General features: G+C 42.8%; 1 protein-coding gene across 1 annotated transcript; it reads right to left on the bottom strand.

Annotated features, from left to right (window-relative positions):
• Positions 1–31,726: 31,726 nt before the first annotated feature.
• Positions 31,727–98,967, bottom strand: LOC143974390 (ELAV-like protein 1). Its single transcript, XM_077475714.1, has 5 exons — positions 98,860–98,967; positions 84,066–84,219; positions 69,351–69,401; positions 56,126–56,351; positions 31,727–33,408 (listed from the first exon to the last, which is right to left on the bottom strand). The coding sequence occupies exons 2-5, from the start codon at positions 84,121–84,123 to the stop codon at positions 33,084–33,086; spliced, it is 660 nt and encodes a 219-aa protein (XP_077331840.1). The 5' UTR covers positions 84,124–84,219; positions 98,860–98,967; the 3' UTR covers positions 31,727–33,083.
• Between the last annotated feature and the right edge of the window lie 16,821 nt (positions 98,968–115,788).

Consider the following 115,788-nt stretch of genomic DNA (forward strand, 5'->3'; position numbering starts at 1 on the left):
TCAAAGAGACCCGACATCTGATAACCTGGTGGTATGGTTGGAGGCCCAGCAGGAATATTGTCTTATAATGATGGGGAAATCAGAAAATATATCTTTCAGAAACAAATAGCATTTGGGGAAGGTGAAAGGGTAGGATGGATATTGGCACACCTAGTGAGAACAAACATCTATGGTACCAAGGATTAGTTCGGTAGAGGGGAGGATATTGACAGACAAGACAACTATTTTGGAAAGGTTTAGGTCCTATTATGAGGATCTATATCATTCCCAGCAGGATGAGGAAGGGGAGGGAATCGACAAATTTTTTGAGTCATTGAGAATGCCTTACCTCTCTAAGGAAGATAGTGCCACTCTGGACAGCCCTATAACGCTGGAAGAAATCCAGCGTACTGTACAGGGAATGGCGGGACAAAAGGCCCCAGGCCCCGACGGCCTGCCGGTGGAGGTCTATCGACATTTTGGTGAAATACTCATTCCGGAACTGCTAAAAGTCTTAAAACGGGGCGATATTAAAAGGGGAGCTTCCTCTATGATGGAATCAACTATAATAGTAATCCCAAAGGAAAGTAAAGTAAAGACCCTCTCGATCCTTCTTCATATAGGCCCATTTCTCTACTGAATATAGATGTAAAGATCTTGGCGAAGGTCTTGGCGGATAGATTAAATGGAGTGATAGAGAAACTTATACATCCTGATCAATCAGGGTTTATCCCTGGTATAAATATAAGGCGGGTGTATTTAAATCTTCAGATACCAGTGGATGGAGACGGTCGGAGAGCGGTTCTATCGTTGGATGCCGCCAAGGCCTTCGACACTTTAGAATGGAGATATTTGTGGAGAGTCTTGAAAGAATTCCAGATCGGACCGACATTTTTAAAATGGGGAAAAATGTTGTATAGATCCCCGGTAGCAAGGGTAAAAATAAATAACGACTGCTCAGCTGGGTTTAGACTGAGGAGGGGTACGAGACAGGGGTGTCCTATGTCGCCTCTTTTATTTGCCATGGCAATTGAACCCCTGGCCGTGTCCATCAGACTAAATGTGGAGATAAAAGAGTATAGGAGAGGGGAGGAGGAAAAGAAAATTATACTATTTGCAGACGATCTTCTTCTGCTTCTCGGAGATATACAGAAATCAATAGGGGAAGTAATGTATAGAATCAACAACTTTGGAGACCTTTCGGGATTAAGGATAAATTGCGAGAAATCCTGTTTACTACCAGTTGATCCCCTGGATAGCCCCCTTCCCAGTGAGGCTGCTCGTCTGCAAATAGTAAGCCAAATGAAATATTTGGGTATTTATATTACTAAAGACCCCAAATAGTATATAGTGAATAATTTAGCTCCATTGCTTTTTAAATTGAAGGGAAAAAAAATCAACATTTGGAGGAAACTTCCTCTATCTGCAGCAGGCCGAGGTAATTTAATTAAAATGATACTTTTGCCACAACTTATGTACATTTTACACAATTCCCCAATATGGATCTATAAGAAATGGTTTTACAAGATAGACTACATGTTCAGAGAATTGATTTGGAAGGGGGGTCAAGCGCGGATTAGTTTAAAAACTTTGCAATCTCCAAGTAATGAAGGGGGTGTGGCAATCCCCCACCCATTCAATTACTTCTTAGCAGCCCAGCTACAACACCTGCTAGGAGGGGACTTAGAGAGTAATGGACGAGGAAAGAGAACAATCCTTGAACATTTCCTTGGTAAGTCGGTGGTAGAAGCATTAGAGGCAGGGATCTTTATGCGAGACATTCCTACACTCGGTCTAATGATAAAGGTGTGGGAAACATCCAGAGGAATATTGGGGTATGTGGGATTTACTAAATATTCTCCCCTATGGGCCAATAATAAGTTGGGCGAATTACAAAAAAATAGGACAAATTAAGGAATGGGAAAGAAGAGGTATAAAGTTTGTCCACCAGATTTACCAAAATAGTAATTTGAAATCCTTTCAGGAATTAAGGGATCAGTTTTCAATACCAAAAAATTTTTTTTTTTTAGATATCTGAAAGGTCAGACACACGATGGAAAAAGTTTGAGAGGGACGCAATAAAATGGTGCAAGATACCAGTAATACAGGAAATACTGTGAGTGAAATCGGGGAAATGACTAATATCCAAAACGTATGCAAGTATACACAAGATGTCTCAAGCTATATCACAGGAGCAAGTGTATAGGAAGAAATGGGAAATAGATGTGGGAAATCTCGGAAGCCCAATGGGAGAGGGTTCTTGAGTTGGCGCTGTGGGTATCCCTCTCATTTCAAAAAATGTCCCACTTATTTCTATTGTATAGAGCATACTATACCCCCAAGAGACTCTGTTTGGTCGAAGGCAGAACTCTTTATGCCCTAGATGTGGAAGGATGGAAGGAGATATGATACACATGTTTTGGAGGTGCCCCAAGCTGCATCGCTACTGGAGGGAGGTTGTGGAAATAATAACCCAGGCATTTGAGACGGTGATAGATATGGAACCCTTGGGGTGTGTTCTGGGATGGATAGACGGAGGATGTGATCCTAAAGGTACTAACTTAGCAAAAATTAGATGCCTTTTCCAGGCTAGGAAACTTATAGCTCAGAAATGGCAATCCTCGTTACCCCCCAGTAGTGAAGAGTGGGTGCAGAATATGAATGGGGTGGTCCTTAAGGAAAGGGTAGTATATATAAGACAGGGAGGTATAAAAAAAAGTTTGATAAGATCTGGAAGAGGTGGTGTGAGAAAATGAACAATGGTATTTATACCTAAGTGGAAGGGTTGTTGGTTAGGGAAATGGTGCAAGGAGAATGTTGGTGTGAATGGGTAGGATGGATGAAGGTAGGGACCGGGAAGGAGTAAAAGGGTTGTGTGGAATTTTTATTGTTCTTACCTAAAACTGTAAGATAACGCTGTAAGTTTTTGTATGCTTTGTTAAAAGTGAAAAGAAAAAGAGATAAAGTTTAAAAAAAAAAAAAAAACGGAACTAAAAAAATAGGATTTTGTACTCACCGTAAAATCCTTTTTTCTGAAGTTCCTTGACCACAGCTCCATTAATCTTGACGGTAGGGTTATTACGCCACCTACAGGAGAGGACTAGGCAGAACATGTAATACATGTGAAAAACAACAAAACCGTACAGTTCCCCCCAGGGGGGCGGTCCCTCTGGCAACAACCCCTCAGCCTGCTTCCTGCAGCTCAGCACGTAAACTAGCAGTATAACGTAAAATAGGAGGGGCTGGGGGTGCTGCGTCAATGAACTTCAGAGAAAAGGATTTTACGGTGCGTACAAAAATCCTATTTTCTCTTTCGTTCATTGATAGACACAGCTCCATTAATCTTGACCATAGGGACATCCCCAAGCAGTGTGATAACGAGGGGTGGGAATAGCAAACATAACTTCATCCACAACCAGAGGTGCTCCCCAACGGAGGAGTCACCACCTGAACTAACTGCATCAGAACTTGAGTTCAACATATGCATCAGAATGCATTGACAATCAAAATGTAACAGAAGAGAGTAAATTGCAACAATTACACGGTTGCCTGTAAATCTTTGCAGCCAAAGCAGGCATCAGAAGATGCACTTAAATCAACTTTGTAGAACTTTGTGAAAGTGTGAACGGATGACCAAGTCGCTGCCTTACACACCTGGGAGACGGCTTGACGTCGGAAAACCCAAGAGTTCCCAATTTCCCTGGTGGAATGGGCCGTGACAGGAAAGGGGGCACCTGCCCCTTTTAATGTGTAAGCCTGGACCACAATTGGACGAGATCGCCAGCCCTTTTTTCAGACCAGCTACCAAAAACGAACAGAGAATCTGACTTCTGGAAGGGTGCCGTAGCAGACAGATATACCCTTAGGGCCCGGACCACATCCTTAGGATGTGTCGTGTCAGTTTAGGAAACAGAGATGGTAACACAATGTCTTCATTGAGATTTCTCTGATGTTCTCAAATGGCGGTTTCTGAAACACCAATAGCACTATGGAGGTAGGGGTGGACGCACTGGAGGGACTACATGCCAAACTCCTTGTACAAAGGTGCTCACCAATGAGAGATGCCAGGGGCCATTGGAAAAAAACAGCCAAGGCAGATATCTGTCGCTTGATGGTGCTCAAGGCCAACTTCTGGTCTACTCCACGCTGTAAGAATAGCAGGATCCTGGAAACAAAATAGGTGTGTGGACACCACCGCATCTCCTCACACATGGAGATATAAGCCTACCACCTACCATGGTATATCTTCCGAGAAGATTTTTGTGCACTCAGCATTGTGGAAATTACCGAGGCCGACAGACCTTGGTTCCTTAGCACCTGGCTTTCAACAGCCCTGCCGTTCAAACCAGCGATGGTAAAGCAGGGTGGAGTATCATACCTTGCGATAGGAGGTCTTCCCGCATTGGCCACTGTCAAGGAGCATCCGCCACCAGGCATACCAAGTCGGAGTACTAAGGACGCCGAGGCCAATCTGGGGCAATCAGTATTACTGGAATCCCCTCGGCCTCCACTCTGTGGAGCAGGCGTGGCAACAGTTTGAGCAGATGGAAGGGGTAAATCAGCCGGTACTGCTTCCATGGAGCCACCAACGCATCTGACACATCCACCCAAGGATCCCTTGTCCTGGTCACGAACCTCTGCACCTTTCGATTGAGCCGAGGCCAAGAGATTCACATATGGTGTGCCCCACTGTTGGGCAAAGACGCCTGAACACCTCCTGGCGCAGTGACCATTCTCCTGGGTCCAGCATCTGGCTACTTAGATAGTCTGCCTGCCAGCCGGTCAGGTGGGCGTCCGGTATGATCACCATCCAATGAAGAGGTAGGAACGATTTCCCGGACCAAAGGGCCAGAGATATCAGCCATCAGAGAAGAGAGTCCCTGACTAACTGGCTCACCCGAATGTGCCAATCCAGGGATAACAGATTTGTGCTATTTGGACAATATCTCCTTCTGCAAGACTCTGGTGTGAAACTGAGCATACGTTACCGCCAAGAAGGAGGCAACCATGAGGCCCAGGCATGCAGAAACGCAATGACCACCTACGGTTCACCAACAACCGCCGCTCTGAGAGTCTGCAGTTTGTCTGAAGGGAGAAACACTCTTGCTTCCACGGAGTCCAGCAGTAAGCCTAGGTACCCCAAGGTGCTGAGTCGGCACTAGTACCGACTTTGAGGTTCAACAGCCACCCAAATTCCTGTAGAGTTTGCATGGTGATCCCCACATACTCCCTTAATTCTGAGGCGGAAGCTGCTCAGGAGATCGTCCAGGTAACCCACAATTGTGATCCCATGTTGTCGCAACAACGGCAAAATTGGAGCAAATACCTTGGTAAAGACTCGGGGTGCTGATGCCTGAGGCATATGGGTATGTGCAGGTACGTGTCCTGGATATCCAGAGATGCCAGGGAGTCCCCCTGATGGAGCGCATCGACTATGGAGCGAACTGATTCCATTCTGTGAAACATAAAAGTGTAGCGCTGAAAAAGTGAATCCAAAAAATCTAGATACAATTTATAAGCAAATGTAAGCAACCTGTGTTGAACCAGAGAAGTCTCACTTGTTGTGAGATCAGTGTAAGCAACACTATGTGTAATATATAATCCCCAGTGGAGTATACATACAACTTGTATGTGAAAAATGGGGTAGCAAAAAAGTGACGGGAATCCCAAAAATTGGGCAATTATCAGTATCTCAGTCTATACAGGAGTCCTCATAATATTTAGGCAAAGTCAGACAATTTCCTCTTGGAAACCTTGGATTGAGGCAGCAGAAAAGCCAACTACAGAGATCTGCTTGTCTGTAGTGATATCTGGAGACACAGCACTCAAAAATAAGGTGGATACCCTTACAAGAAATGTTGGACCCACCTGCCATACGACAGTGGGTCTAAAATGCATGTAGTTCCAAAGGGATTATGCTGGAATGGGTCCCAGCATACAATCCTCCCATAGACGTCCTCAATCTCAGGTAAAGGTAAATGATCCAAGTGGTCGCCGATATGTGTGTGTGTGTGTGTGTGTGTGTGTGTGTGTGTGTACACACATACAGTCATGGATGAAATTGTTGGCACCCCAAAAAATGCAAATTGGACATAATGTCACACAACTCCAAAAATGGGCTGGTCAAAACTCTTGGCACCCTCAACTTAATATTCGGTTGCACACCTTTTGGAAAAAACTGAAATTAGTCGCTTTCTATAACCATCAATAAGCTTCTTACACCTCTCACCTGGAATTTTGGACCACTCTTCCTTTGCAAACTGCTCAAGGTCTCTTATTGGAAGGGTGCCTTTTCCCAACAGCAATTTTAAGATCTCTCCACAGGTGTTCAATGGGATTTAGATCTGGACTCATTGCTGGCCACTTTAGAACTCTCCAGCACTTTGTTGCCATCAATTTATGGGTGCCTTTTGATGCATGTTTGAGGTCATTGTCCTGCTGGAAAACCCAAGATCTTGGACACAAACCCAGTTTTCTGACACTGGGCTCTACAGTGCGACAGGATGCCTTGCACACATTCAAGGCACCCAGTTCCAGAGGCAGCAAAACAACCCCAAAACATCATTGAATCTTCACCATATTTCACTGTAGGTAATGTATTCTTTTCTTTGCAGGCCTCATTCCATTTTTGGTAAACCGTAGAATGATGTGCTTTAACAAAAAGCTCTATGTTGGTCTCATCTGTCCACGACATTTTCCCAGAAGGATTTTGGCTTATTCAAGTACATTTTGGCAAACTGTAATCTTGCTTTTTTATGTCTGTGTCAGCAGTGGGGTCCTCCTGGGTCTTCTGCCATAGCGTTTCTTTTAAATGCAGATGGATAGTTTGTGCCGAAGCTCCCTGAGCCTGCAGGACAGCTTGAATTTCTTTGGAACTCGTTTGGGACTATCCTGTGTTGCAACCTTTCATCAGTTTTTCTCTTCTGTCCACGCCCAGAGAGATTAGCTACAGTGCCATGGGTTGCAAACTTCTTGATAATGTTGCTCACTGTGGCAGATCTAGATCTCTGAAGGTGGACTTGTAACCTTGAGATTGTTGTTATTTTCCACGATTTTGGTTCTCAAGTCCTCAGACAGTTCTCTTCTCCTCTTTCTGTTGTCCGTGCTTAGTGTGGCACACACAGACATACAATGCAAAGACTAAGTGAACTTCTCTCCTTTTATCTGCTTTCAGGTGTGATTTTTATATTGCCCACACCTGTTACTTGGGTGAGTTTAAAGGAGCATCACATGCTTGAAACAATCTTATCCACAATTGTGAAAGGGTGCCAAGAATTTTGACCAGCCCATTTTTTCCTCTTTATTTTGTTCTTACACACACACAAATGGAATAAACATGTGTATAGCAAAACATGTGTTACTGCAATTCTTTTCTGTGAGAAATACTTGACTTGCTGGGAAAAATTCTGGAGTGCCAACAATTTCAGCCATGACACATACATATTTCAGCGCCGCAGGACCGGCACAGTGTCAGCGGCGGTCATGGTGGAAGACAAAAAAAATAAAAAAATCGATTTGACCTCAAATCGATTCAAGATTCAAATTTATTTTTTATTTATTAATACACATACAAAACACACACTTTTTTTTAACCATTTTGGGCCAGTTTTCCTTTAAAAAAAAAAAAAATTTGATATCAGTTATAATTTACTACCAAAAGAAAGCCCAATTTGACCTGAAAAAAAAAAAAAAAAAAAAAAAAGCCATAATCCACCTGGATACACCAAGTATTTATGAATATGAATATATATATATATATATATATACACACACACACACATACATACACACACAGTTTTACTGTCAAACTTGCAAAACTGTGCTTTTAGATTTTTTACCCTTAGGCATGAAGGGGTTAAAAAGAAGCCCTGCTATAAGGGAAAAACCTGACCATTAATAGTTTCAGGGCAATTAACTAATCCAAGCTTTGCTGAAGAAACCCATCCTGGGATGAAGCCCTCTCTTCCCACCGAGCAAAGAATGCTTTCCATGTGCTGTGGCAGACTGATAGACAAAAACTTTATGGCCTTCAGCAAGGTGGGGGTTCACAGATTCCAAAGGTCCTCCTGTTTTTTAGGACCAGAGCTTAAAGCGGACCTTCAGTAATTTATTTTTCCAACTTTTCATCTGTAAAATCTTCTGTCTTTGTTTTAACTTTGGAAAGCAAACCTTTTTTCTGCCAGTAAAAACATTATAAAGCCTAGGCTTATGACATTATGCACAGCTCTATCACTCTCCTAAGTTTTTTTTAGGAAGGGAGGTAGTGAGTCAAAAGGGCCAATGAGAGCTGCAGAGCTGGAGGTATGCCTTTGTAAATCCAGGAAGTGAACAGGCAGTAGCTTTAGCTGCCCACAATTAAAATGGATGCAGCCAGACTTAGTAGAGGGAAATTTCTGCAGCATATTTAGCAAGTACAGAATCACAGTATATATATTATATATAGATGGACTTGTGTTCTTTTTCCACCCAACTATATACCATTTAACAAGGAGCAGTGCATGCAGACGTGTACAGGTCTACTCTCCAGGGTTTAAAATCATTCCGTAGGGATTCTCTACAAAACAAAGGTTCAATAGCCAAACATATTTTTAACACCACCATTGAAAGAAAACTCTCAAAGCGGAGAGCCATGTTCATCACCTACTGACACTAGCGAGAAACCAAAGCCCTGATGGGAGTGGAAGGGGTGATGCAGGGCCGAATCAAGCTTTACTATTTGGTAATGTTCAATCACCTGTGGTGTGGCATAATGCAATGGTCTATGAGTGCAGTTTTGCATTCTTATACATACAATAAATATACACAACTGAATTTTTCTGGATTTGACCTAATACCCCTTGCAGCACTCTAAACAAAAAAAGATCAAACAGCGCACAAGAAACCAGTAGTCTACTGTGTCACGATTGACTGCTTAGCTGGGAAGGGACAAGTTCAGCAAGTGTAACTTAACCTACCTTACCAGACAGGGCTGTTGTGTGGTGGAGCTGTGTAAATCTAAGTGGATGGAAAGAAATACAATTCATTTGGCAGGTATTTCATAAGAGTACTGGCGGTCCCGGGTTAAAAACCAGATCGGGTCTGTAGGTTTGTTCTCAAGTTGAATCTGTTTGTAAGTAGGAACAGATATGTTTTTTTAAATGTAGCTTCAGCAAAAAAAACTATTTTTAATCTTTTTGGATAGCATAGGGAAGGGTTAACACCCCTGTAACATTTGTTTTGCGGTCTGTGCCCCTATTCAGAAGATTTCACCTCACTTTCTATCCCAATGACAATTGGATTTTGAAACTTTTGGGTTGTTGTGGAAACAAGCCTTGGTGATGAAGCATCAGTAGACACCTTTTTCCCCCACGATAACTTACAGGGGTGAATTTTCCTTCCTAGGGGTAGATTTCCTCACTTGCTGTTGTCTCCCTCCATTTGTAAGTAGGAGTCGTTTGTATGTCTGATGTTTGTAACTCGGGGACTGCCTGTATTTGGAAGTTTGCCTGGAGCTGAACTTTTAAAGCCTTAAGAATAATTATTATTTTTATAAATCCAGCGCAAGGGACATTACTTACTATTCATCCAATTCAACCCTTTTGCATCTGGCTTTTGTATTCCTTGAAATTCTCACTCTTTCCACATACTGCCTCCATTTATAGAAGTCTATGAAGGTGGTAGGAAGAGAAGGCAGTCAGTAAAGCTTGATGCATGCCTGTCACAGCTTCCTCAACTATTAGCCTCTGCCATACTTATTATTATTGCAGTGTGGGTAAGGCTTGGAGAAAGATTTCAAAGAATGCGGAAGCCAGTAAAAACCAGGGACATAAATTACTATTAAACTGATGACTCCCGTGCTGATTTTCTTTTAAACTAAACCTGCATGGCTTTAAGCATTAAAAAAGGAAATGTAGGAAAAGTGTATATATATATATATATATATATATATATATATATATATATATATATTATACATACATTATATATATATATATATATATATATATATATATATATATATATATATACACACACATATACACACACACAGAATTCCCTATTGTAATGGTTGCACTTCAACACACAGACAGAATTATAGCAAAAAAGACACAGAACATTAATGGGACAATTTCAAATCATCATGTAAACACATTACACAATTTATTCCTATGCGTAAAAAAACAAAATAAAACATTTTAAAATTTTAAACTTGAAGGAACGCTTACATAGTTACAATAGTTACAACAGGTAAATCACACTGGCAACTATGCAAAATGAAGGGCAGGATGCTAGAGAGAATAGGGCCAAAACAATCAATATAAGAGCAAGGCATTCTGCCAACCGATTGCTGACTTGATGGCACGCATCTACCATCAACAGCTCCATTTTTATTTTATTCAAGTTAGTGAAAAAAACAAAACAAACACCCTTTTTCATTATTTATTTACATATCTTTTCTCCTTGGTCTCGTTAAACATCAAAAACAGGTGTTATATCCACATATCTGGTCATAAATGACTAGACAAACATGCTAATAAAAAGGTCCTGGACGAAATGGCCTACAATTTTTAGGCCTCAATGAATTCAGTTCAGTCATGCTGAAGCCATTGTTCCACATTTTGTTGAATTATTTTTATTGACCGTTACAGGATCAATGGATTTGTATATAGTAAATGTGTGAACCATACAATTAAAGTATCCAATGTCTTTGCTTAGTAACCATACACCTACAATTTGGACTTATATTGAAAGGAATGTTATAGGTCATTAAGTGAACAGAGATGTAATAAGTGAAAGTCAGCAAGAATTTATGCAAGTGTCACATTTTCTATTTATTTTTATGGGGGGGGGGGGTAGAAGCCATATGCACGTTAAGATTCATCATAATGCGACATTTCCAGGATTGTCCTATACCAGTGTCCTGTGTCATTCAAAGAGGCCCCAACTTCCAAATCTCAAGTCACTGCTGTGTTGTGCAATGATGAGGTCAAAGTTGGAGAAGAGAACCACTGCACACAAAAAGGGAAACCGGAATCTGACGCTTGCATAAATGTCAAATTCTTTGGACACTTGTGCACATAGAAAACTGAAGGCCAGCCTTATTGTGGCTATAACCCTTTCCACCTGTTCAGTCACAAGCAGTCCAAAAGACAATCCTAGCATATAAAAACGGGAAGGAGGTCTGTTCCTAAATTGACTCCAAAAATAATTTTACATGGAGCACAAAAATCTTCTCTATATAGTCCATTGAGAGACACTGTTAGGCCTCTTGCACATATTTGAGCTTCTGCTTTTTTTTGGACGTAATTCCAGGTGGTTTGCGCGTATTGGCACATTCACTCACAAAATATATGCCTAGGGAAAACGCATTAATATTTATGCCCATATTTGTGCGCGTTTGCACGTATCGGTGCAAAATATTGACCGGAAACACTGATTTTTCTTTTTTTACTCAATATGTGCTTGTTTAAAGGCAAATTGTAAACAACGGGCTGCATTTTAGATGAGAAAAAAAAAAAACAGATAGAGCTTTTTCAAGATGTAGTATGCAAAAGGCCTTTAGGACATAACATAAGTAACCTCAGGACATGCAAAAGGGGTTCAAACTGACAGAACACACACTCAAACACAGTTATACCTAGACCAATGGGGGGGGGGTATGGGGGAATCGTACAACACAAAGAGAAGCCAAGGTCACCAAATAGCTGCTTGCATAACTTTTCCATTAAAATTCTCAGAAACAGCCTAGTCTTTTTGTAAGCTCAAATAGGTCTCGTTGAAGACCAGGGCTGATAACTCAAAGACGCCCCCCCCCCCCCCCCCCCGGGTAAATGGATTGCCACAAGAAAGGTTACCTTACAGGATAGCATCATCAAAATATATGTCTTAAATAGGTAAAAAAAAAAAAAGGGTCATTAACACTGACCATGCTAGGATCCTATGGGTAGGCCTAAAAAGAAAGCACACAACCCACCAAAAATGCCCTTTGAGAAAACACCTAGAAGACCCTCACCATGTGCCATGTGCGTTAAGTCTTCTGGGTAGAAGATTTACAAGATTTTAATCTTATGATTACAGAATCCAAAATGCCCTCTCAGAACCTACGTTTCAACAGCCAAGCTGTTAAAGCCAGTGAGCAAGAGCATAGATGGAGGATCGTTCATTGAGAAACAGATCTGGCTGAACTGGTAAAGGTTATGAAGCACTGGGCAAAAGATGAACAAGGCCTGTGAACAAGGCCTGTAAACAAGGGCTGTGAACCACACTCTACGAGCTATCAGAATGACTGGAATTGATGGACCCCGATCCTTCAAAATTGACAAGGTAAATGAAACAAACAGCTACATAGGAGGTTTAAAACTGGGTGAGGAACAGCCAAACTCTCTTACTAAGGTGACGGTGTGGAAGACCTTTCATATTACAGGTCATACACCATGGAAAGACTGAGCACAGCAACAAGACAAAAGGTAGTTTATACTGCATCAGCAAGGTCTCTCCTAGGCAAAATATTTCAAAGCAGACTGGGGGTTCAAGATGTGCTGTTCAAGCTCTTTTGAAGAAGCACAAACAAGCAAAATTGAGGACTGTAGACACATCATGCTTACTTCCCTTTGCGATAGGATTTCCAGCAGTGCCTTCAGCACAGAACTAGAGGAAACCAGTGGGACCCGGGTACACCCATCAACTGTCTGGAGAAGTCTGGCCAGAAGTGGTCTTCATGGAAAAACTGCGGCCAAAAAGCCATACCTCAGACTTGGAAACCAGGCTAAGTAAACTCAACTATGCAAAAATCAGAAACTGGGGTGCAGAAAATTGGCAGCAGGTGCTCTGAAATGATGAGTTGAAATTTTAAATATTTGGCTGTAGCAGGAGGCAGTTTGTTCGCAGGAGGGTTGGAGAGTAGTAAAATGTGTCTGCAAGCAACAGTGAAGCATGGTGGAAGTTCCCTGCATGTTTTGGGCTGCATTTCTGCAAATAGCATTGGAGATTTGGTCAGGATCAATGGGTGTCCTCAATGCTGAGAAATACAGGCAGATAAAGTTGTGTTCATAAATTTACATATCCTGGCAGAATTTGTGATTTCTTGGCCATTTTTCATAGAATATGAAGAACGAAAACTTATTCCACTAATGGTTAGTGTTTGGCTGAAACTGTTAACTCTTTAAATCATAATGGCAACAGAAACTACCCAAAATGGCCCTGATCAAAAGTTTACATACGCCAGTTAATGCCATGTATTGACCCCCTTTAACAGCAATGGCAGCTTGAAGTCTTTTGTGGTATTTGTGGATGAGGCTATATCTTCTCAGATGGTAAAGCTGCCCCATTCCTCTTGGCAAAAAGCCTCCATTTCCTGTAAATTCTTGGGCTGTCTTGCATGAACTGGACGTTTGAGCTCTCCGCGGAGTGGCTCAATAATATTGAGGTCAGGAGACAGGTAGCCACTCCAGAACCTTCACTTCATTCTGCTATAGCCAATGACAGGTCGACTTGGCCTTGTGTTTTGGATCATTGTCATGTTGGAATGTCCAAGTACATCCCATGCGCAGCTTCCTGGCTAATGAATGCAAATGTTCCTCCGGGATTTTTTTTTTTTTTTTTTTTTATAACATACTGCATTCATCTTGCCCACAATTTTGACCAAATTTCCTGTGCCTTTGTAGCTCACACATCTACAAATCATCAGCGAACCACCTCCATCATCATTGGCCTCGTTGATTCCTCTTAAAAATGTAGCATTTTATGGTTGTGGCCAAAAAGCAACATTTTGGTCTCATCACTCCAAATTACTTTGTGGCAGGTGGTTTTAGGTTGGTCTCTGTGCCTTTTGGCGTATTGCAAGCGGGATACTTTGTGGCATTTGCGTAGTAAAGGCTTTCTTCTGGCGACTCGACCATGAACCTATCTTTCTTCATGTGCCCTCCTTATTGTGCATCTTGAAACAGCCACACCATATGTTTTCAGAGAGTCCTGTATTTCAGGTGAAGTTATGGTTTTTTTCTTTGACCCCCAAACATATAGCCAATGTAATTAAGAACCACCTTCAGCGTAAAGAACAAGTTCCTGGAAATTGTTTGGCTCCCACAGAGACCTGATCTCATCATCAAGCCTGTCTGGGATTGCATGTGAGAGGGATTTGAAGCAACCTACATCCACAGAGGATCTGTAGTTAGTTCTTCGAGATGTTTGAAACAACCTACCTTCTGAGTTCCTACTAAAACCGTAGGTAAGTGTACCTAGAAGAATTAATGCCGTTTTGAAGGCAGAGTGGCCACACCAAATATTGATTTGATCTGGGATTTTTCAACTGTTTATTTTTTATCAATTTACAAAATGGAATATAAATTAACTAACACTACTTCTATTTCGAAAGCATTATTAATTGACAGCATTTTTTTTTTTAAGCCTGCCTAGAATTGCACAGTAGTGTACATCGGGAGTCCAAAGTAAGATCTGCTCTCGTAGGTACAGATCAAGGTTTTCTACCAGAGCACCTCGAAGACAAAGAAAATAAAAAAAACTGCAGTGAGGATCTTTGTGAATACACTCAGCATTTATAGATGTTCATGCCATGATTCCAAGAAGTAACTGAGAAAGAGGGACCACAACTGACAGAACTGATTTCAACCTCACCTTCTGAAGGTGAAGTAAGGCATTGAGAGCCATTAACACTAATGGGATAGATTGGGCTTCAAAACAAACAGGTTTAAATAAAAACCCTGAAATCTTTCAGTTGGAGGAATAGGAATAACCACCCTTTGGTTCAACAATCCCTGGATATCTGGGGAAAGGTCTGCTGAGAAAAAGCAGTGGAAAAAAAAAAGCCAGGCAATGGTTACATGGTTAGTAAGGTTGAAGACACCAGTCCATCCAGTTCAACCTGAGTGTCTACAATTGTCCCTATCCCTGTACACTGCACACTCACATCGTTCCCTACCCTCAAGGAGCCCACAATCCAAGGTCCCCACTCATACTAGGGCCAATTTTTGACAGAAGCCAATTAACCTACCCGCATGTCTTTGGAGTGTGGGAGGAAACCAGAGTACCCAGAGGAAACCCACGCAGGCACAGGGAGAACATTCAAACTCCAGGCAGGTAGTGTCGTGGTTGGGATTCAAATCAGCAACCCTTTTTACTGCTAGGTGAGAGTGCCAACCACTACACCACTGTGCCACAGTGGACAGAGTAGAAACATTTTTTAACCCATGGATACTCTCTAGCAACCCTATTTTCACCCAAATCTTGGTGAAGAACCAGATCTTCATGCAGAGTTGGAAAGTTTTTAAACCCTTATTTGCCAAGGAATTTTAGACCACCAAGTCCAAAAGGGGCAGAAGATGCTCACAAGTAGAAAAGTATATATGATAGATCTTCCTATTTACCAATGTCCCCAAGCAAAGAATGAGTAGGGTGGGCAACAACTAGGTAAACTATGCCAACAGGTCTACTTTAGGGTACCCCAAGAAAGAAATTTGTGGCTGAAAGCTGTATCCACAAAAGATTTGATGTCCACTAGGTAAATCTTTGAAAAGGTATGAACAGAGGAACAGGTGGCAGACTCACAGAGCTGGTAAACAGTGGCCAGATGCAGCAATGCCCAGGAAACACCCAGTGACCTGGTGGAGTGACCATGTAAAAGCACTGGAGAAGCTTTGTCCTTTACAGTGTAAGTTTGGGCAATGACTTGTCCATCTAGCAATGGTGAATTTGGAAGCAGGATGTCACTTTTCAAGGTCCTAGGGGGTAGGAAAAATAGGGAACCTGACTTCCCAAGAGAAGCTGTTACTTTGAGGTAAACTGTGGCAGCTCCGACGACGTCCAAGCAGTGACTAGCAATTTCTTTCAAGTGTTTTGGAGCACAGCACAAAGTAGGCAGCACTAGGTCTTCATTAGGGTGGAATAAGGATAGCACTTTCCACCCATCTTTATGAAAAAGGACTCCTTAGAAGAGAAAGAGGCAAACCCAGAGACATAAGAATGCCAACTTACAGGAGAGATCATCTAAGGGGATTTGCCTGATTAAAGAGTTTTTTTGTGGTCCCAAGTAAACAGGGCGCCAAAAGGGTAAACACAGGCTGCTGTAGGGGAGGCCTGATCTAGATACAGATGGCATTTTAAGGAAAAGGGAAAAAAAAACCAGGGGAAGAAGGGGAAAACTTAAGTTTATCCACTAATAATGGGTCACTAATTTGACTACAATTAAATCATCCTTAATTAAGGTGTTGGTGCCGTAACCAAGTAGCATATGGAAAAAAGAAAAAGCACAGTATTAAAAAGACTCACACTGTGGAAGAGGTTACTTTTGGGCTCCAAAAAAATCTCTGGATAAAGTTAAATTATGCAAAATAATTATATTTTTTATGTATTAAGTTACAATATTCACCATAATTAAATTAAAAAACCAAGAGGCAATTCATAAGGAATACCCATATTTAAATAGACAGTACCTTCATAGAAAAAGACAAACTACCAACAGGACATACATAAACACATACAAACAGAGACTGACACTGGTCCGGACCGATTGCTGTTGGCTGCCGTAATTAATCAAGGAGAAATTCTCCGGTTTCTTTTAAGCATTTAATTAGCAGTCAACAGCAAGTTTTGGGGAGAAGGCTATTAATCCATGGTTATACCCAACAGCCTGGTTTCTACCCAATTTTATAGCAGAGTGTTCGTTGACAAGTAAATATAAGGTGCTACCTTATATTTACTTGTCAACGAACACTCTGCATTAAAATTAGGTAGAAACCAGGCTGTTTGGTATAACCATGGATTAATAGCCTTCTCCCCAAAACTTGCTGTTGACTGCTAATTAAATGCTTAAAAGGAACCGGAGAATTTCGCCTTGATTAATTACGGCAGCCAACAGCAATCGGTCCAGACCAGTGTCAGTCTCTATGTTTGTCTGCATGTGTTATTTATGTATGTCCTGTTGGTAGCTTGTCTTTTTCTATACAAGTACTGTCTATTTAAATATGGGTATTCCTTATGAATTTGCTCTTGGTTTTTTAATTTCATTATGGTGAATATTGTAACTTAATACATAAAAATATAATTATTTTGCATAATTTAACTTTATCCAAAAATCCTTTTTCCCTGATCTAGATACATCCTAAATAAAGGCTTTGACAAGAAGGGGCAAGGTCAGAGGCTTTTGAAAAAGAATGGACAAGACTGAAACCTGTCCTTTCAGAGTGTTTAAGGCCAAGTTCTGGTTGGAGAATGGCCAGAATGCGAGGCACGGTGTAATCTTTCGGAATGAAGTTCCTGGGCTCAAAAACAGTAAAAACCTGAATAAAATTACTTAGAACACCCAAAGAAATTTTTTTTTTTTTTTAGCAGACACACCAGAGAAGAAAATGACAGTAGTTGCAATATTTTATATTACACTGTATTTGCGCAATGGTCTTTCAAAAGCCAATATTGGAGGAAAAAAAAAAAAAAAAAAAAACTTTAATGAATGGGAGTGTTTTCTTGCTTTTAGCAGAGTAGGAATGAGTCAGACCTCCTCTGTCCCTTAAGGCCTGGGTTTCAACAGCCATGCCATTAAAGTTAGCGACTGAAGCAGGATTGAATAAAAAGGACACAGACAGCTGGCCTGGCCTGTTGTAAAGAGGCCAGGGATTGTCTTCTAGTTATCTGAGCATGTCTGTGTACCAGATTCTTCTGGACCAGTGTGTGTTCAATACAAATTCCATCTGGCCTGCTCCACAAACTAGGAGGCAAGACATAGATTAGACTAAAACGAGACCCAGGAATCTCAAGGCATTTGATGCCAGTGCTAGAGTTAAATTGGTCTTGAATACAGAGGTAACTTGTTAAATCTGGAGGCCAGGGTGCATATGTCTAGGATGCCCCCACCTCTGACATGAGGTTTAAGATGTCAGAGTGAAGGGCCCATTGATCCAGGCAGTGACAGCTGAGGTAATCCGCCTTCTAGTTGTCCACTGTTGGGATGTGGACAGCAGAGGTGGCAGGACAGAGTTTCTTCATTGGAGACACAATCTGGCTTGCTTCCTTCAAGGCTGCATGACTTCTGGGGCCCCCTTGGTGGTTGATATAGGCCACAGCTGTGGTGTTGTCTGACTGTACCTTAGTTGAGTATCTTCACAGGATCCATTGTTGCAGAGCCATCCTTCTTGCTCTGAGCTCCAGAAAGTCGATGGGAGCTTGGCTTACATTGATGACCCTGTTCCCTGAATCTGAAGCACTGGAACACTGCACCCCAGCCTGAAAGACTGACATCTGTTATCACGTTTCAGTGATATGGAAGGATTGACTGCCATTGTTAATGCTGGTCTGGGGGTTCACAGAGCTAGGAATTTGCTTGGCTGCCTGGACAGCAGTATGGAGCAGTTGAGTGAAGGATCCTACTTGTTCCATGCCAATAAGTTGTTGTGTTGGTGAAGTCTTGAATGAAATTGGATGAACTGCAGAGCCTCAAAAAGGCTACACGAGACCCAGAATTCTGATGAAGAATTGCACAGATTGACGTCTCTGACCTCAAGTCCTGAGTCTGAGCTCTAAGAGAAAGCGGTTTCTTCTATGGAAGACAGACTTGCATGGAATGTGTGTAGAATCAGGACCCAAGTATTACAGGCAAAGGAAGGTTTGTAGAGCAGAGTTTTGGAAGTTGATTACCCAACTGAAAGCATGGTGACAATTGTAGTTGGAAGGCGGATAAGTTCTTCACAAGATTGTCTAACTTATGACTTGGATGCCCTCAGTTCTTAGAAAAACAAAACAAGAGGAGGTGCAAGGACTTTTGGGGCAGAAGATAGACCAAATGGCAGTACAACAAACTGAAGTAATCATCTTCTATTGCAATGATTAGAAAGCACAGATGTGGTAGATAATTAGAAATATACAGATAGGCATCATGGATGTTTATGGATTCAAAACAAACCCCTTGTCTCAGAGAAGCAATAACCAACCATGCAAGTTATGGAAAATTTTGGAATGTGAAGGTATTTGTTTAGAAATTTAAAGTCCAGGATACGAGAATACCCCCAGCTGAGTTTTGGTACAGTGAGCAGGTTTGAACCTGTCCTGTAGGTGTTTTTGTAGAACAGTTTCCAGGTAAAAAAAAGACGATTCAAGGGCAGTTTACAAAACCTGACTGTCCCTCAGCAGATTTTGGTTGATTTGACCAGAGTAGAGGGATTTGAAATCTATTCTGTACCCCCTTGAAATCACAAGTCTGCGACATATGGGATCCAGAAAGAAGAAAATTGTAACAGGCATCCCCCCACTCTTAGGAACGAGGGTGCCTCTTTACTGGTAAGAGGTCATATGCCTCTGATGAAGCCGATGGGACCGGTGAAACCAGTCAGGTTTTCTTCTTACTCTCCTTGCTCCAGTACTCTGGGGAGGGGAGGCCCCCATCCAAAGTTTTTCTTAATGGGCCAGACCACAGATATTCTATATAAATGGATTAGAGCACATGTGCCTTATGGGATGGACTTCATTACATCTGACTTGGATAGCTAAGTATTCCTCTACTAATATAATGGGTATTTAGCTTCCAATTTGAAGCTGGTGTCTGCTTTTGCAAGCAAATACTGCTCATGCCACATAGTATGGTTTGGCTTTAGTAGAGGTCCCTGATAAGGGGCCTTTGGTTTCTTGTTGGGAAGAACCTAATATACAATATTGGGTCTATCTACACACATGGTGGACTCGTATGGTATACCCAGTCATATGAAATTTATAAGCCTTCAGCCTACCATTGGAGTCACCCAGCACAATTTACCCATACGCAACACAATTGTCTCCAATATGAGGTCTCAGCGAGGCTAAAGTTGGGACTTTCTTGGCTGTCCCTCAGAATTTCATGCATACCAATCAAATGGACACATGTGATAATGTGGTCTGGTTAAAATTGTTACCACAATTTTTCTGTCAACTATTGAGAAATTTATGTCCCTGTATTGGGATTATACTAACCATTGTGTGATAGTGAGCTACTGAAGATGCACAATTTCAAAATAACCAACTTCTTAGGGGTGCTTTTTTCTGCAGCTGCTGTGGATTTTTAAAATTGTTTTTTTATGGTGGTAATGTGTTTGCATTTATCATCTTTTTGATAGATAGATATATATATATATATATATATATATATATATATATATATATATATATATATATATTACTTTTATTCATCTATATATATATCTATATCTTTGCAGAGTTGTCTCCCTGGTCCCATAGGGTACACACAGTGGTTTTGGGAGGGTTTGGGAGGTAGATAGACGTAGAGGTACAGCCTTAGTCTGGATTTTTTTTATATATATAACTGGATTGTACAGAAGTGCGTTCAGACTTTCCATTAAGGTTTGGCTTTGATTGTGATGTGAGCAACTATCCTATGGGATTAGTCACGGAGTATTTGTGATTTATAACTTATCAGCACAATGGTGGCAGGAAGATTTTAATTTGCATCTTGGGTGTTTAATCATCGACTTAGAGGTTTTATGGACTATACAATGATGATATTCAAATGTTTATATTTGCTAGGGTTTAAAGTAGACTCTGCTTGACTTAATGATTTGACATTGCTTGTAAAGTTTCAGTAAAGTCTGCCTTAGTCCAAATGCCTCAGATAGAATCGGATGCACAGACCAGTGTTAAAAATCAGGCCCTGCTCCAGTGCAAGGGAAGTTTTGAGGCCAAGTGCTGTGCAAGAGTTGGACAGAGTGAAAGTTTGTTGACATTTGCGGTGGCTCCCTTTAAAATGGTTTCCACCCTAACTACAGGTGAAGGTGATTCTCTGGGGGTGGGGGGCCATCCAAGGCATAGGGTGCCGAATACAGGGAAAGCAAGTCCACAAAGTAGTATGCAACAAACCGAGAGCAGACTGTCCTGTAGCAAAGTCCTCGTGGCAAAAGGGTGGGAAGTGCTCTAGTATCTTAGTATCTGAAGTTTATTGAATAATCTGAAAATATAAAGTAGCAAAGCGTGGTTTCTCCATAAGGGAGAAGAGGCCCACCACCTTAGGACATTGGAAATAAAAAAAATAAAAAAAAAACCCTAAAATGAGTAACTCAGAGTAGGGTTTGACCATGGGGGCAATCAGCGGGTGGGTCCTCAAAAGCTTGCCAGTTTACAATCAACAGAAGGTTACAGACTGTTACTCATGGTCTATGAATGCTCAGCTCCTCTATACTATATAATTAAGAGGATTTGTGTCAGTCTTTGAAGTACATTATAGCACACAGGATAGTATTTTGATTCACCGAATTATACTGCCACATTCAGGAAGAGAGAATACCAGCAAAGATTTAAGGGCAGCCCAGTATAAAACCTCCCGTTCCCAGGAAGCTTAGTTACCGACCGCTGCAGTTACATTGTGGAAAGTTGGCTCCCCAGCGTGAATAGCCGTCGTACGTTGGGCGCGTGCCCTTTCAGGTGGAGCCAACCAGCGGGTCCAGCGGATTCGATGTCTGGTGGCCACCTGTCATCGCTCCAGAGACAGGCAGAACGGGGATCTGTCAGTGTAAACAGATACCCGTTCTGTCAGGAGAGGGGAAAGATTGTTGTTCCTACTCACTAGGAACAGACTGTCTTTTCCTCCAGTCAACTCAGCTCCCATGGAGTTAGTAACATCTTCCAGGGAACAGATTTAACCCCTTGATCCCCCCCTAGTGTTAACCCCTTCCCTGCCAGTGACATTTATACAGTAATTAGTGGCTATTTTTTGCCCTGATTGCTGTGTGTCAATGGTCCCAAAAAAACTGTAAAGTCTCTGATCAGTCCTGCTAAAAATTTCAGATCACCGCCAATACTAAAAAAAAATGCCATGACTATTTATCCTAATTTGTAGATGCTATAACTTAACTGAGCAAAGCAATCAATATACTATTGCGTTTTTTACCAAAAATATGTAGAATACATATGGGCCTAAACTGAGGATTTATTTTGTTTTATTTTTTTTAATTGTGGATATTATTGCAAAAAGTAAAAAAATGTTTCCCCCAAAATAGTCACTTTTTTGTGTTTATAGCGCAAAAAATAAAAAACGCAGGGAGGTGATCAAATATCACCAAATGAAAGCTCTATTTGTGGGGACATAAAAACAACATCAATTTTGTTTGGGTACAGCGTCGCACGACGGCGCAATTGTCAGTTACAGCGTTGCAGTGCTGTGCCACAAAAAATGGCCTGGTCATTAAGGGGGCAAATCTTCCGCTCCTTACGTTCTGTAGCAAGCGATGATAGAACTGGATCATAATATAAAAGACAGGAAGTGACTTTGGTCCCATAATGTGCTCCAAGAAAAAGATTTCACAGGTAAGACAAAAGTCCTAATTTTCTTTTTGTTATAATTGCAAGAACAACCGTCAGTCTTGCCATGAAGACCAAAAAAAATGCCACGAAGCACTAACTGATCTGGTGGTGTGTGCTTTAACTTGAAAAGGTGCGACTTTACCCCTGAGGTCATTGGCTTGAATGATGAGCTGTTGAAGTCATATAGCAATAATGAAGGCGGCTGGCCCCTACAGGGACCTTGGGGAACAAAAAAAGAGCCAGACTGATTTAAAAAAAAAAAAAAAAAAAGCCATGTCAGGAGACCTATTCAAAAAGTGATCATGACAAACAAAAGGGAAGATGTGTTTAGGAGCAGTACACAGCAGGGATAGAAATTCCTTTGTTAAAGGCGAAAGAAATAAGGCACCTCTTGGGAAGAAAAAAAGGACACTGGCCTCAATATAACTATCCTGTAGCACAAAGAAGGATTCCTTACAGCTTAAGGCTGCCAACTAAAACCTGCCTCACATCTTGCGAGTAAGAACAGAGAAATACAGAACCAGGCTGAAACATCACAGAGTTACTGGGAAACATACAGAAGTAACACCCTGGTCTTCGCAAGGAAGCTTGTAGTAAGCGGTCTGATATAGATCACTGGGTTTGGGATTTAAGCCTCAACAGCATTCGCAGATTAAGATCAGAGTGGAGAAAAGATAGGGTTCATTCCACGGAGTAATACCCAAGATGAAACTTGCTGGTCTTGCTCCACAAAAAATACACTTTCAAGGTGTAATGGTAGACTTTGCAAGAGCGTAGGGATAAATTAATCAGGCTGGCCACTATCCCCAGGATCTGGGCTCCAACAGTAAAGCCATTTTTAAAGGCAGTGGTTGAAAAAAGATGGAAAACTGGTGATTGGGACATATCGTCTTGATAAGCAGGGAAGATAGGGGTGTGCAAGTACACATTGGTTAATGTCCCAAGTGAAGGGAAGCAATGACTGGAGAGATTTCGCAGTTATTTTTAACCCAAAACTGCAGTCTCAAAATCCAGTATGAGGGCGTAAGCCCCCTTTCGCTTTTTTGGACACTGAAAATGCTGGAAAAGAAACCAGACCCTCTCTCCCACCTGCACCATAGTTATGGGAGCAGAGCTAGTCCAGAACAGGCTTGGAGGTCCGCCAAACTTTGTAGGGACTTTGACAAATTTGACAACATGAAGTGAGGTAAAGGCAGGGACCAAAATTCTAGTTTGCAGACCCAACCATCTGCCCTAGAACCAGATAGCTACGAAGGCAAAAAGATGTCCCCCAACTTTTACACGTGGGGGCACATCCTTATTGTGTGGAAAGCTTACCACCGGATTTGGTGACTTTGGGGAATCCAGGGCTCATGGTGGAACCGAGATCCAAGCTGCCTTTAGATTTAACTTTAGCCACTGGAGGGAGTTTTTGGCTTCTTTTTCTGGGACAAAGGATGCTCGGATTCCTTTGGATTGCCTTGATAAAATTGTCCAGGATTTTGCCAAAAAGGCATTCCCTAGTGAACAGCATTCTCAACAAATGCTTCATGCATGAAAGCTCTGTAGACCAACACTGAAGCCAAAGGGCTCTCCGTATACGTGATATATATATATATACTAAACAAAAGAATAAAGAACTTGAAATGTTGTGCCTCTAAGATCACCTCAAAAAATGGTGCATATAAATGTATATGCATAAATGTGCAAAATTAATTTAAAGTGAAAACACAATTAAGTGTCATTAGTGTGAATAAAAAAGATGAAAAATAACAAAAATATACACCTAAAATTTAACACACCCCAAAAATTGAAAAATGCATAAGATGAACAAATAAAAATGATAATGAAAATGATCAACTCTATATAACGTCCATATAATTATATAGCTAATTATTAATGCAAAGTGTCCATATGATTAATCAAACACCAGTGAAAAATCTTCATGTGAATAACTGGATTTGAAGCACACAGATTAAATTTCCTCTCCAGAAGTGCGATGTGCTCTTTCCCATCACCAGACAAATAAATTGGCTCCTTACCAACTCCAAGCGACCCCCCGTTACAGAGGGTCACCACAAGCAGAATATGATTAAATGGATATCCAGGTAGCTGTTCCCCTTAAGCGATCCCAGATCTTCCACACAGTGGGACTATAGCTGGTACTCCATGTATCACTCCCAGCTCAACGTAGTGTCATATAGGGAAAAACAGGCTCCAGATAGTGTAAAACCAACGACTTTAATTCACAATCAATAAATGTATGCACTTACATGAAAGTTTAAAAACAGGCTCGAACAGAAGCGTGCGCCGGCCAGACACACGCCACAAAAAACCAACCCGTCCTTCCTGGTATGTAACGAATGAACACGACTGGGGTGAGGTCGACACGTCGCACCTCCCTACGCGTTTTGTAATAACTTACGTCGTCCAGGGTATGCAAGTTATTACGAAACGCGTAGGGCGGTGCGACGTGTCGACGCCACCCCAGTCGTGTTCGTTCGTTACATACCAGGAAGGACGGGTTGGTTTTCTGTGGCGTGTGTCTGGCCGGCGCACGCTTCTGTTCGAGCCTGTTTTTAAACTTTCATGTAAGTGCATACATTTATTGATTGTGAATTAAAGTCGTTGGTTTTACACTATCTGGAGCCTATGTTTTTCCCTATATGACACTACGTTGAGCTGGGAGTGATACATGGAGTAACAGCTATAGTCCCACTGTGTGGAAGATCTGGGATCGCTTAAGGGGAACAGCTACCTGGATATCCATTTAATCATATTCTGCTTGTGGTGGCCCTCTGTAAACGGGGGGTCGCTTGGAGTTGGTAAGGAGCCAATTTATTTGTCTGGTGATGGGAAAGAGCACATCACACTTCTGGAGAGGAAATTTAATCTGTGTGCTTCAAATCCAGTTATTCACATGAAGATTTTTCACTGGTGTTTGATCATATGGACACTTTGCATTAATAATTAGTTATATAATTATATGGACGTTAGAGTTGATAATTTTCATTATTTTTATTTGTTTATCTTATGCATTTTTAAATTTTTGGGGTGTGTTAAATTTTAGGTGTATATTTTGTTATTTTTCATCTTTTTTATTCACACTAATGACACTTAATTGTGTTTCACTTTAAATTAATTTTGCACATTTATGCATATACATTTATATGCACCATTTTTTGAGGTGATCTTAGAGGCACAACATTTGAAGTTCTTTATTCTTTTGTTTAATATATATATATATATATATATATATATATATATATAAAATTTGGGATTCTGAGGCTAGCGCAGTTCTTTTTTGCTTCTGTTTATTTGTGTATTCTTTGGTATACATCAGAATGGCAGCTTCCGACTATTGTTGTTTCTATTCCGTAGCGCAGTTTTTTCCCCCTTTTTTTTCCTCTCCGTATACGTACCAAAATGACTGGGAAACTGGGAAGAGTGGATCCCAGTCAGGAGGAAATATCTTGTTTGCATAGGCCTTTTCCCATTTTGACTGTGTACAAGGCAAACCCGGGCTGCCGTACACCTACAGCAATTTGTGCAGGAGAGCCATTGTGCCACCGTCAAATGACGGTGGCCAGTATTTAAAGGGGTATTTCGGCCAATACATTTTATTTAATTTTTTTTTTTTTTTTTTTAAGTCGGCAGCTACAAAACACTGTAGCTGCTGTCTTTTAATAAGGACACTTGCCTGTCCAGCGATCTCACAATGTCAGCCGCCCGAGGCCGATCCGTCCATCGGATCGGCTGCCAGCGTCTTCATCTTAACGAAGGGAAACAGGCAGTGGAGCCTCGCAGCTTCACTGCCTGTTTCCTACTGCGTATGCACGAGTCGCTTTGTAGATGGCCCTATTGTTTTCTGGGACACACACACACATCCCAGAAAGCAACGGGCCAACTCACCGAAGAGGAGGAAGCGTTGCAGAATTTTTTTTTTTTTATTATAGATTAATGCATTTTTTTTTGGGTGGCCCTCCACTTTAAGCGGTTAAGGTCAACAGGGACAGCCCCCTTTTCTAGAAAATTCTCTTCAATAGGATACGGCATAGAAAAATTTAGCTTGGAAGGAGCGATGACCTTTTCAAGTTGAAGCAGGTCACCGTACAAACAGAGCTGCAACAGTGAACGTACAGGGGAGGTTTTAGCAGGCTAAGAAATTTTAAGAGCCTATGCTGGTGACCTTTGGCAAGGCTGAAACTGGCAGCTCTAAGACCCCATGCACACAACTTTTGTTGTCTGATTTCCTTTAAATTAACCAAAACCATGTAGTGCAAGGGCCTGCCTGATGGCATACAAATTGAAACTCTTAAATGTGTTACTAAACCTAGTAATATGAAAATAGTTCATTCGCCACACTCCCAGCTTATAAATCTCTTTACATTATTATACTGCCACTATATACCTTTTTGGATGATCTGTATACCACGTTCAGTGATAAACTGCAGTTTCTTCAGTGCTGAGAGTCCAGGAAGGAGATTTTCACTACATGCACAATGTCAATATCATGTGACCTAGCTGGCTCTGAGAACAAGAAACTGTTCTCTCCAGCATAAGACACAACTGAGTATGTGCAGGTGTTGGGTTTAGTAACACTAAGGTTTGACCGGATATTATATGGTTTTAGTAAATCTGAAGGAAAAAAAAATCTACAGAAAATTGTATAGTGTGTATCCAGCTTTAGTCAAAGCACATGCACACTGCGTCAATAAGGACTGAATGGTGCCCTTAACCACTTCAGGCCCGGAAGTTCTATTTCGCTGCTCAATGACCAGGTCATTGTTTGCGATACGGCACTGCGTCGCTTTAACTGACAATTGCCTGGTTGTGTGACACTGTACCCAAACAAAATTAATGTCCTTCCACCCGCCTCCCCCACAAATAGAGCTTTTTGGTAGTATTTGATCACCTCTCACTATAATAAATATCCCACATTTAAAAAAACAAAAACTATTTTTTTCCTTTGTTTAGGCAGATATGTATTCTTCTACAGATTTCTGGTTTAAAAAAATAATAATCGCAATAAGCGTATTGATTTGCACAAAAGTTATAGCGTCTACAAATTAGGGGGTAGATTAATAGCATTTTTTTTAACTAGTAATGGCGGTGATCGCAATATCGCAATCCTGATAAAAATTGCAGGCGGGCAAATTGGACACTTGACACATTTTTGGGACCATTGACAATTATACAGCGATCAGTGCTATAAAAAAAAAAAAGCACTGATCGCTGTATAAATGTCACCGGCAGGGAAGCGGTTAACACTAGGGGGCGATCAAGGGGTTAACCGTGTTCCCAAGTTGTGTTATTACTCTAGGTGGGGTGGGGTGGGACTGAATAGGGGAAGAGAGATCGGTGTTCATACTTTGTATGAACTCACAATCTCTCTCCTCTCCCCTGAGAAAACCAGGATCTGTGCGTTTACACAAACAGATCCCGGTTCTCGCTCTGTCACAAGCAGGTGCCCAGGCACCCCTAGTGGCCAAAAGGTGAAGCAAGCCAAACTGCCACAGTAAAACTGCAGCGACTAGTCCGATTAACCACTTAAAGACCAGGCTTTTTTCTGACACTTACAAGTAGAATTTATTTATTTTTTTACTAGAAAATTACTTAGAACCTCAAAACATTATAGAATTGTTTCTTAGAGACCATAGAGAATAAAATTGCATTATTTTACATCACACAGTATTTGCGCAGCGGTCTTTCAAACAATGTTTTTTGGGGGGCAGTAATAAAAAATAAACATTTACTGCGAATTTTCCGGTACAATTTGAAAGGTGATGTTACGCCCAGTAAATATAGATACCCAACATGTCATGCTTTAAAACTGTGCACACTCAGTGAAATGGCGACAAACTACAGTACTTATAAGTCTCCACAGGTGACGCCTTAATTATTTTATTTTTTTAAAGGTTACCCCGATTAGTTACAGAGAAGGTCCACTACTAGAATTTTTGCTCTCGCTCTAATGATCGGGCCAATATCTCGCGTCTACTGCCATAACAGTATTTAACGTCAAAATCATTCCCAGTTAGGCAGTCTGCAAGTGGTTAAGCTTTGGAGACATGTCCGTATTCCAACTCTGTACCATCATCACAGTCTCATTTTCCAGAATTTAGAGGAAGATGAGTGACAGACGCTGTTGGAAAGGTAGGAGGATCACTTGTGGGATGAGGACTAAGACTGAAAGCTTACTCAAACATCCTCTCGACAAACCAGAGGTGTGAGCCACTCCAGCAACTCAGGCGTGGGGGGAAGCAGTCCAGACTGACACCGTCAGGACCCTTGAATAGAAAAGCAGCAGATACTCTTTCCATTGTTAGCCCAATATTAGGGGTACTTGCAACAGTACAATGCATGGCAGGAAGTGTAAACGCCCCTTGTGACATCCACTAAAGGCAGCAGGAAGCCCAGAAGCCACATCCTAAAGAATCGCTGGTGTAAGTGAGGGTAATAGAGAAGTCAAGAGAAGCTGAACCAGGTCAGAGTATGTATCCCAAAATAGCACATGCGCAGTGAATCTGACCAAAAAAAAGCTGTGCAGACTTAGTAAGAGCACCTGTGGCAAAACCAAGGAAACAAAAAAGGTGTCAAGTTTAAACAGCAAGTGTTCCTTTCCCACCACCGGCCTGTGACTGAAAATTGTTGCAGCTAGTACAGCTAGGTGGTCCCAGCCCTGTAGAGCACTCTGTGGCTAGCTCAACGTGCCTAGGTGAACACCAAAACAGAAGCTAGTTCCCGGGGGAAGGGCAGTATGTGTGACATTACAATCTGATGCTGTATAATGCCCAGGACGAAGACTAGAAATAATCTATCTAGAAGCTGCAAATAGAAGCTTTAGTGGCTCCGAAGAATCTTAATAGAAGAAAAAGTGGTCTTGATAAAAAATAAAAAAGAATTGCTTCTTCCCAAGCAGATATCCATTCTCATAAGAACCCCTGTGCATTGGGAGCAGTTATACTAGGCTGTCCTTAATCCATTGTCAGTGTCCAATTCTCCTGAAAGTCAGTATAACCAATGATTTCAGATACTGTGTCAGTAATGCACCACTATGAAACTTCTTTGCTAGAAAAGACAGTCAGCCTGCGACAAGCTAAAGCTTATACAAGTCGCCAACAAATGTAGAATGACTTCTCTTCCAATTGGACTCAGACATGTTAACAAGAATATAGTATACTTTAAGAAAAAAGTAGCACAAAACCCCCAAGAAATTAATGGGCTGGGTTACCTAGGCGAAGCTATGACAAATAACCACTGGACACAGCATACATAGAAGCTGCTCTCTACGAGTAGCTTGTTGATAGCAGATAAATCTTCAAAATAACAGAAAAACAGCAGGATTATAGTGTTATCAGATAAAGGGGGCTGATCTTCAATTTTCTATGTGCTTAATGTCCATTTCTCCTGTGGGTGGCAGTAAAATCCTAGGTCACTCAATTATGAAATTGTGTCTCCCCATGGACAAGAAAATGCATTTTTACAAAGAGAAGCAGAAAAATGGGAAAAGGGTGTGCTTGGAGCATAACTCAGAATCTACTTTTTAATATAAAGGACATAGAGGGAAGTGCACAACTATCACAATAATACACTTGACTGAAAAATTAGATAAAACTAAAATGTATTCACGAGCCATATCAGGTGTGCACCTTTAACATTACCACATTGATCATGACAGGATCCTGGCCAGCGAAACAGCCAACTCAAAAATAGACACTTTTATTTTACAAGCTGTTCAGGAAGACAAAAGGGGGTAAAGGGTCACACCAACGCCTGGCTGGAGCCTGCCCCACTATGGAGCTCGCAGAGGGCTGTCGGCGTGTGTTGTGGTGTTGGACACTCCCTGATCAAGCTTCCTGGGTTGCTATGACAATGCATTTCAGGGGCAGCGCCCTATCTCAAGTCTGCCAGCACTGCATCCCCCACTGCTCAATACAGAGACAGTGAGGACACGGGAGACTTTGGTTACACATATTGGCACAGTTAGGACTATGTATAAACCAAACTCTAAGAAACGCTCCCATTGTCTATATTAAGCAGTGAGTGAGGCAGTGCTGGCAGATTTAGGAAAAGATGTGTAATTCTTTCTCCGGTCTTCCTGCACAGCTTGGAATAAGACTGAGAGGCTGTTTTTTTGAGTTGTGCGAGAGGCTGTTTTTTGAGTTGCTCTGTACCCCTGCCCAGAACCCAGTTGTGACCAATGTGGTATTGTTAACGTCCCCTACCGGATCTGGCTCATTTGAGCACAGTTCTCTAATTTCTCAGTAACGTTTTACTGTGCCATCTGTGAGTTTCCCTGTGATTCATTACATCTTTAAGTCAGTGCATTCCCCTTGTGCATGATCCCTGGGAAAACTGCAGATCAACTATCATGGAGAGGGCATAATTCAAATGTCACTGCTCTGTGAAGCCTATTATAAGGATACTTCAGCACGATAAGTGGAAAAACTTTTTTGGCAGGATCTGCTTTTGGATCCATACTAGAAAAGTTACAGATGATATCTTGGTGGTTCTTATAAGCAACAATGCAGTCAGCTCTAAAAAGTAACAAACCACACAAAGTACATTCACCATATTCTCCATGATTCAGGTTCTCTTGGTTAGCCCATGGAGAAATTTTGACATCCAGATGCCATCTGTAGAAGTAAAAATGGCAATGCTCCATGGTTTAATTGACAAAGAACCAAGGCATGATAACTTAAGTGTCTAAAAAATGTATGAAGCCATTGGAGAATTCAGCCGAACCTTGACCACATGTAACCTCCAAATATATCAGCTTGGGGGAGTGGGGGGGATTAAAAAAACACAACATTTAATGAAAAATAGGTGGCTATTCAGGACCCTTTTGCTTCAATACAGCTGACCAAGAACAACATTAACACCACTGTCAGCATACTTCTACGACTGACATTTAAATCATTACGTGTAAGCGATTGCTCAAAAGTACTGAAGCAAAAAGGTAATCATGACAGCCAAACAAGCAGCTTGAAAGGACAACTGTACCTTTGGTAAAGTATGCCTATACATATGCCTGACTGACAGCCCACCTAAAGATTTTCATTGACCTGAAGCCACACATCCTTTGCTCTATACCCTCTTCATTCTGCACATACATGTTTTTTCATCCCTATAAAGAGATGTACTCAGTAGAAGAGGTGAAAATTGACAAAAATTTGATTCCCCATGGGAATGAATAGGGCCGAGGGCACACTGTGCAAAATAAGGAGAACCCATTTGGAAGAAATGTTGAGTGGTTTTGAGCAGGGCTTCATAGTGAAAAAATAATTTCTGAATGGAGGCCAAAGTATTTATTCAGGCAAGTTGCACTCAGGGGTGGGGCCATGCTTCAAAGGACAATTTGACAGTACCAGCTGTTCTATAAGAAGGGGGCCAAAGGCATAGCTCAATACGGAATTCGATAAGTATCTGCCAGAAGAACAGTAATAATAAAACAAATAAAAAACAAAAGAAAACAAAAACAACAAAAAAACAAAAGTTGAGCAAAAGAAAATCAAATTTAATGGTCGTAAATGCAAAATAAAACAAAACAAAACACAAAAAGCAAAAACAAAAACTCCAAGGCAGTCCATAGAAATTCTGGGTAGGGAATTCATTTTACTTAACTATGAATCAAATCATTAGATTAATACTTTAAAATTAAAGATTTTTTTTTTATATGCAAAGTGGTCATGTATTTCTACAAAGAAAAAAAAATCAAACAGGGATGCAAAAAAGTTAAATGCTCAAATGTTCTTGTGTTGGAAGTTACTCTCACACTTAGTCACCCACCCAACATCCTTGGAAAAAAGGTATCTTAACTTATGCTATAGCAATACAAAGTGTACCATGTAGTGTACATGGAACAAAGGAAACGTTATAGCTACAAGAAACATTACTTGAGTTTAGATACTAACTAACTGGAGTTTTCAAATAACTCTTTGGTCCTTCCCTACCTTTAAGCTGGGTTTGTGGAAAAGATTGGAAACCTTGTACAGGTAACTGAATTTTTCATGAACTTTTAAGGACCAAATCAAATAAATCATAGCAATATTACATCTTCAAAAAGAATTGATCTGAAAGATGCAAATCACTTATTTAAATATGGGTGGTGTAGCGGTATACAGGAATTTTTATTTCTAAACACACAATTTAAAATTAAAAAGAAAAAAGAAAAATCTTGAAATGTGTGGCTGAATTCTTACAAAATGCCAACTAAAGAATTTTGAAAAACAAAGGGAAAACATTTCCAAAAAGTAACTGGAAAATAACTATAAGCTATAACATACAAGTCATTGAATGCCCCACAGTGACCCTGCATATAGGATAAATTATACATGCTGATACTAATGTCGTCATTTTCAGAAACCTGAACTGTAAAGTTACTGTTTAGGCAAGACAACAATAACAGGGGGAGAGAAGCACTGTGTGTGTATGTGTATGTGTATATGTATACACACATACACACACAGATAATTAAGCTGGCAACATGACAGCTTGGTTTAAAAAGTTTCCAGCGTCTGGAAAAGATAAACCCACAAAGCAAACCTTATGAAAGTCTTTAAAGTTAGCACATGCTTATTTTTATCATCTGTAGGTATGTTATCTAACCATATTTTATTTGTATACTTAAAGAAAATAACTTAAAAATTGGTCTAACATGTTGGGAACTCTCAAACATTTGAACATGTAAGTTGCATCCCCAGAGTATAAAAAATCTTTTTTTCTTTTTAAGACTAAGACAGACACTTGTGAAAATTGGCGCAAAATGAGTTGAGTTTTACACTAACAAAGAAAAAAAGTCTTCCCCGACTTCAATCTTATTTTCTCTATTTCATACAAAATCTAAGAGCAAGTTATTTGTGGGACTTGCTTGTTTTGAAGGAAACTTGCAAGGTTTTGTCCCCTAAACGGTAGCCATTAAGACTTGCAATGGCCATGGCAGCTTCTTCATAGTTTGTCATGGTCACAAAACCAAAACCTTTGCACTTGTTGGTGTTAAAATCACGGATAACCTTCACGTTAGTGACTGCTCCAAAAGGACCAAACATCTGCCAGAGGATTCCTTCATCTGCATCTTGCCCAAGGTTGTAAATAAAGATGCACCATCCAGAGGAAGCATTGCTAGCAACATTCACACCAGATATACTGCTCATATGATCAACTCCCATGGGTGAAAATCTATTAAAAAAAAAAAAAAAAAAAAACAAACATTCCAAAGTTTAAGGTTTAGGCAGAAATAAACAGATTAAAGTAAAGACATTTTCCTTACATTTGCAAGCTATATTTGTGGACTTTCAATAATTTAAAAGTTTAAAGCCAAAATCCATCCTTACATTTCATATTTCAAAGTTGTACAGGCGCCAATCCTGTACTAAAATTGCTTATTCCGATTTCACTATGCACTGTAAGCTTCCTACAGTGTACATTAGCAGTTGCAGCAAGTCAGGCAGAGACCACCTAATTTCCTGGTCGCACTCCGCAGTCTAGTAATTTCCTTCTCTGCTTGTCCATACCCCACTCCTTTTATTCATTGGATCTCAGCTACCGTTTTCATGGAGGCTCAGCATCACATATGGGCATTGCTTCTGCCTCCTGTTTTAAGGGAAGCTATGTACAGAAACCCACCAGCCGTTCACATCATCCATAATCTGTCTGTATTGTATAGAGAAGCATAGACACCTGACAATATCACCAAGTCAAAAATAATGTAATGATAAACTGACCATCAATCCAAATGTCCTTGAATGTTTACCCCAAGATCCAGGACCCTTATTTTTATATTCAACTACACTAAACTAAGTTGCCATTTTTATGTTGCCTCATTGGCCAAATGTTGTGGCCACTCTCCCCATTACCTGCATGCTCAATATAAAAAGTCTCTTTTTATGAAAGCAGACTGTCATTTAACAATTATTCTCATTAAAAGGGGATCCAGGGAAGGGAAAAAAAAAGGTTTTGTACTCATCGTAAAATCCTTTTCTCTGAAGTTCATTGATGGACACAGCTCCTTTAATTCTTGACCTTAGGTTATAACGCCACCTTCAGGAAAGGACTAGGCAGGACATGTAAAACCAGCAAGACTGTACAGCACCAGCAAGACTGTACAGCACCAGCAAGACTGTACAGCACCAGCAAGACTGTAAAGTCCTTCTGGCTATAACCCCTCAACCTGCAGCTCAGTTTGTCAAAAAGCAGTACAAACATAAATAGAGGGGAGGGTACTGTGTCCGTCAAACTTCAGAGAAAAGGATTTTATGGGGAGTACAAAAATCCCATTTTCTCCTTCGTTCATTGACGAACACAGGTCCTTTAATTCTTGACCTTAGGGATGTCCCCAAGGAGTGTCAAAAAATGAGGGGTGGAAACAGCAAAACATAACTGAACCCACAACAAAAGGAACACCTTAACAGGAGTTGCCGTCAAAACCTGCGGCCAAATTGTACATCAAAGGATGCGTTCACAACAAACTTGTAACTTAAAGTGTAAATTGCAACCTTATGCAGCTGCCTGTAAAGCCTTGCGGCCAAAGAAAGCATCTGAAGATGCGTTTGCGTCGACCTGAATAAAGTTACGAACCAGAGTGTGAAGCAAGTGGTCATTGAAAAAACACTAAGGCCGATACCTGGCCTTCAATAGTACTCAAGGCCAGCTTCATTTCCAATGCCATCTGCAGAAATTCAAGGACCCTACCTATGACATACTTCCTGGGGTGCCCAACTCTGGATTCACACCAGGAGACATATGCCTCCCAGACTCTATAGTATATGACTCTGGAGGCCGGCATCCTTGCAGTAACCAAAGTAGAAACTACTGAAGCAGACAGCCACAGTCTTTCAGAATGTGGGTCTCAACAGCCAGACCATTAAATTTAGAGTCTGTAAGGTAGGATGGAATACCAGACCTTGCGAGAGAAGGTCTGGCCATAGTGGTAGAGTCCGTGGGTCCCCAACCACCATGTTTACGATATCTGAAAACCAAGATCTCCTGGGCCACAAGAATCACCTCCTTCCCTTCCTGCGAAAAAGGCACGAAAGCAGAACAGAAGGGAACGCATAGATCAGTGAAAACTGATCCCATGGAAAAAGCAAGACATCTGTTCCGCATGCCATCTGATCCCTTGACACAAAGTTGTTAATCTTATTGAACCTGGACGCAAAACAGATCCACGTCCGGAACTCCCCATCTTTGACATATTGACAGAAAGATGTCGGGGTGAAGAGACCATTCTCCCGGAACTGTTGGCGACTCAAGTAGTCCGACTGCCAATTCTCTATCCCTAGAATGAAGATTGCTGATAGACAAGGAATGTCTTCTGCCCAAGCTAGGATACAATACAACTCTTTGGGCGACATGAATTCTCATAACCCCCCTTGGCGATTGATATAGGCCACTGCTGTGGCATTGTCAGATTGGATTCCGACAGGATAATTCTGTAGTCTGAGCATCCAGACCTTCAGGGCCCGGCATACTGCCCAAATCTCTAGAATATTGATGGGCAAGGTCATTTCTGATTTGGACCATTTCCCTTGGACAGGCGCTTCTTCCAGGCCTGCTCCCCAGCCCAGAAGGCTGCTATCTGTTACCACCTTCAAGGGAACAGGTAGAAAGGATTTTCCTTTTTGAAGATTCTTGGTCATCAACCACCAATTGAGGCTCTGATGCACTTTGGGGGATAAACTTATTGGGAAGTCCAGAGCTTGGACCTTCTTGTTGCAAATTGATAGGATACTGTTTTTCAGCAGTTTTGAATGAAACTGCAAAAGGAACGGCCTCCAAAGTAGTCACGGTTTTTCCCAACAATTTCATGCAAAGTCGAATAGAAGGATGATTCTTTGTTTTTATCAACTGAATCAGTTATGGGACTGATCCTTTCCTGGGGCAAAAATGCCCTCTTCTGAACTCTATGATCAGCTCCAAGTACTACAATCTCCTTGATGTTTTTAAGGAGGAATTCTCTAGGCTGAGAATCCAACCTAGGTATTCCAGGTAGCTGACTGCGGTGACCAAACTTTGGTTTAAGCGGGCTACCGACTGATCTATCAAGAGTAGATCGTCCAAGTAGGCTAGTATCGTTATACCTCAAGCCATTAATCTGGATAAAGGAGGAGCCAGGACCTTTGTAAACACTTGAAGTGCAGTAGCTAGACTGAAGGGCAGAGCTACAAACTGAAAATTAAGATTTTCTACCTCGAAGAGTAAATATTTCTGGTGAGCGGGGGAAAATTGGCACATGGAGATAAGCATTCTTGATGTCGATTGACGCCAGAAGTTCCCCCCCTTGTAGGATGGAGACTACTGATAGGATTGACTCCATGAGAAAAGAGCAGATATTCAAAAGCCGGTTTAGATCTTTGAGATCTAAAATAGGTCTGACATCCCCGTTTGGTTTTGTTACCGTGAAAAGGTTTATATAAAACCCTAATCCTCACTCTTCCAAGGGGACCATCGATATCACTCTTTGAGACAAGAGATTATCTTACGATAGAAATACTTTTTTTTTTTACTGGATCTCTGGGAAAGTTTGATCTGAGAAAAACGAGTAGACTAATTTGCTGAACTCTAGTTTGTAACCTAGAGATATCGAGGAAACCATCCATCTGTCTTAATGTTCCTGCCAGACCCTTGAAAACTGCAAAAGCCCCCCCCCCCCACTCGAATGAGCAGGGGCACCCCTTTATAAGGAGGTTTTAGTATTTAGTTTTGTGGCTTTCCTCCCCCAGGGCCTCTTGATCCTGTGACTGATCCTGAGGTTTACCTCTTGAACCGGACGGTGGGGGCTATTGTGACTGCTTGGAGGCTGATGCTCCTGGCAATGGAAAAGAAGCTTGTCTAAAAGAAAAACACTTAAACTTCTTAACCGGTAAAAGGAAACTTTTTCCATTAGAAATTCTTTGGATGTATTTATCCAGAGCGTCTCCAAATAACCGTTCACCGTGAACTGGGACACCGGCCAAGAGCTTTTTTTTCACGACGATTCGGATGACCAATTTTTCAACCATAAGATTCTATGCATGTGTACCAGCCCTAATGTAAGCCATGAGGCCTGGAGAATAGAATCTTTCATAGCATATACTGTAAAACACGCCTGATATCCCAGCCAAATCTTGGGCCTGCTGATCAAGAATAACCTTGAGTACCTCAATAAACTGGTCTTTTAAAGAGGAAGTAAACCCTGATGAGTTGACTTCCTCTTTCATTCCCTGCAAAGGTAAAGCATAATGGACTACTATGCATCGCATAGTAGTCCGTTATGTGTCACTTACCTAACAGAAGCCAGCGAAGTCACCGCTGTCCCCTGTAGTCCGGCGCATCCATCTTCTCGGTGGGTCTTGCTGCTCCGCCGCTGTCATTCGGCGAAATCGCGATGACGTCACTCCCGCACATGCGCACGGGAGCCGCCACACGTGGCATATCGCCGTTGACTGTGGTGAGCTCGGTGCGCCTGCACGCCGCTGTCTACGGCGCATGCGCCATAGACAGCGGTGCCCGTCTTTCGGCAAATATCTTCTAAATGTGTAGGTTTAGGAGATATTTCTTGGATCTACAGGTAAGCCTTAAAGGGATTGTAAAGTGATTTAAAAAAATAAATAACAAACATGTTATACTTACCTCCACTGTGCAGCTTGTTTTGCACAGAGTGGCCCCGAACCTTGTCTACTGGGGTCCCTCGGCGACTGTCTCGGCTTCCTCCCGCAGGTGCTTCTCGCATTCATGCGAGCTCCCTCGCATGGTGAGAAGCATCTGCGGGCACGCTCCCGTGATACAGCCGGCGGCTATAGCAGCTCGCTGTATCACACGGCCCCGCCCCCCGTGTCAGTGGATGTGATTGACAGCAGCACGAGCCAATGGCTGCGCTGCTTTCCATCCATCCACTCCAGCCAATCAGTGGCCAGGCTGAACGGTGGAAAGGACATCGGGGGACGAGCGCAGGACTTTCGAGGGGTGAGGTAAGTAAAACGGGGGGGGGGGGGGGGCGCGGCTGGGGGCGCAGGCACTGTCAGATGTTTTTTCACCTTAATGCATTAAGAAGAAAAAAACATTTACCTTTACAATCCCTTTAATCTAGGCTTACCTGTAGGTCAAAATGTGTTGTAAGGGTTTACAACCACTTTAAGGTCTGAGATACCCTGTTCGCTGCCAGGGCAGGGTGAACCTGCAAGCAAAATATAGTTTTTAAAAAGGAATTCCAACTTCTTATCTACTGGGTCCTTCAGCATTTGAGCATTGTCTACTGGACAAGTCAGGTTTTTGTTCACAGAGGATATAGCAGTGTCAATTGCGGGAATCCCCAGTTTCTTATTAAACTCTTCCTCCTTTTTTGGAGGACAAAACTGTTTATCTGTGTGCTCTCACTCAGAATACATAAACTTTTTTAGCCATGAATGGATAGGAAAGCATGAACAGTTTGGGGAGGCTTTAGTGAACCAAAACCGGAAGTGGGCTCAGACGGACGGTTACTGGCAGAAAAAAATGTGGCGCGGACCAATTCAGTGAGCGACTGTACCAACAATCTTTCTTGCGAAACTGATCCTTCCATATTAGGTGCTTAAGAGGAGAAGTCCCCAGCCTCTTACTGGTCCCCTGAGAGAAATTTGTCATCTCTCGCCCCTCGTTTCTCAGCATGAGGGTCCTGAGCAATGGACAGGGACCTGTTACACTAAAGCCCCATACACACCATCAGATTTTCTGCTGATTTTGGTCTTCAGATTTACCAAAACCATATAAATATGAGGTCAAACCTTAGGAGTTTTAATTTTTATGCAATCAGGCAGGCCCTTGCACTACATGGTTTTAGTAAAGCTGAAGACAAGAATCAGCAGAAAATCTGATTGTGTGCTTTAGTCCTACTCTGGGATGCAATTAAAGTGTACATTTTTTGCTCCAACCCGAAAATGGTTGAAGAAAAAAAACCTCCTTAGCAATATATATATATATATATATATATATATATATATATATATATATATATATATATATATATATATATACACACAGGGGCTGCGGTGTTAGGAGCAGCTGCAACACTCGTCACTCCTGATGGCGCACTCTAACCAGCCATATTACTCGGAGGGAAGGATTCCATCTTTTTAGAGATGGTTCTAGGCTTCCGTGTGACTGTAGAAGACTTTCTATAGCCCTTTTTTGAGGTGTCTTTACCCCCTTCAGACCATAGCCTGAGGCACAAAGCAGAGGTACTACCAGAAGGAATGCATCCACTGCTTGAGCAATAGTTCAGCCCTGTCGCTGCTGTCAATGCACAGCCTGATGCAGTGGTAAACGTGTCAAAAGGAATGCCTGTGTCACCAAATCTTTCATGCCACCTTTGCGCGTATCCCTGTGCAGCTTGCAGCAGTAACAATGGTGCGTTTTAAACACTTTCCCGCGCTGGGCACTTTTTTTTTCTGTGCTTCTTCCCTGTGAAGAGGGGCAGAAAAAACAGCACTGGGGGGAGTCTGGTGGGGAGGAAAAACCCCCTCAGACTTACCGGAGGTCCACTGCTGGCTGGAGGAAAGGAAACTGCTGTTCCTGGACACATTGTGGGCTCTCAGAAAAGCACGAGACATTAAGTGCTCTATACAGCACCCAGCGGTGACATATAGGCATGACAACATTCACTAAATTTAAAGGAGACATAACAAAATTTCTTAGAAAACGCCACTTAATTTTCCCGCTGCAGGGTTTTCTGTGGTAAAACCAACAGACAGACCTTCACCCTTCATGGTTGGTTCCGTTAAACTTTCAGAAGCTAGGGATCCATGGGGAAAACCACAATCCTGGACCTGTAATAGCACCACTGCCAGTAAAACTTTATGGCCTTATTACCAAAAGTACTAGATCCAGGGGTCCAGCTCCCTCAAAGATGCGTTTACAGGCAAGACCTCGTTTCTTCAGAAAAAAGGCCCAGGTACCATTAAACTTGGCCTAAAAGACACTTTGAATGGATCCAGCTGCATGGCTAGCCCCAGCATGAATTGTTCCAGGGGAGCACAGCACATTTTAACTCGTGACCAACACCTTAGGTTCCGCTGAAAAAACTGAGGTACTCCCACTAGTGGGAGGGATTATATGGGGAGTGCACTTTTTGTCTTAGGGCATACCAGTGTCCATCACCTGAAGGTGGCCTATAACCCACATAGTAACTACTATGGCCCTGTGTCCCGTGACGTACGATAAGTACCATTTTAGTGTTTTCCGATCACACCAAGCTATGCAGTGGAAGAACGTACTTGCAGGATGTCTCCAACTTACAAGCATGGTTTAATTGGGCAACTATGTGGCAGATGAGGTTTAATGTTGATAAATGTAAAGTTATGCACTTGGAGGCTAAGAATATGCACACATCATACATACTGGGGGGGGGGGGGGGGGGTACAACGGGGGAAAATACATAGTGGAGAAGGATCTGGGGGTTTTGGTATATCATAAGCTTAATAATAGCATGCAATGCCAAGCTGTGGTTTCCAAAGTGAGCCGTCCTTGTATTGAGGGGTATAAACTCCAGAGAAATATAATTTTGCCCCTGTACAAATCATTAATAAGACCTCATTTGGAATGTGCAGTTCAGTTTTGGGCACCAGTTCACAAAAAAGGATATGGGGGGAACTGGAAAAAGTGCAGAGAAGGGCAACCAAACTGATGAGTCATTCAGGAGCTCAGCTATAAGGAAAGATTAGAGGACTGAATTTGTTCTCTATTGAGAAGAGGAGAATATGATCAACATGTACAAATACATAAGGGGTCCATATAGTGAACTTGGTGTTGAGTTGTCATTCATTTTAAGGCCATCACAGAGGACAAGGAGGCACTCTTTACATCTCAAGGAAAACAGATTTCATCTCCAAATACGGAAAGGTTTCTTCACGGTAAGAGCTGTGAAAATGTAGAATATATTCTGGCCAGCTCAGTAGATTGCGTTAAGCTTTTCACTACCAGGTCCGTATAGGTCTTTACAGCACTGCTTGCTGCTGGCCAGGTACATACTTCGCACAGACCTACATTCCTCCTCGGTTATAAACTCAAGGTCACTCCAGTGACCATAAACTTCTATCAGAAATGTTCAGCAGAGACTGCTGAACAAAATAGCTCTGATTAGTGGCTAACAAGCTGCTGATCAGAGTTATTCAGCTAAAATGACCCCCCCCCCCCCCCACCTTTCACCCAACACTTCCTCAAATGCTTGCTCTGTCGCCCCACACTGTCCTCTGCCTAAAACATCTAACCCCTAGCACTGATTCTCACACCCCCGCCAGCATGGTTCTCCTCTGATGATCTGTTGCAATTTCCGTCTCCCTCCACTGCCACTCCCACCGGCAATTGCAGAGTTCATTCGTTTTCCTCTAAATGATTATACCCCAGGTGGAAAACAAAGTATGGCCAGTGCTTTAAGCGTGTTTTTTTTTTTTTTTTAAAGTGGAACAAAGGGATCCTGTTCCTTTAAAGCATGTTCTATATCACAGTGCTTGTGCTGTGTACTTTGGTCCCTTCTATCACCTGAAATACCTGGTTCTGCCCTTCCCCCTGTAAATGGACCACGGTTGATCATGGCTGCTGAGCCCCGGCACCATGGTTAGTTTATGTGCCTCCCTCATCTGTAGCCCTGCTCTCCTGTGTCCTCCAACCCCTCATTGCATCCCTGTCAGCTCGTGACAGTGCCCGGCCCTCTGCTCCTTTTGCTAAAATAGCATACTTTATACAATTTTCTCTGGTTTCTAATGCTGTGTTTCCCCAAAAAGAAGCCCAGGTCTTAAATTTGGAAACAAAAAAAAAAAAAAACAGTAGGGCTTATTTTCAGGGTAGGGCTTGCCATTATGTTCTGTCTTCTCTACCCCTCCCTATCTGTCAGGAATCCCCAGTGTGAACAGAGTAAAAGTGGTTGTAAAATGCTCTATTATTATAAAGTGATTTATATAGCGCCAACAGTTTGCGCATCGCTTTATAACATGAGAGCAGACAGTACAATTACAATACAAATCCATACAGGAGGGACTAGAGGGCCCTGCTCGTTAGAGCTTACAATCTAGAAGACAGGGTCAAGTTGAAATAAAAAAGGTAATAACTGTAGGGGGTGAGCTAAGGGAGAAAATTAAAATACAGTTAGGTGTGGTAGGATAGGCTTCTCTGAAGAGAAGGGTTTTCAGGGATCGTCTAAAAGCTAATAAAGTAGGAGATAGGCGGATAAATTGGGGTAGGGCATTCCATAGGATTGGAGAGGCTTTGGAAAAGTCCTGGAGGCGAGCATGGGAGGAGGTGATGAGGGAGCTAGAGAGCAGGAGGTCTTGAGAGGAACGAAGAGAACGAGTAGGTTGGTATTTAGAGACTAAGCTAGTGATGTAGCTGGGGGCGAAATTGTGGATGGCTTTGTACGTAGTTAGTATTTTGAATTTAATTATTTGGCCGAGCGGAAGCCAGTGGAGGGATTGACAGAGGAGTAGCAGACACAGAGCGATTGGTAAGGTGGATGAGTCTGGCAGCAGCATTCATGATGGATTGAAGAGGTGATACACTATGCACAGGTAAGCCAATGAGAAGGGAGTTGCAGTAGTCGAGATGAGAGATGAGCAGTGAGTGAATTGAGAGCTTTGTGTCATTGGTTAGAAAGGGGCGTATTGTGGAGATGTTGCGGAGGTTGAGGCGGCAGGATTTGGACAGCGATTGGATGTGTTGCTTGAAGGAGAGTTCAGAACTACACCTAGAACCTTGGCATGTGGGGATGGGCTTATGGTGGCACCAATTTTGACAGTGAGATCAGGGAAAGGAAAAATTATAAGTTCGGTTTTGGACAGATTGAGTTTGAGGAAGTGGTGCGACATCTAGACTGATATATCTGATAGTAAATTAATGATACGGGAGGAGACAGAGGGAGTGATCTGAGGGGTAGAGAAATAGATTTGGGTGTCGTCAGTGTAGAGGTGGTATTGGCTCAGGGAGGTGGTGTAGATTGAAAATAGGAGCGGTCCAAGAACAGAACCTTGGGGGACCCCCAACAGAGAAAGGAAGAGGAAAGGAGGAAGTAGAGTTGTAAGAAAGATTAAAGGTGTGGTTGGATAAGTAGGAAAGAGAACCATCGAAGAGTACAGTCATGGAGACCAAAGGCATGGAATTTTTCATATCAAAGGCAGCAGAAAGGTCCAGGAGTAGGAGTACAGAATAATGTCAAACTACAGTAATATATAATGTAAAAGGTTTGTGTTTCTGTAATAAATTTTGTTATAAAACCTCCTTATAGTGCCGCTCTGCGCTTTCAATGACCCACCTGAGTGATTTTCCCTGCTCCGAGCACTGCAGAGTGACCCGCCCCGAGATCCCCTGACAGCGGGTGGATCAGCTGAGCGCTACTCGGCACTTCCATGACCCGCCTGTGTTGTCTTCACTGCTCTGAGCACTGGGGAGGGAGAGGGGCCCGAGATCCCCCACTGACAGCTGGCAAAAGAGAAAAGCAGCAAGGGATCAGCTGAGCACCGCTCAGCGCTTCCAAGGCCCGTCTGAGCTGTCTTCCCAGCTCCAAGCACTGCAGGGGTATTTGACACAATTAGAGAAAAACTCTTTTACATTATATAATACTGCAATAGAGCAGATTATACCAGTTTACAAGCACTTTAAACTAGGGCTCATTTTCAGCCTCCCTGAAAACCAAAAGGCATTATTTTCAGGGATACACAGTAGGTGCCCGTGTACCTTTTATAGAAAAATTGGGTTTATACCAGATTTCAGAGCACCTCTCACGTGGCCGGCGGCTTTTCTCCGCTCCCAACTGACGTTAGCAGGGGATTCTCGGGCCCTCCACTGGGTTTATTTTTTATGGTATAAACAAAAGACCAAATTGTGGAAAACTTTTTTTTTTTTTTTTTTTTTTTTAAACATTGTTATAAAACCTATATCCCAAAAAGGGTTCAATATTGAGTTAGCCCATCGTTCGCAGCTATAACTGCTTCAACTCTTCTGGGAAGGCTGTCCACGAGGCTTGGGAGTGTGTCTATGGGAATGTTTGACCATTCTTCCAGAAGCACATTTGTGAGGGCAGGCACTGATGTGGACGAGAAGGCCTGGCTTACAGTCTCTGCTCTAATTCCTCCTAAAAGCATTCTATTGCGTTGAGGTCAGGCTAGTCATGTTCCTCAACCCCAAACTCGCTCATGCCTTTATGAGCCTCGTTTGGGCACTGGTGCTCAGTCAAGTTGGAACAGGAAGAGGCCATTCCCAAACTGTTCCCACAAAGTTGGGAGCATAGAATTGTCCAAAATGTCTTGGTATGCTGACACCTTAAGATTTCCCTTCATTGGAACTAAGGGGTCAAGCCCAAGCCCTGAAAAACAATTCCACACCATAGTCCCCCCTCCAAATGATTTGGACCAGTGTACAAAGCAAAGACATTGATGAGCAAGTTTGGGGTGGAGGAACTTGACAGATCTGCACAGAGTCCTGACATCAAGCCAGCTGCGAGCCAGGCCCTCTCATCCACATCAGTGTCTGACCTCACAAATACACTTCTGTAAGAATGGTCAAACATTCCCATAGACCCACTCTTAAACCACGTGGACAGGCTTCCTAGAAACGTTGAAGCCGTTAGAGCTGCAAAGGGTGGGCCAACACAACATTGAACCCAACGGACCAAGACCGGGATGACATTAAAAGTTCATGTGTGTATAAAGGCAGGCATCCCAATACTTTAGTTAATATAATGAATATTTGGTAAAAAAAAATCCCAATGAGTATATTGGTTTGCACAAAAGTTATAGCCTCTACAAACTATGGCATACTGGAATTCGTATTTTATATACTATATACAAGGACTGCAATGTTGCGGCAGACAGTCTGACACTGATACTTTGTGGGATCCAGTCACACCAAGAAAGATCAGTGCTTATGCACGGTCATTGTACTAATGTTACTGCCTGGGAAGGGGTTAAAGATTTAGGTAGTTCAAATGCTTAAAATTTGTGCCCTACCAGTGTGTGTGCTGCTGTGCAGGGGCTCTAGAGCCTTACCTCTTACCTCTCTCCTTGCCGATCAGAGGGTGCAGTCGTACATCGATTGGCCGGCAACAGGTTATCGGCTTGAGCTGTGTCACAGCCCACGACCCCTACCCAGAGGTGCCGGATCATATGCTAGGTAAGTTATGCGATTGCAATAGAAGTTTAACCACTTGCCAATGTATATAAACAACCCCTTTCTGCCGAGTGTATTTTAAAGTTCTGTTTTAACAGTGGTTCGCAGTCTGCACATCTTGCTTTTTCTCTTCTATGACATATCAGAGGAGACCGATATGGCCAGTATGAAAAGTGGCCCTAGATGCAAGCTGTGATATATCTTTATACTAAAAAGTTTGAAGACCTTTTGTTAGTGGGGGTCCAAAAAAAAAAAAAAAAAAAAAAACACCTGTTGAGAGAACACCCAAAGAGGAGCTGTGGTGGTGGGCACATCTGCGTAGTTTTCATTGGGGGATAAAAGTTTTAATTCCTTATGCATATGGAAATTTATTGCACTTTCTAAAGCTGGTCACATGAAGATTGGATGCTGTATGGGACGGTTATCCTTTTGGACAATTTACACGTTTTTTCTTTGGGATATATATTTCAATGGCTATTTCTTCTGTTATACTGATTCACAAGGGTTGTTTTCTGAAGTTTTTGTTGTATTGCATTTTTTCCCCACAGACTGAATAAGATTCATATCATTTTGTTTAGAATGTATAATTTAGGGAGAGGAATTACAGAGTGCTTCACCTATTCTAGGTATATGAATTGTATTAATGTGAAGCTTGCACTTTTTTGTAGTAGCTCTGCAATATGACTTTAAGACAGCGTTATAGGAGATACGAGCAAGGAATTGTTGGGCGTTTTTAAAAGTTTTTGTATTAAACCTGCTTTTAACACCATTCCCCCTGGCCTATAGTCAAATGATGGCCTGGCGGAGTTCTCGATCTGGGTGGACGTCACACGATGTCCTCCCCCAAAGTCGCCCCGCGGGCCATGCTGCAGCACGATTTGTCACCTGTTGTGTCCCATCAGAGTGTAACGGCACCAATCACTACAGATCACATGACATTTGCACACAATGAATGGCTTTCATTCATTGTGTACTACTGTATTAATCTGTGATTGGTCACAGTGATTACATTGTGCAGACAGGGCCAATCACAGCCCATCTGCACCATGTGATGAGCTGTGGTCAATCACACCCCAGCTGCACCATGTGATCAGCTGTGGTCAATCACAGCTGATCACAATATTTAACACTAAATATTTTTCATTCAGAAAAATTGGTTGTTTAAAAAAAAATTCACTGTTATAAGTTAAAAAAAATAAAATAAAAAAAAAACACCTGACCACTTCTTCAGAGTATTACTGTATTACTACTGTAATATTGTATTGCTCTGGTCCAAGTACATGAAGGTAAAAAAAAAAAAAAAAATTTCTTCAACACTGTCACCAGTCAGTGCAGTGTTGCTGATCATCGCCAAACACCAGTTATATAAATAATGATGCTGTACTGGCCTGGTTGCAGTATGAAAAAAAAAAAAAATCTTAAATTCCAATTTCAAAAAACTTGCCATGCCTCTTGCTAAATGAAATTTAAAGTACACAAAATTTAAAGGGGAATTGGAACTTTATGTGAGGCAAGTGGGGATTAGAAGAGATAATACATACGTGGTAGGCCAATGAGTTTATTGTCACACAGAGGGTATAAATAAGATTGAACTCCGTATGAAATACATTGAAACCAATTATGTGGATTGTAGTGAAGTACAGTTCATAAATACATACAATGGTACAATTACATATTCTAAACAGTTTATGCATCTATAACCTTAAAAACAAAATAGCAGCACATTCCAGTTGCCAATGGAGGAGCATGTACCCCCTGTTGGAAAACAACAATGGAAAAAAGGATAGTGATTATTGGCAATGATAAACAAACAGTTTGCATATTTTGTTTTTGTTTTTAAGGTTATAACTGCATGAACTGTTTGGAATATGTAATTTTCCAATTTGTTGTATTTATGAACTGTACTTCACTCCAATCCACATAATTGGTGGTTTCAATGCATTTCATACCGAGTTCAATCTTATACCCTCTGTGTGACAAACTCATTGGCCTACAAGGTATTATCCTTTTTATTCCCCACCTGCCTCATATAAAGTCCCAATTTCTCTTTAAATTTCATCGAATCAGGGATGGAGGCCCATATTACCATATGTACACCTCATTCAAAGTCCCAATGCCCCCCTCCCCCTTTGCACGTGTCACTTACTAAATAGCTTGGACTCTATACTTTCGAAAAAGGGGTAATTTGGGAATATATGCATCATCCTGTCAATTTTCTGCCTCAAGATAGGCCGTCAGTACATCAAGACTGATTTTTTTTTTTTATAGATACAGCAGGTAAAATAAGTATTTAACACGTTACCACTTTTCTAGGTAAATATATTTCTAAAAGGTGCTACTGACATGAAATGATCACTACATGTTGGTAACAACCCATACATACAAAGAAACCAAAACAAATAGGTTCAGAAATTAAGTAAAAGGAGTTGAATGACACAGGGAAAAAGTATTGAACACTAACTTCGTACAAAATCCTTTGTTGGTAATGACCCCATACTAGAAACCTTAGGGTGAGCATACTCTGGCTACTCTAAAAAAGCATGTACAGCATCATTAAGGATTATCCTTCAAAGGAAAGTTCACCTTCACAGAAAAATCTGTAATGTGAACTTACACAGGAGCCCCTCAAATCCCTGGACCTGTACAACGGAGATAGGAGCTGTCAGTGCAGGGATCACCGGTCAGAGGGACCAGGTGCGATGGGGAGGGGGTCCAGTGCAAGAGACGTAGTGTGGGGGTGTTTTGCCCCGGGTGCAAAATTTAGAGGGGAGCCGCAAGAGGCAGCAGGTTACTGGCAGCTCTTCTCCTTTGCTGTGCACTAGTAGACTCTTTGCTATGAGGAACAAGTATTGGTTAGGTCCTGGCTTAGGCTTCAGCGATAACACTGACACCACAGTGACTGAACAGTGAAGACCATCCATGATGATCCCAGGGATCATGACTGTGCGGAGTGGGAGAAAGAGGGGGGCAAGCTAGGCATCCTTTCCATTACATGTCCCTCCCAACACACCAGGTCCAGGATCAACCCTCACTCTGTCCGACCTATTAGCCTGTCCCACAGCCCAGACTCTCCCAAGTCTGACTCCTGCCTGTCACCGAGTGTGCTTCTATGCGGCCCCAGCACTCTGACCCTGCACGACCAGCCCAGGACTGGAGGAACCCGGGCCAGGAGGAAGATGATGCGGCATCTACACAGACAGAAGCACCTTCTCACCGGCAGCCTGCATGGACACAGAGTACTCGCTCTGTACTGGATGGTGGCAGCCGAGGAGGGGGTCTGAGCTAAACTCTGAACTGAAATCTATGGGGAAGAGCGATGTGCACAGATGTAACCCCTCAACCCTGAACTTTGTACTCTTACACAGTGTGCACCCAATCAACCCTGAACACCACGCACCCCCCTCAACCTGCACGTCACGCATAGGGCACCCCCCATCAACCCTGCACGCCACACCCACCACCTCAACCCTGCACGCCACACACAATGCACCTCCTCAACCCTGCATACCACACCAAAGTGTAGCTGCTGTCTTAATAGATACACTTATCTGCCCCACGATCCAGCAATGCAGCCGCACAAAGCCTTGGTTCTCTCCCTCGCCTCTTTGTTTGCCTTGTTAAATTAAAAAAATAAATTAAAAATAATAATGTTTTGTACCATTGCTGACAGCTGAAGTGGAAACAAGAAAAGGTATCTGCGGGTAAAATAAATAAATATCAGTGCATCCCTAGCTGAGCCAAACTAGGGGGTGAACGTCTAACCAGAGCATGCTAGGATGGCGTGGAGATAAACTAGCACACCCCCACCCACCCCAGCATCTGCATGTATTTCTCAGCATGGAGGACACCACTGAGCCTGGCCAAATCTCCATTTTAATTTGCAGAACTGCAGCCCCAAACTTGCAAGGAACCTCCACCACGCTTTACTGTTGCCTGCGGACACTAATTTTTGTACTCCTCTCCAGCCCTTCGGCTAACAAACCGCCTCCTGGTACAGCCAAATATTTTGACTCATCAGTCCACAGCAACTGCTGCCATTTTTTCAGCACCCAAGATCCTATGTTTTCATGCATATTTGAGTCACAAAACCTTGCTTCCACATCAGATGTATAGCTTTTTGCCCGAAATGCTTCCAAATGTACAAAGTATACAAATATAAGAATTGATGCTGGTTTGATGCAAAAGGATAGTCACCCCAAATATTGACTGATTTAGAGATTTTTTTTTTTTTCTTCCATTTGCATTTTGCAAAATGATAGAAATATATATTTCTGAAAGCATTCTTACTTGTACAGCCTTTCTGCACTGTACTGCATAACCCACAGTAAAGGATAAGGATCCTGTGCCCTGGAACGCACAACTAAGTCTATTTCCACCTTTGCAGCCAAATGGGGATAGCACCTACTTTCTTTTTTCTTTTTACGTGTCCCCAGTCACATAGAAAAACGCATATATTATACACAAATGGAGATATAGAAAAAAATATATGTATTCATATTTATTTATATAGATATATATCTTTTTGCAAAAAAAAAACCCATTACGAAGGATGTTATAAAATCAGTCTGTATATGCAGTAAAGCATGCTTGTTATACTCACTGTGGAATGTTAACCCTGCACATTGTGTAAAGAGGACATTTGGTCCAGTCTTCTTTTGCCCTGGCAATGCGACCAGAATATAGCCCCACCCTTCCTCTGCAGCCTCCTGGGACATGTTACAGGTTCAGAACAGAAGCACATGCATGCAAGGAGTCACAGTTGGCTGTCCACAGTCCAGAAACCGGGGCCTGGACCCGAAGACTGGCAAAAAGCTGGGTCGGGTGAGGACATTGATGTATCCGGAGACAGGCAAATGTGTTTTTTTTTTGTTTTTTTTTTAAGTTCCCCCCCCGGTAAAGATCCACTTTAAGCTGATTGGCTCCGTTTGCCGCTACACCCTTTCACACTCCAGCCCGACTCTACAGGCTCATACCAGGACAAAATCAGTTGCTTACACTGTTACACTGCTTAATCACTTCAATACCAGGCACATAGACACCTTCCTGCCCAAGCCAATTTTCAGCTTTCCGCGTTATCGCAATTTGAATCACAATTGCCCGGCCATGCTACACTGTACCCAAATGTTTTATCATTTTGTTCCCACAGCTTTCTTTTGGTGGTATTTGATCACCTCTGCGGTTTGTATTTTCTGTGCAACAAATAAAAATAAAATAAAAAAGACAGAAAAAAACACAAGTTTTTCTTGGTTTCTGTTTGTAAATTGTAAACAAGTATGTTTTCTTCTGAACTGACGGGTACCGATATGGCAGCATACTTATGGGTGGCACTGACAGACATCACATGGTATATAATGGTGCCAGTCAGTGCCCATTTGTAGGCACTGATTGGGCATAATTTGCACATGTGGATGGCCATGGGGTGCATACCTGGCCATCCACATGTTGCCCCCTTCCCTGGTGGTCCTGGTGGCTTCCCTAAACCTGTGTCAGTCGCTCCTGAAGGAAACTTGCTCATCTTTGATGTTGATAGGAATCAAACCATGTCTCCTGTACCATTCATTGTCCCGAATATGCCTCCCCAGCGTGACAGGCTGGTATCGGTTATGACCATCCTTCAATTTGACAGGAAGGAGGACTTTCCTGAGTCCAATACTAGGGAGATCTTGTCCTTGGTAAACAGGTACCTGTGGGGGTCCGATCATCCAATTCTGAAAGGATATAGTGTTGCAACAGCCAGAACATACTGCACCACTTCAAACAAGGGCTACCATCACACTGAGGAGATTCATGCACACCTCACTAAGGGTCCACATGCAAACTGAGATTTTACAGTTGAGATCTTATGGATAGGATGTTTATAAGTCAAATATATAATTTTACCAAGGGCAGTATACAAGATGTACACCACAGATTGGGTGTCAGATCAGATCTTTGTAGTCTGATGATCCAACCCAAGGCTTGAAATGTCCGAATCATCCATGGACTTATGAGCAAAATGGACCCTCAGTAGTAGGTTGTCCAGTTCTCCCACTACACAGAAACCCTGGGAATGAAGCAAGGCAAAGGACAGTGGCCAGAATCATTTTGGAAAAACCTTGGGAGCCCTGGACAGACCTAAAAAGTGCAACAAACTGGAAGTGACACTTGCCTAAGTGCAAAACACAAAGCAGTGCATGGTGAAGATGGAGACATGCCAATAAACATCATTGATGCTCAGAAAGTCCTCCTACTGCAGGGATGCAATGACCAATCTAGTCAATTCTATCGGGAATGCCTAGATGTGCAGAAACTTATGATCTAAGACGGGTCAAAAGGTGCTGTTGGGCTTTGGGACTTCATAAAGGTGGAGTAAAAATGCTGAAACCTCTTCCCTGCTGCAACGTGAAGAGACCCTCGAGAGAAATTGCCATAGAGAAACCTAGAGACCCACTCACTAGAGCTGCACAATTAATCATTAAAGAATCAAGATTGCGATTCTACCCCCCCCCCCCATGATCTTAACACTGCACTTTCCCGATCCAGTGCAGTTCTCTGCTCACAGCTATAAAAAAAACAAGTTTAGCTTAGGCAGAGATGATGAGAAACATTGTAACAATTTAGTTCTTTAGATCAAAGTAATGTACTTCAGCCTGTAAATGAGGTCAGTTTAACCACTTAAAGACTAAACCATTTTCTGACACGTTGCTTACAAATTAAAATCAGTATTTTTTGCTAGAAAATTACCTAGAACTCCCAAAATTTTATATATATATATATATATATATATATATATATATATATATATATATATATATATATATATATATATATATATATATATATATATATATATATAAATTTTAGTAGAGACCCTAGAGAATAAAATAGCAGTTGTTGCAATATTTTATGACACACTGTATTTGTGCAGCAGACTTTCAAACTGATTTTTTGGGGGAAAATACACTTTAAAGGAAAAAAAAAAAAAATAACCAGTAAAAGTTAGCTTTTTTTGTATAATGTGAAAGATGATGTTATGCAGCGAGAATTATGAGAGAATTGTGAAAATCGTGACTCATTTTGGCCAGAATCGTGCAGCTCTACCACCCACCATGGAGAGGAGGGCAGATTGGAAGGCATGGAGCAAAGATGAAGACAGGAATGAAACTCCAGCTTCACTCTGAGGGTATAAAATTTATGCATAGAAGATATATATTAATTACTGTATTTGTGTATACATAGGTATGCAAGACCTAAGCATTTTACATATCAAAAGGTCATGCAAGAGGCACTTGTGAGCTAAGCAGTTTTAAATGTTTAATTAGACCATAGGCAAAGGAGGTTATTTCTAAGGGGTAAAACCCAAGGGTGAGTTAAAGGTATATGTCCCCGTTTGTGATAAATTACTTTTTGGCCATAAACAATACAAGTAGTATCTAATGATAACTGAACATCAAAGGGGTCTCAAAGTATCTATGGGACACTTGTTTATGGTAAAACCTCAGTTTTCAAAGGGTAACTTGTTTACCCAATTAAGGCTATTTAGCTTTAAATAATAAGGAAATACCTGAACATTTTTAAGTTGAACTTTATGCCTGTAGCGGTTCTATTCCAAGAGACATTCTTTGTCGCACAGGATTAAAAGTAAAAAAAAAAACACTAAATCAGGTAGCCCTACATTTAAGTCAATGGAAGGAAGCTGTATATCAAGAAAAATGTATTGCTGACCCATGTAAGCACAGGTCTAGATTATCACACACATTATTGCATGAATGGAAGCTACGAATCTGCATATTATCCACTTCAGCCCGAGACCATTTTGCTGGTCAAAGACTAGACCACTTTTCGCGATTTGGCACTGCGTCGCTTTAACTGACAATTGCGCGGTCATGCGACGTGGTTCCTTTTTCCCCCCACAAATAGAGCCTTCTTTTGGTGGTATTTGATCACCCCTGCGGTTTTATTTTTTGCTCTATAAACAAAAATAGAGTGACAATTTTGAAAAAACGCATTTTTTACTTGTTATAATATCCACTAAAAATATATATAAAAAATTTTTTCCCTCAGTTTAGGCCGATACGTATTCTTCTACATATTTTTGGTAAAAGAAATAAAAATAAATAAAAAAATAAAAAACGCAATAAGCGATTGATTGGTTTGCGCAAAAGTTATAGCGTTCACAAAATAGGGGATAGTTTTATGGCATTTAAAAAAAAAAAAATTTTTACTAGTAATGCCAGCGATCAGCGGTTTTTATTGTGACAGACATTATGGCGGACACATCGGACATTTTTGGGACCATTGTCATTTATACAGCAATCACTGCTATATAAATGCAGTGATTCCTGTTCAAATGACACTGGCAGTGAAGGGGTTAACCAGTGGGTGGTAGTGTAAGGGTTAAGTGTTCTTAGGGGTGTGTTACTAACTGTGGGGGGCTGGGCTTTCATTTAGTGAACACTGACCTCTGCTCCAATCACATGGAGCAGAGATCAGCGTCACTAGTTGCTAGGCAGAATGGGGAAATGCTGTTTACAATGGCATTTCTCCGTTCAGCCGTCCCGTGGGACGATCGCGGGTACGCCCGCGATGATCGAGTCAGGAGGGACCGGCAACCGGACTCACGGGGGTTCCGACCGGCAGAAGAGCGTGCCGCCGCCGGCGCTCTCGCGATGGCAGGGCGGCATTAAAGATTGGACGTACCTGTACGCCAATATGCCTGCCTGTGCCATTCTGCCGACGTACATCCGTGTGCACCGGTTATAGATTGGATTGGACATGTATATTGGATGGTGTAATGTCTCCATGCTTGCTATGACCGGCTATATTTTTAATGAGACTATTAAGGCTTCTGTTCATTGTATTTGAAAGTCCCTTGTGGACTATTTCATCTGTTCTGGGATCCAATAAATGGTAAAGGATTCTGTGGTAAAGGACCAGGTTGCTGCAGAAATTCATACTGGATTAGGGGAGCTTGTCTCATATACTCACGTTTCCACAAAAACACTATTACAATATTAAATTATTAGTCTTCACCCATTTATGTACAACAAACTCCAGAAAAAAAAGACAATCTAAAAATTTGGACTGTATGGAGATGAGAGCGGAAGCTCCCACAGACATCCCACAATTAAAGTGGGGGGAAACCTGGTCATTATATAGAAAATTTGGGACCAGGTTTTGCTGGCTTCCATTGTTTGTGAAGTGTGAAATAAAATCACGCACATAGGTTGAACTTGATGGACTTGTGTCTTTTTTCAACCTTGCCTACTTTGTAACTATGTGATATTATTTATATTAGAAGGGTGTAATTAAAAAATGGCATGTTACAATTTTAGATTTACCACAACTAATGTGTGGACCTACCTCAACTATATTGCCAAAATTATTTGGATGCCTGCCTTTACATGCACATGAACTTTAATGACACCTCAGTCTTAGTCTGTAGGGTTCAATATTGAGTTGGCCCACCCTTTGCAGTTATAACAGCTTCAACGCTTCTGGGAAGGCTGTCCACAAGGTTTAGGAGTGTGTCTATGGGAGCGTTTGACCATTCTTCCAGAAGCGCATTTTTGAGGTCAGGCACTGATGTGGAAGAGAAGGCCTGACTTGCAGTCTCCGCTTCAATTCATCCCATATGTGTTCTATATTGGGTTGAGGTCAGGACTCTGTGGAAGCCAGTCAAGTTCCTTCACTCCCAAACTCATTCATCCACGTCTTTATGGACCTTGCTTTGTGCGCTAGTTCAAATCATTTGGAGGAGGGAGAATTATGGTATGGGATTCGCCCCTTTGTTCCAATGAAGAGAACTTTTAAGGCGTCAGCATACCAAGACATTTTGGACAATTTCATGCTTTTTGAGAACAGTTTTGGGATGGCCCCTTCCTGTTCCAACATGACTGCGCACCAGTGCACAATGAAAGGTCCATAAGCACATGGATAAGAGTATGGGGTGGAGGAAATTTGACTGACCTCAGCCTGAAGGAACACATTTGGGATGAATTAAAGCAGAGAATGCAAGCCAGGCATTCTTGTCCACCACCACTGACTGACCTCACAAATGCGCTTCTGGAAGAATGCATCTATGGGAATATTTGACCACTCAACTATAAGGACAGCCTTCCCAGAAGACTTGAAGTGGTTACAGCTGCAAAGGGTGGGCCAACTTAATATTGATATTGAATATTTAAGACTGGGATGCGATTAAAGATCATGTGCGTGTACAGGCTGGCATTAAAACACTTTTGGCAATATAGTGTACATCGAGTCAGGTAGGTCCCATAGATCTAAAGGAGACTGTAAAGACATAACGTGGCCTTGTCTTTAGATAGGCAACTAGTTTATTCAGCATTCATTCATGACCGGGGGTTTTGTATGTAGTGAACCTTTAAAGCGGTTCTAAAAGGTTAACTTTTTTTTCTTTAAAATAAGCACATTATACTTACCTGCTCTGTGCAATGATTTTGCACAGAGTAGCCCTGATCCTCCTATTCTTGGGTTCCCCAACATTTTTGTCCCCTCTCCCATGCTGAAGGCCCCAGAGAAAGCCGCTTGCTCTAGGTAGCGCTCATGCACACTCGTCCTGAGCTGCCTGGATGTATCTATGGGATTCAGTCTCAGCCCCACTCCTTCCTCACTGACAGTAATTGACAGCAGTGGGAGCCAGGAGAACCACTGTTCTCATGCATCACTGGATTACGATCAGGCAACTATTAGAGGGGGCTGAGGAGGGAGCTGTACACGGAAAACATTCACCTTTTACAACACTTTAATTTCATTCAATCTGCAGCATGCTATATACTAAATGTTTTACCTAAATCTCTGAGCTTGATGATGAACTGGTCCTCCAAATCGCCGTGCTGGAGAGTGACAGAGCTGGGAAAGCAGTGCCATGTTCTTGTTCTGGTTTGGATTAGCAGCAAACTTCACCGTTATGGGTTCTGATGCACCTGGTGGTTTGTGGCCATTGAAGCTTGCAATTGCCTCTTCCGCTTCTGAGCGTTTGTCAAATCTTATAAATGCAACTCCACGAGATAAACCTTCAGATAAAGAATATTAAAAACAACATGAGACTGTGATCAACAATTTAAATAGTCTAATCTGTGAAATCAAAGGTTTTGAAACATTTCCGTGTACATATTTGTCAGCACAGGACAGCCATTTTTTTCTCCATTTCACATCCAGGAATTCACATATGTATGATGGCAGGCAGTTTCCTAATCACTTTTTTACCCCAAGGCAGAGAGAGATGTTATCTTCTCCACCTTTTTTATCTCCATTCATAAACTTGCTCGCTTGACAGAATAGACATTGCATATTTACCATGTGCTCTGAAAAGCTCAGGGGGTTTAGTGAATGTAGGTTTAAAGGGGGTTTAGTGAATCCTAGCTTACGGCCTCTAAAACCTAAGGGAGGCGCAAGGCTAATGGCACTTATCTTTAGTAATAGCAGTAATTCTAGAGGCAGAAAATAAAAAAAAAAGTCACCACACTACATACACAGAACCCTACACCCACAGTTGATTCAGAGGAAGAAAGAAAGAAAGAAAGATTATGAAATTAATTACTATTTTCATAATCGATTAATCGTCCAGTAACATAATGGGGTTAAAAAAAATAAAAAATAAAAGCCCTTTATAGTACAAAAATAGCAAATAATCGCTACTGTAAATACCACTTTCACAGTTCTACAGTTAAAAAAAAAAATTAACTCCTTACAGTAGTGGTTATCTGCTTTTTTTTGTAGTATAAAGGGCTACTTTTAGGTTTTTTTAACCCCTCTAAACATCTTAGAACTGGTTCACATCTATGCGTTTTTTGGTGCTTTTTGCAGAAACGCACTACAGTTCATTTACATGGTTTCCTATGGGACACGTTCATATCTGTGCTTTTTTCAGCCTCTGCTGTGTATTTGGAAACGGTCAGAGACTATTTTTTTAATGCAAAACCATGCTTTTTTGGTTCAATGTACTTCAATGGAGAAGCTGCAGAAATGCATATAATGGGTTTTGCCGCAATTTGTGTTTTTTAATCTGTCCAACAAATTGACCAAAAAAAAATGCAAAAACTCAAATTCCAGCAAAATGACATGCGCAAAAATCAAAACGAACAGCAAAAAGCACTGCAGAAACAGAACAAAAGCAAAGTGCATACCAAGCCTTATGCTGGCCACACGGATCAATTTTCAGAGGAAAATTTATTTTTTGAAAAATTATTATTTGAAAAAATTATTTGAATGTGGTTTTGAAATTTTCACTTGTTTTTAACATTCTGTTTTTAAAATGAATATAATTTCTGAAGGAAAACCACATACACTATCTGAAAATTCCTTTCACCAAGCAGTTTTCTATTTCCAAATATTCCCATCACTGTGGTTGAAAATGATCAATTTGACCCCACTAACGATTAGAAAATCGAAATTATTAACCAATTAATCAAAACAATCGGCCAACTAATCGATTATAAAATTAACCGTTAGTTGCAGCCCAGAAAGAAAAAGATAAAGGATATTCCCCCGAACACATACTTAGTCTGGTTGAAAAAAAAAAGACAAGTTCATCCATTTCAAACAAGTCTCTGGTGTCATTACTTGTAAATGGTAAAAATCAGTAGGTAAATTCTGCACATTGCGAATGCAGCCCAGAATTATCTAATGAACCTAGCTCCTTAATTATATTTCACACCTTACTGTGACATGGTTTTGGTACAAGGTGGTTTAACCTCTTTTCCTACATTCAGAAAGAGTGCCTTCTTTATCTCATCTTAAAATGACCTAAATTGAATTACTTTGCACAAAAGTTTACTATATGGGCGAATTATGCATTTCTACATGGTGATCATCCCCCCCCCCCATTTTCTCAAGTAGGATTTACTGTAATTCAGTTCAGCTAATCTTCCCTCATAGCTGAAATCTTTCATGACCCTAATCAATTTGGTTGTCCTTCTCTGTCCTCTTTTCAGTTCCCCATATCCATTTTCCATGAACTGATGCCGTAAACTAAACTGCATAACCAAGATAAGGCCTTTTAACTCCTTGTACATGGCTCAGTCTCCCACCGGTGCAGATGAGAGGCTGAGCCAGCTGCCGGACTAGTTATCTGTGTGGATCCTGACTGTAAAGACCGGCTGAGTGATGTCAGCTGACAGCAGGCTTTAGCCCACTGTTGGCTGAAAATGGGTCACAGGAGGGCAAAACAAACTGCACCCCTATGATCCTTTTCAGATGTAGAGCCAAAAAATTTTTGGCCATTTGTCTCCTTTAACCAGTTAACCGGCCCATAGCCAAATGACGGCTACAGGGTGGTTGCTTAACTCTGGCAGGACGTACCATGACACCCTCCCAGAATTCTGCGCGCACGCGAGAACATCCGTGACCACAGGATCAAATGACAGAGCGATCACTTGTAAACAAACCGGTGTCATGTCATGACGTCTGTTCCTCCCTCACAAAACAATTGAGGGCCTTGAGATCCAAGACCAGACAGAGCCCCTTCCTTCGGGATTACAGATTGGAGTAGAATCCCTGAAAATTTTCCGACGTCAGTAGATGCACTATTACCCCACGCAGTAGTAAGTCCAAACAGGGCCTCTCGACAAGCTGGAAGGAGAGGAGGGGGGAAAAAAAAAATCTGTCTGACGGACAAGAAAAACTATCTTGTAGCCTGACTAAACAACCTCGCAGATCCACTGGTCGGAAAGAGAAGAGAAGTCCACCGGTCTGCAAACTCCCAAAGTCGACCCCCCACCGGAGAATCGGGTGGGGGCAAACCTTCACGTGGAAGCCGATTTGTTCGCAGGCTTGTTCGACTTGCGATACCAGGGACGCTTTTGTCCCTCAGCGGACTGGGAACGCTTACCCGCCGACCCAGGCGGAGGGGAAAAAAATGCTTTAGAGTGGAAAAAGAGGGCCCCTGCCTACGACGTGGCTCCTTACGCTTTCTGGACTGTGGGAGCAAAGTACACATTCCCCCAGTAAGGCTACTTTCACACGGTGGCGTTGTGGGCGCTGGCGGAAAAGCTGCGCTATATTTAGAGGTGCTTTGCCATCGTTTTAGCGGCGATATTCGTCCGCTAGCGGGGAAGTTTTAATCCCCGCTAGTGCCCGGAAAAGGGTCAAAACCGCAGGTGGGTTTGCAGCGCTGACCCACCATTTTCTATGGCAAGGGGCACTTTAGGAGCGGTAAATACACCACTCCTACAGCGCTCCAAAGATGCGGCTTGCAGGACTTTGACAATCCTGTAAGCGCACCGCTCCAGTGTGAAAGCCAGCAGTGACAGTTTCAGGGCGCTTTGCAGGTGCTATTTTTAGCAGCAGTAGCCCGGTCATATGTGTGCCCTGGAGCATATAGCTCACCGGCTACCCCGGACCAGAATGGGGCATGTCATGGCCGACCCTGCGTGGAGCTAAAGTCTGCACACGTAGGATGGCCAAGCTACCAGGATCAATATTATCCAGCTTGTCACCCCAGCCCAGATGTTGATTGTAGATAAACGGGAAGAAAAAGCAAAAAAAATAAAAAATTCAAAGACCACTGGTCCACACAGGGAGCCAGGTCTTTCTAGACTAGGCAGAAAAAACTGAGCTGCTGGGAGCAAAGTGAGGGGTTATAGCCAGTAGGACAACCCCATGGCAGTACTGGGCTTTTTTTTTTTTTTTTGTGTTCCGTCTAGTCCTCTCCTAAAGGTGGCGATATAACTCTAAGGTCAAGAGTAAGGTGCTGTGTCTCCCAACGAACGAAAGAAAAAGGGGTTTTTGGATCTCCTGGAAGCTACTCTTTTGGCGAGGAGGAAGGTGGTGAGCAGAACTATGTGCATACAAGTTTGGAGGCTGTTCAGTGTATGGTTCAGCAATAGAATGCATGAAGGTTAAAAAATAAACCTCCTGCCTTCAGAACCATAATAAATTGTGTCAGGGTTTGACGTTTCCCTGGTGTGTTGTGTCTCTCAGCAGGCTAGAGGTGCACTAAACTTACTGAGGAGCTGGCTGGAGGCGAGCGGTTTAATAATTTAAGGTGCAGCGTTTACTGGTCATAAGGTGAGAAGTTCCTCTCAAGGTGTTGTCCTGAAAGACTTACAGAAAGATGATGTCACCAGTTAGCGCAACTTGGATTTTCCCTGTTTAAAAAGAAACAGCAGTTTGGCACTGCATGAGGTCATTAAGTCTATGATCTACCAGAAGACCCAGATCCTTAAACACTGACATCCCCAGGTTTACTCCTCTTAAAAAATGTATGGTGCATGCACGTTCTAGTCTCTAAGTGCATACATTTACAATCAACATTAAACCTCATTTGCCACATAATTCATAGTAAGGTTGAATAAAGACACCAGTACATCCAGTTCAACCTGAGTGAGTGTCTACCCCTATCCCTGTACATTGCACACTTACATTGGTCCCCACCCTCAAGGAGCCCACAATCTAGGGTCCCCATTCATATACTAGGGCTAATTTTGGACAGAAGCCAATTAACCTACCTGCATGTCTTTGGTAGGCCCAATCAAACCATGCGTTCAGGTCTGTCTCCAATTCGGAGACATCAAATAAAGATGTCATTAACCTACTTAGCTAGGAGTCACCAGCAACACAGAGTTGGTATTGTAAATCTTAAAAATGATATCATTTGTAAATAGGGAAAAGGGGCCCCAAAATTAAACCTTGGTGTATACCACTAATAACCTTAGGACCAGACTATGAATCATCTACTACTCTCTGAATACACTGTATTTAAAGCACAGTAAACCCCCCCTAGCCTTTACAGCCAAGATGATGTCACCCATTGGTCTTTCATAAACCAAGCTCAAAATATTGTTTCTTGCAAAAACTGATGTGATATTTCATTCAACTCCCTGGTAACTGAGTTGCCAGTTTCTCGAAATAGATTGGTGTTAAAGCAGGGATATGCAATTAGCGGACCCCCAGCTGTTGCTGAACTACAAGTCCCATGAGGCATAGCAAGACACCATAAATGAACATGGACGGACAACCAGAGCCTCGTACCAGGCAATTGAAGCTTTCAGGTGTGGCAATATATCTTTCGCGATATAGACTTGTTTGGTGTTCCTTACAATGTTGAAGGCACACAAGACAGCCCATGTTCCTCAAAACTGACTTCAATAGCCATTCTGTCCAGACACAGTAAAACAGGGTGGTAGATTAGACCCTGGGACAGGAGACGCTGCCAAAGAGGAAGCTACCAGGGAAAATCTGTGGCCAGCCACACCACTCCGGTATACCATGGATGAGGACAGTCTGGAGCTACCAGAAAGGCTGGAATCCGTTTGGCTTCTATCCTGCTCAGCAAGCAAGGGAGCAGCTTGAGGGGAGAAAATACATAAATTAGACAATACTGGTTCCACAGTGCCATCAGCACAACTACCAGTGGGTCCCACACTCTTGCTAAAAACTTTGGTACCTTCCCGTTGAGGCGGTATGCCAGAAGTCCAGGGTTCCTCAAGATAGGCAGATCTGATGGCACACTTTTGAGTGTAGGGGCCACTTCCCCTGAGCCACTGGGATGTGCATGGCAGAGTGCCAGAAAATGCTGTTCTATCTACCTCAAAATGGAGAGATGCCTCCAGTGCCGGTGTTGCACGGTTTCACCTTGGTGGTTGACAGACTACTGCAGTAGCGATGTCCAATTGATGCCTGACTGATAGCCCCCGGAGAATATCCGACGAGTGTTCCACAGACAGCCCAATTGCTCCCAGTACCAGGACATTGATGGGTAGCCAAGCCTCCTTCGGAGTGCAACGATCTAGTACCGATGTCGAACCTAGGACACCTCCCCAGCCAGACAGGCTGGTATCCACCATGACCAACATACAGTGAAAGGACTTCTCCTGCCTGCAGGAGAGGAAGCTGGAGCCACCCACGGAGGAAATCCCTAACCGATTCAAATCTGGTTGTCTAGGGAAGCAGGAGACTTGTCCGATGTCAACATGATTTCCCTCTGCAGAACTGGTACAGAATTTCGAATATGGGACCGCAAGAAGGGAGACACCATAAGACCCTGGAGCCTCCCAGTAAGACTGCAGGGAGGACTGCTTGTGGAACAAAAGTAATTGACCCGCAGTCCAAAGTTTTCAGAGCTCATCCATCAGGGAAAACCCTGTGGCCTGTTTCGAGTCAAGACTCAGGTCCAGACAAGCCCAGCCTCCTGGTTGGGGTCAGGGCAGAGTTCTTGAGGTTCTGGAACCATCAAAAGTCCTGCATGGGGTGCATCGTGATCTCTTCATTGTCTGTCAGTGCAGCCTGGGAGTACCCCTGCAGGAGCAGCTTGCCCAGATAACTCATCACAGGAAACCCCGTTTACTCAAAATGTCAGCACTGATCCTGCACCACCCTACAAAGGGCCAAAAGGCACAATGGCAGAAGGCAAAAATTGTAGAGGAACGAGTTTCTCTAGTGGATAAGAAAGAAATTCTATCCCGTCATTAAGCAGTTTTTAAACCCACTTGCCTAGAAAGAGAGAAGTCCACAGTCAGAGGACCAGCCAAGACAACCCCCACCCTGGAAATGGGTGGGGACAAATCTTCAAAGTGAAGAGGATTTGTCCGTAGGCTTCTGCAGACAGACAGAAGCGTCTGGCACCATCTGTGAGGGCCTTGAAGGGTTGGAGCCCTTGTCAGTAGCCAGGGAAAGAAAAAGCCTCTTGCAGGCAGTGAAGGAAAACCAAGACTTCCAACATGGTTCAATCTCCTCGGCCTGTGGGAGGGAGGTACTCTTGCTCCCGTTAAGACTTGGTCATCCAAGAGATGTTCTTTCTGTAAAGGCAGATCTGCTAAAGCCTTTTTAGAAGTCTGGTCAAAAGACCAGCTTTTGAGCCAAAGCACTCACTGAAGCACCACCACAGACTTACAGCTTGAAAAGGAGCAGAGAAACTCAAGTACACATCATAAAAACGTACATCAAGACCTAGACCAACTGGTCCGCTAGAACACTTCTATCCAATCCACTTGTCTGGAGGACAAACTTTGTTGCTGAACCTTGGCACATTCAGTAAGCGAATGACATATCAGGGAACTACCCAACACCAGCCTCGCAATACTAAAGCTAGAGGGGGTGATCAATTCTGCCCAGAGGGAGACTCCTCCACTGGTATCCCAGCTGCTTTATTCAAACCTCAAAATAGGAGGATCCACCACAGGAGGAGAGGTCCACTTCTTCAAAGGGCCTTTTTAAAAAGGGTAACATACCGCAAAGCACAAAAGGACGCTTCAGACATTTCCGAACTTTGTAAATAAACTAATCAAAGTATGCAGGGTAAGGAAAACCCATAACGGCCTAGCCAGCTTGTGCATAATGAAGGGGACAGGCACGTCATTGACAGTCCTCAATTTTAAGCGTCTCTCGCACATAAGTATTCAGCCTGGTCACCAGCGCTTGCTCCTGTGACATTACAGAGGCAGAGGACTAGACTCTGCTGTCCGGGGAATCAGAGGCATTATCAGAACCAGCAGAATAGCAAGAGCCTGCGGCGGCCAAGCCCATCTCCAAAACATCAAAAGGCATAGTGACAGGGGAGGGATATGGGTTCCTTCATGCTTGCACTGCATTTGGACACTGCCTTCACCTGGGAGATTAACATCTTCAGGATCACCAATAGAAAGTCTAGGGGGACCAAGGAACCTGCCACCTCCATAAGGCACTGCCAAAAATTACCCCCCCCCCAAAGGCCGGCCACAGCAGAGGGGGGAAGTTAACCCAGCAGGTACTGCAGGTGCCAACGTGGATGTGACCTGTGGATGGTTTCAATGAGCCAGCTGTGGATGCTGCTGTGCCTTAAAGCGCTTTCTGTACTGTCCAGGGACCTCCTCTCACCAGCTTAAGAGGGAGATCACCCACAACATGGCCAACACTGAGCTACAAGGAAAAAGGTCACCATGCCAAGCTCCCATACAATTCAATGAAAAGGTCCACACCATGATGGCCAATGGCCACCCTTCCCCCTGTCCACCACAATATGGCGGCCAGATCACTAGGAATGGCCACAGTAAAGCACGTTGCAGCTGCGGGGGGGGCAATGTAAAGCCAGAGGGGGATACCTGCGGAAGGAAATACCAGAGGGGGACCCAGCAGGACCAACCATCCCAGGGAGTACCTGCATCCCACAGTGTCCAGGGAGAGGGCACCTACTTGATCTGGCAGTGTGCAGGATCGGTAAGTAGGTGCTTCCATGACAGATTCTGTCGCTTGTACCGTGTCGCCCAGGGTAACACTGACTTGGACACCAACGCCCAGTCATGTGTCCCCATGAGACCCAACTTGCTGGCCGCCCTGGTACAGGTGAGGAGTGTCAAGGTGTTGTCCAGCATATTGTAACCAAGCTTTTTTTTTGCGGCATTAGTAAAAACTAGAGGTGCACCAAATGGAATTATGGCGTCAAAACCAAAAACGCAGGATGCACTTGGCTAAAACCAAAACTGAAAAATTAGTTTTTAATATATATGAATGACTTATTAATTAATATCATGAATTTAAGGAATATGAATTTATTGGCCCCTTTAGCGTAAGAAAAGCTCAAGAAAATAGTCCTTTAAATTCTACGTATGTCTTCACACTGGTCCAATGCACTTCCATTGTGTTTAAAATCTTGCTGGCAACTCCTGCAAGTACTAAATATTATGTCTCCGCCCGGCGAACTCTACCCTGCTTAGCGGGGGATCACTCCACTGATCCCCGGTGAGCAGGTGGATGATAGGGCCGTCCCCGCTCACTGTGCAGACAGACCTGTCAGTTGTGCTCTCCTTTATTGAGAGATCGGATGAAAATGGACTGCATGACAGGATCGGACCGCAGCGGGTATGAGCAAACACGTTATCGCTGACATCCTCCGCTCTGATGAATATGATTTTGAATGTGTATTATGAGTTTGTGTTTTTTTTTTTAAGAGCACAGCATTATCCTGGAATGTTAGAGGTCTCCATAATGCTAGTAAACATACTGCTATGTTTACGACTTTAAAGCATTACAATCCTACTATTGCCCGTTTACAACAAACCCATCTGACAAAAGGAGTCTTTCAATTGTTTTAAACTGGTTAAGTACTTCATATAATATTCAGTGTATACTAACTATTCTAGGGGCGTGAGTATATTCATTGCAACTGAAACCCCAATTACGACATTGCAATCACTGATTAATAAAAAAAAAGGGGCAATTTTTTTAAGGTGCAGTTGGGATTCATGGGTATTTTGGCAAATGTTTACATACCCCCCACCATTTAATATGGAGGTGTTGAAGCATTTGCTCCAATTTGTCATAAGAAGTTCCGCTCATTGTAGTTGAAGATTTTAATAATACACTGGATCCGACTCTAGATATATTTAAGTTTCCAACCTCCTAACCCTAGGGAATGTACGCGAGTTGCCCACTACATCTCAAAAGCAGGGCTTCTAGATTTCTGGAGCCTCTGTATTTTTGCTTCTCACATACACAATTGTCTGTTGCGTATTGATTACTTTTTTAGAAATAAGTTGGCTTATTCATTGTCACCCCAGGTTAACTAGCTAGGGGATTAGCGGACCAGTGTCCAGTTTCTGACCATTAACCGATTGCAGACCAGTGTACGACGATACGAGATGGCACGGCTGCGCAAATGGGCGTACAGATACGTCCCCTTTAAGATACACCTCCGTGACAGTGCCCACGGGACCCGATGTCCACTAGTTTCCCACAATCATGTCACAGAGCAGCAGAACAGGGAGATGCCTATTTAAAGCGGGAGTCCACCGGGACTCCGCGTTTTTTTTTTTTTTTTTTTTTTTTAAAAGCCAGCAGCTACAAATACTGCAGCTGCTGACTTTTAAATAGTGACACTTACCTGTCCAGCGCGCCCGCGATGTCGGCACCCGAAGCCGATCGCTCGCTCGGCTGCCGGGTCCCGCCGCCATCTTGGGTATGGGAATCAGGAAATGGAGCCTTTCGGCTTCATTTCCCGGTTCCCTACTGCGCATGCGCGAGCCGCGCGGCGCAATCCGGACGGTCCCCGCTGCCTCTGGGAGCTGTGTGTTTCCCAGCAGGCAGCGGGGCACTTGCTGAAGGGGGCGGGCGCTTGCGGAACGGGGGCGTAACCTACGCTCGTTCCGCAGAGAGCTAGCCCGGAAGTGGGTGCAGTTACCTGGATTATCCAGGTAACTGCACCCCCCTCCCCCCTGAAAGGTGCCGATTGTGGCGCCGGAGGGGGGGGGGGATTCCGATGAGCGGAGGTCCATTTTAGGGTGGACCTCCGCTTTAACAAGGCATTTCCCCGTTCTGCCTAGTGACATGAGAGATCTACTGCTCCGTGTCATCAGGAGCAGTGATCGCTGTCATGTCCTAGGTAGCCCATCCCCCCCTCCCCCAGTTAGAATCACTTCCTAGGACACAACCCCTTGATTACCCCCTAGTGTTTAACCCCTTCCCTGCCAGTGTCATCTATACAGTAATCCGTGCATTTTTCTAGCTGTATAAATGACAATGGTGGCAAAATAGTGTCAAAAGTGTCCGTCATAATAAAAATCGCTGATCGCTGCCATTACTAGAAAGAAAAAAAAACACACACACACACACAATAAAAATGCCATAAAACTATCCACTATTTTGTAGACGCTATAACTTTTGTGCAAACCAAATGCTTATTGCGTTTTTTTTACCAAATATGGTAATATTTGTACAAGAATATGTATCGGCCAAACTGAGGGAAAAAAATATTTTTGGGGGATATTTATAGCAAAAAGTAATGCTTTTTTTTTTTCCAAAATTGTCGCAAATTTTTTTGTTTATAGCGAAAAAAATAAAACAGCAGAGGTGATCAAATACCACCAAAAGAAAGCTATATTGGTGGGGTGGGGGGTGGGGGAGAGGGACGTCAATTTTGTTTGGGAGTCACGTGCAATTGTGAGTTAAATCGACCCAGTGCCGAATCACAAAGTGCTCTGGTCAGGAAGGGGGTAAATTCTTCCGGGGCTGAAGTGGTTAAAACGAATACTAGGAAATAGGAAACCAGTGCTAGGCAGCGAGTTGACGAGACTAAACCGGCATAGCTAGTTAACCCCAAAAGGGAGACCAGGAATGGCTTGATGCTCAGGAATGTTATCGCTCAGAAGCTATAAGTTGTGTGTTACGCCCAATCTTTTTTTTTTTTTTAAGCAAGGTGAAAAACTGGACATCTGTTAGCGATGGTGGTTAGATCACAGACAGTCTGCCCACATACCTGCTTTGCAGTTATCCACAGGTGACATAGTTAAGGATACTTCTCCTATAATACAGGGATTTAGTGCCGGTTCATACTTGTGTGATGAGAACCCTGCGAACCCACTGCGGGTTTCCGCATCGAACCCGAAACGCACGGCAGTTCACACTGCCATATGCGAATTGCTGGGGAGTGTCATATGTTAACGACACCCCCATTTCAGCTCACGTATCGCACTGCGAACTGACAGTTCGGACATGAATCGGGTCACATATATGTGTGAATACGCATGCGATCCAATTCTGGTCTGAACAGAAAAAAGGGCCCTATGTGTGTGTTTGGACCGAATGTGGTGCGACATCAGCCATACTATCTGTATGGCTGATATCGCACTGCACAGACACCACATATAATGTGAACAGCAGTGCGCTGCGACTTACATGCGATGTCTGGCATCGCACAAGTGTGAACCGGCCCTTAGACTGTTTTAAGACGTTTTTAAGCCTCTAAAGCTTTAGTGAACAGGATCTTCATAATTTTCTGAATGATGTTACCTTGCCTGAACTGGGGGAAGCAGATATAAAGGTTTTGCATGCACCCTTTACTTTATAATTACAGGCAGCAGTAGCAACTTTCCCTAATGCAAAGGCTCTGGGGAGTGCTGGACTGCCCATCGAGATATATAATACTGGAGCTGCTTACAATAATAGATGCTAATACTGGGGCAACTCCCTCAGTCTATGAAGCAATTATTGTGCGATTATCAAAATTAGAGAAGGATATGATGGCAGCAGATCCCTTTAGACAAATATCCAGGATCTTAAAATATTGGCTAAGATAATGTCTACCAGACTAAGGTATAGTAAAAACTTGTGCATTCAGACCAATCAGGATGTATTCCCCGATATGTCTACTGCCATTAACATCCATATCTGAATTTCCAGATCCAACCAGGTAATGTTGGTAATAGAGCTATCCTGTCCTTAGATGCCGCTACGGCATTTGATAATATGGAATGGAATTACCTTTGGTACATTCTGGGGGAAGTTTAAATTAAAGCAAGAATTTATTACATGGATGAAGCCATTAGATCACGCTCCAATAGCCAGTCTTAGAATAATACTTTATATGCACCATTTATGTTGTGTAGAGGTACCAGGAAAGGATGCCCACTTTCTCCTGTTATTTGATTTGCCTTTAGATCCTTTGGCGCCAGTTGTACGGGGGAGATGATCAGATAGTGGGATTCCAGAAAAATCATGAGACGGAGGAAAAATTGGCGCTATATGCACATGACGCTTTGGTATTTTTGGGCAATACTACTACATCTATAGAATGTTTGACATCTCTTATTGTATCAGTGTACAAAACATCTGTCACAGTGCCCCATCACATCTGTACCAGTACAAACATCTGTCAGTGTTCCCATGAACATCTGAACTAGTGCAATAGTGTTCCATTGTGACATCAACATCTGTCAGTGTCCTGGCAGAAAATGGAAAAAAGGACGGCCGCACACCAAAATAATGCCTTTATTGAATAAAGCTTAATCCATACATCAGACACAGGTCCAGATAATAGCTGATTGGTTACGAACCGTTAAAATGTGTTTAATCATACTACCTATACCTGCTCAGTATGTATTCCTTTATCTCACCACTTATTCAATCATTTTTGCTGTTACATTTCCTACATGGAGACGCCCATCATGGATATTCCTATATTCCTCGGGATCCATCATCTCAGACACCGGGTTCAGTAGTATCCTTACTGCTCCATCTGATATTTGACTTTGCTAAGCCGACACCCTTCATCTCCTACTACTAGGATGGTGTGAACAAGTGATACCACCTGGAGCGGTAATTACCTTGATTTGGTGTTCCTGATCTGTCAGTGTCCGCCGGTGGACGATCAACATCTGTCAGTGTACAAGTGCACAAAAACATCTGTTAGCGTACTGGTGTCCCATCAATGAATAAAACATTTAAAGCGCACCTGTCCAAAGAGCGAACGCACATGATGGTCCTGTACGCATACGTAAACAGCGATCGAACCACAAGTGAGGTATCGCTGCGAACGTCAGAGTGAGGAACAATAATTCTAGCACCAGACCTGTGTAACTCTAAACTGTTAACCAATAAATTATGGACATTTCTAAATACTGAAGTTTGGGGCCATTTCACAAGCCTGTAAAATTTTAAAGTGTGATATGTTTGGTATCCATTTACCCGGTGCAACACCATATTTTACCAAAAATTTGGGTATTATATTGTCTCTGTGTGCATTGAAATTAATTAAAAATTTATTTGTGTTAGTGTGTAAAATTGCATTTTAAAAACTGCTGCGCAAATATCACGTGACATAAAAATTTGCAAAACCCATCATATCATTTAGGGCCTCTGCTACAATATATAGATATAGATATATATATCTATCTGGGGGTTCCAAGTCATTTCCTAGCAAAAAGACAGATTTTTACTCGTAAACAAAGTGTCAGAATAAAGTCTGGTCTTAAAGTAGATAATGGCTGAAGTACTCCTTGGATGTTGCCAGGCTATGAAAAAAAATCTCAATATATGGTATCGCCATACTCAGGACGAGTAGCAGAATGCGTTTTGGGGTGTAACTGCAAGTATGCCTATGCCGTGTGTGCGAAATATGACGATTTTTTAAAAAAACTTTCGCTTTTTAAAGAATTGAGGCAAACTATTACAACTTTAAAAAAACGTGTCGTGCCTCTTCCTAAATACCTTGGTCTATTTTCCAAAAATGGGGTATTTGTATGGTCTTGACATGTTAGGCCATCAATACATCAGGTGTGATAAATTTTCAATGATTGGTAAAATAGCTTTTAGACCTTATAACTTTCACACAAACATATACCAATTTAGTTTTTTTTTTTACCAAAGAAATGTAGCAGTATAAATTTTTCTAAATTTATGAAGAAAAATTACTTATTTGCAAAATTTTATAACAGAAATAATATCACTGCCAGGCTGGCCAGAGAGGGCATTCAGGTACAGATTAAGAAGGAAGGGATTAGATCATGTGGGAGTGAAGGCAGACTTATTCTTTATGGGACACCAGGTAAAAAGGAGGTATGAGAGAGGGAAAAAAAAAAAAAAGCATAGAAAGGAGAACCGATAATGGTCCAGCCACATTTGTTACTAGTTTTTCTAAGTAGTACAAGCAGGTGGTAGATATAGCCAAAATGAATTTGCCCATTCTCTACTTCGATACAGATCTTTATAATAGTACTGGGGACAGGTTGCAATTTCTCCAGTTGGAGGGCCCTCACATTGGGTTCCCTTCTGTCTCCTAGTCTCTCTACATTGCAGAAAACGCCAATCCGCTTGGTTGTCCTACCCTGGTTATTTCCCATGCAATTCAAAAACATGCAGATACTGTCATCTGAATGCCCCCCATCAGGTCATTTAGCTCAAGGGAAAGCTTTGAAATCAAACCGTACATACATTTGTGGGACTTGGTTTGAAGTGAATATTATATTTTGTATTGCAAGTAAATTGCAGTATGTGGGGTACACTACAAGTGCCCTATGCACCAGAATAGGGGAGTATTATTGTGGCACTTCCAATCCGAATGCAAACACACATTTCAAATGCCTCGTGACATTTCAGAGAACACCATACTGCAAATTTGTCCTCTTTCAGGTTTACTGGCACCATGAGAGTGACGTCAATGCCCAGGGGTGGAGAGAAGAGTAGGCGGCTTTTAAATAGAGAAGCTTGGTGGATTTTTAGGTTTAAAACCAGACTACCCCTGGGGTTGAACCTCAAGTGAGACCAGGATATTCATTTACATTAATTATAATACTTGTAATTAATTCTTAAATTCTTTTTCCCCCTTACTCTGCCATTTCTCTAAGACCCCTTTCACACTGACAAACAAGATAAGCCTTACTGGAGGTAAATGTTAGTTTTGCATGTGTGCGCTATAATATTTTGTTCTGTTGTATGGTCTTATGGCAGCACCATCTTTATGCATTTTTTTAGAGTGTGCCCTCCAAATATCTTGTCTGTCTATTGTATGGATTCTGACCAAATCCTTTTGGGTGGAGCATCCCACTCCCTCAGTAAGTACCTCTCATTAGTGACCACCTGTGTCATGGTGGAGACCTCATGTTCTCCCATATAGAGGAGTATAGCGCCCATGGTTCAGAGAAGCAGGATCTCCCAATCTATGGATAGTGTAGGACTCACTATTCATGGTGTACTTTGTCACAGTAAGTGGGCTTAAGCACCATATAGCAATATGGTGTGACCAAATCCCCATATTTTGAGATGTTTTTTGAACATGTCTAGGTGTTTTTAAAAAGCCTTGCTGGAGGTAAAATGTTAGTTTTGCATGTGTGCGCTATAATATTTTTGTTCCCTTTCACACATGCGCTTTAAAGGAGCTATGCATGTGCTATTTTATGCGCTGTAGCGCCTGTAAAGTGCCTCTGTCTCTACCGAGAGCTTTCACACTGTAAAAAAAAAAAAAAAAAAAACTTTTACGCCCGCTAGCGGGGGTTAAAACCGCCCCACTAGCGGCCGAAAACTGCCACAGAAAAGGTGGTAAAGCGGCGCTAAAAATATTGGCACTTTAATGCTGATGCCCCAGTGTGAAAGGGGCCTTTACTCTTGTTCTCCCCTTGGTCACATTGTTAAATTATTTTTTTTATTATGAATTATATAAACGTTTCTCTTTGTTATTGTGGTTTGCATTCTTAAACTGTAGTTTCACCCAAAAGTGAAACTTACGCTTATCTGTCCCCTCACATTTTGCACCTTTCGGGGGGAGGGGGTACTGGCGAGGTACGTCAGAAGTCCGACCCCTTCCTCCTCCCGCATAATTTCTCCTGCTGCTGGGCCAGTAATAGTGCAGCCCGCTTCGCTGATGTGCTGTAAGGACCCAGCGGCAAAGCCGCAAGGCTTCACTGCCAAGTTCCCTTACCAGCAATGGCAGCAGCAGCCGATGTTGCCGACACTGCTGGATCCCAGGAAAATAGGATTTTTATAACAGCTTACCTGTAAAATCCTTTTCTTGGAGTACATCACGGGACACAGAGCCATAGTCATTACTACATGGGTATTTAGGCCACCTTCAGGTGATGGGCACTGGCACACCCAATACAGGAAGTTCATCCCCTACATAACCCCTCCCATTACCAGGAGTACCGCAGTTTTTGTAGCAAAGCAATATACACAAATCCCAAAAGAGGAGGGACCTCCGTGTCCTGTGATGTACCCCAAGAAAAGGATTTTACAGCTATAAAAATACTATTTTCTTTATCGTACATCACGGGACACAGAGCGATAGTCATGGTACTAGATGGAACGTCCCATAGCAATGCTATTTGAGGGGAGGGAGACACAACCCGCAGAGCGCCAGACTTGAGGACCTATACGGCTTCCTGCAGCACACTGCATCCAAAGGAGATATCCTCATGCCTCTTTATATCCACCTGATAAAACCAATTTAAGTTAAAACCAAGTTAAAGTCCCAAGGGCACAAAGGAGATTTAACTGGTGGATTTATCTGCATTATCCCTTGCATAAAAACCTGGACCAAAGAATGTGAGGTGAACCGATAAAGCCAAGACTTGGCCCTTAATAGTAGTTCAAGGCTAGCTTCATCTCTACCCCTAATTGTAGAAAGGCAAGAATCCTGCGCCTATGCTATACTTTTGAGGGTGCCAAACCTTGGACTCAACAGGAAAGGTAAGCCCTCCAGACTCTATTATATGATTCTGGAAGCTGGCTTTAATCAAGGTAGAGATAACCAACCTGGATAGCCCACGTTTCTCCAGAATGTGGGTCTCAATAGCCAAGCCTTTAAATTTAGACTTTGTAAGATAGGCTGGAATATTGGCCCCTGTGAGAGTAGGTCTGGGTGCAGTGGAAGGGACCATGGATTCCCCACCACCATGTTTTCGATCTCTGCATACCAGACCTTCTGGGCCATGCTGGAGCTATAAGAATTACCGCCTTTCTTTCCAGCTTGATCCTGCAAAGAAGTCATGGCAGTAACTGAATGGGGGGAAATGCATAAATCAACGAGGACCCTTTTCACCCAAAGCAGAATATGATTCACTATTCTCTGAGCTGCATGACTCTTGGTACCCCCTTGGTGATTGATATAAGCTACAGCTATGGCATTTTCGGACTGAATTCTGAGAGGAAAACCCTGTAACTTGAATGTACAGGACTTCAAAGCCAGACAAGCTACCCAAATCTCTAGGATGTTAGTGGGCAAGGCCCTTTTTCGGTCTCAGACATTTGTCCCTTCTAGCACTGCTCCCCAACCTGAAAGACTCATCTGAGGTTACCACCTTCCAGATAACTGGTATGAAATATTTTCTTTCAGCAGATTCCAAGTTACTGATCAACAACTGAGACACCTTTGGGGACAACTGCATTGGCAAATCTAGAGCTTGGACCTTTTTGTTCCAAGCAGACAGGATACTGTTTTGCAACAGTCTTGAATGGAACTGGGCATAGGGAACTGCTTCAAATGAAGCCACCATCTTCCCTAAAAGGCTCATGCAAAGGCGAATGGAGGGATCTCCCTTTGACCGGACCACTTCTACTAGCTCTTATGGCCCTCATCTTTGACTGAGGCAAAAACACCATTTTCTGTTCTGTATCTATGATCAGGCCTAAGTACTTTTTTTTTGCGGTTTTAAGAAAGCCTTCTCTAGCTTGAGAAGCCAACCCAGGCTTTTCAGGTATCTGGTCATATACCGCACGCTTTGCTCCAGGCGGGCAACCAACCAATCCACCAGCAACAGGTTGTCCAGGTATGCCAGGACTGTAATCCCCTGCATCCTTAGTCTGGCTAGAGGTGGAGCCAGAACCTTTGTAAATACCCGGGGGTGCTGTAGCCAGCCCGAAGGGTAGGGCCACAAACTGAAAATGGTGCTGTTCTACCTCAAACTGCAGGAATTATTGGTGAGCATGAAAAATGGATACATGCAGATATGCATCCTTGATGTCGATAGATGCCAGAAGTTCCCCTCCTTATAGGACAGAAACCACTGACCTGATCGAATCCATGCGAAGCGAGCTGACCTTCAGGTATCGATTCGGATTTTTTTAGATCTAGAATGGGTCCGACATCTTCATTTGATTTCGGCACCGTGAAGAGGTTTGACTAGAACCCCAAACCTTGCTCTTCCATGGGGATTTCCATGATCACCCCTTGAGACCATAATCTGTCTAATGCCTGAAACAGATTGCCTCTTCCCTGGAACTTTGGGAATGTTTGACCTCAAAAAACGAGGCGATGGGAACTCTAGAAACTCTAGTTTGACCCATCTGTTCTGAATTTCCCGCTGCCAGACTCCTGAGAATTTCAGAAGTCTTCCCCCCACCCTGGAGAGCGGGGGTGCCCCATCATGATGAAGCCTTGGAATTCTGTTTTGCAGGCTTCAGTCCCCAGGACGACTTCCGTCCTTGGACCTGACCCCTGAGGCTTCCCTCTAGACCTTGACAGCGGAGGCAGTCGTGAGCTCCTAGAGGCAGATGCCCCTGGAGGTGTGTTTAAATTAAGGATGTTTATTTCTTCTTTTAACTGGCAAAAGTGTACTTTTCCCACCAGAAATTTTTTGGAGGTACTTGTCCAAATCTTCCCCAAATAGCTGATCTCCATGAAAAGGAAACCCAGTCAGGAGACTCTTGCAGGGTATCTCAGCTGACTACAGGATCCTACGCATGTGCACTAGCACAAGGTGGGACACCTTGTGAATAGAATCCTTAATAGCGTCAGCAGTTCAGCCAATTCCCGACCTGAACAGGGATCTCCTTAAGAGCCTGTTTAAACTGATCTTAGGGATTGGCAAGCTCCTATTGCAGCGACAGCAGATCGAGTGACTGCGCCTGCCAAAAAAAAAGGATTTTAACAGGAATTCTAATCTCTTATCTGTGAGACACTTGAGCATCTGAGCATTGTCCACAGGACAAGTTAGACTTATTCACATTGGCGTCAACTTCAGGAACAGTCCATCTCTTGATGAACTTTTCCTCCATGCCAGGAACAGAAAATATTTGAGGAAGAAAATGCTTATCTGGATAATCCCATTCAGCATATATAAAAGTTAATAATGTCCTGTGAGCCACTACTATGAGACCTCTAAAACCTGTACTTTTTTTGAATCAGCTGCTAGCATTGCACATGTCTCAAATCATGCAGGGGTAATTAAAATTATGTAATATGCTGCGCTATGAAAATATAAATAGTAGAAAATAGTGCTATAAATCAACAGCAATAAAGTGACATTCGTGCAGTCCATAATCAAACATGCAATATTGCAAATAAAGTAACAATGTGCAGTCACGTGAGAAATTCTATAAATATAATGTCCACAAAAATATTTAAAAAAAAATCAGAATGCTTAACAAAAAATATATGCATGAATAAAATGTAAATATTTATAAATATATAATGAATATATATTATATATAAAACGAAGTGTGCTTCTAATGTGCTGGGCAATATTCAAAATATCAGTCCATAAGTGCTCCAAAATAACCCATGCGATTCAGTGGATGCTGTGAAACTGATCCAATAATAAGGTGCTGTATTCAGCGTTCACCTTAGAGCGTGTGACCTTGCTGTTAAGCTTGGTCAATGCACACCTTAGAACCACTTAAGGGTTCAGCTGTGAATCCAGAATTGGCAACACTTATGTCTCAGTGTATCAATGGAATGCCACTTGTGCCTCTGTATATTAATAGAGAAGGACTTCATGGTGTATTATGTAAAATCCTTTATAAAACAAACACAAATCCCACACAGGGTACTCAATAGCATGGCGCGTCAGGGCGCCACTCTAAAACCGCATTAATTAGCATGCCCTCTGAGGAAGATACAGAAAACCCCTTGTATTGGCACGCGTTGGAGAGGGGGACAGGACAGAACGCTAGGCAGAGGACCTGCCAGGAACGATCAACACACCACCCAGTTATCGACCGGCTTATCCTGCTAATTCACGCTGTTATAGTGGCAACCCTGACGCACCATGCCATTGTGAGTACCCCATGTGGGATTTATTGTGTTTTATAAAATTAATGATTATACATACTACACCATGAAGTCCTCCTCTCTATTAATATACAGAGGGACAAGTGGCATTCCATTGATACACTGAGGCATAAGTGATATCAATCCAGGATTCCGGATACACTGCTGAACCCTTAAGTGGTTCTAAGGCGTGCATTGAGCAAGCTTAACAGCAAGGTCACACACTCTAAGGTGAGCAGCTAATACCTGGGGGGGGGGGGGTGTGAATACAACACATTATTGGATCAGTTTCACAGCATTCACTGAATCGCATGGATTATTTTGGAGCACTTACGGACCGATATGTTGAATATTGCACAGCACATGAAAAGCATTTTTCATTTTATATATAATATATATTATACATTTATAAATATTTAATTTTAAATTATCTATTTTTTATTTTATTCATATACATTTTTTTTTCTTAAGGATTCGGATTGCTTTTATATATATTTTTGTGGACGTTATATTTATAGAATTTAAATCTACAATATTGCATGGTTTATGGACGGCACGAACGTCACTATTGCTGTTGATTTATAGCACATTGTTCTACTATTTAGATTTAGATTATAATATTATATATTTGAGCATATATAAGTTACTCCAATAATGCATGGACAGAAACGCATGCAAAGTCTGAGGAGTTTTGAGAAAACTCAAGGGGGAAACTTTCCACTGTCTCCATTAAGGGCAGCTTGAAAGCGGACCGAACCATCTCTGTGAGAGACCATCTGCAATTTTTTAGATTGCGAGGCTGAAAGTGGTTCTTCCATAGTTCATTCCCCAGAAGAGGCATCATATTAGACTGTCTTGACAGAGAACCTACGGTGGGGGAGGGGGGTCTACCAGGCTTTGTTTCCCTTTGAATGGAAGAAGCAATTAAGGTCACCAATCTTTCCTCTAGTCCCAGCAGGGTCTAAAAAACACATCTTCAGGTCACAGACAGGGGCCGAGATGCTAGAAGCAGCTGTGACACCCACAGGGCCCAATGGCTTGGCCTGGCTAGCCCCTTCTGGTATATCAGGGGAAGAAAACTGTTATAATGTGGAGGCATGCCTAGAATCCCCTTTGGGTGCTTTAGGTGGCTTTTTTACAGTTTTTGTACCATCCTTTTTGGGAGCCATAGTCCTAAGCACAAAAGCAGAGGTACTAAAATAAGTGCATTATTTGTGAGGTATAGTCCAGCAATAAAAAGCCGCTAGCAAAGCTCAGCCTGGTGCTAAGTAAAATTTATTATTCCCATATTGGGAATGCCTGTATGCAACCCTTTCGTGCCCCCACCGCTCCTGTGGATCAGACAGCCGTACTCTGCAGACTTAGGCTGGGAAGAGTTTCTACTAGATTTGGCATCCCTGGGCATGTGCCGTGTGCACCTTGTGGACGCTACGTCCCCCGCACGGCACTACGCCCCCTCCGTTCCTTCTCAATGTTTTAAGAAGCGTGCGTTGTTCGGATCTGCTACGGGAGGTAGAGGACGATTCTGTTTAATAAAACAAAGCCAAACAAAAGGGGGTAGGGGAGGCACAAGCCACTGCTGCACCTGTCCAGCCATCTCTTCCCCAGGGAGGAGGGCGCAATAATCAGCCCATCATTTTCCTGATCCAGGAATCCCCCCTCTGCTGGCCGGGGATCACACATGCTGCTTTAGCTGCTGACACAGAGCTGACTGAGAGGCAAACATGAAAAGGTATGTGCATTTACTCCCTCTAGTGGAGACATTAGGCATGACATTTTACTTAAAGAAAAAAAAACATAGGTGGACTTTTTTTTACAGTTCCTAGGCTTCTTCCCCTACCCTCGCCGCAGGATTTCTGCTGATATCAGCCAGATCCAATCTTCACAGCGGGCAGTGTTTAGTAAACCTTCAAGGATTGGGTCCATTTTTATTGGGGTTCCACTTCCGTGGACCTGTATAGCACCCCACCAGAAAAAACATATGGTAATGCGAGCATAACCAAAATCACTGGGTCCTGGGGTCCAGCCCTCCAAGGAGAGGCATTACAGGCAAAATCTCCTTATGAGAGGCCTGGGTACCATCCACTTTGGCCTCAGTGGCAATTTGGATGGATCCAGTCTGTAGAAGGCTGTTTCCAGCGGAGCTCCATAGAGCACAAATACACTCGTGACCAACACCTTAGACACTGGCGGAAAAAAACTGAGGTACTCCTGTAAGGGGAGGAGTTATATAGGGGACGAACATCCTGTATTGGGTGTGCCAGTGTCCATCACCTGAAGGTGGCCTATAAAACCATGTATTAAATGACTATGGCTGTGTCCCGTGATGTAAAATAAAGAAAGGTAAGTGTTCTAATATTAAAAGTCACCAGCTATAGTACGTGTAGCTGCGGAGTTAATTTTTGGGGGGGGGGGGGGGGGGGCAGAACACTAAGAACGCTTTAAAAACAACTTTCAATCCTCCTTTACTCCTGGTCCCATTGCATCAATTTGAAAATTAAGAGGCTAATTGGATATCTCTATGACCAATGAAAGGGGGCGGGGTGGGGAGTGTTTCAATATTTTGTGCTGTTTTTTAATGTTGTGAGCAAGGCCATTATAGCCAAAACACATTGCATACTCATCTTTTATGGAGACGCAATAAATCTGGACTGATTTAAGAGCATGTATGGAGTTGAAGATTGTCTTTCATTCATGAAACTGCCCAGTACTGATATGGTTAATGACTGGAATAGTACCACTGGATTGGCGTAAGGCCAACGTGGTGTCTATATTTAAAAAGGGATAAAAAAAAAAAAAAAAAAAGTCTTTACAAAGTAACTAGACGCCTATAGTTGGGAAGATACTGGAGAGTTTAACAAAAGACCACATAGATGAGTTCGGGGGATAGGATTTCTTCTGCTGAAGGTAATGAAGATATTAACTGTATATCAAATATGATGTGGAAGTTGAATGCAATCCTCACAGCAGGGGAGCCCATTCTTGATTGCACAATAAAATATATAATTTCCCTAAGAGGTGCATTACAACATGACAAAAACGTTAAACCGCCTGAATTGAAACGTTTTATTAAAGATGCGATAAAGCCAATTCCATCGATCCCACATCAAGAATTGGGAATTTATAGAGCACACAGATTACCTAAACAGTCTCACATTCCAGAAAAAATACCAAGAAATGTCATAGCCAGAATTCAAGTGAAAGAGCAACTAATGCACTACGCATGTCGCCATACCCCAGCTATCCGATCAGCTTGTATTCCGATCCATCATAAGTGACGATCTTAGCCCGCAAAAACCTAAACTCAATTACCAAGATCCTACAGAATCATAGCATGATCTATAAATGGGGATTCGCCACAAAAATGCTTGTGGATCATAAAAAGGTACCTCATATATACGATTAATAATCTGGAGCAAGGTTTGAAAATCCTACGCTTGTGGGGCATTCTCCCAAACGAAGAGAACATTACGGATAAATCCACACCTGGAAAATTATCACAAGACTGGCAAAAAAGCCACAGATCAATCTTCTTTACACTGCAAGATAATACTATGCATTCTACAAAATGATATGCTGCAATTTTATGGAATCAAAAATTCCTATCACTCAACCAGGGACTTTGATGCCCAGGGATCTCGTTAATTGGTTTAGCTCGTGTATTTCCCTTTAACCCCTGGAAATTAGTGCAAGTTCAATGTACACTAGAGTTACCCTGCAACTCAATTTTTTTTCCATTCATTTATGTCTGAGTTAAATGACACTTAGACTTGTTATATGGTCCAACAGCTCTACCTACGGGAAGAAAATCATAACTACATCAAGAATTTAAATTGCACCTCTTAAAAACACATCTATATAGAAGGCAAACTGCACTCTTCAGAAAATGGATACAGACCTAAAATGAATCCTAAACTATTTTCACTAAAAGTAAACGGACTAAATAATAGTCCTTACAAAAGAAGAGCTCCATGGATGGATGTATTCAAATGTCTTAAAAAACTGGGATGTGGGCCCTGTTTTTTGCCCCAGGCTGGTCGTTTACAAAAGAAACCCTTCCTGGAGTGTGAGGGAGTCATCGGTTTCTGACCAGTCAACCTTTGCCACCTTCTTAACGGGGTAAAGGTGTGCTATTCCCCCACAGTCACCTTTTGGATATTGGCATACAAAGGATGGTCCAAATAAGCGTTCACCCTCAAAATGGCAGTCTCTTAAATGGTTTCTGGCAAAGTAGGTTTGAACTTGAATCATAAGATTCTTCTCATGAGGACAGAGACATAGTGCCCACTTATGTGAGCTGCCTGATGGAATCATTCACTGAGCAGCTTAAAGCTCTCAGGAAATTTTATAGGAGCTACAAAATTACTGATGGCTTGGCACACTCCTACCTCAGGCACTGCGGGCCTGCTACCATCAGAGGAAAGGATGCCTTAAAGAAGGCACTCTAATCTTTTATCCATAGAATATTTAAAGACCAGGATCTCACCCACAGGGAGTGTCCGGGTCTTGTTTAAATAGGAAATAACCAGGACAACAGCTGGGGAGCACCTTTTGCTGTATAAGACTTCCTCCACGGGGACCAGATGAGTGAACGGTTTTGGTGGTGAAACCTTCGGGTAACCCAAATCACCACTTAGCAGTGGGAAGGAATTGGGATTTTTTTTGTCAGCTACCAGGAACCAAACCCTTAAGGGAATACGATTTGGAATAAGATAAGGAATAAGCTTAATATGACCACAGCTGCCAGAAAACCCACTGAGGCTTTGTGTCTGGGACAGCACAGGACCCTCATATTGCTCCTGGGAGGGCTCACCTACTGTACAATGGATTCCTGATCCTCATTGGCTTCCACTTCTACCTCAGGGGAATATCATCTGGTGCCACATTTTCCCTCAAAACCAGAAGAGATGAAGTGCATCAACATGTGTGTGCCAGGTGTTTTAAGCCAGTGAGAACCCCCGAGAGCAAGTGGAGGACTGTGCCCCTTAAACAGTGAATACACCAGATAAGGGTAGAGATTCAGAGCTAACCTGACCCTTACGGTAGCTATTCCAGGGTGAACTTTTTAGGGGGATCTCCCCATCAGATGATTTGGGAGCCCATACCCTTGCCTTTTCCCCATCGCTCTGCATGCACAAAGCCATGATTTGCTAGGCAATAATCACTTTTGCATGCCACCAAGGGAGGTGGCCACCAAAACAGGAGTGTAAGCCTGGCCAGAACAGCTGTGCAGCAGCACCACACAAAAAGACAAAAGACAAATGTCCTTTTACTTACTGTACCCAGATAAGTAGATATCAATTCAAACATCAGTAGGAGACAGGATTGGTGCAGAAACAGGCTGGGGATTCAGTGTGGACACTGACATCACATGTACTGAAACCAGGGTCAAAAATAATGCCCACCCATGCACAGAAGTATGCAATGAAATTAAAACAAAGATCTTAAGAGATCTGAGAGACTCAGGGAAGCATCCATTACCTTCGGATTTGAACAAAAATCTGAGGTTTGGTTGAGGGGTTATGCATGGGCAGGGATCCCTGCCTTTCTGGCCATTGACCAGTTATCTGAAGGTGGCAGCATAGTCCCCCAAGGAGTCTTGAATATTAACTCCTGTCTTGTGATGTGCAATTACAAAATTTACAAGGTGTAACCATTTTAGTCATGTGGTATATCAGCCAAAAATGTGAATGTCTCCCAGAGTGATCTCCCTTTAACAGAGGAACACATTTTTACTGCCCGACTGCCAACCCACAACCACATACGGTACTGTTTAAAGATAAGTACCCACTACCGCCAGCCACATTGCTTTGCATCGCGGTGAGGCAATTTTTATACTACATACACAAGTTTGACAGGCAGCAATGCGCAAGGGAATGGAGCCACACTACCACAATTCTTAACCACTTCAATACCCGGCCATAGTAAAATGACGTCCCCTAGTTTGTGGGGGGGGGTGGAATATCTGAATGATGCCCATAGCTACAGGCATCATTCAGATATCAATCTTGCTGGCTGGCGATTCTGTGCACGATAAGAACAATCATAGCGGCAGTTCCCGCCACTTGATCGTTCTTATAGGTAACGGGAAGGGATGCTGCCCCCCCCCCCATCTCCCGCCGCCATCTGATGCTTCTCCGGGCTCTCCTGTCCCATCGGGGGCACGAAGAAAGTTGCCTGCCGCCGGATGAAGAGCATAGAGATTTCCGGTGACCAGATGGTCACCAGTCATTTCTATGACCGTCAGAGGCCCGTGCGGGTACCCGGAAGTAAACAAAGCCGTGGTCGTGGCTGTCAGCATGAGATGGGTGAAAAAAATTTTCCCCGATCTCATGCTTTCCAGCCTGGAGGAGAGATGTGGGGTCTTACTGACCCCACATCTCTCCATAAAGAGGACCTGTCACATAGATTCCTATTACAAGGGAGGTTTACATTCCTTGTAATAGGAATAAAAGTGATCCAAAAAAAGAAAATGTAAGAAGTGCAAAAGAAAAAAAATATATATATTTTAACGCCCCTGTTCCCGGTAGCTCACGCTCAGAATCGAACGCCCACGTAAGTCCCGCCCACATATGTAAACGCCACTCAAACCACACGTGAGGCATCACCGCGTGCGTTAGAGCGCGGGCAACAATTATCGCACTACACCTCCTCTAACTAAGCTGGTAACGTAAAAAAAAATAAAAAATGAAAGCGTCGCCTATGGAGTACTGAAGTTTGGCGCAATTCCATGACTTTGCGCAATTTTAAAGTGTGACATGTTAGGCAAATACCGTGTAAGATAAAAAGTTACAATGACCGCCATTTTATTCCCTAGGGTGTCTGCCAAAAAAAAACATATATAATGTTTGGGGGTTCTGAGTAACTTTCTAGCAAACAAATTATGATTTTTACATGAAGGAGAGAAGTGCCAGAATAGTAGAGGTCGACCTATATGGGTTTTTCTCTGGCCGATGCCGATATTTAGAAATCGCCAACGGCCGATGATTCCGATATACGATTCCGATTTTTTTGGGCCGATATGTTAGGCCGCTTATTTTTTTCCCCCTTCATCTCATAAAATCTAACAAGTTAGACACCTTTCACATTGGGGCGTTTTTGGGCTAAAAATAGCACCTGTAAAGTGCCTGCAAAACGGCTCCTCTACAGTCTGTGTAGAAGCCCCGAGTGCTTTCACACCGAGGCGATGCGCTGGCAGGACGTAAAAAAAAAAAAAAAAAAAAGTCCTGCAAGCAGCATATACATCGGTCGACCTCTACAGAATAGGCCCAGTATTGAAGTGGTTAAATGCTTGCCTCACAGTTGCAGAGCAGTGCCACAATAGAAAACCCAGCAATGCAAAAAAAAAAATGCCTGCTACCCTACTGTCCTCTGAAAAGCAATCTTTTAAAGGAGGGTGGCAAACACTACCATAACGTGTCAGCCTAATGCATGCACATTACTTAGAAAGGTATTTGTTTCAGTTAATTTAAAAATCAGTAATATTTTTAAGAAGTTTAGTTATTCAGCTACACAATATTTTTCAACAGACATCTTCAGAAAAATGTAATCTACTCACCGGTAGCCTGATCAACAAGCACTCGAGAATTGATGATACGCCCAAATCCTGAAAACATATCTTCAACATCTTTCTGCGTGATTGTCCTTGGGAGTCCACTGATATATAAATTTGCATCCTTAATATTTTCTGAGCTTGGACGGGCAAAGGACACCTAACAGAAGAAAACACAAATATTAATGTGCATGCACAAGTATATAGCCAAGAATATAGTGAAATAAAAACCTTTATTGGGAAACAAAAATACTGTGTTCACAGGACGTGTGCGTCCAGGTGCATTATACCTAAACAGTAGTAAGAGAGGCATCTTAGGAATAAGCTGCTTGGTGGCACTGCAAGTTAAGGTGATAACTTGGTCCTAGAAGGTTGATATTGGAGAGAACAGCCAAAAGCAATAGAACCGCGAGTGCTTAGAGATACAACACATAGCTGGGCTGCGAGTAAGGTTATATTGAGGAAAGGGTTATTTTTTTAGAGCTACTGTTAGAGCAGTTCAAATTCAAACTCCATTCCTCAAGGAAGTGGTACTAGGTGAGTGTCAACAGCTTAAAAACAAAACAAAAAAAAAACACATATATGTCTTCCTTGCTAAGCAGAATACACAGGGCTATGGGAATTGTTAGAGTAAATCACACTTGCATAAACACACAGTGGATGGACCCATGTCTTTTTCCCAGCCTTGTAAACTATATAACTTTTCAGGGCAACAAGGACCGCTCCTTTGTCAAACCATGTAGGAGGATTGGATGGAGCACTGGTAAGGGAGGGGACTGAGCGGGTATTATGTAAAACAATTTGACAGATCACGAGAACCACTGTCAAAACGGAATCAGGAAGTCACTGTTTATACTGTGTGTCCCACACTCTTGGTTTTACAAGTGAAAACAAACATACTCGTTACAGAAAATGGACAAAAATTATGTCAAAATTACTACAGGAAGTGCAGAAACACAAAACATAAAAAAGGAAGGAAGGGTGTATGATTAGTACTTTCCCAAAAAATACAGCAGTTGGTATACATGTGTAATCTTGTACAGATGTACAAAAACCACAAATGGACAAAATGTAAAGCCAATAAAAGAAAAATGTGTATAAATGCTTATGTACATATTCATTAATGTGCAAACCCAAAACCTACGTACAGTATATAGATGGATAAAAATAATAAGGAATTGATGGTCAATAACAAATACATATGGAAACAATAGGTTGATTAAATGGCTAGTAAATAGATATATGTGATATTGTACAAGTATGCCGATGTATAGATGGACAACAAAAAGTACATATTGATGAAGTGTGTATAAAGCCCCATACACACCATCAAATTTTCTGATGATTTTTGTCTTCAGATTTACCAAAACCATGTAGTGCAAGGGCCTGCCCGATTGCATACACATTGAAAATCCTAAGGTTTGTCCTCATATTATATGGTTTTGGTAAATCTGAAGGAAAAAAAAATAAGCAGAAAAATCTGATGGTGTGCCTGGGGCTTTAGGCTGCTTTCACACTGAGGCAGTTTTCAGGCATTTTAGTGCTAAAGATAGCGCCTGTAAAGCGCCCGGAAACTGCCTCTCATGCCTCCCCAGTGTGAAAGCCTGAGTGCTTTCACACTGGTGTGGTGCGCTTGGGGGACAGGGGAACCCCCCCCCCAAAAGTGTTTTGGGAGTGTTTTATATATAACCCTTATTGGAGCGGTGACGCAAGGAGAACACTGAGGACCCCTCTTGGCTGGAAGACGAATCTATATCCATAGGTCTTTTGTGACCCTCTGTAGCAGGGGGGGTCATGTTTTTCTGGTAAGCGGCAAATTTAATCGTGTTTTGGTGGTGGATCAAGCACTATTTAATTGGACCCAGCAGTGGATCTTCTATGATTTTTTGTGGTTCATCTGTGGAGAACTTTACTCAGTTTTGAAAGCAGTTTTCTGTGATTCATATACACGGACTTGTTATTCATACACTGGGTGGTTCTTTTAGTTTGTATCATTATAGGCACATGCAACGTGATCTTATATTGCAAGGAATGAGTGATCTGCACGGCCTGAGCTTATAACACATTATGCATTTCACTATCCATGATACAAGTGTATATCAATTTATATGTAGAGGCTATTAACAGTTCACGATTTTGTATTTTTGCACAATTTGACGTTTGTGTGAGTTAGCGCGGCTTATTTTTCGTTTTGTTTTTCTGTATTTATCTGACACAGTCAAGCTGCAGCTAAATCTTTTATGTTTAAGAGTATCACATACGATTAATGATTAATTTTTATGTTTCACCTTAGCGCAGTTTTTTTCCCCTTTTTTCTGGTTACATGCACCCTGCCTGCGGCTGAATACCACTGATTAAACATCGCTAAAGCACTGCTAAAATGAGTGGCGCTTTGGCGCCAACGCAGCCCCAATGTGAAAGTAGCCTTAATTATAGATATAACGCAAAAAAAAAAAAATTTGATTTTGCCGTTTAGGGCTGAAACAACTAATCGATTAATCGACAACTAATCGATTATGAAATTAATCGATTACTATTTTCATAAGGTCAGTAACATAATGGGGTTAAAAAAAAACTAAAATGAGCCCTTTATAGTACAAAAAGAGTAAATAGCTACTGTAAATATTACAGTCACAGTTCTACAGTAAAAAAATGAAAAGTAGTGATTATCTGCTTTTTTTTTTACTATAAAGGGCTAATATTAGTCTTTTTAACCCCATTATGTTACTAAATGCCTTAGACCTGGTTCACATCTATGTGGTTATTGGTGCTTTTTGCAGAACTGCACTACAGTTCATTTACATGATTTCCTATGGGACATGTTCATATCTGCTTTTTTTCATCCGCTGTGTATTTTGTAAAGTGTCAGGGACTTTTAAACGCAAAACGGTGCTTCTTTGGTTCAATATACTTCAATGGAAAAGCTTCAGAAAAGCATGTAATGCGTTTTTTGAAGCAATTTGTGTTTTTTAATCTGCCCAAAAAAAATGCAAACTGCAGTAAAATCACATGCACAGAAATAAAAAACGCACAGCAAAAAGCACTGCAGACACAGATCAAAAGCAAACTGCATGGGTGTGCTTGGGCCTTATGGATCAACTGTCAGATGAGAATATTCAGACAAAAAAAAATCTTCACTTGTGAAATTTTCACTTGTTTTTAAAATTAATATCATCATTTCTGAATGAAAACCACATACACTGTGAAAATTCCTTTGACCAAGCAGTTTTCTATTTCCAAATTTTCCCGTCATTTTGATTGAAAATGAATGTCAATCTGACCCACTTTTTTTTTTTTTTTTTTTTTTTTTTTTTTAGGGGTTATTAACCGATTAATCGAAACAATAATTGGCCAACTAATCGATTATGGAAATAATCGTTAGTTGCAGCCCTACTAACGTTTAACAGCTTTGCGCCCGCCCTATAGCCGAAAGACGGCTACAGAGTGGAGGCCGTCCTCCTGTTTACTTCCGCAATGCGCGCTCCCGGGAGTGCGCATCGGGGAAGTTCTGTGCTGGCCAGCGGCCGTTTAAAGAGCGATCGGCCTATCCAATCAGAGATGATCTCATATGATCTCATCTCTCAGCGCCGCTCTCCCTCCTTACACAGACAGAGTGAGAAGGGACAGATGAACGGCTGCAGCGGCCGCAAGAAAAAAAATAAAGTAAAAAAAAAAAAAAATACGTGCCACCCGTCATCCGTGCCACATATTAGTGCCAACCGTCATCCGTGCCACATATTAGTGCCATCCGTGCCACATATTAGTGCCATCTGTCATCAGTGTCACGTGTCATTGTCCTGGTGCTCCAGGGCCTTCAAAAGTGTAATAGGTAGTCAACAAGTTAGATGTGTAATTTATGCTCCTAGAACAGTGATGGCAAACCTTGGCACCCCAGATGTTTTGGAACTACCTTTCCCATGATGCTCCTGTGCTCTGTGGTATAGATGAGCATCATGGGAAATGTAGTTCCAAAACATCTGGGGTGCCAAGGTTCGCCATCACTGTCCTAGAACATGTGACGGCGCTCCCTGCATGTTGGGCCTCTCTATGTGGCCAGGCTGTGAAAGTCCCACACATGTGGTATTGTAATACTCAGAAGTAGCAGAATTTTTTTGGTGGTGTCATAGGTGGTATACACATGCCACGTGAGAAAAATAACCTATTACAATGCCAATTTTGTGGAGAAAAAAAAAAATCTTAAATTTGCAAAGAATTGTGGGAAAAAAATGACATCAAAAAGCTCTATGCCTCTTACTAAATACCTTGGAATGTCTACTTTCCAAAAAGGGGTCATTTGGGGGGTATTTGTACTTTCCTGACTTGTTCGGGTCGTAAGAAGTGAGATAGGCCACCAGTACATCAGATGTGATCAATTTTGTATGATTCGCACCAGTTTGTAGACTAACTTTCACAAAGACCAAATAATATCCACTAATTTGGGTTAGTTTTACCAAAGACATGTAGCAGTATAAATTGTGGCCAAAATGTATGAAGAAAAATTTATAATTTGCATAATTTTGTCACAGAAAAAAAAGAAATATGCGTTTTTTTTTTCAAAATTTTCGTTTTTTTTTCCATTTATAGCGCAAAAAATAAAAACCCCAGAGGTGATCAAATAAAGGACAAAAAAATCATTTGGGTACAGTGTTGCATGACTGAGTAATTGTCATTCAAAATGTGAGAGCACCGAAAGCTGAAAATTGGTCTGGGCAGGAAGGGTGTTTAAGTGCCCAGTAAGCAAGTGGTTAAGAATTGTTTATATATGTAGATTAAAAGGAATTCTTGAAGAGAAGGAAAAATAAAAAAGGGGAAAACTATACATATAGTGTTCATGTAAATTGAAATTGGGGTTAAAATGAATTTGGAACAATGAATACAAATAATGGGAGTACTGGATTGATAGCAAAGGTACAGAAATATGTACAAATGTACCCATGTACAGATGGACAAAGCGTATCAAGTGTTTTTGTGGTTGAACTGGATGGACTTTTGTCTTTTTTCAACCTATGTAGCAAGTTAAATACTTATTAAATATGATGGAAAAAATTTATTTGAATATTAGACAATTTTTTGCTTTTATAGCACAGATGCTCTGGCCTTAATAGTAGCGTTTTCATTATTTACACTTTTTGTTCATGAATATTACCCAATGATTTGCTCTATTATACATTTAACTTGAAAAAAAATTTGGTATAGCACTTATATGAATAAATTTAGTGATTATTCCAATTTTTTGCTTTGAAAAGGTAGCACTACACCTTTACTTTAAAGTGGTTGTAAACCCTTACAACACACTTTGACCTACAGGTAAGCCTAGATTAAGCTTACCTGTAGGCCCAAGAAATATCTCCTAAACCTACACGGTTTAGGACATATTTGCCGAAAGACAGGCACCGCTGTCTACGGCGCATGCGCCGTAGACAGCGACGCGCAGGCGCACTGAGCGCGGCATAGTCAACGACGAAGATGCCGCGCGTCGGCTCCCGTGCGCATGTGTGGGAGGGACGTCATAGCGGCTTTGCCAAATGACAGCGGCGGAGCAGCGAGACCCTACCGAGAAGATGGATGCACCGGACTACAGGGGACAGCGGTAACATCGCTGGCTCCTGTGTCAGGTAAGTGACACAATGGACTACTATGCGATTCATAGCAGTCCATTATGCTTTGCCTTTGCAGGGAATCAAAGAGGAAGTAAACTCATCAGGGTTTACTTCCTCTTTAATTTATATTATGTGGGGGGACACAATTGAGTGTTGGCAGCTTCCCTGGTTATATTTACTGAGTTAGCTGGCTTGCGCACATGTAAATTATCTAGAGTGTTATTTTTTTTTTTTTTCACACTGGACCACCAGAAGGTGTTGCACCTTTCATAATGACCAGGCCATTTTTTTGCTATTCAGCACTGCGCTATTTTAACTAAAGCGGACCTCCACCCTAAAGTGGAAGTTCCTCTCATTGTATAGTCCAGGTATCTGCACCCACTTCCGGGAATAGCTAGCCACAGTTCCCAGGACACAACGGGGACCGGTAAAGACGTGCAGCGTGACTCCCGCATGTGCAGCCGCAATGCTTCACTTCCCGATTCCCTGACAGAGGATGGTGGCGGGGGCAGCAGAGAGACAAGCGATTGCTCGCTAATCTGCTGCCGACATCACTGGACCCTGGCAAGTGTCCATTTATTAAAAGTTAGCAGCTGCAGTATTTGTAGCTGCTGACTTAATATTTTTTGTTTAAGGTGGCACTCCTCTTTAAGGACCAAGCCTATTTTTCAGACTTGCCGTTTATGTTACCACTTTAATACCAGTCACTTCCCCCAGTCCTGCCCAAGCCAAGCTCAGCTTTCAGCGCGGTTAGCGGTCATGATATTTATTTTGCCATTTTGCATTTATTTTCTACTAAACAAAAAAATTTTTTTTCATTTGTTACAAAAAACTTTGAAGTTTTCTCCTTCACTGACTGTCACTGATAGGCACACATAGGTGGCAGTGAAGTACACTGATGGGTGGTACTGAAAGTGTTTAAAGCCCTCCCTCCAATCCCTAAACAGTTAGACGTCTATCACAGATCCAGTGTGGTCTTGCATGAAGCACCACTTCAAACCCAGTTATACCCCCTTCCTGACCATACCATTTTTTTGCTCTACGGCACTGCGTTGCTTTAACTGACAACGCAAACCAAAAGATTAACCATTTCCCTCTCGGCCTATAGCAGAATGACGGCCAGGTGGTGGTTCAGTTATCTTGAATGGGCATCATATGACGTCCTGCAGGATAAAAGCCACCATGCGCCCGTGGGGGAATGCGCGTCGCGGCGATCGGTGGTGCGGTGTTGTCAGTCTGACACACCAGCTACACCGATCTCGGTAAAGAGCCGACGGAGAAGCTAGCCTGGTATGAAGGGAATAAGATGATCAAAAGCATGGGAGGAGGGGTGTCACCCAAAGCCGCCTTATGGCACAACCGCAATTTTCTAGAGCTCCTGGGTCATCCCAACTCACTGTGCTGGACACAGCTTGGTGTCAACCCATGCCTCTCACATATTTGTCAATGACACATTAATCTCCTTTGAAGACCTGAAGGCAAGATGTGGTGTGACAAAAACTATTTTTTTAAGTACCTCCTGCTACATCACGCCACATGTTCGCAGTTTAGTAGTCTCTCTCTCTCTCTATACACACACACACACACACACACACACACACACACACACACATTATATATATATATTACACACACACATATATATATATATATATATATATATATATACACATACATACATACATACACACACACACATACACATTATATATATATATATATATATATATATATATATATATATATATATATATATATATATATATATATACACACATACATATACACACACACCTCCTGTTTCCCCTAAAATAAGACCTAGCGTGATTGTCTGTGTTGGCTGCAATATAAGCCCTACCACCCAAATAAGCCCTACTCCGTTTCCTCAAAAATAAGCCCTACCCTGAAAAGAAGACCTACAAGGACTTTAACTAGGGCTTATATTGCATATATATATATACACACACATACATACATATATATATATACATACATACACACGTGTCCCCCCCAGTATAGATGACACATTCCTCCCCTCTCACATGGTGTCACTGCCCCACCTTCTCTCAGTGCTCCCCTCCGGTGTCTTGGGTTTTCTCACCCCTTCATGGTGACAGTGGCACCTCCTCGGTGGGGTGGTGCGGAGTCTCAGTCCGGACCCGCCACACGTGAATCGGCCGACTCCTCCGAATGGAGCGAAGGGCACCCCGAAGCCGGGAGATGGATGCACGCATGTGCAGAGCACAACCTCCAATCACGGCAGCCCAGAAAAGCTGCCTGGCGAGGGCTTGCCGTGCCTGCGCTCTGCGGCGGGTCTATTGGAAGGCTGCTGGGTAGAGGGGGGGAGGAGCCAAAAGCAGCGCAGACGCGTTGCTGGCGGGACGTCAGCTGGGTGGAGAATGCAAGCAGATGTAGCTGCGTGCTCGTTGACGTGGTGCATGCGTAGGACACAGGAGGATACACAGGATTCTAATGGACTGGCAGGGGGGGGAAGGTGCGGACTAGGGGTGCAATAGATCAAAAAACTCACGATCGGATCGTTCCTCGGATCAGAGTCACAGAGCGGATCAATTTTCGGATCAGCAAAAAAAAAAAAAAAAAAAAAAAAAAAAAACACTATCCCCGCCCCCAACAGCCACATTTTATTTAAATAAACAAGGTATAAAACTATCTCCTCCCCAATAAAATGCAGCTTATTACAAGCATAAAAACAGTCAGCATATCACTGATGATTTGCGCCAAGCTCACCACCGATCAAAGTTCCTCCAAACAGACCGCCGTGATGAGTCCCGGGATGCCCATTGGTGCAAATACTCAGTGATATGCTATGTTTTATGCTTGTAATAAGCTGCATTTTACTGGGGGGGATAGTGTTGTACCTTTTATTTAAATCAACAATGTGGCTGTGCCGAGCAAGTGGAAAGGCTTACATAATAACTACTATCTAATAGATAGTAGTTAGTTATTAGGTTAGATTAGGTAATAAATGTAGTGGTACCTGCATAAAAAGTTTTGAATGAGGGCAGACAAGGCATCCAGCGTGACTCCTCCAGAATTCCGTCACTTGGGCTGACACAGGCTAAACAACACGCTGGGGGTGACGTCAGCGTGCAGCTCCCCGCCGGGTGGACCAAGATGGCCGCCAGCTCCAGAGCTAGGCCGAAGCCGCGGCCTTAGGAAATCGCAGATCGCATGATGCTGACCAACTAATTGATAATGAAAATCGACAACGATTTTCATTATCGATTAATCGTTTCAGCCCTAGTAAGATGTAACCGTTAATACATTGACAGACTATCAGATGACCACATCCATGCTCAGCTTTTAAACTGAGTGCTCATACATCACATCCAAATTGTGAGTTGCCTGTATTAAATACGTTTTTATAAAGTGTATGTTATCGCTACACCCCGAGGAGCCTCTTCCTTTGCTTTTTTTTCAGATTTTGGAACATGGTTTCTGTCCTTCACTGATGGCAGCCCTAGATATGGAGATCCTGGTTTTAAATGCTTTCCTTTGTTCTACCGGACAGTAGCGTTTATATTTATAATCATACGGATCTTAACATAATATGGACTCTCATTCATATAATAGGATTTTTGGTTTCAATTGGTGAGACTGGTGGACATTGGGAAAAATCTTTGACCCTGTTTTTGCGCATTTACTTGTGTACAATGCTTGAAAGACTTTCTCTGGATCCCTGGGAACATTTGTTCTGAGAAAACGAGGAGACGGGGACTCTCAGAACCCTAGTTTGTACCCTAGAGTTATTGAGGAAGCCACCCAATTGTCTTGACAGTCTTCCTGCCAGACCCTTGAGAACTGCAGAAGTTGACCCAGGTTGACCCTGAGGTTTACTTCTTGAATTTGATTGACGGTGGATGCCGTTGTGACTGCCTGGAGGCTGGTGCTCCTGGCACTGGAGAAGAGGCTTGTTTAAATAAAATACGCTTACGCCTTTTCCTAACTGGCAAAAGGGTACTTTTTCCCATTAGAAATTCTTTGGATGCATTTATCCAGATCATCCCCAAACTGCCATTCACTGCGAAAACTAGCCAGGAGCTTTTTGCATGGCGCTTAGGCTGACCACTTTTTCAACCATAGTATGCTACGCATATGCACCCACCCAAGCGCAAGGCATGAGGCCTGGAGAATAGAATCTCTTATAGCGTCTATTGCAAAACATAACGACCCCTGGTGGCTCTGCCAAATCTTGGGCCTGCTGATCAGGAATAACCTTGAGCACCTGTTTAACCACTTGCTTACTGGGCACTTAAACCCCCCTCAGTCCCAGACCAATTTTCAGCTTTCAGCGCTGATGCACTTTGAATGACAATTGCGCGGGCATACAACACTGTACCCAAATGAAATTTTTATCATTTTTTTCCCACAAATAGAGCTTTCTTTTGGTGGTATTTAGTTACAGCTCGGAGTTTTATTTTTTGCTAAACAAACAAAAAAAGATGCAAAAAAAAAAAAAATCATGTTTTAATAGTTTGTTATAAAATTTTGCAAACGGGTAATTTTTCTCCTTCATTGAAGTGCGCTGATAAGGCGGCACTGATGGGCTGCATTGGTGGGCACCGATTGGCATAGTTAAGGCGGCACTAATAGGCACAGATAAGGCGGCACCGATGGGCACAGATAAGGCGGCACTGATGGGCAAAGATGGGCACAGATAAGATGGCACGGATGGGTGGCACGGATAAGTGGCACGGATGGGCACTGATAGGTACCACAGATAGATGGGACTGATGGGCACTGATAGGTGGCTCTGATGGGCGGCACTGCTGGGCGGCACTGCTGGGCACTGATGGGCGGCACTGCTGGGCACTGATGGGCGGCACTGGGGTGCAGCACCTTTGAGGCAGATTTGGTGGCACTGTGGGCACTATGGGCACAGACGGGGGGCACTTACTTTTACTTTTAGTTATACTTCAGGATGGCACTGCGGGAGGCAGGTGGGCACTGGCAGGTGGCATGTGGTGCCTTGCATTGCTGGCCGTGATCGGGACTGATGTCCCGATCACGGCCGCCGGTGATCGGCTTTTTTTTTTTCTCCTCGCGCTGTCAGCGCGAGGAGGAATAATAGCCGATTACCGGCTCCGTTCTATCACATGATCAGCTGTCATTGGCTGACAGCTGATCACGTGATAAGGGGTCGGGATCGACCCCTTACACGGATCGGTGATCAGGCGAGTCTCACGGACTCGCCGATCACAGAGCGCACCGCGCGCGCCCCTCAGGGGGCGCGCAGGCCGCTCGTAACCGGGACGACGTCAATAGACGTAGTCCCGGCAATCTAGGTCCGCGCTAATGCCGTCATTCGGCAATAGCGCGGTACCCAAGTGGTTAAACTGGTCTCTCAAGGATTGACATAAGACAATTGCTGCCAGCACAGGCAGAGTTACTGAACCTGCCAGAGAAAGGGTTTTTTAATAGGAATTTTAATTTTTTATTCACTGAACCCCTAAGCATTTGAGCATTGTTTAGCTGACAAGTCAAACTTAATTACAGAGGATATAGCAGCATCAAATGCTGGTATCTCCCATTTTTTTTATTAAACTTTTCCTCCATAGGATAAAGTGTTGAAAACTTTTAAGGAGGATAAAAATGCTCATCTGGGTAATCCCACTCAGAATACATAAGCTTTTCCAGCAATGAAAGGACAGAAAAAGCATGCACAGCTTGGGGAGGCTTTAGCGAACCCAAAACAAGAAGTAGGTGGTTTATCAACCGACTCAGTTAAGGGTAGCATAAATGTGGACTAATTCAGTAAGAGATTGTACCATCAATCTTTCAGATTGTGAACCCGATCCTTCCGCATTTGACCCTTCAGAAGAGGAGTCAGCCTTTCCCAATCCCCTGAGAAAAATTCATCCTCTCCCACCCCCAGTTCCTCAGTTTGAGGGTCCTGGGTAGTGGAAGGGGACCCATCGTGCTTAGTCCCACTCTGGGATGCAATTAAAACCGCTAACCTCTGCTCCAATCCTAATATGGTTGAGGGAAAAACCTCTTCAGTAACAGACAGGGGCTGCAGTGATGGAAACAGTTGCAACACCTGATGGCTCACTGACCAGCCACTTCATATCTCTCAGGCGAGGAAGCCATTGTACAGATGAGTTTAGTTATTTTTTATACTTAAAGGAGTCCCTCTTGAGCCCTTTTTTGGGGTGTTTCTACTGCTTTTTAGCACCTTTGCGCCCACACACCACCTCCATCTTGGCAACAAAAAAAAGGGCCGCCGACAACGTGTCCAGAGGCACTGCACAGTCTGCAGGTGAACTGCAATTGCCTGGATTTTGGGGGGAAGAAACACCAGTTTCTGAAGCCATGCTGACCCTAGCCTGTCTGATGGGGACGCAGGACAGTGATGGTCCCACTCTCCTAACTGCTGCTGGCTGAGGGGCTCTTTCCCACAGGACTCACCACCCTGACTGGTTCTGCGCTGTACAGCTAGTAGTGCCTAGTAGTGTCCCTTATCAGCTCCCAGGTGCATAGGCGATCACACTGCGCTATCCGGAGCCGCTTTCTATGGCGCTGAAACTGATCCACGTGTTCAGGCTCCAAGAAAATGGCCGACGAGCGTCCAGTATAAAAGGACAAAAACAGGGAAAATGGCCGCCGAGCTACAGGAGAGCATGCTGCTCCTTGCCCTTACCCAAGATGGCCGAACACTGAATACCATGAGGGATAATGACAGAGAAAAGGCAGTGAACAGCGATGCAGCGATCGACAGCCACCAGACACCCTCCCAGGGAGATAAAAAAAAAAAAACACATGAGGGCACAGCCAGCGCAGTTCTGTGTTTTACATAACATGTTAAGCCTAGTCCTCTCCTAAAGGTGGCTTAAAAACCCAATGTCTAAGAGAGGAGCTGTGTGTCAGTCAGTGAATATAAGAGAAATTAAAAGATAAACAACCCAAAATAAAAAATTCTCCTTCTCCTGACAATCGCAACAATAACCCATATGTGTATGTTATTTGTACCTGTAGTACAGACCAGAAGCAATTAGCCTTTTAATTTTTGTCCATCTAACACACACCGACACCAATTTAAGATAAAAATAAAATCCTGTCCAAAATATACTGACCCTGACGTAACTCAAACATTAACCCTGGCACTGATCTAGATCAAACCTTGATCTAGGTATTTTTCTTTATTTTATCATTTTAAATTTTTTTTTACAATTACTTTTTTCCCCCTTGCTGCAATGAATGAGATACATTGTATCGTTCCCCAGTCAGACTGATCACAATAAGACCAGTGCAGTAAGGCCGCATATGTGTACCATTATTGTAAAGGTGTTAAAGTGGCAGTAAACCTCAGACAAGTAAAATTAGCAAAACATATCCCTCTATTGTGTACTTTTCTCAAATAAGAGCACTAAGCGCCACGTGGCAATCATCAAAACACACACAGTGACCGTGCTGGCGATGTAAGCTGAGCTGCACCACGCATAGCTTAGTTTACATGGCAGAGAATTCTGCAAGCATGTAGTTGTATTTTATATCAGGAGAAACATTGAAGGTTTCTTCAGCAATGAAGAGCCTGCCTAAATCGCAGCCTGTGACAGAGGAACTTTAGTTACACTTTAAGAATGAAAGTTAGAAGCACATCGATTGCCGTGACCAGCTACTCCAGATTCTGGGTGCTCTAGTTTTAAAGCGGAGATCCACCCAGAAATGGTGGCATGCTGGTTGGGTGTAAAGGTAGGTGGTTTATAAGTCAAGATAAAATTACTCTGTAAGAAAATTCCAGTGTAAAAATCTTTAAATGTATGTTTTGTATTTGAGAAAATAATGCCGGCATTTGCATGCAAAGTCTAAGGATAGGTCGGCTTCAGGTGCCGACATTGCAGGCTCACTGGACAGGTAAGTGTTCAAATATTAAGCCAGCAGCTACAGCATTTGTAGCTGCTGACTAATTTTTTTTTTTTAACCCAGGCGGAACTCTGCTTTAATAAAATTCTCCCTTGAGACTTCACAAGAACTGCGTGATGACTCCATTTTAGTTACACACAGCTCCTATTTGGTCATGTGAAAGGGAGAGGTAGCTAAAGGGGAGGGGACAAAAAAAAAAACACATCTGGAAACATCCAATTCAACTTTTATGTCTCTTCCACGGTTCGTAACTTTGCAATTCATTGATAAAATGTCATTGTGGTAGTGACGGGGGACAAGAGAGTGAATAAAGCACCAACAAATTCATAAAAGAACCAAAAAGATGATATGGTATAGTGACAGGGGATTTGCAAGTTCACCTTTTCAGAAAAATTTTTTTTTTTTTTTTTTTAAATACACTGTACAGCATTTTCCACTAGCCCTGTCCCAACTGATCTTATCCTGTGGGAGATGTCAGTGCCCACACATCCTGTGTAGCAGTTCATGGATTTAAAGAGGAGCTGCACACAAAAAAAAAAAATATTAAAAGCCAGCAGCTACTAATATTGCAGCTGCTGACTTTTAATAATATCACACTTACCTGTCCCAGGTTCCAGCGATGTCGGCGGCAGATGACGAGCGATCGCTCGTCTCGCTGCAGCCACCGCCGCCATCCTCTGTCAGGGAATCGGGAAGTGAAGCAAGAGGGCTTCACTGCCCGGTTCCCTACTGCGCATGCGCGAGTCGCGCTGCGCTGGTTCCCCGCTGTGTCTCTGGGAACTGTGTGTTTCCCAGAACACAACGGGGGGGCGGAGCCATGCGGCGGTGGGCGGAGCCATGCGGCGGTCTGGCCGGAAGTGGGTGCAGTTACCTGGATTATCCAGGTAACTGCACCCCCCTCCCCCCCGAAAGGTGCCGATTGTGGCACCGGAGGGGGGGAGGGATAATACTAGCGGAACTTCCCCTTTAGGGTGAAGAACCGCTTTAAGATCAGACACAGGTCAGGTCAGAACAAGGATTTATACCTATGCTGACTAATCAGAATTACTGTGACCCATCCCAGAAGCACCACAGGAAGGAGAGAGGAAATTTTAAATCCTTGCACCGCAACATATGCTGCATGGGCACCAGCAGGGACAGGTGGGGGGGGGGGGGGGGGATTCAGTGTGTTTACCTTTTATTTTTAATGGTGAACTAACCCTGTAGATGTCTGCAGTAAATAAGCCAAGATAGTCTTTAGCACAATCTGAAAACCCAAAAAAGTAACGCAATGACATTCCAACCCCAAATAAAGCTAGTTTAAAGCACATATTCACCTTTATGGTTTTTGATTGCAGTCTCAATCCATTAAGTGTGTTTATTGCTCTTTCTGCATCTTTAGCATTTAAGTAATTCACAAAGCCATATCCTAAGCTGTGCCCTGCAAAAAGGAAAAAAACAAAAAAAAAAATAAACAAAAATAAATAAATAAAAAGCACACACGAAAAAAAAAAAATCAGAAAATTCCTAAATCCATTTGTCTAAAATGTTTGGAAACTGTCGTAAACTCGCAGGTTGGTTGCAGCCTAAAGCCTAGGATGCAGTCTAAAAATATTGGAGGAGCAATTTTAAAATCTCTATAAAATTACCATATATTGTAGTTTGTATTTATGCGATAAACCAGCAGTTCTGCATGCACAGCTGGCCAATGTAATGAAAGATCTTCCTAATGATTTTTAAATCTCATTCACATAGGCGCAAGTACAGTGAAAAAGCAAGCATCTCTCTGCATCAAGGAGTGAAGTTTTTTTGCAAACACTAGTAACCACACATTCAAGCATTTACTTGTGCACAGGAAGAGATGTGCACACTTGGATGCACAGTTTGGACAGGGACGCTTATTTGTTCCTGCACACAACACTTAGATGTGCATTTACCAGTGTATATGACCAGTGTCTCGTTGATTTGCACCGGGGGCTCTACACAAACCTGCCATTCCCAGGCACAAGAGATACACTCCTTTCACAGTGAATGGCTCCGCACCCATGTGAATGAGCCCTAAATAAGTTTTGAGCCACTCACCCACAAGATCAGCTTTAGACGATAATAGCAAATAGTCAAGCTAGTAGTTTATGGATTATTCTGCATGACTACATGTCCCTATTATAGCTTATGTGCTATTTCAGCGTTGTGTTCCCAGAGATAGATAGATAGAGATTATATATATAAATAAATAAATATATATATCTCTAAAAAGTGCCTAATAAATGTTGTATCTAAAAAAGAAATTTAATTCTGCCACCCACACTGCCAAACTCGGTTGCAATCATAAGAAATTTTAGTCTTCTGCAGAACCAACATGTCCAGAAGTGTCAATTTCCTGGTCCTCCACCGAACTCACTGGTTCCTTCCGCTAACCTCCACTTAACCATTTCCTGATCGGCTCACGCAAAAATAATATGGCAGAATGGCTCCCCTGAGCGAAATCCTGCACGGGTACATCCTTCCCTTTCTCAGCCACCAGAGGGTGGTCAATCCTATCCCCATAGGGTTAGAACTAGAGGTCGACCGATATGGGTTTTTCTCTGGCCGATGTTGATATTTAGAAATTGCGGCGGCCGATATACGGTGCCAAATTATTATTTTTTTGGGCCGATACATTAGGCCAATTTCCCCCCCCCCCCCCTTCATCTCATAAAATCTAAGTTAGACCCCCTTCACAATGAAGCATTTTTTTTAGGTGCTTTTGGGCTAAAAATAGCACCTGTAAAGTGCCTGCTTCCCCACAGTCTCGGTGTGAAAGCCCGAGTGCTTTCACACTAAGGATATGCGCTGGCAGGATAATTAAAAAAAAAAAAAAAAAAAAAAAAACTGTATACCACTCCTCCTCCACTCCTGCTCATTGAAATGAACGGGCACCGCTGCCAAGGCACCTGCAAAGCGATTCGGCAGTGGTGCTTCACGGGCGCATTTAACTCCTTCCTCGGCTGCTAGCTGGGTTATAAGCGCCCCGCTAGCAGCGGAATAGCGCTGCTAAAATGCCGCTAAAACTAGCAGCTTTTTTTACTATCAAACGCCTGTGCGCTCCGGTGTGTAAGCAGCCTTAAAGCGGGGTTCCACCCTAAAGTGGAACTTCCGCTCATCGGAACCCTCCCCCCTCCGGTGTCACAGTTGGCACCTCTCAGGGGGAGGGGCGTGATGATGCCTGTCCGAGAAGTGACACCGCAACGCTTCACTTCCTGATTCCCTCACCTAGAATGTCGATGGCAGCAGCCGAGAGCCGACATCGCTGGACCCTGGGACAGGTGAGTGTCCATTTATTAAAAGTCAGCAGCTGTAGTATTTATCGCTGCTGGATTTTTATTTTTTTTTCCAGTGAAATCCCTCTAAGTAATAAGTGATACAGAAAATTTCTTACATTTAAACATTAAACAAAACAAACCTCCAATCAATTCACTTGTATGCATAATTTAGATAAGATAGTTTCTTTTTATTTATTTTTTTAAATATTAAAATACACGAAAACTTTTGGATGAAAAAAATGGGCTAACTTTTTTTTTCTTCAAAAAAAAATAAAAATTGTGCTTGAAAGACCCTGCGCAAATACCGTGTGACATAAAATATTGCAACAACCGCTATTTTATTCCCTAGGGTCTCTGCTAATATATATATATATATATATATATATATATATATATATATATATATATATATATATAATAATTATTCTCATTTTTGGGAGTTCCAAGTTATTTTCTAGCAGAAAATACTAGATCTTTACTTGTAAGCAACAAGTGTCAGAAAAGATTTAGTCTTTAAGGCCCCTTTCACACTGATGATCCGTTCAGGCCCGCCTGTCAGTTTTTCAGGCGGACCTGAACGGATGCTCCATAGAGCTCTATGGAGCGTCAGATGTCAGCGGCGACATCCGACCCGCTCCGATCTGAAAAGTGTGACGGAGGAAAAAGCTATTTTTCCATCCGTCTGCGAATCGGACGACGGCGGACACTGCGGTCCGTCATCATCCGATCTCCCATAGGGGATAGCGGCGCTGTGACAGGTCTGTCCCTGCGCAGTGTGCAGAGACGGACCTGTCATCTCCCTGCTCAGCGAGGATCGACGGAGTGATCCCCGCTGAGCAAACGGATATCCACGGGGCGGATCAGCACTGATCCGCCCCGTGTGAAAGGACCCTTAATGGTTAAACTGAGAACTCCTACACACTTGAAGTTCAGGTCATTGATAAGTATAAACATTGTCTTTAGCTTCTTTTCTCAGACTTGGCAGGCAGCCCAGAGGAGAGAAACAAGTCCATTGACTTCTATTACAGAAGTAATTTGCAAGTGGTGCTGAAGGTATAATCAGCCTTTTTTTTTAATCAGCACAATCGGCCACTAATTAAAATACGCTAAATATCGGGCAATATATCAGTCAACCTCTAGTTAGAACACACTAAGGGAATTAACCCCTTGATCGACCCCTAGTGTTAACCCCCTCCCTGCTAGTGACATTTATACAGTAATCAGTGCATTTTATAGCACTGATCACTGTATAAATACCAATGGTTCCAAAAAAAAAAAAAAAAAAAAAAAAAAAAAAAAAAAAAAAAAAAATCGCCAAATCCATAGTTTGTAGACCCCAATGTTTGTGTATACGCTTTTTTTTTTTTTTTTTTTTTACTAAGAATATGTAGGATGTATATTGGCCTAAACTAGAATTTTTTTTTATAAATTGGGGGATATTATGTACTTCCCACCCGGCCAATGTATATATACGGCTGGGTGGGCGCACTCTACTGAGTGGACGTGCCTGGACGTCCTTCAGAAGTAGGGGGATTGCGCACACATGCCCGCTCAGCGGCGCAATCTCAATGTGCTTGTGTCACCCGGACACAGCGCATCACCGATCAGCAGGAGGGCTCTGCGATTGGACACGGCCGTCATGCGATCAGGTGGGCCAATCACGGCCGTCATGTGATGTAAACAAACAGCCGGTTGCTAGGCAATCGGCTCTCCTCACACGGAAGTCGTCGCTGAGGGGAGGAGAGCGGATCGCTGTAGCAGGCTGGTGATCAGCGAGTATTAGCTGTTTTTTTTTACAGCTTTTTACTCACTGATCACCAGTCTAGTGAAAACACACGTCACACAGTGTAAACACAATGTCTCCACACATGTCCCCAAATGATAACCCATGTCCCCCACATATGTCCCACTAAAATCACATGTCCCAATGATTATCTGCACACACACTTCCGTGATCACCTGCACACATCTGTACATGATCATTTGCGTACATATGTCCGTGATCATACAAACCAATTATACACTTAACCAAATTTTTTTACCAAAGGTATGTAGCAGAATACATTTTGGCTTAAATTTATGACAAAATTTGATTTTATTGGATTTCCTTTAAAATAGAAGAAAATATCGTTTTTTTTTCTAAAATTTCCACCCTTTTTTCGCTTATATCGCAAAAAATAAAAAACGGAGTCGTGAATAAATACCATCAAAATAAAGCTCTATTTGTGCAAACGAAATGATACAAATTTCATTTGGGTACAGTGTAGCATGACCGCGCAATTGTCATTGAGATTGCGAGAACATTGAACCTCATTGAGCCATGTAGTTGCCCACCCCATTAATTTGTTCAGATCTTTTTGCAAGGTTTCCACATCCTGTGGAGAAGTTATTAACCCATCCTCCAGGTCGTTTATGAACAAATTAAATAGGACTGGTCCCAGCACAGAACCCTGGGGGAACCCACTACCCACCCCTGACCATTCCGAGTACTCCCCATTTATACCACCCTCTGAACTCGCCCTTGTAGCCAGTTTTCAATCCATGTACTCCCCCTATGGTCCATGCCAATGGACCTTATTTTGTACAGTAAAGGTTTATGGGGAACTGTGTCAGATGCTATTGCAAAATCCAGATACACCACGTCTACGGGACTTCCTTTATCTAGCTGGCAACTCACCTCCTCATAGGTTAGTAGGTTGGTTTGTCAAAAACGATTCTTCATGAATCCATGCCGATTACTGCCAATGATACCGTTCTCATTACTAAATTACTTGCATATAATCCCTTATCCCCTCTCCAAGATTTTACATACTAATGATGTTAGGCTAACTGGTTTGTAATTCCCAGGGATGTATTTTGGGCCCTTTTTAAATATTGCTGGTACATTGGCTTTTCTCCAATCAGCTGGTACCATTCCAGTCAGCAGACTGTCAGTAAAAATTAGAAACAATGGCCTGGCATTTTCCGAGTTCCGTAAGTACCCTTCCGTAAGCAAGCCATCTGGTCCCGGTCATTAATATTACGTTTCTCAAGCCTAATTTTAATTCTGTCCTCTGTTAACCATGGGGGGGTGCTCGCTGTGGTGTGTCATGAGGAAACGGAGTGCAGTTTTGGTTACTGAAGCCCCCCGATTCACTTGAGAAGAATTCATTCAATACATTCGCCATCTCCCCATCTTTTGTAACCAGATGTCCTTCCTCATTCTTTATGGGGCCAATATGGTCTGTCCTTTTTTTACTGTTTACATACTTAAAGAATATCTTGGGATTTTTTTTCGCTCTCCTCGGCTAAGTGTTTTTCATTCTTAGCCGTCCTTATTGCACCCTTACATTTCTTGTTGCATTCCTTATAAAGCCTGAATGCTGAACCCTGTATTTTTTGAAGGCCTTCTCCTTTACTTTTATATGCATTTTTACATTGGAGTTGAGCCGTGCAAGACTTTTGTTCGCTCTTTTAAATGTATTACCCAATGAGATGAATTGGCTAATGCCCTTATTTAATATGCTCTAAAAGCAAACCCATCTCTCCTCTGTTCTTTTTAAGAACTACCAAACTGGTAGTGCTCTTCCGACTGCAAATCGCAGAAATCTGATGCCTGAGGCATATGGACACCAGGAAGTCCCCCGGATGGAGTGCAGCGACCACGGAGTGAACCGATTCCATCTTGAACCTTTGCACCTTCGCAAAGCTGTGGAGGGCCTTCAAATCCAGGATTGGACGTACCCCTTCCTTTTTGGGGACTACAAAGAGATTGAAGTAGAATCCCTGAAGCATTTCCAGCATCAGTACAGGTACTATCACCCCACACAGCAGAAGGTCCTGTGCTGCCCCAAACAGGGCTTCGGCGAGCCAGGAGCGGACGTAGGTTGCAGGAAAAAAATAAAAATCTGTTTGGTGGACAAGAAACTAACTTGTATCCCGATTAAACCAGTTCGCAGACCCATTGGTCAGACAGTAGGGAAGGTCCACCAGGCAGGAAACTCCCAAAGGCGACCCCCCACCCGAGAGTCGGTCAAGGGCAAACCTTCATGTGGTAACATTTTTGCTCGCAGACTTGTTTTCGCAAGCCAACCAGGGATGCTTTTGTCAATCAGCAGACGCCTTTGCCCATTCAGTAAGTGTCTGCCATACCAAGGCCATGGCCAGCACAGGTCGTAACGCTGACCCCCACCACCATCCACCTCCTGTCGGCAGGGTCCTTGAAGGCAGGAGTCCCATGGTTACTTTAATTAACATGGATACCGGGAGGGGAGGGGGTTGGTTGGGTCAACAACCGGAGTAGACGCCCATTTTTTCAGACGGCTCTCCTCAAAGGGGTAACTTATCAAAATAAGTCAAATACGGAAACATCTTAGGTGTACGGGCAGGCTTTTGGGACCCAAAAGGGACCGCCACCTCAGCAGAAGTTCCTGCTGCATCCTGTATCTTCATCTTCTCGCACCGCAGTGATAAGTGCTCCCACAAGCGCATTTTCCTGCACTAACCCAGATACAGTCAGTCATTCTCACTGACCAAATGCTCCTGTCCACACCCTCTGACACGTCAGAACAGGGGCCGCCAGTCACTCCCCAGAAGACCAAGGGTAGCAGGGGGCATTTTTACCCCCCTTGCACCCGCTTGCCACTTCCACCCTGGCAACAAAGGTCTCCGGGACCACCGACAAAGCATCTGTAGGCACCGCATTTTTTGCAGGTGAGCCGGGTTGAAATAGCAGGGATGTCTGGGGAAGAAGTGCTAGCTTCCGACGCCATGCTGACCCCTCACTCGCCTGACAAAACTTAGGGACTTAAGGCAAGGTACACAAAATCCCACCCCTCCTAGCTGCTCGCAGACTGAGGGGCCCCCTGCAGGATTTACAACCGGGACCGAGTGATGAGCCATGCTGCTGCCGCCATCCGCTCTGCTTTGTGTTAGTCACGAAGTGCCCACAGTAAAAACCGCACTGTTCTGAGGTACACAGACACCAGCACTTGTGGTAAACCATGCTGAGGCTACAAGAAAATGGCAAAAAAAAAAAATGGCCACTGAACCAACTAGAAAATGGCTGACAGCATATACACTGCATAAGGCTACAGGAAAATGGCCGCAGACAACACGGCGGCCTCCCTTCATGGCAATAGTCTAAGCGCCTCACATTGAGCAAAAAAGTGGACCCTGACAGCCAGTGCAGCCCCCCGCCAAGGGAATGAAGGATAGGGAGAGAGGAAAGGGAGAGCGAGAGACCCCTAGTCGACCCCTCCCAGGGAATGCCCAGCTGCTCTATCCTGCCGAGGCAGGGGGAGCCGTACTTTCCCCTCCTGTCGGGATTGCTGGACGCATTCCACCACAGAACCATCAACTGAGCAGTACGGGGTGGCTGCTGGCCACAGTACATTGACACAGACAGCAGTAGCCCAGTCTTAGGTGTGCCCCAGAGCATATAGCTCACCGGCCACCCCTGGAGCAGAATGGGTATGTCATGGCCGACCCAGCGCATAGCTAGGGACTGCTCACGCTTGATGGCTGTTGATTGTAGATCACAGGATCAAAATTGCAGAAAAGCTCCCAGGACCAATGGTTCCCTCAGGGAGCCAGGTCCTTCTATACTAGGTAGGGAAAAAAAAACAGCTGCAGGAAGCAGGGCGACGGGTTATAGCCAGAGGGACCAACCCCTGGGCGGCGCTTTGCTGTCTTGCTGTTTTTACATGTTCTGCCTACTCCTCTCCTGAAGGTGGCGTGATAACCCCAAGGTCAAGAATTAAAAGGCGCTGTATCCATCAATGAACGAAAGAGAAATCTTAATTTTCCCAAGAATTGTGGGGGGAAAAAAAATACAACTTAAAAAAATCAAAAAAATCACCATGCCTCTTAATACTTTGGACTGTTCCCAAAGAGGGGTAATTTAGGGGTTATTTGCACTTTCCTGGTTTGTTAGTGTCTCAATAAATGAGATAGGCCTTCAGTACATCAGGTGTGATCAGATATGATCAAATTTTCAGTGATTGGCACCATAGTTTGTAGACTAACTTTCACAAAGACCAAATAATATACACCAATTTGGGTTATATTTACCAAAGATATGTAGCAGTATACATTTTGGCACAAATTTATGAAGAAAAATTACTTATTTGCAAAATTTTACAATAGAAACAAAAAAAGTGCGTTTTTCCATTAAAAAAATTGTTAAAGGAAAGCGTCGTTATACGTTGGCCATTTGAAGTGGAATATCGTTATGGCAGCAGCTAGCTGCCATAATCCTGGTATCCACTTCAGCGGGTGGTCTGCTTTCAGATAAAAAATGGCCTCTGCCAGCGGATTTGAAATGAGATCACTTAAAATCGGCGGCGGGAGAGGGGCGCCCCCTTCCAGCCACGCTATAGTGCCCTCTGCCGGCGGCTCCTTCCTGTGTGGTATGGAGCTGAGTGAAGGGAATATACGCGCTGCCGCCCCCAACCCCCCATACAATTGCAGGGCGGCAGCGACATCAAAAAGTAATTTAAGCCCAAAGCTCTTGGAAGGGACTTTTTTTTTATTGCATTTTAATGTAAATGAGATCTTTTTTAACCCAGATCTCATATTTAAGAGGTCCTGTCATACTTTTTTTCTATTACAAAGGATGATTGTAGATCACAGGATCAAAATTGCAGAAAAACCTCACAGGACCAATGGTTCCTTGTAATAGGAATAAAAGTGACAATTTTTTTTAAAGAACAAGAAAAAAATAAAAAATAAAAAAAAAGTAAAATAAATAGAGAGAAAAAAATTGACGTGCCCTGTCCCGCCAAGCTGGCGCGCAGAAGCCAACGAATACGTGAGTAGCGCCTGCAAATGTAAACTGTGTTCAAACCACACGTGAGGTATCGTGCCGAGCGTTAGAGCAATAATTCTAGCCCTAGACCTCTAACTCAGAACAAGCAACCTGTAGAATTTTTTCAACGTCGCCTATAGAAAGAGCGGGAACAATTTTGAAGCATGACATGTTGGGCATCAATTTACTCATAACATCTTTCATGATATTTAAAAAAAAAAAAAAAAAATTAGGGGTAATTGGGCTCTTATTTCTTAACTTAAAGTGAATTCCCCCCCCCCCCCCAAAAAGAAAAAAAAAAGTGCGCTTGTAAGCCCGCTGCGCAAATACAGTGACAGAAAGTATTGCAACGACCGCTATTTTATGCTCTAGGGTGCTAGAGGGGGAAAAAAAAATAAAAAAATTAAAAAAGATTTTACACACCAAGTAATTTAACCGGTCTTAAACTTGTAAACAACAAATCTCAAAATGAGGCTCTGTCCTTAACTTGCTTACTGAGCACTTAAACCCTCCTCAGTCCCAGACCAATTTTCAGCTTTCAGCGCTGATGCACTTTGAATGACAATTGCGCGGGCATACAACACTGTACCCAAATGAAATTTTTATCATTTTTTTTCCCACAAATAGAGCTTTCTTTTGGTGGTATTTAATTACAACTGGGAGTTTTATTTTTTGCTAAACAAAAAAAAATACAAAAAAAAAAAAATCATGTTTAATAGTTTGTTATAAAATTTTGCAAACAGATCATTTTTCTCCTTCATTGAAGTGCGCTGATGCGGCGGCACTGATAGGCTGCACTGGTGGGCACTGATAGGCTGCACTGGTGGGCACTGATAGGCATAGTTAAGGCGGCACTAATAGGCACAGTTAAGGCGGCACCGATGGGCAAAGATGGGCACAGATAAGATGGCACAGATGGGTGTCACTAAGGGGCACTGATAGGTACCACTGATAGATGGGACTGATGGGCACTGCTGGGCGCTGATATGTGGCACTGGGGTGCAGCACCTTTGTTGAGGCAGATTGTGGGCACTGCTGGGTGGCACTGTGGGCACTGCTGGGTGGCACTGTGGGCACTGCTGGGTGGCACTGTGGGCACTGCTGGGTGGCACTGTGGGCACTGCGGGCACTGCTGGGTGGCACTGACAGGGGGGACACATTTTTTATTGATGTGGCAAAGCAGGGGGCAGGTGGGCACTGGCAGGGCTGGCCGTGATCGGGACCAATGTCCCGATCACGGCCGCCGGTGATCGGCTCTCTCTCTCCTCGCGCTGTTAGCGCGAGGAGGAATAGCTGATTACCGGATCCGTTATATCACATGATCAGCTGTCATTGGCTGACAGCTGATCACGTGATAAGGGGTCGGGATTGACCCCTTGCTCGGATCGGTGATCAGGCGAGTCTCATAGACCTCGCCGAACACAGGGCGAGCAGGCCGCTCGTGCACGAGACGACGTCAATAGACTTAGTCCCGGCAAAGGAGATCCGCGCTGTAGCCGTCATTCGGCTATAGCGCGGGTCTCAACTGGTTAAAAGTGTAAGTAACCCCCCCCCAATCGTTTTCAGCCAAGGAAGCTGCCATCTTTGCTTCTGTTTAATCCACAACTGCACATGTGATCAGTTATGACACCAGCCATTGGATGGTTTAACAGTTTGGTTGAGAGCACAACCAATGGGATTGTAACATTTACGGCACGTGCCGTAAATGAAACGGTCTCATGGATGGGTTTACTTCGGCTTTAAGTGGTTAAAGATATTCAGAGTGGTCATTTCTCTTTTTATAGATTGCTACTGTGGAAAACTCCTCAGGGTAAAACTAACAGTTTGCAGTATCCCAAGGATGGGGGGGCCTGGCACTTCCCAACCCCTGGCTATACTATATGGCTGAACAATTACAGCATTTAATTGGCGCCTTGTCCCCCACAAATGCTCACCTTCATGCTCCTTCAAAAAGTGTGGAACAAGTCTAAGCAGTTAGGTGGTTTGACGGGGGTTTACTATATGTAGTCTGATCTGGGGCAATAAAACTTATGTTGAACTGGCCAAACTCCAGAAGAGGGCCAGATGGCCCACTCTGGGAGCAACCCACTCGTCGCACATTTTTCAAGACGGGAGACTAACGTCTTACCCAGATCTACAATGCATGTTTGCCTTGCCCTCCAATATGCCATTTTAATATTTAGAATTGCAGCATGCAATTAGGGCCCAGGGGGAGGCTGTGGAATTGGTACAATATCCCAATGCCTCTGAGACCAAAAGGTTTTCTCAGAGTTAAGAAACTCTGTTAAGAGCATATGATACAGTGGATGTAAAGCCTTACACATACCCAGTGAATTTAACAGCCTCAGATGATACACGGGATGAAACAAATCTCCCTACATAAGTTTTACATGAATATCTGCTGTCTTCAGCTTTATATACTGTTTAGAAATGCACTTCCTGTTAACTGCTGAACGCATGCACTCAAGTGGAGCATGTCCTGTTAAACCACCGTGTGATCTTGGCCACCATGCTGCATCTCAGTTGCAAGGTCTTGGCACTCTTATAGCCTAAGCCATCTTTATGAAGACCAACATCCTCAGATGTTCTTTACTATGAGGGGCAATGTTGAACTTCCAGTGACCAGTATGAGAGAAAGAGCAATAAGACCAGATTTAACACACCTGCTCCCCATTAAAGTGGTTGTAAACCCTTACAAACCACTTTGACCTACAGGTAAGCCTAGAGTAAGGCTTACCTGTAGGTCCAAGAAATATCTCCTAAACCTACACAGTTTAGGAGATATTTGCCGAAAGACAGGCACCGCTGTCAGCGGCGCACAAGCGCACTGAGCGCAGCATTGTCAACGACAAAGATGCAACGCGTGTCGGCTCCCGTGCGCATGTGTGGGAGTGACGTCATCGCGGCTTCGCCGAATGACAGCGGCGGAGCAGCGAGACCCCACGAGAAGATGGATGCGCCAGACTACAGGGGACAGCGGTGACATCGCTGGCTCCTGTGTCAGGTAAGTGCGATGCATAGTAGTCCATTATGCTTTGCCTTTGCAGGGAATGAAAGAGGAAGTAAACTCATCAGGGTTTACTTCCTCTTTAACACCTGAGACCTTATAACTCTGAGTCACATGACACCGCGCAGGGTAAATGGATAAATTGGGCCAATTTGGACATTTTTACTTAGGGGTGTACTCCCTTTTGTTGCCAGCGGTTTAGACATTAATGGCTGTGTGTTGAGGGGACAGCAAATTTACACTGTTATACAAGCTGTACAGTCACTACTTTACATTGTAGTAAAGTGTAATTTCTTCAGTGTTGTCACACAAAAAGATATAATAAAATATTTTCAAAAATGTGAGGGGTGTACTCACTTTTGTTAAAATTATATATAAACAAACACACACACACACATATATCCTTTTTATGATTAAATCAATCATGCAGACAGGTAATTTCTGAAATGCGTACATTACACTCTGCCAGGCTTCAAAAGCACTGAAGCAGTTACGAGAGTGGTATAAAATGAGTCAAATAATTTTACAGATCTTAGCAGGTTTGCTGTACCTAGGGTAAGACACTGGACGTGCTACACATGCCCAAAAATATGCCATCATTGTTTACAGGATGTGTTTAGCACGTGCACGTCTTATCCTTCTGCCCCCCCCCCCCCCCCAAACTTCCTCGCTAGCCTCAGCATCAAAAAAAAAAAAAAACAGTGTGTTCCATTTCATTCATCTGCAGATCGAGGGGGATGAACTCTAATCTGCCAGTTGTCAGTTAAAGTGGTTGTAAATGCTTACATATACCCTACAGGTGATAAAGCTTACCAGTAGGTTAAATGAGTATCTCCTAAACGTGCAGTTTAGGAATTTAATTTCAATATGTGGCAGCCTGTGATGTCACTAGCGCATGCACTCTGAATAGCATACCCATGCCGTTCCTTCGGAGCACTATGCCGTGGCCACAACTCCGGTGCAGGGTTTAATATCAAGGTAAGATTTTCATGTGATGCACACTAGCACATTATGGCTTTACCTTGCAGGGAGTTTTTTTTACCCTGAACTTCAGTACTACTTCAATACAGGGCATTTTCACCCCCTCCCTGCTTAGACCTTTGATCATTCTCCCCCCCCCCCAGGTAAAGCGACAAAAAAAAAAAAAAAAAAAAAAAGTCTCAGTTTAGGCCGATATGTATTCTTCTACATTTCTTTTACCAAAAATATCGCCATAAGCGTATATTGATTGGTTTGCGCAAAATAGCGCCTACAAAACAGGGGATAGATTTATGGCATATTTTTTTTTTTTTAACTAGTAAGGTGGCGATCTGCGATATTGAGGTGGACAAATTGGACACTTTACACCATTGACAAACATATAGCCATCAGTGCTATAAATATGCACCGATTACTGTATAAATGTCACTGCCAGGGAAGGGGTTTAACACTAGGGGGCGATCAAAGGGTTAAATGTGTTACCTAGGGAGTGATTCTAACTGTGGGGGGAGGGAACTGACGGGGGGGGGGGGGGGGGGGGGGAGTGCCCGATCAGTGTCCCTATATAAAAGTAACTAGGGTTGCACTGATACTATTGGTGCCGATACTGAGTATTTGCACAAGTATCGGTACTCATGCAAATGCACAGATACCTGAAACCGATACTTTCAGGCTCGGTTATTTGAGCTGTCAGTGGGTCTCCCCAGTGTTAAAGAAGTTCAGTAATTGGAGCGGTCAACAATGTTTATTAACAACATAGCTCAGCCATGAAACATTGTTTCTTTTTGTATATTTCTATTTCTTCATCTGCAGATCAAAGGGGTGAACAAACGTTCCTGTTTAAACCCTTAATTTACGCTAATCAGCCTTAATTACCTCTCTATTCAATATTTACTTATTTTCACGTCCATTTTATAAATATAGTAAGAAAGGTTGAAAAAAGACACCAGTCCATCTAGTTCAACCTGAGTGTCTACAATTGTCCTTATGTCCCTGTACATTACACACTCACATTGATCCCTGCCCTCAAGGAGCCCACAATCCAAGGTCCCCATTCATATACTAGGGCCAATTTTGGACAGAAGCCAATTAACCTACCTGCATGTCTTTGGATTGTGGGAGGAAACCGGAGTACCCGGAGGAAACCCACGCAGGCACAGAGAGAACATGCAAACTCCAGGCAGGTAGTGTCGCGGCGAGGGATCGATCAAGCAACCCTTTTTACTGCTAGGCAAGAGTGCTAACCACTACACCAGTGTCGCCAAAACGATAAACTTTTTTTTGTTTGCTTTGTCAGTGAATATTTTTTACACATACTGTATATATTAGGGCTGCAACTAACGATTATTTTCATAATCGATTAATCGGATAAAAAAAAAAAAAAAAAAAAACAACTGAAAAAGGGGAGATTATATATATATATATATATATATATATATATATATATATATATATATATATATATATATATATATATATATATATATATATATATATATATATATATATATATATATATATATACATATACACACACACACACACATCTCCAGTATAGATGACACATTCCTCCCCTCTCACATGGTGTCACTGCCCCACCTCCTCTCAGTGCTCCCCCCCCCCCCCCTTCCAGTGTCTCGGGTCTTCTCACCCCTTCATGGTGACAGTGGCTCCTTGGTGTGCCGGGGTGGTGTGGGGCGGAGTCTCAATCCGGACCCACCACACGCGACTCAGCCGACTCCTCTGAATGGAGCGAAGGGCACCCCGAAGCCGGGAGATGGATGCATGCATGTGCAGAGCACAACCTCCAATCACGGCAGCGCTGGAAAGCGGCCCAGCGAGGGCTTGCCGCGCCTGCGCTCTGCGGCGGGTCTATCGGAAGGCTGCTGGGTAGAGGGGGGGAGGAGCAGCCGAAAGCAGCACAGGCGTGTTGCTGGTGGGACATCAGCTGGGTGGAGAATGCAAGCAGGCGTAGCTGCATGCTCATGGACATGGTGCATGCGTAGGACACGGGAGGATACACAGGATTCTAACGGACCGGCAGGGGGGGAAGGTGCGGACTAAGGGTTGCAACGGATCAAAAAAAACTCACGGATCGGATCGTTCCTCGGATCAGAGTCACGGATTGGATCAATTTTCGAATCAGCAAAAAAAAAAAAAAAAAAAAAAAAAGCAGCTATGCCCGCCCCCCACAGCCACATTTTATTTAAATAAACAAGGTATAACACTATCTCCCCCCCAATAAAATGCAGCTTATTACAAGCATAAAAACTGTCAGCATATCACTGATGATTTGCGCCAAGCTCACCACCGATCAAAGTTCCTCCAAACAGACTGCCGTGATGAGTCCTGGGATGCCTATTGGCGCAAATCAGTGATATGCGATGTTTTTATGCTTGTAATAAGCTGCATTTTTTTGGGGGGGGGGGGGGGGGGGGGATAGTGTTGTACCTTTTATTTAAATCATCAATGTGGCTGTGCCGAGCAAGTGGAAAGGCTTGGATAGTAGTTAGTCATTATCTAATCCTACCTAATAGATAGTAGTTAGTTATTAGGTTAGATTAGGTAATAAATGTAGCGGTACCTGCATAAAAGAAGTTTTGAACGAGGGCAGGCAAGGCATCCAGCGTGACTCCTCCAGAATTCCTTCACTTGGGCTGACACAGGCTAAACAACACGCTGGGGGTGACGTCAGCGCGCAGCTCGCTGCCGCCGGGTGTACCAAGATGGCCGCCAGCTCCGGAGCTAGGCTGAAGCCGCGGCCTTTCCTAAGGCCTTGGCCCGCTCCGCAGATCGCATGGTGCGGACCAAGTAATCGATAATGAAAATCGTTGACAACCATAATATCGATTAATCTTTCAGCCCTAGTATATATTAACATATTTCACATTGAAAAAGCACTTAAAAAAAAAAAAAAAAATATTCGATTTAACCACTTAACACCCTAGAGAATAAAATAGCGGTCATTGCAATACTTATGCGTTCACTTCTGCGCGCAAGCTCGTCGGGGAAGGGGCGTTTACACTTTTATGCCCATCACAAGGAATGTAAACATCCCTTGTAATAGAAAAAAGCATGACAGGTCCTCTTAAATATGAGATCTGGGGTCAAAAAGTCCTCAGATCTCATATTTGGACTTAAATGCAATAAAAAAAAAAATAAATAAAAAAAATAATAAAAGAAGTAATTACATTGAAAAAAATATTCCTCTAAGAGGTATGAGCAGAAGTGACGTTTTGACATCGCTTCCGCCCTCCTATGGTATAGAGACGAGTGGGGGCCATCTTAGCCTCACTCGTCTCTATACCCAGCAGTGTGCAGGACCCGATTGCCTCCGCCACTACCGACGGCTCCGGTAAGCGGTGGAGGGCGCGGGGGGGGGGTCACCTCTCCCGCCGCCGATAACTGATCTTGCTGCGAAATGAGGGGGATGACAAAGCCACCTTGCGGCCGTCATGTTACTATACGTGGTATGGGAAGAGGTTAAAGTGGTAGTAAACTATTTTACTTGTCCCTATAGGTAAGCTTACCAACGTATAACATTTAGGAGATGGTTACCCACAAATGAGCAGCGGCTATCTGCTCTCATGCGCAGTGACGATCTATTTTTAAGGCATACAGCGTGTTGTGGAATGTAGAATACCACACTGTGCCAACCGCGCATGCCTTCATTGTAGCCACGGCCATTCATACAACCAGAACCTGCAAACCCGTAAAGAAGACTGGGTGAAGATGGAAGCGCCGGGGAGTAGTGACAACATTGCGCTTAAGGGCTCCATGTGCGGGCAAGTCTACCGCTTCAGTTGGAGACAAGTATAAGCTATATAAGGATACGTTTGTTCAAATTTAATGTCTGGGTTTACAACCACTTTAAAGAACACTGACATGAGAAAAAAAAAGTTTTTTTGTTACGGTCCTTTGTTCTTGATGAACCCTTAGTTTACGCTAACGAGTAACTACTCCTTATTCTCCACTTCAATAAACTTATTTTTCCTGCTGGTTTTTATTTTTTCTCTCTCTCCTTTTAGTACTATTTTATTAGCAATGTTTAAACTTTTTTTGTTTTGTTTAAACCATTTCTAAAAAATTATTTTTAAACATTGGTAAAAAAAAAAAAAGAAAAAAAAAAAAAAAAGAAAAAAGGAGTAGGTTAAGTTAAGGAATTCTTTTGTTGAAGAAAAAAATAATAATA

Source organism: Lithobates pipiens, unplaced genomic scaffold, assembly GCF_037356315.1.
Source record: "Lithobates pipiens isolate NorthernLeopardFrog02 unplaced genomic scaffold, aLitPip1_a1.2 Scaffold_13, whole genome shotgun sequence".
In the NCBI taxonomy this organism is placed as follows: Eukaryota; Metazoa; Chordata; class Amphibia; order Anura; family Ranidae; genus Lithobates; species Lithobates pipiens.

Bases quoted from the DNA above. Each gene is read 5' to 3' on its own strand.
- LOC143974390 (XM_077475714.1), bottom strand. From the start codon at position 84,123: ATGTTTTCAGGATTTGGGCGTATCATCAATTCTCGAGTGCTTGTTGAT. The intron at 56,352-69,350 runs GTAATTACCGCT...CTTTATCTGAAG, and splicing joins ATCAGGAACACCAAATCAAG to GTTTATCTCGTGGAGTTGCA. The intron at 33,409-56,125 runs GTAAAACATTTA...TTTTTTTAATAG, and splicing joins CATCAAGCTCAGAGATTTAG to ATTTTCACCCATGGGAGTTG.